This window comes from Nyctibius grandis, chromosome 10, assembly GCF_013368605.1.
Source record: "Nyctibius grandis isolate bNycGra1 chromosome 10, bNycGra1.pri, whole genome shotgun sequence".
In the NCBI taxonomy this organism is placed as follows: Eukaryota; Metazoa; Chordata; class Aves; order Nyctibiiformes; family Nyctibiidae; genus Nyctibius; species Nyctibius grandis.
The window spans coordinates 14027668-14171846 of NC_090667.1; the positions used below are offsets into that span (position 1 = coordinate 14027668).

General features: G+C 42.6%; 1 protein-coding gene across 1 annotated transcript; it reads right to left on the reverse strand.

Moving 5' to 3' along the window:
- Positions 1 to 59456: 59456 nt before the first annotated feature.
- On the reverse strand, positions 59457 to 101365 carry CHRDL1 (chordin like 1). Its single transcript, XM_068408953.1, has 12 exons — positions 101013 to 101365; positions 97891 to 98037; positions 95750 to 95862; positions 92201 to 92294; positions 74399 to 74544; positions 73294 to 73387; positions 71656 to 71723; positions 70169 to 70343; positions 66743 to 66937; positions 64818 to 64985; positions 63552 to 63641; positions 59457 to 62299 (listed from the first exon to the last, which is right to left on the reverse strand). Exons 2-12 carry the CDS (start codon positions 97985 to 97987, stop codon positions 62169 to 62171), a joined length of 1371 nt encoding a protein of 456 aa, XP_068265054.1. The 5' UTR covers positions 97988 to 98037; positions 101013 to 101365; the 3' UTR covers positions 59457 to 62168.
- Positions 101366 to 144179: the final 42814 nt, after the last annotated feature.

Here is a 144179-nt window from a genome sequence, read left to right on the forward strand (position 1 = left end):
ATTCTAGCTGCTCACTCACATAAAGGGCAACTCCATCACCTCTCCTTAGCGGCCTGTCTTTCCTGAACAGGACATAGCCATCCATGACCACATTCCAGTCATGCGAGGCGGTCCACCAAGTCTCTGTAATTGCCACTAGATCATAGCCCACCGACCGAACACGGATTTCTAACTCCTCCTGCTTATTCCCCATGCTGCGTGCATTGGTGTACAGGCATTTCAGGGAGCGAGCTGGGCACACTGATTTCGTCCCAGAATCACCCCCTGATTGCACCTTTGTTGTGGGAGCAATCTGCGGACATTCGCATTTTGGAGCCTGCCTCTCGGCTGGGCTTCTCCTCGGACGTAATGTGAAACGTTTGGACTTTTGGGTAGGTAAACAATCCCAGAGCCCCATGGTTGTTGGGGCTGTGAAAGGGCTGACATGGGACGATTGCAGCCAGCAATAGCTTTTAAGGCCTGCACCTTTGTTGTGGGAGCAATCTGCGGACGTTCGCATTTTGGAGCCTGCCTCTCGGCTGGGCTTCTCCTCGGACGTAATGGGAAACGTTTGGACTTTTGGGTAGGTAAACAATCCCAGAGCCCCATGGTTGTTGGGGCTGTGAAAGCGCTGACATGGGACGATTGCAGCCAGCAATAGCTTTTAAGGCCTGCACCTTTGTTGTGGGAGCAATCTGCGGACGTTCGCATTTTGGAGCCTGCCTCTCGGCTGGGCTTCTCCTCGGACGTAATGGGAAACGTTTGGACTTTTAGGAAGTTAAACAATCCCAGAGCCCCATGGTTGTTGGGGCTGTGAAAGGGCTGACATGGGACGATTGCAGCCAGCAATAGCTTTTAAGGCCTGCACCTTTGTTGTGGGAGCAATCTGCGGACGTTCGCATTTTGGAGCCTGCCTCTCGGCTGGGCTTCTCCTCGGACGTAATGGGAAACGTTTGGACTTTTGGGTAGGTAAAGAAGCCCGGAGCCCCATGGTTGTTGGGGCTGTGAAAGCGCTGACATGGGACGATTGCAGCCAGCAATAGCTTTTAAGGCCTGCACCTTTGTTGTGGGAGCAATCTGCGGACGTTCGCATTTTGGAGCCTGCTCTCGGCTGGGCTTCTCATCGGACGTAAGTGTGAAACGTTTGGACTTTTGGGTAGGTAAAGAAGCCCGGAGCCCCATGGTTGTTGGGGCTGTGAAAGGGCTGACATGGGACGATTGCAGCCAGCAATAGCTTTTAAGGCCTGCACCTTTGTTGTGGGAGCAATCTGCGGACGTTCGCATTTTGGAGCCTGCCTCTCGGCTGGGCTTCTCATCGGACGTAAGTGTGAAACGTTTGGACTTTTGGGTAGGTAAACAATCCCAGAGCCCCATGGTTGTTGGGGCTGTGAAAGCGCTGACATGGGACGATTGCAGCCAGCAATAGCTTTTAAGGCCTGCACCTTTGTTGTGGGAGCAATCTGCGGACGTTCGCATTTTGGAGCCTGCCTCTCGGCTGGGCTTCTCCTCGGACGTAATGGGAAACGTTTGGACTTTTAGGGAAGTTAAACAATCCCAGAGCCCCATGGTTGTTGGGGCTGTGAAAGCGCTGACATGGGACGATTGCAGCCAGCAATAGCTTTTAAGGCCTGCACCTTTGTTGTGGGAGCAATCTGCGGACGTTCGCATTTTGGAGCCTGCCTCTCGGCTGGGCTTCTCCTCGGACGTAATGGGAAACGTTTGGACTTTTAGGAAGTTAAACAATCCCAGAGCCCCATGGTTGTTGGGGCTGTGAAAGGGCTGACATGGGACGATTGCAGCCAGCAATAGCTTTTAAGGCCTGCACCTTTGTTGTGGGAGCAATCTGCGGACAGTTCGCATTTTGGAGCCCTGCTCTCGGCTGCGCTTTTCATCGGACGTAATGGGAAACGTTTGGACTTTTGGGTAGGTAAACAATCCCAGAGCCCCATGGTTGTTGGGGCTGTGAAAGGGCTGACATGGGACGATTGCAGCCAGCAATAGCTTTTAAGGCCTGCACCTTTGTTGTGGGAGCAATCTGCGGACGTTCGCATTTTGGAGCCTGCCTCTCGGCTGGGCTTCTCCTCGGACGTAATGGGAAACGTTTGGACTTTTGGGTAGGTAAAGAAGCCCGGAGCCCCATGGTTGTTGGGGCTGTGAAAGCGCTGCCATGGGACGATTGCAGCCAGCAATAGCTTTTAAGGCCTGCACCTTTGTTGTGGGAGCAATCTGCGGACGTTCGCATTTTGGAGCCTGCCTCTCGGCTGGGCTTCTCCTCGGACGTAATGGGAAACGTTTGGACTTTTGGGTAGGTAAAGAAGCCCGGAGCCCCATGGTTGTTGGGGCTGTGAAAGGGCTGACATGGGACGATTGCAGCCAGCAATAGCTTTTAAGGCCTGCACCTTTGTTGTGGGAGCAATCTGCGGACGTTCGCATTTTGGAGCCTGCCTCTCGGCTGGGCTTCTCCTCGGACGTAATGTGAAACGTTTGGACTTTTGGGTAGGTAAACAATCCCAGAGCCCCATGGTTGTTGGGGCTGTGAAAGGGCTGACATGGGACGATTGCAGCCAGCAATAGCTTTTAAGGCCTGCACCTTTGTTGTGGGAGCAATCTGCGGACGTTCGCATTTTGGAGCCTGCCTCTCGGCTGGGCTTCTCCTCGGACGTAATGGGAAACGTTTGGACTTTTAGGGAAGTTAAACAATCCCAGAGCCCCATGGTTGTTGGGGCTGTGAAAGGGCTGACATGGGACGATTGCAGCCAGCAATAGCTTTTAAGGCCTGCACCTTTGTTGTGGGAGCAATCTGCGGACGTTCGCATTTTGGAGCCTGCCTCTCGGCTGGGCTTCTCCTCGGACGTAATGGGAAACGTTTGGACTTTTGGGTAGGTAAAGAAGCCCGGAGCCCCATGGTTGTTGGGGCTGTGAAAGGGCTGACATGGGACGATTGCAGCCAGCAATAGCTTTTAAGGCCTGCACCTTTGTTGTGGGAGCAATCTGCGGACGTTCGCATTTTGGAGCCTGCCTCTCGGCTGGGCTTCTCATCGGACGTAGTGTGAAACGTTTGGACTTTTGGGTAGGTAAAGAAGCCCAGGAGCCCCATGGTTGTTGGGGCTGTGAAAGGGCTGACATGGGACGATTGCAGCCAGCAATAGCTTTTAAGGCCTGCACCTTTGTTGTGGGAGCAATCTGCGGACGTTCGCATTTTGGAGCCTGCCTCTCGGCTGGGCTTCTCATCGGACGTAAGTGTGAAACGTTTGGACTTTTGGGTAGGTAAACAATCCCAGAGCCCCATGGTTGTTGGGGCTGTGAAAGCGCTGACATGGGACGATTGCAGCCAGCAATAGCTTTTAAGGCCTGCACCTTTGTTGTGGGAGCAATCTGCGGACGTTCGCATTTTGGAGCCTGCCTCTCGGCTGGGCTTCTCCTCGGACGTAATGGGAAACGTTTGGACTTTTACGGAAGTTAAACAATCCCAGAGCCCCATGGTTGTTGGGGCTGTGAAAGCGCTGACATGGGACGATTGCAGCCAGCAATAGCTTTTAAGGCCTGCACCTTTGTTGTGGGAGCAATCTGCGGACGTTCGCATTTTGGAGCCTGCCTCTCGGCTGGGCTTCTCCTCGGACGTAATGGGAAACGTTTGGACTTTTAGGATGTTAAACAATCCCAGAGCCCCATGGTTGTTGGGGCTGTGAAAGGGCTGACATGGGACGATTGCAGCCAGCAATAGCTTTTAAGGCCTGCACCTTTGTTGTGGGAGCAATCTGCGGACGTTCGCATTTTGGAGCCTGCCTCTCGGCTGGGCTTCTCCTCGGACGTAATGTGAAACGTTTGGACTTTTGGGTAGGTAAACAATCCCAGAGCCCCATGGTTGTTGGGGCTGTGAAAGCGCTGACATGGGACGATTGCAGCCAGCAATAGCTTTTAAGGCCTGCACCTTTGTTGTGGGAGCAATCTGCGGACGTTCGCATTTTGGAGCCTGCCTCTCGGCTGGGCTTCTCCTCGGACGTAATGTGAAACGTTTGGACTTTTGGGTAGGTAAAGAAGCCCGGAGCCCCATGGTTGTTGGGGCTGTGAAAGCGCTGACATGGGACGATTGCAGCCAGCAATAGCTTTTAAGGCCTGCACCTTTGTTGTGGGAGCAATCTGCGGACGTTCGCATTTTGGAGCCTGCCTCTCGGCTGGGCTTCTCCTCGGACGTAATGGGAAACGTTTGGACTTTTAGGTAGGTAAACAATCCCAGAGCCCCATGGTTGTTGGGGCTGTGAAAGGGCTGACATGGGACGATTGCAGCCAGCAATAGCTTTTAAGGCCTGCACCTTTGTTGTGGGAGCAATCTGCGGACGTTCGCATTTTGGAGCCTGCCTCTCGGCTGGGCTTCTCCTCGGACGTAATGGGAAACGTTTGGACTTTTGGGTAGGTAAAGAAGCCCGGAGCCCCATGGTTGTTGGGGCTGTGAAAGCGCTGCCATGGGACGATTGCAGCCAGCAATAGCTTTTAAGGCCTGCACCTTTGTTGTGGGAGCAATCTGCGGACGTTCGCATTTTGGAGCCTGCCTCTCGGCTGGGCTTCTCCTCGGACGTAATGGGAAACGTTTGGACTTTTGGGTAGGTAAAGAAGCCCGGAGCCCCATGGTTGTTGGGGCTGTGAAAGCGCTGCCATGGGACGATTGCAGCCAGCAATAGCTTTTAAGGCCTGCACCTTTGTTGTGGGAGCAATCTGCGGACGTTCGCATTTTGGAGCCTGCCTCTCGGCTGGGCTTCTCCTCGGACGTAATGGGAAACGTTTGGACTTTTGGGTAGGTAAAGAAGCCCAGGAGCCCCATGGTTGTTGGGGCTGTGAAAGGGCTGCCATGGGACGATTGCAGCCAGCAATAGCTTTTAAGGCCTGCACCTTTGTTGTGGGAGCAATCTGCGGACGTTCGCATTTTGGAGCCTGCCTCTCGGCTGGGCTTCTCCTCGGACGTAATGTGAAACGTTTGGACTTTTGGGTAGGTAAACAATCCCAGAGCCCCATGGTTGTTGGGGCTGTGAAAGCGCTGACATGGGACGATTGCAGCCAGCAATAGCTTTTAAGGCCTGCACCTTTGTTGTGGGAGCAATCTGCGGACGTTCGCATTTTGGAGCCTGCCTCTCGGCTGGGCTTCTCCTCGGACGTAATGGGAAACGTTTGGACTTTTAGGTAAGTTAAACAATCCCAGAGCCCCATGGTTGTTGGGGCTGTGAAAGGGCTGCCATGGGACGATTGCAGCCAGCAATAGCTTTTAAGGCCTGCACCTTTGTTGTGGGAGCAATCTGCGGACGTTCGCATTTTGGAGCCTGCCTCTCGGCTGGGCTTCTCCTCGGACGTAATGGGAAACGTTTGGACTTTTGGGTAGGTAAAGAAGCCCGGAGCCCCATGGTTGTTGGGGCTGTGAAAGGGCTGACATGGGACGATTGCAGCCAGCAATAGCTTTTAAGGCCTGCACCTTTGTTGTGGGAGCAATCTGCGGACGTTCGCATTTTGGAGCCTGCTCTCGGCTGGGCTTTTCATCGGACGTAAGTGTGAAACGTTTGGACTTTTGGGTAGGTAAAGAAGCCCAGAGCCCCATGGTTGTTGGGGCTGTGAAAGGGCTGACATGGGACGATTGCAGCCAGCAATAGCTTTTAAGGCCTGCACCTTTGTTGTGGGAGCAATCTGCGGACGTTCGCATTTTGGAGCCTGCCTCTCGGCTGGGCTTCTCCTCGGACGTAAGTGGGAAACGTTTGGACTTTTGGGTAGGTAAACAATCCCAGAGCCCCATGGTTGTTGGGGCTGTGAAAGCGCTGACATGGGACGATTGCAGCCAGCAATAGCTTTTAAGGCCTGCACCTTTGTTGTGGGAGCAATCTGCGGACGTTCGCATTTTGGAGCCTGCCTCTCGGCTGGGCTTCTCCTCGGACGTAATGGGAAACGTTTGGACTTTTAGGAAGTTAAACAATCCCAGAGCCCCATGGTTGTTGGGGCTGTGAAAGCGCTGACATGGGACGATTGCAGCCAGCAATAGCTTTTAAGGCCTGCACCTTTGTTGTGGGAGCAATCTGCGGACGTTCGCATTTTGGAGCCTGCCTCTCGGCTGGGCTTCTCATCGGACGTAAGTGGGAAACGTTTGGACTTTTGGGTAGGTAAACAATCCCAGAGCCCCATGGTTGTTGGGGCTGTGAAAGCGCTGACATGGGACGATTGCAGCCAGCAATAGCTTTTAAGGCCTGCACCTTTGTTGTGGGAGCAATCTGCGGACGTTCGCATTTTGGAGCCTGCCTCTCGGCTGGGCTTCTCCTCGGACGTAATGTGAAACGTTTGGACTTTTGGGTAGGTAAAGAAGCCCGGAGCCCCATGGTTGTTGGGGCTGTGAAAGCGCTGACATGGGACGATTGCAGCCAGCAATAGCTTTTAAGGCCTGCACCTTTGTTGTGGGAGCAATCTGCGGACGTTCGCATTTTGGAGCCTGCCTCTCGGCTGGGCTTCTCCTCGGACGTAATGGGAAACGTTTGGACTTTTAGGAAGTTAAACAATCCCAGAGCCCCATGGTTGTTGGGGCTGTGAAAGCGCTGACATGGGACGATTGCAGCCAGCAATAGCTTTTAAGGCCTGCACCTTTGTTGTGGGAGCAATCTGCGGACGTTCGCATTTTGGAGCCTGCCTCTCGGCTGGGCTTCTCCTCGGACGTAATGGGAAACGTTTGGACTTTTGGGTAGGTAAAGAAGCCCGGAGCCCCATGGTTGTTGGGGCTGTGAAAGCGCTGCCATGGGACGATTGCAGCCAGCAATAGCTTTTAAGGCCTGCACCTTTGTTGTGGGAGCAATCTGCGGACGTTCGCATTTTGGAGCCTGCCTCTCGGCTGGGCTTCTCCTCGGACGTAATGGGAAACGTTTGGACTTTTGGGTAGGTAAAGAAGCCCAGGAGCCCCATGGTTGTTGGGGCTGTGAAAGGGCTGACATGGGACGATTGCAGCCAGCAATAGCTTTTAAGGCCTGCACCTTTGTTGTGGGAGCAATCTGCGGACGTTCGCATTTTGGAGCCTGCCTCTCGGCTGGGCTTCTCCTCGGACGTAATGTGAAACGTTTGGACTTTTGGGTAGGTAAACAATCCCAGAGCCCCATGGTTGTTGGGGCTGTGAAAGCGCTGCCATGGGACGATTGCAGCCAGCAATAGCTTTTAAGGCCTGCACCTTTGTTGTGGGAGCAATCTGCGGACGTTCGCATTTTGGAGCCTGCCTCTCGGCTGGGCTTCTCCTCGGACGTAATGGGAAACGTTTGGACTTTTGGGTAGGTAAACAAGCCCGGAGCCCCATGGTTGTTGGGGCTGTGAAAGGGCTGACATGGGACGATTGCAGCCAGCAATAGCTTTTAAGGCCTGCACCTTTGTTGTGGGAGCAATCTGCGGACGTTCGCATTTTGGAGCCTGCCTCTCGGCTGGGCTTCTCCTCGGACGTAATGGGAAACGTTTGGACTTTTAGGAAGTTAAACACTTCAAAATTAGTCTAAATAAAAAAATAGTAAAATGTGTTTTCTTAGAAAATGGCATGAAACGTTTTATTTTTAGTTAAATATAATATTTCAGGTTTACCCCAAATTAAAATTACTAGCTTTTTATTTTGTAAGAAAAAAAATATTCTGTGTGAGCTCTGTGTGAACTGAGGTTTCTGCTTGCTTCTTTCTGACTTTTTGGTTTGGTTATTGAACTGGAGAAAACGTCACTTGCTCAGCTCTACTTACAAAATCTTCATGAGACGCTGTCCTGATAGTTTTCAGGTGACTTGTGAAAAGTGATTTGCTTACACCTCTGTTAGTGTGTAAGGATAATAGTTCCTCCCTTGTGCTGTACCTGAGTTAGACCTTGAGCCTTGCTGCATACTCTGCCAGTGCTGTACTCCTGTTCTTTGGGACAAAAAGGTAGTGTGCAAGGATTTGAGGCTTCAGCAGGCTACACAAGAAAAGAAGGATCTCTTAGTTCTGATGTCGTTGTGGGATGGCTCCCTAACGTATACACAGAGTAAAAGGGACCTTATCGGTCACAGATCTTTCCCTTATACTTTGTGTTCCTATTCTTCTCTTTCATGTTCCTTGTTCTCTTGTCAGCCACCAGTTCATTTCAAATAAATGTGACATTTTAAATTTTCATGTAAAGTTACAGAGCAGGAGTTGAGACCTCCAGGTGCCCAGTCAGACTCTCTCTTTTTCTCAGGCTGACCTGGGCAACTCAAAGGCTAAATCTTCAGATCTGGGGTTCTTCTCCCATTATTTGTATTGACTGTATGTGGCTGACTTGGAGGGATCCTTAAGGATTTCAGAAGGTGTTTTGCTCAGTCATCATTGTCACTACCACACTGTGGACCTTCGGAAGCTCGGAAAGCTGATACAGTTTCCAAGAAAAGCTTAGCAGACCTTTCCTAAGGGAAGTAAAGTAGGTAATGAATCAAGTGCTCCATGTCTCCTTTCAGAACACCACTTGTGCGCTTATGTGACTACAAAGTTGTGTGTAGGATTCCTCTCTCTCATATGCTAGTTGTTTGGGTGTTGTTTTTTTTAAAATTCTTTTAAAATATATTTTAATGAATAGTTAATAGGGTTGGTCTAGTAGCGAAAATCTTCAGCAAGAGGGTGACACTATGGACAGTGAAAACCTGTTACTAAGAGCTAGCCTCTGTAAGCAAAACAGCTAATAAGAGTTTGCAATCTGAAGAGAGAAAAATGAGCAAAAAGAGAGAGGAAGGGAGTGTTGTCAGTGCAGTTTTACAGATGGAGAAGGGGCCAAGCCTTGATTCACTAAAGTATGGAGGCAGAACCTGATTTTTAGCGTTTCCAAATGTGTACATTTCAACATATTCTGTTTGATACTGGCATGCTTTATGCCTACGCATTTCTAATTTTAACTGTTCTGATTTTTTTTTACTATCAAAGAGAGGGGTTTTTATAGTTTCTCTTCAGATTGATTTCTTAAATACAGCAGAGCATCTCCATTCTCAGCACAACAGCGGATTTACAGTTTTTGCATAGGTATGTGGGATTTTTTTTCCCCCCAATTTTTACTGCAACTGTTCAACTGCACACAGCCAGCAGAGAGAGAAGCAGGGAGGGACAGATTTATATGCATTGACTGGACGTGCTGACTTTTCAATACAAAATAACAGGGTTATTGTATTGCATCAGAGTAAGAGTCTTAGCCTGGAAGGGATATTTCATTGATATTGAACTGAAAACATAGGCACAGTGTAACAAAACTTAAAATTGGCTGGACTGTTTCTGGATGCCGGTGTTGTTCAGTATTTGTATGAAAATCCCTGTGCCCAGCACAAGCAGAGCAATGGGGTGAGCCCTTTTCTCAGTAGTATAACCTTTAAGACAAGGTCTAGCAGCCAAGCAGAAAAATGGTCCATTCAAGCTGCTTGTCTTTGTCCAGTGCTGTGGTTGTAGATTGAACTCAGCAATGCGGAGTACGAAAAGGTTTAGTCCTCACATATGCCTTGACACACTCTAGTGGCAGAACCTTGCAGTGCCACTGAGGCAACTGAGCCCCGTCGATTACTTTTTGATGCGAAGCAATAGTTACAGTGGATAAAAACTTAGGTGATCACGGCTGAAAGTAACCTAGCAGTTCAGAAACTACTGTTCAAGTCCTGTGCTTTTATAAAACTCGTATTACTTTTTATGTTTCAATATATAAAATACTGATTCAGGGGTTTCACTTGTTCAACATCTATAGAGAGTTTTGAGCAACACACCCTGACCTGACTGAGTCATTGAGGTATGGCCACAATATTTACACAATATATCAAAGTCAATAAACAGCCCCTACCCACAAGTCCTTTAATGGCAATGGATACAGATCTTGGGCAGCCTCATCTTTTAACCAACCATCATTAAATAGTAAATCAATAACCACATAAAAAAATGTACAGCTAAGCTCTAAACCCAGTGGTTTTGCGTATCGAACTAATCATAAATGATTCACTGTTTTGTCTTCTGAGAAGACATAATGGACCACTTGGCTGCCTCAGTTCTCTCTTCATTTTTCCCTTCATAGAGCTACTCTGTGGCAAAATCTCCCAGATAATAAAGTATCTAAATATATGCTTTATTGTCACAGCAATTATAAAGAGAGCCTAACCTGTGGTGAAGTGTTTTCTCCAGGATCAAGAACTTTCTGTTGCAATACTTTCGGTTTGGCTGTGGGTTACTACTGATCTTCTAGCCTCATTGCTGTTACAGTTTGGGTTGCAGTAGGGTGGAGTATCTTTTTGTGTTTTACTGCAATTCACACACTAACATGACTAAAATATTTCACATAGCACAACTCAAAATTTCCCTTCCTCAGGAAATTTTGCTGTTTTGAAACTCATTTGGTTGCATCACAGTGAAAACGAAATCCTGTTTCCCGTCAAACAAAAAAGTAGAAACATTTCATTCTGATTTAATGTTTGAATTAATATTGTTGCTTACACAACCCAAGCAGATTACATATATCTAAGGCTCTGCCTGTTCTTTCTTCCAGGACTCCTTCTGTTCTTTCCTCAGCTTAACACGACTGCAGATTTCCTGTGTGACAAACCTGTCTGCTAGTCAGGATCATGGTGGGGAGTTCTATGTACCCACGTTTCCCATTATCTTTCATTTTCTCTTTGCTAAGGATTTGTACCTTTTTCCATCTGACATTCAGAGTCATTGCCATCACATTGTATGTTAGACTTTATTTTGCTCAGCCATTAAGCAACTTCCAAGTCTTGCTTTCTGGTTATCTGGATGTAAGAGAGTCACATAGATATTTTAGACTGGCTCTTGCTGCTCTGCCTCTGAGGCTTTTTAATTTTATTTTTCTAAGAACTTTTCTCTTTATATGGGTAAGTTACTCCGGTAACAGTAAATCTAAATGTTCTGTCTAAATGCAGATACTTACATGAAAATATGCCTTTCCCCCAACTCCCTGGAGATGCTTGCTTTGGATTTAAGAATGAGTAGTTTTTAGGCTGGTGCAACTCAATCCTAAATACTGGAAAGATGCTGACCCAAAATTAGAACTAGGGTGAACAAGTAAATCTCCCATTGAAGTCAACAGGAGAACTGCCAGTTTACACTGGGAATGAATTAGACCTTGGGTTTTTCATATCCTCATCTGAACTATCATCCTAAAATAGCATTGTCAGACTAGATATATCATAAATTTGTAGTTGTATCATAATAATTATGTCATTATTGGTGATTAGATCAGCTTTAGAGTTTTTTTTTTTCCTTGTCCTGTTGCCAAGTTCCACAAGGACACAAGCTGTGAGTTAGACTGGAGCTCTGAATTCTTTTTTCTTGTGGACTGGACAAAGCACTTCCAACACCAGGCATCTGTTATGCATTCATACATATATCTATATGCAGCGTTATTAGGGTAATACATTATTTTTTTCTCACTGTTCTGTAGTGATATAATTAGAAATGGAATGGCATTTACATTCTCTGGGAGTTGTGCTATCTGGAGATCCATGCTCCTATTTAGTGTAGCTGAGAGGGCCTAACTTTGGGGAACAACTCACTGCTCAGTTAGTTAAGGCAACACTGTTCGACGTATGTCTCCTGTATCCCAGGTTTATAAATATTCCTTTCTATTACTGTCTGTTCCTTTTTGATCTAGGCCCTAATCCAAGCAAAGAGTAAATCGAGTCATAAGAAAAAATAAGAAAACGATGGATGAGTGAGCATCCAAAAAATACCACCTTGAAAGACTCAATCGCTTGTGTCTAATGAGGCATCAGTAGTTAGCCTAATGTCTGGACTTCATAAAGCTGCAGCATGGAGATTATCTCCTGGCATTCACTGATGCAATAATCAGTGTTGAACTATTCAACTTTTGATAATTTATGTGCCTGCTTTGTCCAACTTTGCATTTTAAACTAATGTCAGATGACTCTATAATTTATTTTTGCATCTACTTTAGGCTCCCATTATAAATAAATGAGCATTTGAGTATTGCATGTCAAATGTCTTGAAAGTCCCCTCAGGGGCTTCCTTGATGGGAGGAGGGTCTTTCTGTAAGACAGAAAGGGTCAGACTTGGAGCAGAGGAGTTATAATCTAAAGAAGGCTGGAAAATTTTAATAGTTTCAATGGACAACAGGAAAAAAAATAACTAAGCATATAACTCGATTATTTTCTTTGGGCAAATCATCTCAGCAACACATAAAACATCAGATTTATGTCTTCTGGGGTAGTCAAATGAATATGACTATCCTACACTCAGAGCCAGTTCGGATTCCAAAATATTATAGCTCTTTTCCCTGCCAGTTTAATAATGGAGAATCGTTGACAGATTCTTCCATCTGGTATGCCCAGACCATACTTTGCAGTGCACATTTTAGTAACCGCGTTAGCTATTATTTCTTCTCAAGGTGAGAAATTAGGCTTCCTTCTCTCTTCCCTTTCCCCTGAACAGTGAAGGGCTTTTTTAAAAACATCACCAAATAAAGATATTTTGGGCTGTGAGACTACAAGCTTTGTTATTTGGCTACGGTTCCATTCTTTTACTCCAAGGTACTAATCCTAGGAGGCTTAATTTGGAAGTTTTAAGTAGTTTTTCCTTCTGTTTAAACTGTTTGGTTGCCTTCATGAAAAAGGCAAGTTTAAGTTAAAATTCAGGAAATTTATTATAAAAGTGCACAGGGATTATAAGGGAGGCCAGTGTGTTGCAATCTAAAAATTCTGTGAAGTGGCTCATTTATTTGCCTCATGACTCTGTAAAGTCACTAGATAGACAAATGCATTATACAGATAGAGAACTAGAAACAGAGGTTATGTGATGCCCAAGGCCATTCAGTGAGTCAAAGCTGAGCCAGGGTGAAGTTCCCATTTTAATGTGCCTATTAATAACCCCAGCACAGACAAACTACATGAAATAACTAAATTTGGGGGCTGTGTGATTTCAGCATGCTCTGAAAGGCTGAAATATCATTTGTTTCCATCTAACTCTAAAAGGGTTAAATTATTAGACATAAATATGACTAGATAAATATCTTATCTGAAGGGCTTCTCATACTTACTGGTAATAATCTCTTTCCTCTTTCCCAGCTAAGGCCTTTTGTTTTTCCTTTGCAAACAGAAAAATGATTCGTTTCAACCCTTTTATACCTTCAGGTTTCATGGACTGACAGCTGAATGCTGTCTGGCATCAAGAAATACATCGTCACAGCATAAACGAGAGACGGTGTTAATGAGAGCCAAATTCTGCCTGCATTTGTTATCCTTGTTAAAAGTAGTATTTACATTTAGTAGACCATTGCTGCATTGCTATATTATATTCTTTGAGTGTGTATACTTTATGTAGCTTTAGATAAAGTTAGTGACTTCGGTTACTAACAGAAGGTGGCAGAGGAAACGCTGCGTAATGAGAAGTTGGAGTTAGGATCTGCTGTATGTTATTAGTATCTTGCCTTAGTGACTTGGGCTTGGACTTTCGAGAATTCATACCGTTTCTAGGTGCCTTTACTAATGGTTCTCCTTCTTATGATTGCTGGCCTGATCATCATGTGTAGTAAAACCAAAGTCAATGAAGAATCAGCAAGATTAGAGAAATATCCACTAGAGCTGACTAAAGAAAGTTTGACAGATTTGATGGGGAAGGGTAAGGAGTCTGTTGCAGCTGTGGTTAGCTGGAGCCAATGTCTAGAAAGCCAAAAGATGGTATTAGGAATTATATCTATCTACCTTGCAGACTACAAAGCATTATCACTGAAATTCATGAAACATTAATGACAATGGTTTGTTTTCCCAACTAGTTTTAAGGAAAATTATTAAGTGATTCGACTAAGTCAGTCTTTATATAGGTAACATTTTAAAGTATCCAGCTTACCTGTTTCAACAATTTTATTTATTTTTGGCAACAAATTAGATAGCTTAAATGCCAGAACTCTAGTCTTTTCATCCAATGGATTTATTTCTTTTCAGTGCAGTTAAGGTAAAATTACCCAGTGACTGCAGCTGTACTGCTTCTTGTAGCCACTGTTTTATGTAGCCTCAGACATGTCATCTTTAAACCAGTCTCTGATATATTGTACTCCCTGTTGCTGCTGTGAGAGTTCACTGCCTTACAATCTCAAGATAATTCAAATATTTGAATATTATGGAATTTGCAGCGACTGATTCCAGTTTTAGGGATGGAATTTCAGTCATAAATTGTGCAAGGATATCTTTCAAAAGTTAATTTGAAAAGAATAGCCATCCATTTCTAAAGGTTAATTGCAACAGAAATGCTGATTTGTTGAAGGCTACTTAGAGCCTTCTCTTTATCGATACCGCAGCCTGTGAAAAGACCTCTGAAGTATACAAGTCAAACGTCCTGTAATCTATACAGCAATTGTAGAATCTACATAGAAACTAAGCTATGATACTCTGACATGTTTTTGACAAAAATTTTAGCCTTGGTTCTTGAGGTCTGTTGCTTGTCAGACAGACAGATCAGTCCAGATCTATACTACAGTCTCTGTCTCTCATCCATGTGGCATTCAATTTCATTTTCTTTTGGGGAAAATGGAAGTAAGGGTCTCATGCTCTCAGTCTTCCCCTCCCTCCACAGTGAGGGCAGCCTATTGGACTACGAGGTCAACTTGGTTTTTGAGCAAAAGAGGAAAAAATCTTTAACATGAGAATAACTTTCTGGTACTTGTTTACACGTAAAATACATTCAATATATCCTAATCTGTGCAGCCTCATAACAGATTTCCTAGATTCTTCAGAATATCAACAAGAACCAAGTTTGCTCCATTCATTCTTCTCTAACCCCAAGGGCTGGTCTCATTTGTGTGTCTTAAAGAGGCTGATGTTATCGCATTGATGTTATGTTAGTCTTTGTACAGAGATACAAGTGATGTCAAAAGGAGCAACATCTGCTGAAGTAAATTATAGCACCTATCAGTTCATCCACGCGTTACATCCAGGAACTGATTCTTATCTCACTTATATTAACGTGTATCATAGTGACCTAGAACACAGTCCTGGAGCACTTATAGCATTGCAGCAACATTGCAAAAACATACAATGCTTTTGGTAATTGATCATGCTCCATCTTAAAAAAAAAGAGTTAGGATTCTTGTTCCCATCCCACTGCTTCAGTGGATTCTCCTAATTCTAGTTGCTATGCTTGATTTACACAGAATCACAGAATCACAGAATGTTAGGGATTGGAAGGGACCTCGAAAGATCATCTAGTCCAATCCCCCTGCCGGAGCAGGATTGCCTAGACCATATCACACAGGAACGCGTCCAGGCGGGTTTTGAATGTCTCCAGAGAAGGAGACTCCACAACCTCTCTGGGCAGCCTGTTCCAGTGTTCAGTCATCCTCACCATAAAGAAGTTTTTCCTCATATTTATGTGGAACCTCCTGTGTTCCAGCTTTATATCTGTTTGTTCTTGGGCCAACATTGTCATACATCTTAAATAATTAATTTCCCTGATTATATCTTTACCAATAGCACTCATATTCCTGGCTCATTGTTATGGTACATATTGATCTTTCTGTATTGTGAGTGAGAAGTACTATATAATATTCCAAATAGGGACTCATCCATACTTACAGGATGCCATCAGTGCTATACTGTCTCTAGTGTCTTTATCTTTCGTGGCATACTGGAAAATGGATTTGTCTTTTTCTCAGCTGTATCACATTGGACAGTGTTGGGTGGAAGCAGCTGCACTTTGCTTGTCTACATGTCTCTTCCCACGCTCCTCCCAGGATGTCCTGTTACATCTCCATTCCTATGTCACTCCCACCTTGCTGTCTTGGCCCCATAGCCCCTCTCTCATCCTTCCCCGCTAGTCCTTACTACCTCCCTGTGCTTCTCTAACTGTTACCAGAGGCAGAGGCTGAGGTGAAAGCCAGAAGCAGGCCAAGGCTTACTCCTGCTGTGGGATGATGTGAGAAGAAATGGAGACAGGAGGATCAGAGAGAAAAGGGCTGCAGAGCATCTTCATACTTGTGCTGCCACCTGGGAGAAGGCTGGGGACTGCAGGCGCTGCCAGGGGTCAGCAGCTACACAGAAGGCAAAGCCGAGCTACCTGGACTAGCCAAGCTAGTGGCTACCTCCTCACACACAGGGCTGCAGCTTGCCACTCTAGGCTGCTCCCTTGTTTGCTTATTCCTGCCTCCCGTGAGCCTTAAGTTTCTACTACATGTCCTCTCATTTCTGTTACTCTGTGATATTCCTCCTCTAAATCGATGCTGCCTCCCAACATATCGCCTGCAAAATTTGTCAGTATATTCCTGTTTTTGTTGCAGAGCCTCTCTCTATGAGACTATTAAAATTCAGACCCAGTCCTTGAAGAATTCTTGTACTATTCACTTTTTGTCGATGATTCCTCTTTCAACCCAGTCCCTCAACTGGATTTAATAGAATTAGTCTGGTGCAAAGTGACAGCCAGAAAAATAACACTGTTCCTTCAATTTTAATGAAGGGCTCAGCCATCTGATCAGGTTGTTGCAGTGTAGTAAGTTACTGCATGTCAATGGAGCCATTGAGACTACAGGTGCTTTTAGTCTAGCCATGTACAGAGTAGTGCAGGACCAACTGAACTTTTTTTAAACCGAATTTTAAGCTAAAATTGAAAAGAGTAAACTTAAGAAAAGAAGTCAGATGAAAAGAATATAACTGGCCAATTACCATGGCTGTGCTCATGCACAGTAAGTTATTTATTGAAACTTTAGTGTGTGTCTGAGGATGTCATTAAAATTGGAGGGACCCACTTCTGTCATTGTTCAAGTGAAGGAATAAGTGTGGTTTTGAATCATGTTCTGACTCTATAACAAGTTCTACTGTAAGTCATCATGGGTTCCACTTTAGCCATTGCCCTTATTGATATCCATTAGCCCTTTATATATACTTGTCTCTAGGCAAGGACCATCAAGTATGAGTTATGGAGTGCCTGGCATCATAGCTGCTGCTGAATTATAAATTAGTACATTTATAGAGTCAGTTAATCTTCTGTATCTTGTGTGTGGCTGATTTAATATATATGCACACACACAAAAAAAGAAAGAACAGCATGGAGAGCTGTTGGTTTTTCCCCCTACATTTTCAATTTTTTCACAAACCCCAGGAGGGAGTGCACGGCCAGTGTTCACCTAGTGCTCTTTTACTAGGGGTATGAGACGGGGCCTCAGCCAGCAGAACAGGATGAGTGGGGAGAGGTACATGCTGTTACCTGCACTGGGAGCTCTGGAGTTAATGGGTGCTACCAGCAGAATCTGAACAGCAGCAGCAGTGGAAGATCAGGAGGTGATTTCTACCTATTGTTGACAATCAGCCTCTTGTCTGCTCCACTGGCCCCTCTACAGGAGGGGCATCTATGAGGAGCCACATCTATGTTTGCAGGGACACAGCCTGCATACTTTAAGTATGATCCCTACCACACACCAGGAACAGCAGTGACTTCTGTACGTAGCAGAACTGGGTGCTATTCTTGGTCCTAGCTTGAAGGTTTTTTGTGAGAAGGCTGTGCAAGAGGCTATGGCAAGCCAAAGTAAGTGTATTAACATAGTGTGAGTGTATCCTCAGCTGGGGACGTCCCAAGAGTTGCTAATCCCCATGGTCTATATTCCTTCTCTAACAAAAATGGGGTTTTCAACTTCCAGAGAGCTCCTGTATGCAACAGGTTGTTTTAAAAAGTTAATATATCCTAGGTGGCATCTGCTTTTTCGTTATTCAGATTATTTCCTTTCTGCACATATTGTGAAATAACATGCATTGTCTTTCTAATAATAATTTTTATCAATGGCACAGTTTAGTGTGACATTTTCTGAAATGAGCCCAAACAAGCACCACGTGAATAGTTACCTGTACAGGTGTATCACTATGTTTTATCTCACTGAATTCCCTAAACACTCAGTTCTGCACAGACCTGTCCTGTCGGTAGAACTTCCTTCAATCGACTTCTGTTTGTGCTGAGAGTAGCTTTTTTTTTGAGAGAGAGAAATATGGGATCTAGATTTACATGCATGCCTTGTAACTTGTCTAAGGACATATCAGTTCCTCTGTTAACAGTAAACAATCAAATGCTTTGCTAACTTTTAGCAAAACACATCCAGCTATAACAATTTCTTTCTTCCTGTGGTCTCTGGGAAATGTGTTGTGTCTCAAGATTTCCAGCAAGCTGAGTGCTAACATTTGGGATTGAGTATAATATGGAACTAAGGACTAAAGGATTGATTCATATTTCTCATTAAGCTAATTTAGTATCAGCGAGTTCAGTGAAACTGAGGCAGAGATTTACCAGTGGGAGGACAGCCAGGCTCAGAGATCAGTCTTATGTTCAGAAGCAACATAGACAGTATCATTGAAATGGCCTCAAAATTGATGAGAGGCTTTCAGGAGCAAAAATACCACTTTCAGAGCCTGATCCTAAATCCGTTGATATCAGTTTAAGTTTTCACTTTTTGCTTCTAGTGTTCTGAGTTGTAAGTCGTTATATCCTGGATGGCCTTTTTCTTTTTTGTAATTCTTTGCATATCAACATCAGAACTTTTCCCATACTGAAAATTAAGCCTCAAAGACCTTCAGTCCACTCATGTGCACATACAGCATTTCCCCCCCATCCCTCCAACGGTTTTATAAATCACTCAAGAAACATTTACAAGCTACAAAATGAACAAAAAATTCTCCCATATCGAGAAGGTGAAAGGTGAGGTTTGAATAAGTTCCTAAAATACTGTTTCAAAGGCTGTGCTACCTTTAGTTTCTGCTGCATACTGTAATGTCTAAGCATTTTGATAGGAAATATTATGGGGCTACAACTGTACAGTACGCTTTTGTCTGTTCTGGCAGCAGACATTGGTAGCTTTTGATTGCTTATTCTATCTGAAGGCCTCCCTACCTCCAGTGCAAAGTCAGGCTTTCTAAAACCTCTCTTACTAGGACAACAAACACTGAGGTGCAGTCAAATATCTGGATGATGTGCGTTAAGCTCTCAGGGGAGTTCTCAGTTTGCAGTCATCATATTACTGAGCATGAAAGGATAAAGCATAAAGCAATTCCAGTTTTTCTAAAAAGTCTGAAGTACAAGAAAGGAGTAAAAGAATCCCTTTTCCTATTTCTGTCACCAGAGATTCCCAAAATTTGGTTTGTACATTCGTTAGACATGTACTCTGCTCATCTCCCTGCAGTAGTATGTATAAGTAAAATGTCCCTGAGGATGTTAAACTGCTTTTACAAGTATTGCAATAAAATAGTATGTCCTATAAAACTGGAATCTCACCATTCTTGCAGAGCTTACTTGATGCATTTCTGTGAGCATCTATAAAAGCAACTTCCTGATAAAACCAATTCATTTTTAGCACAGCTCGGTCTGCTGCATTGGTTTTATGGTGTATATGTCTTTGTAGTGTTAGCGCACTGCTCTGTGGCAGCTTAAAGGTATTGTAGCAGCACCGGTACACAAGACAAGCAAGCTATGTATATAACTGTAAATCAGCAGTAGCAGGTCCTTTTTATGTTTCCATCTACTGTACATAAAACCATTCCCTGAGTTGAATAATTTGCTGAGCTAAATAATAAGACTAGCAATATACCTAAAATAGGGAAGATCAGGCAATAGAAATATCCACAGTTTCAATCAGGATTACAAATCACAGATCTCTAAAAGATGCTAAAATGTAAGGAAAAAAAACCCCAACCCCTGGAACTGATCAAAATTAGTGTCAGTCATGGATTCTAGAACACACAAAGAGACGGTGAGTATAAATGTGTTACTTACAAGTGCGGAGGATTTTAGGGAATGAAAATGGAGACCAGGAGCTGGAGACTGCCTGCCATGCCAGCAGTGTTGATTTGGAAGCGATGGACACAAATAAACGTTCAGCAAAGCTTAAAAAGCTGCAATGCAAGGCTAGCCAAAAGTGTCCATGTCCTTAACGTGCTGTGGCTGGCAGGCAATCCGTGTCTGGGAGCCTTCAGTCCCTCTAATCAGGCTCTGGGGATTTTGTTTGCAAGAGAGATTGTCCTTTAAGTGATCAGTGCAGGAAAACAGAGAAATAAAGAGAAATGAGCAAATTGTACAAGGCAAATAGCTGCAGGTCTTTAGCATGCTCCCTGCGTTTTCCTGAGCTGCATCTGCAGTAGAGAAAATATCCCAAAAATAGCTCAGGCTGCCAATGACTTGCTGAAACCTGAGAAAGAATTGCTGAATTTAAAGATCTGGGTTGCTGTGGGTGTATGATTAAAGTGAGAAATTGCTGGCAGGAAGAACCAAGGATGAAACCACATGCTTAAGGAGTAACTTGTGAGTTCACTGGTATCAGAACATGAGCTGACCTCTGATTTCCCCCTCCTCCACTCAATGCCAGTTAACCCTTAAGAGTTCAGCATCGAAGAAAGTTCTGCCATAGCAGATGGAAGAGGAAATATAACCAAAAAAAGTTCTTTTCAACTGTAGTATCGGTGATGTAGTGACAACGTTTTATAGTGGTGCCCTATTTCCTAAATTTCAAAGCAGTCAGGCAGGCTGATGTTTTGCAGAGGTCTTGGATACTGCACAGTTCTAACTTCTGGAAAGCTCAATCTTGTGTAGGGTATATACTAAATACCCCCTTTAAGCTGTTTGTGGTCCCACAGAGTGAAAGGGATTTCAGGTAAAGTTTTGAGGAAGGAAGGTTAACATAACACTTCGGGAAATTTTCTGCAAACACTGACTTATGGACAAAATATCAAGAATTGCCAGAGTATTTGGCACAGCCTTGGAGGAGGCACTAGTGTCTCTGTACTGTGCCCAGAACAAATTACAGTAGCTTAAGGACTGCTCCAGGTTGTTCTGGTCTGTAAGCGTCCCCTATGGATTCCTTGTGCTTACACAGATCACTAGAGCGTAGCATACTTTAGCCCCGGTCCTCAGCTTGCTCCCTGGCACTTTTTTATGTTACTTCCCTGATTTAGAAGGGAACAAGAAGCAGCTGGCACAAAGCTGGGTACATTGGCTTCACATCAGTTAAGTTTCCCAAGTAGTGCCAAAAGTAATCCTCAGTAACCTATTTAGGACAGTATTAAAGCTGCCAGAGCAGGGACTAGGAGTTAGTCCTCAGTTTTCTTTGTAGTGACGCTGAAAAGGGAAAAAGCTTCAGAACTATAACTGGGTTAGATTCAAACCCCATGGGACTGGATTATGAGAATCTGCTGCTTTGGAAAGCAATTGTGCATCTGAGAAGAGAGCTGAATATTGCTCTTACTTCAGAACGTGCTTTTGTTTTAACATCAGTTTTTTAAGATGTGCCAAATAATAATGGCATCATAGGGAGAACAAAATATTTAATGTGCTTGAACCATGGTGGTGTGTGATCACTTAATCATTCTGACAGGACTGTCCACTTTATGCGATGAAGCTTTACTTCTTTAAGAGCATCTGAACATTTTATCTTGAAGATGCTGTGTGTATGTGAATATATTTAATGTACACTAGTTGCTGTAGTTTCACACTCACAGTGACGTTCTGTGGGGCTAAGGAGTAAGCATTTGTCCTATGAAAATACATAGGCATTTAAGTTGCATGTGTACAAGGGCAGCTGAGAGTGCCTAGCTGTGACCTTCCCTTTTGTGGGTGCTTTGGAGAAAAAGGCCCGTTATCAGGTCTTTTGGTCTATCTACAGTTCTAACTGTTCTCATCATAAGTGTTACTCTAGGAGCTAGAAGAGTAGGCAATCCCTGAAGCAGGCTGGTCTTTTTATTTGTATTTATACCCCAGCAGGCACTTTCTGAAGTACTTCTGCTGACCGAAAGGAAATGTAGAACATTAGAAATTATGGCCTAAATAATTATGACTCATGCTGCAGCACTCACTCTCAGACAAAAGGCAGTAAGCACTTACACATATCTAGGGTTGGTATATATTATCTCATAAATTTCATGGTGAGCTCAAGAAGTCTGATTACTAATCTCCTAAAAACTCCTAATGCAAACCTCTGTTCCTGTCTTTGAAGCAGCAAGTGATAATACAAAAGACTTTGTAGGCACCTTTTTAAGGTTAATAACTTAATAAAATGTAAAGCCAGTAATAATGATGGCTAGTGGGTAATTCATCGTGCATGGTACACTGCTAGTGATATATCAGCATAAGACTATCATTAGAGGCTAGTGTCTGTGTGTTAGCAGATGAACTATGCATTTAAAAAATGAGATTTTTTTTCCCCACAAATGAGGTCATTAATTCAAACCCTCTTTTTGTCTCTCCTTGTTATGAAGAGGTTGCTAATGCAACACAATAAAGCAGTGCTTCATCTCGAACAATTGAAAACTTAGTGTTCTGAACCATTCTCTCTTTGTTCCATTCTTCTTTGTTGAATTTCATTAGTACTGAGAATCTAGATCGTAAATTATATATATGAGATAATGCATATTTTTGTATTTTTAAACTTAAATATAACATAGGGCAAAAGTGAAAAGAAAAGAGCGTGACAGAATTCTGAGCAGAGAACAGATGAGTGGTTTGGCATGGAAACAAAGACGTTAGCATGCATTCATCGTTCTTATAGTGAAACACTAATGCTTATGGTGCCTATCAAATAGATGTATGGAGAAAATACTTCTTCTACTAAGCATGATGCTTTATGTCATGATATCTCTGAATTATCTAACACCCTCTTGCGAGCCAAATGCTTGAATGTTCTTGTTCTTTTCTTCAATTCAGTCATTTCTTTACAGAATCACAGAATCGTCTTGGTTGTACAACAGTGGCCAGATTAAGTTCTATCTGGGCTTTGGCTCTTCTAATTTTTTCCCTGCATAGCCTCACAACATCCTTATAGTCCTCCTGAGTGGCCTGCCCCTTCTTCCAAAGCTCATAAACTCTCCTTTTTTTCCCCAAGTTCCAGCCAAAGCTTTCTGTTCAGCCATGCTAGTCTTCTTCCCTGCCGGCTCATCTTCTGGCGCATGGGGACAGCCTGCTCCTGCGCCTTTAAGATTTCTTTCTTGAAGAGTGCCCAGCCTTCCTGGACCCCTTTGCCCTTCAAGACTGTCTCCCAAGGGACTCTGTCAACCGGGCTCCTAAATAGGCCAAAGTCTGCCCTCTGGAAGTCCAAGGTAGCAGTTCTGCTGACCCCCTTCCTTACTTCTCCAAGAATCAAAAACTCTACCATTTCATGATCGCTGTGCCCAAGACGGCCTCCAACCATCACATCACCCGCAAGTCCTTCCCTGTTCACAGACAACAGGTCCAGCGGGGCACCTTCCCTAGTTGGCTCACTCACCAGCTGTGTCAGGAAGTTATCTCCCACACAGTCCAGAAACCTCTGAGACTGTTTCCTCTCTGCTGTACTGTATGTCCAGCAGACATCTGGTAAGTTAAAGTCCCCCACGAGAACAAGGGCAACTGATTGTGCGACTTCTCCCAGCTGCTTATAGAATATTTCATCTACCTCTTCAACCTGACTGGGTGGTCTATAGCAGGCTCCCATCTTATTGGCCTTATTGGCCTTCCCCCTGATCCTTACCCATGAACACTTGACCCTATCGTCAGCATCCTCAAGCTCTAGACAATCAAAACACTCCCTAACATACAGGGTCAGCCCACCACCTCCCTTACCTTGCCTGTCCCTTCTGAAGAGTTTAGAACCATCCATTGCAGCGCTCCAGTTGTGCAAGTCATCCCACCATGCTTTCATGACAGCAACTATGTCATAGTTTTCCTGCTGCACAGGGTCTTCCAGCTCCTCCTGTTTGTTGCTCATGCTGCTTACACTGATGCCGATCTAGAAGCCTAAACATAAGGTCCACTAGATCTTGGCATAATCTGTTACTCAGCATTATACGCTAAATAAACTTCTGGTTGGAATGCCCATGATTCTCTGAGTGTGCACTGTTTTTAATATGGACATTTTTTGCCTTCTGTTATGTCCTCAAAGGCATCACTAGTGTCCCAGGGCATATCGTAAGAACAAGTGTTAGCACCTTGCAGAACGTGTCTAGCTGAATTGTTTCAACGGTGAGGATCCAGGTTTGATGCGACAGGGCAACCTGAGGTTAATGGCCTTGATTACTGCAACTGTCTCTTTCCTTGTTTCAGTACAGCGATCCATAGCGAGCACTGTGTGTCTATGCAGTGTGCAAAAATGTGCAAAATATCTCTTTTTATGACAGGAACCTGAAAAGTAAGGCCCCTTCCCGTACCTGACAGCTGATTCACACGGGCTTTCTACCATACCTTTCTCCCGTTCTAGCTAAGGCCAGTTAGGCACAGACACTTGCTGTTATCTGCTGGAAGCTCTTCACTCATTTTTTTCTCTCCGCTCTATTTTTTGCCTTTCTGCCCTACTGTCTGGGACTTTCTCCTTTGTGTTTAAAACCCACTTTTAATCCCCATCTCCCTTGCCAAGTGCATTCTGATTGTGGCTTATCCCACCCTACTCTATTCCAGACCCATACTGTTGCCCTGTATCTTGGTTTTCTTCTTTAGTTGGAAATTTACTGTTGGGATGGATAAATCTCGTCCTGTGTAACTACAGCAAAGGTGCCGGTATAACAGAAACTCTTTGTAAAATTGATTTTCTTCTCTACAGAGGACTGACAGGAAGATTTTGAGAGATCCCTATAAAGGTTCTGTCACAGTCAGTGAAAAAGAAAAGGGAAAAAAAAAAGAAACCAGAGGAAAGCCACAACCTTGCCCTCCCTCTAGGCACTGAGTTTCTCATCAGTTGTCATTGCACATTTCCACAACTGCTTTTGGCACCATTTCAAAAATTTTAACTCTGTGCTATGCTTTGTTTGATTAATGACTAGTTCCAGAGATTTTTTTCTGGTGATCCTCACATGAGACATAAAGAAATCAATTACCTCAGCAATGTCTGGGAGCAGAGAATGTCAAGGATATAGTTTGCTTCCCTGAGTTTATAATGAACTGTCTTACTGTATTCCTTGCCCTGAGGTACTAATTTGATACATTCTGCATCTGCTTGGCCCACTGCAGGTTTGCCTTAGCAAAGTGAAAGAATATAGTAAAAAATTGTTATTAACAACCACCAAACCCACAATTATTCCCATGCTATGAAGCATTCAATTTAGCCTTACTATATTTGTTCAGTTTTATATATACAATAGTATAAACCAGGATACTCCAAAGCAACTGACTCGTGGATACTAATAACTCCATTACCAAAAGTTTTATTCTGAAAGTTAGGGAAAATAGTGAGCAAAATTGTCCTGGTTCTGCTCCATTGTACAGCTGTTAATCCAAATAATTCTTTCTAAACTTAAAGATTTCAGATCAGTGTAGAAGTTGAGTTAGATAATTAGTATATCCTTTCTTGAGATGAGCTTCGAAGGGACGAAAGGGAAAGATACTTCATCTCAGAATTGTGATTAGCCGAGTTTCTAAATGCTTGGACTTATGTGAAAGAGGTCGAGCTTTTTTGTTGGACTTGATTTTACTCTGAAGTGTACAAATCCAGAAAAGTTCCATTAAAAGTCAGCTGCAGCCTGAAGCCCATCAGTGTCATTCTGTCTGGCTATTGCCGTTGCTGCATTGCCTTTCCCTTCTCTCATCATCATCGTCTGCCTCCAGAGCAGTGATTCTGTTCTAAGATGGCTTAGAGGTTCCTCTTGTTTAAACATACTTTTTATATCTCTGCTGCCTGCAGTCAGACTGTCTAAATATCCTGGGAAAGTATACATAGCAAAGTAGTATCACAGTAGTCCTTTGAAGTAGGGTAGCAATTTTATAATAAAGAAGAAATGGAGTAGAGAAGGTGAATTACTTGTCAAGAGCTGCACAGGAAGAGTATGTCAGGATCCAGCCTGGAGCCCAAGCATGTGCATTTTTCAATCTATAGCTGATTTGTGGCACATTTTGAAACTGGGGGAATTTGGTAGTGTCCAAAACCAGGTAAAAAAACCTAAACCACAAAGAAAGAGGAATAAAATGCAACATCAGTAAGGTTTTATGGTGTGTACCATTGTTCCAAAATTTTCCTTCACCTCAGAGATTTGTTGCTGCGTTTTCTGTCCCTTGGAGCTCTTTGCTCTGCATCTGATTTCTCCATGGCAGTGGTATTTTTATCAGCTCATGGTGTTTTTCTACTGAGTGAAGATGTCAAACATCTGTGGCTACATGTACTCTTGAAGTTTTGTATTTCTCAGTTTAGATAGGACTGTCTATAGGAAACATTGTGTTCATTAATATCTTGAATCAGGAAAGCACTGAAGCATGTACCTGAAGATAAGGTTACATTGCAGTAGGACCATATTTAGGACTATATTAGGACTCTGTTAGGACTATCTTGGGACTATATTTAACCATTCTTTTGATTGAGTGTAATTTTCATATCTGAGGTAGTTCAGCACTAATCTGAGGTACCTCCAGTACTAGGGCTTTCTCGTCTCCCCCTACATATGCAAATTTTTGATTTCCAGAGACAAGATTTTGCAGTAGTTGAATCAGAGGTCTGGGTAAGATAGTTCTTCTGTTCCTGTCCAAATAGCCTGCCAGTTCCATCACCAGTTTATCTGACGTGTAAACTGACCAGCAGGGCTTCATAAAATTATTCTTTTCCTTCAACAGTTTAATCCCTTGATCTTTTCTCAAGAAGAATTCTCATGACTACAGTAGGAATTTTGCCTGAGGCCTGTAAAATCCTACCCGAGATTTAACTGTGCTATTTGACAATTATTGGTTATAACACACTGAAAAATTAGCCAGCATGAATCCCCAGTGGATCTAATCCTGACCTTTCAGCAAATTGGGTGCGGATAAGAAGCTGAACATTTCAAAAACTGTTGTTATTAATGTTAAGCAAGGGAAATAATTTGATGGTATTTTAAGAATGTCCCACTGGTTAGTTAAAAAGATAAACCCAAAAGTAATGTTTAAAAGCAGTTCCACATAATCAGCCTCAAAGACTGTGGTACAGGATTCCTGTGTTATGGTTAATGGAAAAGAATATTTGTTAGGGCAAACAGAGGTGGAGGTTTTAATCTACTGATTTGTTCCATGTAACACATTTTTCCACTACTGCACTATGCTTTTCAGTAGCATCACTTATAAACCCCTCCCAAGGTTTAAATTTATGGGGAAAATTTTAGTGGGAATGCTTTGAGTTTAATATGAAGTTCTCAGCAGACACAAAGTAGCAGTTTACTGTAAAATGATATTTCAGTACCCTGGTGTTCCTAAGGAAGATACATTACCATGCCTTGGCCCCTCATATGTTTATTTAATGTTTGATATTTAATGATCAAGTTTGCTGTCCTATTTGGGCGGTACAAAAGCCTCCTCAAATACACAGCTGAGATTTTCTAGTGCAAACATGTTATTCCTGGTAGTCATAACCCCCCCCCAACCTGGGCTGCCGACAGAAGCCATTGAAAAGAAAGAGGAGAAGAAGGACATGTAGGTCAGAATGGCCATCTGGAGTCGCCCAGCCCATGGGTGCTGTAGCCTGTGACAGTCCAGTTCAGCTTGGGGTAAGGGCAGGGAGAGAAGCAGGGAGTCAAATGCATCTTACTGATGTCTTCCTCTCAGTGCTTCCTCAGCTCAACTGAATTCATGACAGCAGTGATCTTTTGCTAGGTCCCTAGGGAGTGTACTCTGTAAAATACAAATTTCTCTGCCTTTTGAAGTATGTTTCTATTGATGCCTGACCTTTACTTTGCTGTGACTTTCCAGTTCTGCATCATTTCAAAGAACAGTTTGGTCTTACAGGTAGCTGAAGAGCCTCCCTTGGCCCAGTGGCTGCCAGCTCACCTTCATTGTTTTGTCAGCATTTCTCATGCTTTCCCTGAGATGGCTTTGATTTTTTTTAACAGAAAACTTGTGTGTGTTTATTTTTTGTAATCATGGAAGCCATTTAATCAGAATATTTAATTAAGTTTCTCTCCAGTTTATGTCTGGAGCCAGTTTGGGTTTGTTTTAATCAGAACAAGATTTTCTAAATGAAGCCCTTTTTCAATTGCTTTCAACTCAATTAGAGATCAGAATCTTGACTTCTGTTTAGGGCAGGCATTCAGAAAAGTCTGTAAGTCTGTCTTTGACTGGACTGACGTCAGTGGTACTGTTCAGGGTACCTTAGAGATGAGCATGTGCTTCGATGCCTTGCTAGCCTAGGCCAGAATATCAACACAGGACTTGGGAATTTTAATGTGTTTTAACAGGCCAAAGAAGAAATGAAATGATAACTATTTGTTTTATAACTGCCCTTAAATATTATTGATTTAATTTTTAATTTCACTGAATATGTATTTTGTTGGCATCTTAATTCCTAGGTGGATTGAGTTAGCAGCAGAGAGTGATCACAAGTTATGGGGGGAACGTGTGGGAAAGGCAGAATGGGCTAGAATGTGTCAGACCCCATGAGTGCGGTCTAGTGTGGTTGGGTTTTGTAGTTCCAGCCTTGAACTGGAATGTGTCCTCTATATGTAGCACTAGAAAAAATGACAAGATATTCCCTAGGTCTTGAGAAGGGTGTAGAGCCACTGCTTGAGTTCACCGGCACCAGACTGTTTTGCTTGTAGTGCAGTTTGCACAGAGGAAGCGAAGGGCTGGAGCCAGATTCCCTGGTAATACAGCAAAGATCAGCCAGGTGTATATATATCTTTATAAAGCAGCAGCTGTCTCCAAATATGTTTAGCTTTCACCATTGCAAGTAAGTAGGCAATTTTGCTGTTTCTCTTTAGCCAGGAGAAACACAACTAGTGTAGAAAATTTACCAAATAAGAGCTTGAAAATGCAATTTAAAGCACAGATGTGGCAAACAACAAATGATTTTTGAAAGGAAAAGACAACCTGTGTTCTGAGAAAAACCTTCATGAATCCTGTGCACTGGTTTTCAGTTGCTAGAGGGCAGCATTGTATAAACAGCAAGAGAATGACACCTTAAGGACTGTGAGCATCTAATCGCTCTGAGTTTAAATGTGGTACTTCTCAACGATATCACTGGTTTCTCAGTTTTATGATCAGGGTTTAATTAAAAAACCTTATTTCTACTTTGATTACTGCCTCAGTGATGTTAACATTCATGTACCTACATTTCCCCTGTTTCTTTTTCACTCGTAAATGCTTAAGAGACAGTTGCCTTGGTCACTTTTCTTCTTGCAACAGCTAACATAAATAAAGAAATTATGAGATTTTAGGAATAGTTTCCCAATTTATTTCATTTACCACATGAAAATCGTGTACAATGAATTCGTTGTCCTGCTTCCCCAGTAGATGGCATCTGCAAAATATTTATGTATTGGCCCTGAAACAGAGAACAGTAAGGTATAAAATTTGTGATGAATTATTTATTTCTTACTTGTGGGTGTTGCTTTGCATTGTCTCAGAAGGGTGTGCCTCTGCTTTATGTTGCTCCTCTTTGGCTATTCCTTATTTTGCTAATGCAATGCTTGCTGTACATGCATTTTAAAACGGAGTATAGACTCAGTTTTGCTCACAGTGCTCATAAACAACAAAGCACTAGAACAATACCTACAATAAATTTTCATTTCAAATACTTGTTCAACCCAGTTTTCAATTATAAACAATTGCAAAATGTAAAGATCTGAAATTCCTGCAGTTTCAGTAAAATTATTGAGCTTTTTATGACTAGATAGAGCTTTTTGTGGTATAGAAGTCAGCATAAGAAAATCAGTCTTTTAAAATGCGGCAACTGATTTGGGGATTCTGGGTGGGACATCTTTACCAGGCATCTAAAAACTAAGAACATCTCCAAACTGGGAGCTACTTCTGAGTATTTGACTGTAGTTGCTCTGGGTACTGATGTTTTCAGCCTCCTGTGGAGTTTTATTTTGTTTGTTGTTCATTGAACACATTTCATAGAAACAGGCAAATGCATCTACAGCTGCCCTAAACCTCCCTCAGCTAGGCTCGCTCTCAGGCACGCTCCCTGTGTCTGGGAAGGGCTGGACTTCACATTCCAGCCCCGACCCTGGCCGTGCACTTTGCACTGAGAAGCTGTCGGCGTGCGCGATGTGGAGCTGGATGTGAGTGAGTGCTTACGCAGAGTTTATCTTGAGAGACAAACCGCGTTTCATAGGAGAATCCTCAACGCCTTTTTAGGGAAACTTTATGTGCTTATAAACTATTATGAATCTAAGGGAAGATACCAAAGGTAACATTGATCACAAAGTTTCTTCCACATTGTCCCAGATTCTCTCCCTGCAACTTTCAAGCTCTATTGATGCCCTTCAAGATCCGTGAGGCCAGGGTTATGTCCTTAAATTCCCCTGCTATTTGATGGCCTACAGGATTCCCCGTTTCCCTTAGAGCCTGATGTTCAAGTAGCATTTCTTTCCTGCAGTCACACACAGTCCCTCATCCTACCTGGTCACTCTCATTCCCCCTGAACCTGCTTCTTGCTCATGAGTGCAGACAGGAGAAACCTGTCAATCAGAGAAGAGCTGAGACATAAGGTCCTCTCTGAATGCAAGGGCTGTCATTACTTAGGCATAGAAGATACTGAATGAATGTCATTACTTAGGTGTAATAGATATTGATACTGATGCACATTTCTTTTGCTCAGACAAAAAAGAAGTATCTAACCATTTTAAGTTACAAAAACAAGGGCAGCTTCTAAAGAAGTGCAAAATAGCATAGTACTGTTGAAACCAATGGGGTGAAGTGGCTTACAGCAGCAACAAATATGCTCCTGCTGGCCTCTTGTGTTTTGCCAGTAATGTCTGCTAATAAAAATACAGCCTGTAATTTGAAAACTTTTTGTTTTAAAAAAGCTAAATTAAGGAATTAATCTGTATTTAATTAAATGATGGGATGGATAGAAAGTCAGAAAAAGTTCAGTAGGTGTTGAACCTTTGACTGTTTATTTGCTTGAGCTACTAAGTTGAAAGACCTGCTTTTGTGTATGGTTGCCATGTCCCAATATGCTGAGGGCATTCTGCCTAAATCACTAGGGTCTAACTCTGCAAGAAGTTCCATGTAGATAAACCCTTACAACCAGAGAGAGCCACTCCTCAGACTGGGTGCCAGGCTCTGGTCTCTCAGGATGGCGTTCCTAGTGACTGAGCACATGAAACCTTATCGGACACCAGTGTAAAGTAAGCAGGGTTTTAGCTCAGGCCTGCATTTGCTAGCCTTTTGCAACCAACCAACAAACCCCACTGGAGTTAGGATCTACGGACACCCACTGTGGCCAGTCTCAGTGAAGGAGCCATGGGGACTGGTATTGTCAGTCCTGCTGCTTGGGCATGAGGCTCTGTGGTGCCAAGACAACCACGTGAGCCCCTCCGGTGACCTCGGCAGCTCCTTCTACAGCCAACAGCAGTCTTTCCATTTCCTACAGTGGAAGCTGAAACAGGTCTCTGGTACCTCCCTGTTCTCGCGGGCTAGAATAAACTTTCCCAGGGAAGGTCACTCCATCACTCTATTGTGTGGTTTCTCCCTCTTCTCCCTGGTACCTGCCGTAAACCAACTTAAGCTGGCAAGAGAGTTCTGGAGGGGGTACTGCACAGTTCTAATCTCCAACATGTTTCTGCAGGGGCGAGCAGCAGACTTCAGTCTCTACAGGCTGGCAATCTGCTTCCTTTCACCGATGCTACAATCAGTTCATTTTTTAACTCTATGCCTTTATTTGCAGGCTCTCCATATGAAATTTCTTTTGGTTGTTTGTCTAGTTTTTAGTTTCACAACTAAAGAACAAAAAACACTTTTAGACCGTCTTTTAAAAACTTTTTTTTTTTTTTACTTCTGGGAAGCAAAAAGCAGCCAAAGACACACAGTACTGAATAAGTCCAATTATGCTGCATTCTTGTGGTTGAGTAAGACACAGAGCAACTAAAACAAACTAACATAAACAGGGAAAGCCAAATTAAATACTTACATTTGTATAGTGCAAGAGGATCCTGGGCTCAGGAATGTAACTCAATCTTTATTTTTTAAGTAGACAGTGCATAAAATAGTTGGGGATCTTTGCAGTGCAGCTCTAAGATAGTGGAATACTTTGTGACTAAAGAATCAGCTAATACAGTATTGTAAGGGGACTAAGTGTTTGCTTAGCATGCAAGAGAGCTTTGACAAATGTAAAGAAAGGATCACCAAGTCAGTCATGGTTCTTCATAACACAAAAGCAAATTATCAAATGGATACCTGACACCAAATGGGGAGAGAGAATTGGGGTGTCTAATTGACACATACACGATCTGCTTAGCATTGGAAGTGTGAAGTTCTACTTGAAGCAAAAATGATTGTGGTATGTAAGGAATGCAGATGTTTATCTATATATCATTGCCACCGGGCCTTCTCACAGTCCTCCTAATAACTGTGCTGCAGAAAGAGCTTTTGGACTTTTCCAAAACAAACCTGACCTTCCAATCACTCCCCACTTCAATGTGCTTTGTACAAAAGAAGATACATGAAAAAGTAGCTGCAGCATAATATGCATGTTAGGAAATGGCCGCAGCACATTATTTTGTAGCTGAAGATTGGGATAGAAAGATTTCCTTTGGAGGTAGTGCAATTCACTCGCAAATTATTCACTCTATGCCAGTAATTCCTGCACCGGTTCTCAGGTCTGCCAGCATTGTACCAGGTGCTGGCGATTGGTCCCTGAAGCACTGACACACAAAATGGATATTTCCTTCTGTTAGGTTGAATTGAAGAAGCTGCAATATATTCAATACTTTACTAGTTAATCTTCTGTGCACACAAATGCCAGCAGCCATCACTGGGATGTTTGGGGAATGAAGGAAGTATGGCACATATTCACGAACGAAATGGAAGGTGAATCATAACCTTCATTAAGCAGCAGCCCAGTTAAGGACTATGTAGGTGATCAGTATTTCCAGATTCATCTACCTTTATGAAGGGCTGGTTTCTGCTCAATGTTAATCTCAGTAAAAATAACCATCAGGAATTCCAAACCCATGAAATCTACACCCGTACTCCAGATTTACTCTGTTGTAATTGTGTATGGGATTTGCCTTGAAGGCTGTGATAAAGCGATAGATCCACAATGCTGCTATGGCTGAATGTAAACATTGCAGGGAGGGAGTCTCTCATTATCTTCCTTTGCCAAACTGTCACTCCAATCATTGTAAAGAATCTTTCTAGTTGTTTTTTTTTCTTTGAGTTGGTCACTAAAGGAAGATGTCAGAAAGTGGAACCATTTGGTGTCCTGGCCTGAGGTTTACACCTTACAGCCTTCTGGGGGAATAGTCCCCATAACTCTGGCCTTGTGTCAGTTATGAGGACACAGGACAAAATTCTCAAAGCTAGCAAGCTCAAGTGTTTGTCAGGAATTTAAAAATGTTGTCATGCTGAATTATTTCAGCCTATCAGTCTGTCAAAGGAATGTTTAACCTCCTGTTTTCCTTCCCCTTTTTTTTTTATTTCTTTCAATGTCTGCTTTCTTCTGATTCCCTCTCCCCAGCTGGCTGCAGCAAAGAAAATATCTCAGGTTTTTCTGGAGTTTTTCTCCTTTAATATTCACTCTGCACAGTCTCCACATAAAAGGTTACCAACCTTGGCTTTCGCTTATGCAATTAATACTGGCTTTATGTTGTAATACCACTTCAGTTTGCTGATCAGCCTTGTACCATCCCCAGCTGTTACGATATGTAAACCAGAACATCAAGATGTCACTGTTAAGAGCAGTGGCCTAGCTTTAGCTATTCAAATGCATATTTAGTCCCTTGTAAAAAGCTAGGTTTTCTTATAGCAGTTTCTGTGGAAACTGCTGGAGACTCAATGGTTCTGGTAATCAGACCCCTCATTAGTGTGCCTACATCAGGCCAGGGTCACAAGTCCTGCCAGCAAACCTACTCCAGCATGGGCTTCTTTCCCCATGGGGTCAAGGTCCTGCCAGGAGCCTGCTCCAGCGTGGGGTCTCCATGGGATCACAGTCTCCTTTGGGCACATCCGCCTGCTCCACCGTGGACCTCCATGGGCTGCAGGGGCACAGCTGCCTCACCATGGTCTTCACCACAGGCTGCAGGGGAATCTCTGCTCCGGCGCCTGGAGCATGTCCTGCCCCTCCTTCTTCACTGACCTTGGGGTCTGCAGAGTTGTTCCTCTCATATATTCTCACTCCTCTCTCCGGTGGCTGTTCTGCCGCAGTTTTTTCCCCCCTTCTTAAATATGTTATCCAAGAGGCTCTACCACCGTCACAGATGGGCTCAGCCTCGGCCAGCAGCAGGTCTGTCTTGGAGCTGGTTGGCCTTAGCTCTGTCGGACATGCGGAAGGCTTCTGGCAGCTTCTCACAGAAGCCACCCCTGCAGCCCCCCTGCTACCAGAACCTTGCCACGCAAACCCAATACAACTATCTTCAAAGATGTCTACACCTTTTGACACTATAGGAAGAATGCTCGGTGCTCTGCCTGGGCACCAGATATGCCAGAGCTGTTATGGGCGTACTAGGGAGAGGTGACTTCTCCCATCTTGTTCATGAGGCATGCAATTTGCAAAGCCACCACATGGTTCTCGATTTCCACTAGACAATGTGCAAAAGTACAGAAGCTTCTGGGGCTGCTGTAATTCTTGATAGGATTGTCCTCTTCTCTGTCTCTCTGTTTCTTTTTGAGGGCCAGGGGCTTCTCATCCAAGTAATCCAGACTGGTGGAGTGGGAAAGTTAGTGGATAGCAAGCATTTTAAGAGTGTAGGACTGCATATGGACAATCACTCAATACAGAAAGGGAGATGGTTTACTTGAGTATATGTTATATATAAATTCCCAGCTTACCCACCCTCTTCTCTGCCTTCAAATCCCATTAAAGATTTAGGGTTTTAGAGCTGAGTGGAGCTGACCACAAAGTGCATTGCACCCGTTTACACTGCATGTGCAGCCCATATGATGAGGCAGGACATGAACACTCCTCTGTGGATACTGAGAAGCGCCAAAAAGTTGTTCTCTCTGGAGTACTCGGCATATACTTATACACAGGATGAACAAGCCTAGGGACTTCAGACTTAATGGGCTTTCTGGGCCTAAGTAACCTCTGTTTTATACTGTTGTCAGGGTTTTGCTGCTGCCTGCAGATGTGAAGGGAGCGTGTAGCTCCTGGCTTGTCTGGTAGCGCTGCTTCCTGTGCACTGCTCTGCTTCCTGACAAGGGAACCTCCACATTCCACCCAGTGGACCACGGTGAAAATTAACAGAGTAAACTTGATGTTCATGATTTCCTCCTCCGCAGTATTTCTAGCAAATTGGGTACCTGAATTCCTAACGGGCTGGGATATTCCAGATATAATTGCCAGTTTTCGGGGGGCTCACAGGATGTCCAACATAATCAATGCCCAAGGGAAAGCAAAGAGAACAGCTGGAGCCTTGCTCATAGTGGGAGAACTCTATTCTGTGAAAGGTAATGGAAAACTTTACTGTTCTGTTTTGGTGCTGAGTAACTTGATCTGTGTGGTTATTTTTATTCTTTTCTGTTTACATTCTTAGTGCCCTTTTCTGATTTTTAGACATATATGTACTTTTTCCTTCTATCTCCTGTGAGCTCCTGGATAGAATTCTGCTGAAACCTCTTCCCTCTAAAAACACAGACAAATGCAGATTAAAGGTACGTGCTTTTGCAAGAGGTCTGTATTCACACTGTCACTTTCTGGATTAAGATTGCTGTAGTTTATGTATGTGCAGCTGCTTTCTAATTAAAGCCCACATCTGCCCTGGCTTTAACACCAGTCAACTGTAGTGAAGCCATTAACCCTCTCTGTTACATCTGCCCTTTGTCCTATGGGCACATGAAAGGATAAGTGGATTGGGAAATGAAAAACCAAAAGCACAGTTCTCAGTCTTGCTGGGTTTGTACTCTGTAAATCTGAAGAGGGAAGAACATGGAAGCCAGGTCTCTTTCTGTTCCCTCAATCTTCATAAGATTCTGGCTTTTAGTCTAATTTAGCACACATTCAAGACTGGGCTGCAGTCCTTCATTCTGCTGCTCAAAGACTTTTTACATTATCATATCTGCTCCCAATCCATTTATTAGCTTACAACCCCTGACAGACCCCTTCTGGGAAGGACATGCGTTTGTTGTGTAAAGCAGGTTACCCTGTCATCCATCCACCCAAAGGATCCCCCGTGTCAAGGGAAGGAATCCTTCATGATTTCTCACTTGCTTTGTGTTGCTTCAGCTGTACAAAAGAAGCAGGAGAGCCCTGCGGTCTGGCTCCGGAGACTGTGCTCTTTGCTCGCATAAGGCAGAGCCTCGTGTCCAGCTTGTAGAATCCAGGAGTCCGTGTCATCCAGAAGGGATTATTGTAGGATTCCTCTAAATGACAGATGAGATAAATGAGTACAGATGAAAGTTTTGTCTCATTTCCTTGAGACCAAGCAATAAAATAGGGAATCTGTAATATGAATTAAAAAACAAAAACAAAAACTAAGGAAAATTTGACCTCTTTGACTCTTTGAGCAGTGTTTAGACTTTGAAAACTGAATAGCCCAAGTTTGTGGCTTATTATGCAGGCTGCTCATGATAACTTCTGAAACTTCATCCAAATGAACTATTCAGATCCTGGGTGGAGTAACACTAATGGTGATGTAACAGACCTGAGGTCAATGCATCTCCTCCCAGTGTGTGGTCTGTGAATAATACGTGGGCCTGCGGGTCCCAGAAGTAGTGATCTCTTTGTGAAAGAATTTGAAAAAAAGGGGTAGCTGTATCACAGTTAATACTCCCGTTTCCTCAAAGAATCCATTCACTGCAAAGGAGGAAGGAACATGCCTTTTCAACATTCGCCTTTTAAAGAGCACTCAAAAGTCAAGGTGCTCTGGCTGACTGAAGTTGGGTGCACCTGAAGAAATGAGTGCCTGCAAAATAAACTGAAGTCAATGTATGATGCAGGTGGCTGGCAGTTTCTAAAGTCAGAACTTTTTGTTTTGACACCTTGTCCTGGTTTCATTGGGATTTGGTTTCAGTCTGTGGCCAGCCATGATGATCAGGGCTATTAGCAGTTAAATCCAGGGCAGCTGCCCCTGGCTGGCCCACAGGTGTATTCTATAGCATTAACATCAAGCTCACTATAAAAGGGAGGGCTTGCTGGGGAGAGGTGGGGTTGTTTTTGCTCTCCTCTCTTCTAGTCTCCATTTTCCTCATTGCCAACGACTGGTATTCCTGGAACCTGCTGCAACTGTAGCTAAGTATGCTTTTGTGTGTTTTATGTTATCATTTATATTGGTTTCTTTCTTTTATTAAATCTGTTTAATTTTAACCCATGAGTCTCCCTTTTTCTCCCCAGTTTCCTTCCTCAGTTGGGGAAGGGGCATTGGGTAAGAGAAAAACTCTTTTTGTTTAGCCCTGGGTGCAGGCTAAACAAAGACACACCTACAAATGGATTTAATTGTAATGTGTGAGCTGTGATAATCACAGAATATAAGAGAGGATATCAAGCAATCTCTTCTCTCTAAAGATGACTTTAAGAGCATTGCTTTAGATGTTGCAAGTTTTAGAACATTATCCCTGGTGGCTTCTTCCCTCACTTGACAAAGGTACTGCTTAGAAATGAATGGCTACATGGTAGTTTTAAGGGGAAACTAGTGGGATACTTTTTAACCAAATGCAAGTTTAACCTTCCTGTGTATGTTCTGTTCCCCAAAATGCTGTTCATGTTTGAAATGTTAAGTACCAAAGTTTAATGGAGAAGTTCAAAACCTCTATCTGTAATACTGTCTCTTCCTATGTGTAGCAGAATGATTGGTGTCATTATTTTATCCTGTGGTTTTATTTATATCCTGTAGCTTCAGGTTGTGAATTTAATACTGTAAAAAATTATTCTTCACTCATATGGTTGAGGTGAAGCTTGTGGATTGATTCAAAATAACAGTGGGCCTGATGGGTGTATGTATATATCTTTGTGGATTTTCAGATGAACGTTTTTCAAATGTCTTAGATGGAGAAGTTTTTTATTTGCATCAACATGATCCCCCTTACTTACGCCATGGCCCATGGGGAAGTTCAGATGCGAACCAGGGCACCACCTTGACAAAACTTAATGAAATAAAGAAGCAGTGAAGCTAGTCTGCAGCACACTTCAAAGCTTCAGACTAGCTGCTTCCTATATACTTCTTGATGGCAAATGTATGTTACGTGCAACATTTAAGATAAATACCATCACATAAATTCTTATGTGTCAGTAGGTCCCCTGCGAGCTATCGACCAAGTTTTGCAATCATGCACTGACTTACTGAGGTGTAATAGCTTCTAAGGACTACAGCCACTGGCAGACAGAGTAGTCACTTTGGACGGTATTATGTTCATGTTTTGTTGGCAGAAGGATACCTTTACCAGAGGATATTTCTCTTTGCTTTTACCTCAAGTATATTTCTCATATATGCCTTTGTGTGCATCTGTGTATATGTTTGCTTCTGCCTAGAATCCACTACATTAATTCAAGAACAGTATCCAGTTCTTCAAATATGTGTAAGAATTGAGCATGAACCAACCTTGCTGCTTAGAAAATAAAGCATGTATCTGTTCGCTGGGTTAGAGTTTGTAAAGAGGGATTACCTCACTGGAAGTGTCTTTAGGGACAGTGTTTCTAGGCTATCCTCTCTAGGAGGAGATTGATTGAGGTGATTATAGTCAAGAGAGAGAAGTAGGCTCTTCTGGAGAATGATTCAGAAGAGGATCCTCGTGTGCTTTTTAATTGTCATTTGTGTACTCGGTCCTGAAAATTCCTGTTATTTTACCAGTTGCTATTGGAATTTTAAATATCACAAGCAGGGTGGATTTCAATTAGAAATCCAGGAGAAGAGGGAAAATAAATAGCCTTTCAACTACCCACTGAGGCTTGGGCAAGAAGACTCATGGTTTTGAAGGCAGAAAAGAGACCTTAGGAAATTCTTGCTGTGGATGAAAACTGACAGCCTTGTGGCTGATAGTTCTCATGAGCAGTCTGTTTTCCTCACGTTAGCTAATCATTTTTTGATTTATTCAATTGACTTTATCTGTTTTGATTTGGAAGTGAATTGGGTAAGCATGTTTTCAGAGATGAAAAGCATACATTTTTATGTATTCTCCCTGGTCTGGTGATAAATATGATGCACATTAGAGTATAATAATGAAAAACTAATAATCAAATGCAGTTTTTTCCTCGTAGTTTTAATAATTCATAATATGGCCTCTGACTTAGGAATTTATACACATAAGATGACCTTGGCAAGCTACATCTCTGAGGAGTCTGAATAAGCATGGTTTATATATCATGAAAATAGAATCGGCTGGTCTACATATTGATATTTGACAGGGAATGAACTGAAAGCAAGAGTGTGCGTAATTTTTTATAGGTATGGATGGATTAGTCTGACTTGTTATTTTTTATTAAAATTATACAGTAATGCTTAGTCATACCTTAGATACATACTGGAATAAAGGTAGATTATGCCCTAGAGGTAAGAATCACCTTTATTCCATTGGCGCATGTGCAATTAAAACCACATTGGAGGGATCGTATTGCTTTAATTCATTGATATAATCTTCAGACAAGACCTTTCTCTTAATTAATGAACAAGCAGGCCTTATCTCCTAATGGCGAAGATTGTGTACCGTTTTACTGTGACAACTAAACCATACCTCTTTCAACTGTATTCGTTTTTGAGTCTTACTCTGCTCAGTGACTACATTTCCAGCCATTGTTCCTTGTGAAACTGAAAAGGAGAAAACCATCTTCCTTTTCTCTAACTAGAATGCAACTCCAAACCAGCAGTTTTTACTGATGCATATTTGAATTACAGAGTAAAAACAAGCTTTGAGGAAGAGGCTGAAAAACACACCTGCCACCTCAGTGAAGGATCCCAGACTGGAAAGGACTGACTTGTGGATAAGTGCCCAAGTCTTAGGAGAACAGTCACTTCTGTCCCATGGACAGGGAATCCTGTGTGACCAGGTTCTGTGAAATTTTGTTTGTATAGCAGCCTTTGAGAGTTTGCTAGTATCAGACTGAAAACACAGAGCTGCCTCTCCCCGAAGTCGAAACACTTAGAGGAATGTGGGTCAGTGATGAATAAGGAGGTGAATAAAAAGTATAGCAGCAGGCAGTTTCCTTTTCTTATTTTAGATAACAACCAGATCAGCACCTATACCATCTAGTCACTCCATGTTTGCACAAAGGTCTTGTTCATGTTTCAATGATTAAAACCGACCTTAAACGAGGAGTATAACTGGCAGTTTGGAAGACTTCTGACCTGCTACAGCAATAACAGAAGTCTGTGTGAAAGTGAGAATCAGTCCCTTACCTATTCCCTGAGCATTTTTTAATATTGACTACATAGTTGGTTTTGAGACCACGTATCTTTTTGGGTTGGTATTTGTTTTGGGGAAGAAAAGTTCCCTAAAATTTCTGATGCTTTAACTAGCTAAATTCAGTGTAAGTGTTGCTAGTATTGATTTTTTTGACTATCAAAAGTAATTTTGAAGGCTTTCTCGAAGTCATGTTTTCAACTTTCAAAAGCTTATTGTTGCTCTTCCTTCAAGTTTTGCCTCTTTATTGCAGATTATCAATTGTATAGGAAATCTCCTGTCCAGTGTTTTTTCACAGACTGGCTTTGGACCCCTTTATTTACTCATGACACACCTTACTTATGCAAGAATAGTGTATTATTTTCCTAATGAACAGCTGCATTTTAATTGCATGTTCTGGGAATAACCATCAACTGATGAAATACAGTGTGCTCAGCCTTCAACGAATGAATGTGATCACCACTCTTTTGTCACAGAAAACCAAATTTTCTTGTCTCTCTTTTGTCTGGAATGGTTGCAGCAGCATTCCTCAAAAGAACATTTCTGGAGGGAGGGAGGTCTCTAAACCAGCTAAGCCAACAGCAATCACCTTCCTATTTTTTCCATTATGAAAATAACCTGGGCAAAGCTGGATTAAGATGGCCCTGTAGTCAGGGCATTTGTTAAAATGAAATGAAACCTGCAGAAGTATGAAATATACACAACTGAATAATAAGCATTAAAAAAAGTTCCATATTTCAGAGAACAGATTTTCTTTTCTGTGGCCTTGAACTGGCGTGGAAGGTATTCTAAATCTGTAGGACATACAGAAATAGCATGATGAGTGCTAGTAATTTTTTTAGTTTTAGTATTTTTTTTCCTAAAGCCTCAGCTGCTCCAATAATTTCATTCTGTAAGCATCTGAGTTTTCAAAATAAGTCCTTGAGCCCCTTGTTGTGAGAAAAGCTTGGAAACACACACCTCAAAGCTTAAAATCTATTAAAAAAAGCCCAAGGTCGATTAAAAATGGTATTTTAATTTGGCTCATTCTTTAGGGAAGAAGTTGATTTATTTTTAAAATGCTTGAGACTGACAGTCCTTAATATGTCTCACACTTTATTACTGCTTAATTATATCCCTTCTGGAATGGTAAGAGACGCTCAAACTGTAGCAGAACGTAGCCAGTTCCTACTAAAACCTAGTTTTGTTGGCTCCACAAAAAATTTCATCCTATATTGCCACCAGTAGCTGCTTTACCAAAACAGGGCTGACTCACAGAGCTGAGACACCTTCTCGCAGCTGCTGCACACAAAGGCTTATATCCCCATAACACAGAGCTGCTTCTTACAGGATTCTTCCAGTGCGCTTAGTGCCAAGAGCAAAATAAGAGCTCTTTCCTTGTAGCCTTTAATTGAGCTAAGTTCTCTTTGATTCAAGAGTTAGTTTTGCCCGAGCAATGAGTGCAGAACTAGGCCATACAAATAGTTTCAGTATAGATCAAAAGATTGTTGTATGTAGATATTAACAACTAATGTTATTGATATTAATGAAGAGACATACTGTGCTTACCATCTGCAGATGTTGGAGTGGGTGGATAAGATTTGGGTTTTAGGGAATTGGAAGCAACTTGATTTTTTTTTTTCCATTTGGTTAATTATGAAATGATTCTTAAAACAGATAACAGTGACTAATTTGGCCAATGAATTTAATAGGATGAAAGGCAAGTACAGAAACAAAGCAAACAAAGAAAGGACAAAAAAAACAACACAGGAGCTTTAGCTTTTATTTAATGATGTGTAATTGCTGTTGGTACCAGAAAGAAACTTTTTTTCATAACTAGTAAGGTAATTTTTCAGTTTTAGATGCTCAAATTTCAATCAGCGTTTGAACACATGATAAATACCAATGGCAGAGATTGTTGTTTCTGACTTGTACAAGGTTTAGAATACTTATGTATTCTGCGCCAGCCAATAAATCTATGGTTCAAAGGAGGAAATGTATGTGTGGGTGTTGTTACCTATCTTATTATATGACTAATTATTTACTATTTTCTGTTCATAGGCTGTTACAATTTAAGTTTTTAATACAGAAAACAAATCTTCATGTTGTATTTTGTTTGGGGAGTTGCATAGTTTTTGCTGGTGTTTTTTTTTCTACTTGCTGCTGTGAGAAAAATCTCCGATACCTTTTTTACATACTAACTGTGGCAGTGTTGCTTTCCTGACATTTTGTTTGCTTTAAAGAATGATACAGTCCCCAACCCAAGGAGCACGCCTCAGCCCTGGTGCTGCTAGAGCAAGAGTTTGCTTCTAAAGGGAAAGCTGACTGAATTTTCTTGGCATTATAGATCATGTGTCATCAAACTTAGATGACAGCAGATTTGTTTAAACACAGATGAAAGAAGAATCATAGCTAATTTGTGGCAGTTTCTGGCACACAGGGACAATTTATCATTATGGTCCTTTAAGAGTGATTTTTTGTGAACACGGTCCACTTGTCTTCTTTCCCTATGATTCTTCTTCCATCATCAGTCCCTCATTTTTCTGGACAACTTATTTTCAGCTCCTGTGCCTTTTCTTAGGTTTGTTTTCTTTTTACTCCTTCCTAGATCTCATTGTGACCATGCATCCTTAGGTAGGAAGGACACCACTTGTTGAATCCAAGTATTGCCTTGCTGTGTTCCTCAGAGAACCTCTAAGTTGTAGAAAAGAACCAATGCTGTGGTAACAGGGTAGCATGTCATGGTTCTGCAAGGAACCCTTCATCTTCCAGAAATGTCTGTACAACGCAGTTCAATTCAACTTTAGCATGGTTTTTCGTGTTCATTGAAACATGTGGGACACTTGGGTGTATATGAGAGACCTGTTTTCACCTCTTAAGCCTCACACTGTCTCCAGGGCTTTTCTCTCCTCAGTACAAAGGTGAATTAGCACTTTCCATTCTCCAAGTCTACAGCTTGGTTTATTCAGGAGTGGGCACTAACAGGCTCTGCAGAGGAACAGGCCTAGACAGAAGAGCAAACACAGCACGGCCAATGCTATAACTATGGCTAGCAGCGTGACTCCAGGGGAAAAAAGCTGCTCCGTTCATGTTCTGAGACAGCTGAGAGACCGAGGCCAAGAGCAAGGGCCGGACCAGCCCCAAACCAGCAGGACTTTAACACAGCTCTTTCCTTCTCAGTCTGCACAGCACAAAGGAGATGTCACAAAGATGAAGTGACTTGCTTGAAGCTCCACAGAAAATCAGTGGCGTCATTCAGCACTGAATCTCCTGAGGCAAATGAGTGCTTGTGCTTCCAACCACAGCGCTGCTCTGTAGGCCTTCTATCGGCACATTACATAACGTTGGTCTTTATTAATGATCACTGTTTTATCTAACTAGAGCCAATGAACCTTAGGCTGCTTCGGGGAGGAGGGATGTATTACGTGGTAATTGTAGGATGCTAGAGCTGTCCAAGAACATTGTAAGTTGAATGTATTTGATATTATGCCGATATAAAAAGACTGCAGGTGGCTGCTCTCTCAGCTTCACCTCTTGACTTTTGGACTGGGCCTCTACAGATAATTTTCAAACACTTCTATGTCGGGACAACAGACAATGGAAGGCTGCCCAGATACAACTTGTGTCCTACTGGGAGGAGAAGAAATGACCATCTTCATGTTCAGCTTCTCTGTGCATGAGAATTTCATTCTGGCCAACAGACATAGAAAAGAAATAAACAAAAGAACTGCACTTTCAGTAAAAGCTCCTGCTTAAATCGCTTGTTAGAACAAAAGACTTCAAGCAATCTCAGTAATAAGCAATAAGCTACTGATTGACTACAGGAAAAAATTAAAATAGTGGGAATATCTTACTGTATATAGCAGGATTTTTAGTTGACCTACCTAAAAAGGCACGTATTATCCATTAGGTTTTATTTTCATTTAGTACTACTAGAGAGGTGGGACTGAGAAAAACTGTTTTGCATTGCCCTTTAAAAAGTGCTGAATCTCATCAATTGGGTATGCTTTTATCATAGTTTATTGTAGGGATAATCTTAAGTTTTATAAGAAAACTTCTCACATTAGACCAATCCAAATCCAGTCTAGGCATTGATTTCAGTGGGCATTAAAACTTTCTTAAATATTTTCCAGAAAGGTTTCTTTCATCACTAGTAAACTTGGACAGCAGACAAATGAAATGGATGAAAAATATGTATTTGGATCATGGCATGTAAGAAAGGGATCTCAGTGCAACAGCCTGTCACCAAGATATTTGCTTTTGAAGTTGTTGGGTTTTTTTTAGAAAATCCTTAACTTGCTGTAAAATGTATTATTAGTGAGAAGCTTCAAAGCAAAACATTCTTCCCTCCCACTTTTGATTATTTGATAAAGAAAGGATTCTTAACCTAATCATATGGTTAAACTGATTATGTAAAATAGCTTTTTAGCAATTAATATTTGAGTGAGAGCCTGGTCTAAAGTGAAACCATAATGGATCTTTGTTGCACTATCAGATTTCATAGAGAGGCTGTTTAGCTGAGCTTTTTCTGTACAAACAAAACAAAAACAAGTGTGAAAAACTCATCATTTTAGGACTTTTCAGCTGTGGAATATCAGTCTCTTTGCTGATACTGGGGCAGATTTCTCTATCATTACAAATCTTTTATCTTGGAATATTTTAACATAATCAGTGCTTTTTCACTGTGATCATAAGGTTTCATTAATTTTTTTAAAGCTGTTAAAAGAGAGAGTGGTACTTTGGCATGGATTCGCAACAAGCTTTGATGAGTTCCAGAAGAGCGACTGTTATACAAATACAAGGAATGAAAAGAACTTGTTATCTTTAACAAGAGCTTGATTGGATGTAATAAAAGTTCCTTGTTAATTTACTGAAGTTAGCAGCTATGCTGGTAATGAATTTATAATCAACAACATTTGATCTTCTGCGGAAGCTTTTGCCCCTTTCTCCCCCCAAAAATGTTTCTGGAGAGAGTCCAGATAATTTCCTTTAATAGGGATTAAAACTTTAAAGGAGTGTTGCTTTATAGTGACCCTTTTTGGCAGTTTATCAGAACACTTATGCAGCTGGTAAATGTAACTACAAAATTCTGTGGAGGGATGACTATTTTTCCTTAAACAATCTCTCCTCTCCTCTCCCCTCCCTGCCATGGGCAGCACATTGTTTACAGCAACACTGACAAAATAAAGAATCACAAAAATGAGTTACGTGAACAGGAAAGCTTTGATTCTATGGGAATAGCTCCAAAAATGTCTTTTGTGTAATGCATGTTAAATGAAGTCATTATCCTAGGACTTTGAAATAATTCCACCCAAATAGACATAACTTGTTTTTTTTTTTAAGTAATTATATTACATTTAGAGTTCTGAGAAATTGTCTGTGTTTTTAACGTGAATTAGGACTGACATTCACACGCGTACTCACACAAAGGCTGTTGAAGTGTTGTGCTGCATTTGTAGAGAAGTTTTCTTCTTGACTCCTTTTGATTTTACAGCCCTTTTTACAAACTGGTATTGTTGGAATTCAGTGTTTTAGTGGGGAGGAGGTTGTACGTCTATTGTTTTTTGTTAATTTTTTAAAAGTCTCTCAATCACCTCTATATTCCCTTAAGTCTCGACCCCTGCCAAGTACTATCCTGGTCTATGGGGGTGAACACCAATAGCATAGCGACAGATGGACAGGGTAGACAGGCGGCCCATATAATACATCCTATGCTGGTTTTATAAGTCTATAAAAATGCAATAAAGGAAAGGGTCTCATTAGGTAGAGGCAGGGGGCTGATTGATTTGCAGGCCACACTCAGTTTATAGCTGCCTTCTGTGTGAAAGTCCAACTTACCGTGTGAGTTTGCCCTGTTTGCTGTGGTTTGTTTGGTTAGACTTAATTTACTTCTGGTAACGTTAAGCATTATTCATGTTTTTGTGATGACTTTTACCCCAATTTGGCACCTAAGCATGGACTCGCTCTCATTTTCCTCTGCAGAAATAAAACCCTTAAGCCAGAGGTCAGGAGAAAAGCTGAGTGAAATGCTCCTGCCAAGTGTGGGTTGTCTGAGAAGGCAGGAGCTGTTTAATTGAAAGGGAAACCTAATACTGGCAAAGCTCTAATTTCAACTCGCGTGTGTTTTTCTGCATCGTGACAAACGCTACCTCCAAATATTGAAGGAGGCTAAAGGAAAAGTACTTTGTACATAATTAGTCTCACTGATTCTCAAAACAATCCATTTTATCTTTTGTTGTGGGAGTCTTTCTAGGGAGGGTTTTTTTTCTGTAAAAGAAATAAGAGCATATGATTTTAAAATTATAAAAAAAGCTTCAGTAGGACTGAAGGAGCTGGCAGCATCAGTGATGGGGCTTTCTTCAGATAAGGCCCATCGTTCTCAGTGTTGCCAACCGCTGCTGCAGGTGGATTTGGGGAGAGAGGCCAGTGTGCCCGGCCCCTGTGCCGCAGAGCACGAGGCACGTTAGCACCGAGCAGCGGGTAACCTGTTCTAGTACCTAGTCGGGGACGGGGAGCAGGGGCCGTTCCTGACATGTGGGGGCAAGGGCCAGTTCTTGACTCTGCTGCTGACCTTGGGCAAACTGCATTGTCTCCCTGAGCCTCAGTTTCCCAGTCCACAAAATGGGACCAAGGACCAGTGTCATCAAGAGGTTAAAAGTATCTCTGTTTCAGATAAGTATGAAAGAAGTTTTTATCTTAGCTAAGACTGGGAAAACAGAATGTGTTGCCCATACACAATGTATTTTTTGGGAATCCCACCTAAATAAATGATGGCAAATTCCTAGAGATCCAGTCTTATGGAACCGTGGATATTTTTATTCATGTAATCATTTGATATTTCAGTGAATCCAATTAAGCTTTTCCTCAACTATCTCCTGTATCTATGAGTTCTAGTGATTCTTGTCCTGCATTAAATATTTTCGTTATCAATTTTTAAGTTTTTGCCTCTAAGTTTTATTGGATATTACCAATACTTAGAAGAACAACAATTCATAAACATTTGTAATAATTTAAGGAAAGGATCAGTCTTAAATTAAAAATGCTTTTTAAGTCCAGTTGATGGAAATTGTTTCCAAGTGTTCAGGATTATTAATATTCAAAAAAAAAAAATTCAGCCTTAAGAGGGCTGTCAGTTGGATAGTTGAAAGTTCTCGCTATTTACATTCATGACATTTTAGTTCATATTTTTCTTTCTTGCTGGATATCTAAAAGCTTCTCTTTAACCTTAAGAGAATAAAATGAGAAAATTGGCAAACTTAAAAATAAACAACTGTGTTCCAGCCAATAATGATTTGCTAAATTGTATCATCATGCTAGAAAAGATCTGAGTCTTGAGTTCAGTCAGAGAATTCTAGTTACCATCATGAAACCTTCCACAGCGTTTAAAGTGTTTAAAGCCCATTGGGAAAAATCTGTCTGGGTATTTAGCTCAATGTCTATTATTAATATCAATCTCTATTGTTGTTGTTGTTGTCTTCCTCCCCCCACTTCCTTTTTATTCAAAGAAACAAACAAGTAACTCCCATGTGATGCAGTTAACCATACAACTCATCCCTACCCTTTGATACTACATATTACCCCCACGGAGTTGATTCTTCAAAGCCATTGACTGGGTTTGAGGAGCCAGTTTCTGTTAATTTTAATGGGGATTAGACATCCAGCCCCTAAGGCAGCTTTGAAAAATCTCCACCAGATTCTTTATGGCTCTTCTTGAAGGCAACAAAATGTTTACCCCGTGAAGTAGCTGCATTTCCCAAAACACTGCTAACCTGGAGATTATCTTACTTCGTCAAGTTTAACTAACCCCATTTTTCCATTCAGCCAAATTTTCTATTTAATTTCTGTTGAGACCTCTACATGACACAGTTTCAAAGGGGAATAACAGTTTTGGAAAGGAACTAGTAGATCATCCTTTTTGCATGTAAGGAAAATTTTACCTTGTTTTTTGATGTGCATGCTGTAACAATGGGTTTATATCTTGTTTTCCTTTTCTGGGCGTTACATCCTTCTTCAGAAAACTGATTTCTTTCCATCCTGCTCTGAATGATGTATTTAAACGTTCTTCACCTTTAATATGTAGGCTTTCAAAACAAAATTCCTGAACCAGACAAGGGGGAGGGAAGAGGAGAATTGCCTATTCCAACAGAACTAAAAAGCAGCAAAGCCAAGTGCATTTCCATTCATTGACACACATACCCCAGCAGTACTCTGGGTTCCCTTTCTCATGCGTTGCTACCCTTCCATCTGAACAGACTCTGGGAAATAATAAGAGCAAGCCTCAACTCTTGTGTTAGGCCAGCTCCTTAGAGGTATCTGCTCTGCAAACACTTCCTTTCAAAAAAGTAAGTTTGCCATGTCTATAAACAGAAGTATCCTTAGTTATGGCAACATGGAGGGCTGCTAAATTGCGTTTAAATTGTCCTTGTTTAATTTATATTCTGTGCTGTCTTCCTTGTATATATCCTTTAGTTATGTTTTTGTCAGTTGTGTTTCTTTAAATGTATTATAAATCTGTATTTCCCTCATAAACCAGTCTGGAAAAGGGCATCTGTACTGGAAACTGGTTTTAGTGACTTGACACTTTGGCTCTTTTATGTTGTGAAACGAGTTTTAATTTTCTTAACATAGGCCAGGCATGGTACATAAACCTCTTCCCCCCCAGGGAGGCTTTTATGTTTGATTCCTTTAGTGGCAAAGCTTTTGAATTTCTCCCCTTGATTGACTTGATTATGATCTTCCCAGTATATATCCTTCATGTTGATGAATTCCTGGTAGGGATCCTCAAAGGAGTTTACAAGCCTCAATGCTAGATGAAACAGAAGAATTAAATTATCCCTGCAAAAGCTGCTACTAGTGAAACTAGGAAGTTAAATATTTGTGCTGCAGATTTATTTATTCTTTGGGTGTCTAGTTGAGATACTGGGGAGAGATTTCATTTTTAGAGAATAGGTGCTCTGCAGTTTCTGCCAGGTGACTCTGAACCTGCACAAAGTCGGGGCCCAGTCTGGAAATGTAGATCAAACCCCTGTAAACCTTGTCCTGGCTTACTCTGCTCTTGTGCTTTGTTAGTACTGGGATGGAGTGGACCTAACCCTCCTCGATGAAGGTCTTCTGCTCACTTAGGACAAAATTGTTGGTGGAATCTCATTGCTGCAGGGCACAGCTAATCCAACAGTCCATAAGAGAACTAAGCAGCATGCAGCCACCATGCCAGTCCCCACGCAGCAGCCCTGCCGTCAACTTCCCCGCACCTTTATATGCTGAGCACGTCATATGGTATGGAATATCCCTTGGGTCAGTTGGGGTCAGCTGTCCCCTCCCAAGTCCTTGTGCATCCCCAGCCTGCTTGCTGGTGAGGTGGTGAGTGGAGCAGAAAAGCCCTTGACTCTGTGTGAGAACTGCTCAGCGATAACTAAAACATCTCTCTGTTATCAATGCTGTTTCCAGCACAATCCAAAACACAGCCCCACACCAGCTACTGAGAAGAAAATCAACTCTACCCCAGCCAAAACCAGCACATTCGGAAAAGGGAACTAAGTGGAGAAAGGCAGGATGAATGTAATATTTTTCACAAACTTTTTTTCTTCTTTATCATAAAACTGTAGTTGGGGCTTTTCCACAAATTAACTTGGATAGACTGGAGTTAATGAGAAAGAACTGGAAAGGCAGGCAGGAGAGACAGAGGTATAACTTGCCTGAAAACAGGCATAAATTTAGACCTGGACATCTATGTGTATAAATTCTTTCCTAAACACATAAAATAGAAATAATACAGAAATGAAATAGAGGAAAGCATGAATCCCTCCCAGCGCAGAGCTCTCCCTCCCTCCTACGTTGGCTTTCAGTCTCTCAGCTGTCGTTTGTCTTGTTGTTAGAGCTGGCTGAAAATTGTCCAAATTTTATGAAAACTGTCATGACCTTTTTTCCTGACTTGACAAATAAAAGGATGTTTTTTCAGGGTGGGGAGAAGTGTTATTATCTCTAGTGAAAGCAAGTTTATTTTTTTTAAACTGTTTTAATGGTGGTTGTTCCTATTTTGGTAGATCTGTGTGTATGGAAAATGATGCCAGAATGTTAACAGTGCATACTGCCAGAAATCAGTTCTGATTTGCTTCTTTCTTGCTCTCCCATTATAAAAGTGAAATGATTAGGGTTTTAATTATTGATTATCTTACTCATGTAAGTTTCTAATCTATTTTTAACACTCTGGACTCCTCTGTGGGGTCTCCTGCAGCAGTGTTTTCAAAGACTGCTGGCAGAAGAGATTTTTTTTTTAACCAGTTTTGAATTTGCTGCTATTCACTAGATCAAAGAAGAAAAGCAAGGATTTGTTAAGTTCTTGGGGTGCAGCTAGTTCCTGGTGGTAACTTTTTGACCTTAACATTGTGGCACACTTACACAACATCCATACCTGTTTTCTCAGGGAACTTCTTGCTGACTTGTGCTGCGTATTGAGGCAAATCCATGCTACAGAGAATGGGGATTATTTTTCCCCCAAATCAAAGGTTATTAATTCTGTAAATGGTTCCAAATGAAGATCAGAACATATCTAATACAGAGCTATATTTTCAGATGGCAGGATTAATAAATGAATGTGAATTGGACAGAAATAACTTCAGTGAGAGAACTCTTGAGTTAGCCACAGTTTTTGGAATTTGCAGGCCAGAGAAATGTACAGTATGAGAAAATATTTCTCCATGCAGTTTCTGGTGAGGTTCTGATGTCTTCAGGGCTTTGTAGTTATTTTCAGACCCCCAAAAATGAAATCTGATGATCCAGATAAACTCTGGGATTTGCATTGTTGGAGTGAGACCACAATGAAGTTCAAGATACCTTGTCTGTTTGTTTTAGCATGTGCTGGGAATGATCTGCTCAGTGACAGTGCAACTTGGGCTGTAAAAGCTGGGGTTTCACCCAGTATAGCTCTTACAGGTAGGACTGGTAGATCCGATCTGCCCTTTTCCCCAACAGCATCATGTCATTACTATGCCGTATATATTGAGATTTGTGAACAATTTAAGGGAATCATTTTTGTGCAGTGACCAGGCATGTGGCTGTGAATAGTTCATAGTCCACTCTAATGGCTGTGGTGGGGGAGGTATGTCTGGAAATAAGGTTCGCGCTACAGAGGAGGTATGCCAAATGTGGGAGCCAAGACCACAGCAGAAAGCTTTGCGTGCAAACAAACAATGAAGTGCTGTGCAGGAAACTGCTCAAGAATTTGCGAAGTCCATCGACCATAGTTGTTCAGCAAGAAACAAGACAAGACTGGTGTGGTGGTTTCTTCACCCTTTCTTTTCCATTATAGATCCTTGTGATCTGCACAACTGTAAAAGTTCTCTTTCCCTCATTCTTACCATCTCCTACCAGGAGTGAATGTCTATGTCTCAGAAGGGTAGATTTGAGGAAAGCAGAATAACCGCTCACAAATGTCCAGCTCTCTAAAACCACAGGTGCATTGTAGGAGTTTCAGTCATTGTTTTGCCTCATTTTATTTCTCATTTTATTCTTCAGGCTAACTTTTTAACAGCAACCCTTGCCAATAAGATGACAGAAAAAACCCCACTGTTCTCCAGTAGCCTTTGGTGTGTTTGAGTTGGTGGCCAAAACTAATTGGATTTGTGGAAAGGGAAAATGATGAGGAAAAATGCAGATGAGATAAGGAAAAAGCTTCAGGGACTGGACTAGAATGTAGATGGGGGAAGTAAGATCCTGGGAATAGTCAGTTCTAGAACAGCTTTGACTTTATTAATGAGTGTGAATTGAAAAATACGTATTATTGCCTTGTTTAACGATGTACTGTGGCAGCAATTTAACTGTCACCTAGAGGCCCTTTCCTGAATAACAGAATAGGCTAACGGGACTAGTGCTTCCCCACTGTACAGTGTGACACTGCACTCTCTCCCTTCAGCTATGCTCTTTCTTTTTGGCACAAGTGTATTCAAAGTTATCATCTGTCACCACTGCCTTTTCACTGATCTGATCAACTGCATAAATAAGATGTTTGAAAAGGAATGTGCTTTGCAGTCTGAGGGGCAGAGGAACTGAAAGGCAAGGAGGACTGACAAGCCTAAGGAAAATGATAAGACCTGTTAGCAGGAGTGATATAGGGGCAGGGAAGAGAATTACAGTGAATGGTACAGGGCTGAGCCAGCCGGGCAGAGCAAGAAGCAGAAGGCTGAGTGCAGAAGAAGAGTGTGGCTTCAGGAGTAAAGACTGTACTGAACAGGAGGAATATCATGTTGGTATATGCTGGGTGTGACACTGAATTAGCTATGGTGGTGGCATGGGGATTATATAGTGCTACAGGAGTGCTTACATGGCTACCACTGATCTGATTCCCAGGGCCCACTAAAATGGAGTGTATTTCAAAACAGTTGGCTTCTGTTGGGCAAAGGAGAAATTAATGGTGAATGCCTCCAAAAAGTGAACACTTTAACGCTTTGGTCCTTTAAAACCCAGTTCCCGTTGGTGCAGATTTCCCTTTCATTGCAAGATAATGAACCTTCACTTCTGTTCTGTGTCCTCACCTTCAGCGTGGGTTCTCTGCATAGCTCCTGTCATGGTCAATTATCTGGCAGGAGAGGCCCACAACAGCAGAGACTATTGCTTAATTGTTATTGTGGGATCCTTACGCAATGTGCGGTCGCCGGGGCTCATTTACAATTCTAACACATCCAGTGCGCCCTGCATCAGGAGTCCTGTGAACTGGACAAAAGTTAGAAAGTGGCAGCACTGTTCCTGGCCAAAAGCTCATTAAGATAGACATCTCAAGCTAGTGAGCATCACACAGATGACACAGACAGCTCGCTCCGAAACGTTCTTTTGTTCTGCCTTACTAGGGCTTGCAGATAAAAAGAATTTGAAGCTACTCAAAGGGCCAGCTGTGATACGAAGGGAACAGGTTTAAAATAGCTCTCAGGGGCAGTAAATGCTTAATGATCAGATCTTTCATTGCTCTTGGAGCATTTGAGGAAACTCAGCCAGCTAAAATTTTTGTTGATTACTTTAACAGAGGCCCTTTGTTCATATTATCATGCAGAATAATTAAGCCAATGCAAGCAAGTCTGCTTAGCTATATACATAATTAAAATGTTAGGCTGTGATTCAACAGACTGTATTGGCACAGAGAGCACCTATTTGCTTCATAAAAGAATCCCATCACTGCCCTAAACTTGTTTTCACCCTATTTTATTTGTTATTATTTTGGAAAAATGAGTTCTATACAAGATAGGTAGTAGAAGATGATGTGTTTCCAGTGAGGAGTTAATGAGATTTTATAATGGAGGAAAGAGATATATGCATATCCAAAGTAGTTAGCTTATAGGGCAAAATTTAAGATGTAAAAAAGAGCACATCAGTCTATTTTAACTTACTTAAAAGCTCATTTTGAAGGGGTTATGTCAAATTTTCTCATTTCCTCCCTGATTTTGGCATCTCCTATGAGGTAGTCAAACCTTCAAATTGAAAAGTTTATGATTATGTGGCACCTGAAGCTTTGTCAGAAAGGAAAACCCTTTGATCTATACAATATTTTAATTAAATGCCCTTTCAACTTGTTGGTCTACCTGTTTTAAGTCAAAAGCTTATTGTCAAACATTACATCATTCTGAGATCTCCCAAGCCTAATCACCAACTTTCTTTTGGGATTCTCTCAGTTGATGATTAGTGAAAATAACAGTTATGCTGTTGGCAGAGGCAGACTGGCTTTTCACAAGTTTTTTGCAGAAATGGGCCAGGATCTTTTTTGATTTCCAGGGCAGCAGAGCTGGAATTTTAGAGTTTCTTCCAGCTAGGGCACCAAGAGTTCTTAGGAAGCAGATTTTGGCTCTCCTGCTTTTTTTGGTCACAAAATGTTTTACCAGATTTTTTTTCAGAGCAGAACAGGTACAAGGAAAAGTTGTCCTTAGCTCTAGGATTGGAAGAATGCTGGTAGAGAGGAGACACTTGATAGAAATCAGGTTATTTTGATACAAGGGAGAAGTCTATATTTTTTGACTATTTTTTTTGTTAATATATGTTAGGTAACATATTATAGACCAGTAGCTGTGGCTTTAAGATATGTTGGCTGATTGAGGCAGCCCCAGAAGAGATCCTGGGGTTCACCTTGGCGACTGTTTCATATATTAGACCAGAACAATCTTTATTTACAAGCAAGGTCTTTGGATGTGTATTTTGAGATGGAAAGAAAAAGTAGGCTGCTGGGTTCATCCCATTGCCCCTGAAGCAGAACTCAAAGTGACCACTGGTCTAGTCTCTTTACTAACCCTCTGGGCTGAGCACTCCCTTGGGAACTTCTGTTTCATTAAGATTTCACAGGTTGTTCAGCAGGAGTAGCAATGAATGATTTGCAATGGCTCTGAAAATGGAAATTTAAAAAGAAAATGTGAAGATAAGAAAAATCTTTCTCCTTACACTTCTAGCAGACAATGTAATATTTTTCCTGATTTTTTTCTCGTGCCTTCTGTCCAGATTGAAGTGCTCATTCCTCTATAGGGTCAGATGTCTCTCTAATGTGCAAATAGATGGATTTACACAGAATTTGATCTGATAATTTCCTTTGAAATCCTACTTGATGTATCTTTTTCTACCGAGTTTCGTGAAAACCTTCAGAGTTTATTGTGGCTATTATGTAGATTTATGGGGAAATGTATTGTCAGGGAACAGTGGCAGGCAGTAAGTTTCTGGTAAGCTTGAGCTATGTAATCCAAGATCTGGAGAAGCCCATTTGCCTGTTACTGGATTCTTGGCTTCAAGAATCTTCCAGCAGATTGATTTTGCTGGAGCTTCATTCTAGAGGTACTGTTCTAGCAAATATTCCTTTCAGTATTTTAATGATAGACAAAAAAGATTGTCTATTAAGAAATAAGTATATTTCTTAAGAAATATACTACTTGGTGGAGAGGCCAGGAAGAAGAGCTCCGGTTTTAAATATTCAGTATTCACATGCAGTTTTGCAGTTATCAAGAGTTTCTCTGCTCCTCAGTTTTTCTAGGGTTTGCTTAACTTCTTGCTTGAAAAGTAAATTAGTGACTACATTTTCTTCAGCACTCTCTGTATTAATATGAGCCGTGATCATCACGAGCATGGTGGTTATGATAGCTTTGTCTTAACAAGAGTGATCTCATCATGGACATCATTTAGATGGGGTAAATAATTCCCAACACATGCTGACTATAAAGAAATTGGGAGCTTCTTATAAGCTGATGTCATGGGGAAGAGCCCAGTCTCTTCAGCAGGGACTCATCAGTACAAAGGTCTCTAAAAAATGTCTGACTTTGTATTAAGAAGAAAAATCGGGGTCGGAAAAGCTGTTGTAAGTTCTTAAGTCTCTGTGGGCTTTAACCATTATCATCAATTGAATCTTTCAGTTATTTATGATTGCAAAATAAGAGAGACTCATCAGAATGTTCTTTGAATTCATAAAAAAATCCACAGTTTTTTTCCTCTCACTTGTGAAAACAATCCATAATTTATAAACTAAGTCTTTCAAACCAAATAGCAGCAGGGTTTTTATTTCCAGAAATTTAGCACATTTGCTGAAGCTCAAAATAACTTTTTTATTTTAAAGTTAGACTTGGTGATGGTAATTTACATAGTGTGAAGTGAGTGAGAAGGGCTACTGGTAGGATTTGATTGCATGATTTTACAACTGATTTACATTAATAAAAATGGCAAAGTTAAACTTAGTGGATAATCAGTTCTGATTGTAAACATCCTCTAATGTTTTTTAATGTTGTCATTGGGCCGTTTTTGAAAGGATGCCACTGTCTGGCTAGACTTGAAAAAGATTTTGTGAGACTTAGCTTATGTGAATATATAATATGGCATTCAAAGCAAGGAAATATTTTCTAATAGCACAGAATTGAAAACATGATCTTGGATACCACAACACAGCTTTCTGGAACATACCATCACTTGGACCTGTACATGTGTCTCTAAGAATTATTATTTGTTAACTAAATAACCATATTTACAATTAAATCTTCCTTTTTGTAGGAAGAACTTTGTGAAGATTGATTAGTTGGTGACTGTTGTCCATTAGTTTGAGATAGTTATGCAGCTGTAACTATAAATACTTCTACATAATGTCTTTTCATTGCACTAATGAAAAAACTGGCCCCAGAGCTCACTTTTCTTGTTTGATGCTTCTACATCATTTCCCATTCCACCCTGAGTACACTATGAAAAGTTTATACAGGAACTATTTGTCTCTATTGAACTGCAGCTACCTCAAACTGTGTATTTAACAGCGAACAACCTGGCCATGCTGCACAACACTTTAGTACGGGAAATGAAAATAAATACCATATTAATTTCAAGCTAGATGTTTTAACGGGAAATTTTGAATCCTCCCATTTAGAGATGTGGAACAAAAATACATGTACATAAACCTTAAGCATCACTTGACTGCTATTTATGCCTCTAAAATTAGGACTCAAGTTCATTGTCCCATACTAGCTGTTGGCAGAGGGGAGAAGGGAGCTGGGGAAGAACAGGCTGGAGTAACTGTGCTGGCTAAGGACCATGAAGTGGCTGGGAATCTGTCTGTGAGAAGTATAACATGTACCTTTGGTACACACTAAATACTAGAGCACACTAAAATGTATTTAATGCCAGTACAGTATGTATCAGTACGAGTTCTTCAGGGACCCCTTCTTAAAGGGATTGGGAGTTTTGCTATTTACTTCAGTGGGAATAGAATGCAGTTTTAATTTATCATGGCCTTAACACACCTGATTTTGTGGTGGTGTGATCCTGAAACAAACAAATGAAGAGAAAAACAGGAGAAGTAAATCTATAGGAGATAGAATTGATCTTGGTGGAGACATCAACGAACGGTGGGTGCTGTTTGAGAAGCAGTTAACTGCACTTACAGTGCATCTTAGTGTGATGTACGATCTCTGTGTCTTGAGCTGAGGTCATTCGAGGACAGATTGGGAGTTTTCACTTTGAGTGGTAGCGAAATCAGGCTCACTGCCTTTTCTGAGCATGCTGAACTGTCATCTGGTGTGTCTACATTAAAAACTGTTTTGCCGGCTTAAAATCAATTACTTGTTTTTGCTTTGGATGCTTTGCATTCTTGCTCACAGTTGGGCTGGTGTTCTGTGAGAAGGGCAGGGTTGTGGGCTCATACTCATATACTCATGTAGTTGCAGACATACTTTACCCAAGAAGTAAAACAGTCCAAAACCTCAGATCAGAAGATGGAGACATTTTTCAAACCCCAAACAAAAGCAATAAATGGAAATAAGGATTAACTTTGTCAATTTTCACCCCTCCCACAATAAATCTCCAAAATCTTGGCTTTTATCTTAGATGGATAACACAATAGGCACCAGAGCACACCAATATTACGCAAATACTTCATGTGCTATCAATTATTTTGGAAGTATTCATCATCTGAATTGTGAAATGGTCTGACCTTTTTTTTTTTAATGGAGAGTGTATGAAGATGAGAGTGTTAGGCTGACACATTCTTTCTCTTGTACTTGTGTAGGTATCTTTAAAAGTAATTTCAGAAGGACGTGGCGGTGAATAGGGCTCTCCTCTTGGTACCCAGCCCCTCCTGGCCTGTGGAGTCAGAGATGATCTGTGTTACATGAAAGGAGAATAGGAGTGAAGTGAGAAATAAGATTGTGTGCTGCTAAAAAGTGTTTGGGTGTTATGAAATCAAGAGAATACATTCAATGGGGATGCAGATGTGCAACCCTGACTTTAGGGACTTCCAGTCTGCAACTACTAGGAAGGCTGATGCCCCTCAGATAGTTGGGCTTGGAGAAGGGGGCTGGTAAAGGAGGAGATGAGAGCAGAGCAGGTATGCGTGCCTAGGGTGTGTCCTCATGGAAAGGATTCTTGTAACAGATGCCTCGCTGAAATAAAAAGGTGGCTAAGATAAAGATGCAGGTTGTGATGAAATAACAGAAATTAATTTCAAGAAGAATTTTCAGAGACATCTTGAATTTCAGATTTGATGTATTGATTCAAAGTGATTTACTGTGAAACTGCTTTGAACAATCATCTTTCCCAAGGCTGATACTCTCCATTTTAGTTACACTGCCAGCAATGTGTTTACATGTTTTACACTTTTTTCCTTATGTTTCTTAAGACCATCTTTTTGTAGGCATTAGCACAGATTGATTCCATCAACATTTCCCCAATTGTTTTGAGCTTCTGAATATGTATTGCCCAGAAAGAAACAGGTCCTGTACTGTTCTCTCAGTTGTCAATGCTTGATTTCTTCTTTAGTTGGTTTCCATCTATGGATGTCAGTGCTTGATTTTCAAAATTAATCATGCTGGGGAGGTGAAAGCTGAATTAAATTGGGTATTTCCCAAAGGTCAAACATATCTCTGAGCAGAAAATCTATATATTGCAGGTCCTATGCTGTCTCCCTGGCATACTATTGTTGCCCTACTAAAAAGTCCTGAAAGCAGTCATGGCTCTTGAGATTAAACAATTTAAATAAGCTGATTGAGCATCCTGCTGATCCTTTAAATTTGTCTATTTGCATTACCCAGGTTGTGATAATTTCTACAGCTTTTCAGTTTAGCTTGGATGAGTGCTAGTGTAAGTTGGTTTGCAAAATTCTGCAGAGGACATTCCTGAGAGAAGACCCAAAAGAATGAACACTGCAGCGCTGGGGACACAGCTGTCCTGCTGCAAGCTTTACGTGTCTCCTGTTCAACTGCAGTGAGCAGTCAGGGCTCAGTGTCGACTCCGTGGATGCCAAGTTACAGCAAGCTTTTACTGCCTTGGTCTGAAACGGACTTAAATGGGAGGAACATTACTACCCCTGTGGATTAAACACTGCAGTATGTTGCAACAGTTAATTAATTGAAGCGAACTTGTCTGTGGAGGGCCACACAATCCTGCCGAGTTCACTGGGACTCCCATGAGTGCACTCCCCAGAGCTGCTCAGGCTTAGCTGTAAGTGACAGTAAGTCAGAACTGCTCATAACCTATGAATATCTCTTAGGTTTTTCATAAACTTGCACCTTATGTGCACTGCTGAAGTCCATGTTGTTCACGCTCACGCTTGAAGTGTTAAGGATGCAGGTGAGTGCTGTAGCCTTACTTTCCACCCTGCCCATCAGTCTGCGTCTTGATCTGACTCTTCCATAGCTCAGTACCTGATTCCACAGCAGGCAGCCATGCACTGCACCCAGCCGGGCACGCAGGTTCAGGCTGTCTCTGAGGTGGCAGCGGCAGGACTGCAAACAGGGAACTGAAACCAAACAGCATCATACACAAAACGTCTTGTTTTCTTATCAACTTCAGAGTTTATTAATTTATTTAATTAATAAATAATTAGTTTATTAATTAAAGTGATACAAGTACATAAATAAGTACCGTAACAGACATACATCCCATGAAGAGAATGAAAAACATGACACTGTGTATTTTGTTGTCTTAAGTGACCAGAAACTGGAAAAATGCAACACTGCATTTTACTAAATGATGCTTATGATTTTTTTTGCTTTTCTTAAAAAGTGTTTATTATAAAATAAATACACAATCTGGATTCCATCTGTCCTGTCACAAATACAAAAAGCAGGTTGCCTTCTTCATCTTAAAAAAAAAAATTACAAACACTGTACACTTTCCACTTAGTCTTTTTTCACCAGCTACTGCTACAAACAGATGATGCTCGTGAGGTGAGAAATCAACTGCTGGTCTTCCCACCAGATCTCTACAGTTCCTCAGAACCTCTTCCTTACATCTTCACCAAAGGAACAATAAGGTTAATTCATGACTTATTAGAAGATTTATAATAAAATTTTGCACATTTCAACCCAGTAGATGCCATGTGTGGTGGGTGTTGCTGATGTCAAACTGCTTCTTCTACAATTACACTGCAGTAACCTCTGGTGCAGTGAGGATGTAGGACCTCAGTTAGGATAGGCTACACCCCTTTGAAACACCAGGACAGGATTTATGGAGGCAGAGGCTACAGTCCTGTGGAAAGGTGGTAGGACAGGTGGGGGAGTTCACTTAGCTCTCCTTTTAATGAACAGTGAGACAGAACTTCTAATGGCCAGGTGCTAGTTAAGACTGTGCACTATATCATGGTATCGGAGCTACTGGGTGCCTGTGCCCAGGTGCTGGCAGCAGAGCTGAGACTCCCCTGCAGCCATGGAGAGATCCTGGAGGATTTCCCTGCAGCCCATGGAGGCTTGGAAAGAGACCCCCGTGGTTCTTACTGATACAGGTGAGAGTATCTCATTCTCGCAAATCCACGTGGTTGCTGGAGGAGCTCCCTTTTAGCCTGTTTTCCTGTTATGCAGTGGACTGTGTTGAGTGCTTGGTAGGGAGGGAAGCGTTCCTAAATGTTATCTGCTCTCTGTCTAGGCCTAGGGACAACGGATGGTTATATACAGGCAAGATGGCTAAGGACCTGAGATCACCATATATGTATTCTCGTAACTCCCTTCAGCCTTTCCTTCACCTTCATGTCTGTTCTCCTCACTTGCTCCCCTTTCTTGACAAGCCCTGTGTTACACTCCTCCCGATGCCATAGGCAGGACCTGGGCGGCTCAAAGAAGCCTGGCCCTGAGGCTTGCACCGTGGAGGGAGGCTGCCAGGGTTTGCTGCTCAAGCCAAGGATCCCCTCAGGATGGTGAAGTTCTGCCTGAAACGGGCTTTTGGCATTCAGCGCTGAGCTCTCCCACACCTTCATCCTTTTAGAAATGGGTACACGCTGGAGTGCTGTCACTGGCAGAATGACAAACCTCCCACTCCGTGCTGTTGCTGTTGATTTCACTCCCTGGGAAGACCCAGCCCCTGGCTCAGACCCTTTCCATAAAGCTTTGTTTCCTAGCGTGTGTTTGAACAGCAGTATTCCTGTCAGCTTGGGGAGTAGAAAATGGGAGCAAAAGCAGGCAGAGTCACTTGCTGCTTGGGATTTAATCCAATATCACAGCCATGTTCTGGTGACTCTTCAGAGAAAACATTTTTTAAATTATACTTTTTCTGCAGATGAGAGCCACCTTTCTTAAACACACTGTAGACATGCTAAACTAAATTTAAGAGAATCTCTCAGATTTGTTCTTCACAAAGATAAGTGTTCACAGAGCTGCTGTAGCTGTTTGGTGTTCCTCATGGGAGAGAGCTGTCCTTGAAGCGTGAGAATTGAGAGGTTGCCCTCAGAAGAATGCAGAAGATTAGGTTTGCAACAAATCAGAACAAATAAATTAAGGACTGTCGCAAGTCTTAAGCAGTTATTAATGGGGCAGTTTAACCCTTTAGATGTTTTGAAAGTACCGCAAGTACTTCACCACCTTCTGCCCTGTCACTTTAGAAGGCAGTTTTTCAGCCAAGACCATGTGTTAATAGGGCCCAGAAGGATGAAGTTGTTAGGGCTGTGATAGGGAGCTAACATTTCACATTTTTTAGAGAAGTGGGTGGAGGAAATAGTGAAAACCACTTAAAAGCGAAGATTTGCTCCAATTGCTACAAAAATACAGTGATTGCTGCTAACACCTGCTGTGCAGTTTATGGACTCGGTTTGCTCAACCACAAGACATCATCCCAAAGGCAGGCTGCTTAGGAGTTTGTTAGTTTAAATCTGTTTTTTATGTCTCCAACACAAGTATTGTATCACTTGTATTTTTCCTCCACTTCTAAAACAAAATCCATGAGTCATTTTAACACTAGAAATGGTATAAATTCAGCACAGGAAATAAAGCTCTCCATAGCTCCTGCACATTTATTAGGTGTCCTTCTTTTCATTAGTTTGAATAACTTGCCAAATAATAATAATAAAAATGTTCTGTTTTCTCTTTTTAACTTGTAAAGAAATGCAACTCTGGGAAAGTACAGTCTCTCTTTCTCCTTCCCCCACCAGTAATACAGAGCCTCCTAGTCTTTTGGAGGAGATATTTGAACGGTTGACACAGACCACTACACATAAAGCAGCAAATTTGCTGTGCATGACGTGAATAATTACTGCATTATAGTTTTGGTTTTTAGGGCAACTGTTGACTTAAGCAAAATAAGCCTGCAGTCCAGCTGCAGATCCAAGTTTTCATAAGTTTTCTTGTGTTTCTCCCTCCAGTGCTGTCTCCCTTAACAGTGACCCTTTTCAGACTTTTCAAGGTACAAAACCTTTACCAGATCCTCGAGCTCAGTCCTGCACACTCTGCTTTCACACATTTGGCTGATCTGAGCTTCTCCCTCGCTAAATATTTTCCACTGGCCTGAAAACAAAAATACAAAGGAGAAAGACGCTGACTTAGAAAAGGGCATAGGGAACTGCAAAGACATTTACAAGCACTCTCCAGACCAAGTGATTCACAATTGTCAAAGAGAGAATGTCCAACCCTCCCATGGAAAATATTCAAAGTATCTTAGAATCACGTAACATATTCCATGCAAAATAACTTTAAAAGTAATAAACAAGGACCAGAATATTATTCCTTTCTTTAAGTAGTACTGTAAGTTGACTCTATTTATTCAACCATTTATGAGGTTGGATACTCTGCTTTATGAGAGTGATGTGAAAATTTAATGGTAAACCAAAGTATTTAAAAGTTGGGAAGCAACAAGTCTAAGTGTTTCATGCACTGTGAACTCTGCCTACCTGTGTGTAATACAAACTGTGTTTGCTGGTTATTAGTATTTCTATACATTTTTGATAATGTTAATAGAAATGCCCACTGTCCTGGTAACTAGAGTACTGCATTACAGATAACAATTACAAGCTTATGGAAGGCTGACAGCAAAAAAATTAGGAAGCTTTTCATATGAAAAGGTGTCTGCTTCTCACTAGGCCTGTATTATCAAGAATGTATTATTCCTGGGAAAAATACTTCCTTGCCTAACTAGAGACCTCAGAAAAAAACGACAGCTTGTAATGCAAAAGAACTGGGAACTAAAAGTGTTTGTACTTTAATTCAGCTATCAAATGAAGTGTCATATCCCAAGCTGGATGAAATACAAAAAAGAAGTTGAATCAAGAGTGAGAAAAGAATTACATGTCCTTTCAAAAGACAGATTTTATAATGAAGATATTGTTAAGAACATACGAAGGGCTTCTTTCAAATATAACATATATGTATGTAGAACTCCTTTAATCATCTCTGAATTTTTTCCCTTCTGAATGACTTTCTAAAAAAAATAGGGCTACTTGACATATTAGTTAAATAAGTCCAGATTGTGCTGCTGTGCTGACATCAGTCATATTTCAGACTCACAGCAGTATGGGCAGAAAACAGCCTATTTTGTATTATACCAAAATACAGGAGACTAAGACAGCATGGACATGAACTACTCTTATATGTATCTATATTTTAAATTGCTGTATTTTGATTATTTAAATCTAAACTTACAAAATATTGGAGCCATGTACTGGAGGAAAAATTAGTATATCTGTTTGACTGTGTTGAGTAAAAGAGAATGGCTATGATTATAAGGAGAATAGAAACCTGAAGGGGTCAGAATTGTACTTACTAGGGGTTGTCCTTGTTATCTGTTTGAAGTAAGGAAGTTCTTCAAATTCTCTCTTGGACACTTTGTCAACGGAGAAGTGACGCAGAATCCCTTCAGCAAAGAAATGAGAAGTGCATGTTACTGGCAATGTGCCTGTTGTTCTATACCTGGGTTACTATCCTGCCTTTATGTAGAATTACTGCCATGCCGAGTCACCTTGTGAAATAATCCTTACCAATTACGGGGATTTTCAGACTATTCTGACCCCCCTGTTTTTTTGCTACTCCCCTGTAAATCCTTCTGTGGGTTTACGATTGCGGAGAGTTTGTGAGGGGCGTGAGAATTAGCCAATTCTTTTCCAACATAGCTGAATCCTTCTTAGTATGAGTAAACAAGATTACAACAGAGCCAAAATCCCAGTGTCCTGGAGAAAAGCAGCATCATTTTGCAGTCAGATACCGTTTTGCCTGTCAGGAGCTAGCCGGCAACATCACTGTCACATCATCACAAGGCTTTGTGGCTTCTTGAACACACACGGTAGTTATTAACCATCCGATCCTCTGTGACTTCTTTTCTGCTCACACTTTGGGCTTGGCTTTGTGCTTTAAAGCGCGTTCTAGAGATGTATCGCTTCCGTGTAAAGGGCTGCACTAGATGAGGATTTCCTATGAGGATCATGTGCTTTTTGCTTAAAGTAGATTAAGTAGACAGGATTTTTAGGAGGCTGGAGATAATTTTTATTATACTAAAAGTTCAGGATTTGCAGAAGTGCTTGGGCTCCTGAATGCTTTTCTATTTTTTTCTAATTTTACCAGTTAGTCTAGGAAAAGATATTGTTTCCATCCTTAACACATTTTTTGCCCATATTCTAGACCAACACATTTTTTTTGCCCATATTCTAGACCATCATGGGTGTAGCATCACTAAGGCAGATAGGGCAGACTGATTTCAGTGGAAAGCTTTTTGGTCCGTCCTCAATAAGAACCTCTAGGCACTCGGTTCAAACCCTACTACGCATTTCTCTGCAATAAATTACCCAGGATATTACTGCCAACCTGTTTGTCATGCTTTTGCTCGCAATGAAGGGTAGGAGTTTGCAGAACTAGAGCTTTGTGTGTTATTAATGGGTTTTGTAAACCAAAACTTGAGTATGTTGGAAGTGGCTGTAATAGCGATATCCTAAATGGCCAGAAGAAGAGTAGTCTCAAGATGCTTGGATTTGTAAATGGTCCTGGGATTTTAATGGAAGATGATATACTGTTTAAAGAAAGAACTTGCTCAACTCACCTTTTCTAATTGTCCACACATGTATTTCTATTTGAGGTGGCTTTTCAGTCTCTACTGCAATTTTTCTGATGGTTTCTCCTTCCTCTGTGAAAACGGATTCATAGACGGGAAATGTCTCTTTCCCACAGAAGTAATCTTTGTTGGTAAAGGTTTGACTTGGCACTTCTTCTGTTTTAAAAAAAAAAAGCCCAAAACACACACTACAGCTGTAATCAAGTCCTCCAGAACTTACTTGGCACCAATAGCTAAGCAGGTTTAGTTTAAAAGTAGAATTTTCACTTGTATGGCCACTCAAATCCATCTCCAGCTAAGCCCCAGCCATTTAATAGTGTTCTATGCTGCTGTGTTCTGATGGCCTGTCCACGGTGGCAAGACAGTATTCATATTTATAACCCAGTTTCATAAGGAAATGAGCTGTGTAAAACCATGTGGTCTGTGAGACTCCTCACAATTTTTGAACCTGTTGTCCACTTCTCAAGCATATTTGAAATAATGGTAGAAGTCTCAGAAATAATAAAATAACTAAATGAAAATTGGTGGTTGGACAGAGTGAAGGGACCCAAATTAATGCTTTGCTGAGGAAAAAGGCAGGTGGAACCTACAAGGTCTGCATTTTGCTTGGCAGCAGCCAGCTGGCCAGTGCAAGCCTGGGCTAGCCACAGTGCACATTATCTCTTGCCCACCTGGTAAAGTCATAGAGCATATAAGTAGAAATTGTAATTATTCTGTTGGTAATTGGAAGTTATACAAGAATGTAAGAGAGATGATGCAACTCAGAAACTCAGACTGCTGTTTGTGGAAAAACCTAATAATTAATACATCTCCACACATACAAGACAGCCTGCAGGAAGAGGTTCAGCTTCCTTAAAAATTCACACATAGAATCTCAAAGAAAAAGCCAGTGACTTTCTTTTTGCTATTAAATTTTCTCTTGAAGCCTATCAGCCAGGTTTTGCTGGCTGTTCTCATCTCAAATGAGCCCAATAAAAGCTGTGGATCTCTGATTCACAAGTACCCAAAAGGATCTAGATCCATCCCTCCTGCCCTGCCTACTGCCGCTGCCTCGTGCTTTTTCCCGGGAAGCAAGGCTAGCAGGAGAAAATGGGAATGGGGAATCCTATGAAGGATTTCTGTATACGACTGAACAACTCATTTCCTCAGAGCATTTCTACCCAATGCATCACCAAACAAACCCAGAAACGGGCCCTACAGATTAGAAAAGTTTAAAGGCACAGAAAGGAACCGGACACTCCGTTACCCTTTATATCATATGTGACGTGGCTGGTCATTTGGCCATCAGCGGATTCATTTTAGCAGATCTTGCACTAGTTGTGGGCATTGATTTAGTAAGTAATGTCTACATAAGTTTAATCATTAGTGCAGCATAGAAACAATGCTAAATTTGTGACAAGTTAGTATTTATTTTAAGGATTAAGTTACATAACTGACACAAATCGATTTATAATCAGGGGTTTTGAATCTTTCTGGTACCTTTTAAAAAGCAGAAATTATATTATCTCCATGCAAATTTCACAAGCTAGAAAATGATTTGAAGGTTCTGTGGGCACTGCAGTGGGGGAAGGATGGGAGAGTCTTTTGACAGTAATGACTTTTCTGTGTACATTTCTGTAATATTCTCTTTGGAAATGAGTGCCAGGAAGTCATGCTAACAGGAGAGAGAAGGCAGTGACTGATCAGAACACATGTGCCCCAGGCAGCAAGCCCCCCCCCATTTGAGCAACAGCAGTGAAGAGCAGGGCTGGCCAGGCAGCTCTGCCCGTCTCACACGGAGACCTCTGCACACACATTAGGACAACGGGCACAGCTATTGCTATTTTCATCACATCTTATTGTGACCAGAAGGCTCGAGCCAAGCCCCTTAACGTGCACAGCAAAAAGGTGGTCTGTGATCAACTTTGTTTTACCTGGACAGACTTTACAGCATTTTCCTTCTACTTTCTGAGGGTATTTGCAGGGATATTGTTCTGGACAATGAATTTTCTTACATTCTTGTTTGGTGATGTTGCAGGTGCACAACACGCACTCTACGATTCCAAAGGCCCGGAGATTAGGATGCCAAGATTCACCATGTGAGTATGTTTTGCCATTTGAAACACAAACTGCGGAAGAAGAGAAAAGGAAGACAAAGTACAACTGGAAAAGGTATGTTCCCTGGCTACCTCTCTATGAATATTCATTTGATTTATGCATATTTGTTTAAAGCAGTGTCTCTATACATAATTTGTTACTGTCCTTGGCCTATTTCTCTGCTTGTTAACTTTAACTTGGAGTTTCGCTACTTAAAATAATTCTGAGCCTATGATCACCCTTTTCTGAGCCATTTTGCCTTGATTCCAACTCTGCTGACACTGGTGTCCATCACTAATTTGGGGAGAAAGCAGTCCACACACAGGACACAGCCTGCTACGTTGGCTCTGGCTTCTAGAACTGAATCTGCAGGTGACAGGATCATGACATTTGTACTGAGACATCTGCACAACTTTTCTTACCATTAGCTGAACACAGCTTTTGCAGTGAGAACCATGCTATCAGCAGGATGGGTTAGTGCTGCCTGGGCCTTTCATTGCTTTTGCGTGAGTTCCTGCTACACCACACACAGAACAAAGCAAGGGAATGTTGCAAAATGAGGTTTAATGTCCTTTGTGGAAATATATATGTCTGTAGGTATATAGAGATATTTCGCTTTTGGAATCACAAGAAAACATGAATATAAAAGGATGCATATGGGACTGAAATTTCATTCCAATAGCATCTAAGCACCTCAGAATATTTATTCATCAGTGCCCTTGGGAGACAGAGAAATACAGTTGACTCAAGGAGAGTGGAAAAATCCATGCCTAGTGGAAAGCCAGTTTGGGTCACCTGGCAGTTAATGGGAATTATATCACTTTACACCATGTTTGCATTTGTCCTATAAACCTTACTCCTTTCTTTTTAAATATTTTATAAACACAAAGAAAAATGCAAACTAATCCTAACAAGGTGAAAGAAAGGGCACTGCCTGATTTCTAAAAGCAACTAAAGTGAAGCTGGGATATGTTGTAAATATTTCCAATTCTTCTAATATGCCATCATTTTTATTAATGCTTTTATTTGTAAAATATGTTCCTATTTTGCCTGTAACTTTCAAAAGCAATTTAATTTTTATCTGTAATCTGAAATTTACATCTAACTGGTAACAGATGTGACCAACTGGCTTATACTTTACTGAGTTACTGAGATTTATGGGAAGGGTTCTTTGCAATGTGTTGTCTTTCGTGGGGTTATGCTATCATTTGGTTTATAATTTGATACTTCTTAACTCTTTCTTAAGACATGTTTTTACTCTAGAGGTAGGAGACAGTTTTGTTTCTCAAATAAAAGCAAATAAAGTGTTATCTGTATACTAAGAACATGGGAGAAAAAAATATAAACGAGAAAACTGGTAAGTACTCAGCTACTCAGCAGGCTCTGTACATGCTTAAATACTATATTATTAATTATATTTATGCTTATATGGATTTTTTTTTTCCAGCTAGAGTTTTATGGACATGAATATTTCATGATTTCTCCCTGCCGAGGGAAGGGATAATACATAGCATTGTGTAGATACATATTCTCGCTGTTTTAAGGGTTTGTTTAGCACAGAACAGTTAAACAATTACTCTGAGGTAGCAGATGAAGCCTCCAGTAGAAGCCAAAATATGGCAAATAACTTCTAGTTCCCTGATGCCCTGCTTTAGTGCTCTTCCTGTTTAGAATGATAAATCTGTATCCATGCACCTGCACAGTATTTGCATGTCAGGAGAATTGTTGTGTGTTTATTTTTTAACTTGTTGAAATGCATCTCAAGGGGCATGGGCATTAATTAATAAAGCACTCGTTAATTGCACAAGAACAAAAGAAAATACATGGTCAGCATTCCTGTTTCCATCATGGGCATCTCTCAGACACTCTCCAGGCACTGAGTGTCTGAAGTTGTGGCAGTTACTGTATACTGCATCCAGAAATATGCTATTCATCTGTGTGCTCTTTATTTGCTGAAACAAATCAGTTAGAAATTGCTTTGATGATGTCTTCATGTGTGAACTACATGTCAAAGATATTGCACTGCATGGAGATTCCTGCTCCTAGATTCAGCATAAAACACTGGCATGATCTGAATGTTTTTTCATGCTTGTTCAGGTGGATAACAAAGATCCTATGGCCAACATTCCTTCTGTTAGTTAATACCTTAAAAGATTAGTTGGCCCTAATACAAGGGCTTTTAACTCTTTGTGGGTAGTTTCTAAGTGCATACTGACTGGCATTTGTGGATAGATGCTGTTCTGAACATGCGTTTTTACACCTATTTCTTTTGTGGCTTCTTAGTTCCTGCAACCTCTGCTCACTGAGGTGCACCCACTGTGGGAACTGAGCATCCCACCCTTTTTATTGCACAAAACCTGCTGTCCCACTAACTGGAGAATTGATATTTTCCCTCTATTTTTGTCCTTCCTGTCATGCAGCAGGAATATGGCTTACTCATGTTTGGATAAGGTTTGCCTTGGTTTGGCTCAAAGTTCTGCTGTCCCCATAATTAACATGTCCTATATTATATTATCAGAAGGCACTAAAGGATTCTTAGAGTGAGATTCATTACCTTGGTTAACTTTGCCTCTTTACAGCTCAGGCATCCAGTACAGGGTAATTGCCTACTCTGCCTCTGGTGTTAGTCATGGAGGGGGAAAGGCACCCCTTGCATCCCACTGTCTCAGACAACCAGCTTAAGGTGGGGGAAGTCATGATATTGTCTTTCTTGCGAATAATTTGCTAAGCCTTGGAGGCAGAAAACCTCTTGATACTATGGCAAAGCTCTGTGGTCTGAGATTTGTGGGCCAGTTTAAACATATACTGTTTACAGCTAGTGAAGTTACAAAATAGGGGACAGTGTAAAGAAAATAACCATGAACAATTTCCTGCTGGAGAAGTCACTGTGTGAACAAGTTAGCGAATCTAAAGGCATCGTGGTGTCCTTTACGGCACAAAGCGCTCACTGCCCTGGTAACTGCTGCATGTGTTCCCGGAATTACCTAGCACAATCCCACAAAGTAATTCAGAGAGCAACACGATAGTGTGGTGCCTTTGCAGAGTGAAATGTGCTGTCGTATGTGCAGGCACAACTGATATCAGTCAAGAGCTAATTTCATATCCTTAATAGCTTATTGCTTTTTGCCTCCCTGATTTGCGTTGGGTCTCTTGATACCGGTGTGAATCTCCAAGATTCTGCTGTATATTTTGAGAAGTCTTTTTGAGCTATAGGTGACTGATTCCTGACCCAGAGTAATACTGTAAGAAGTACTTGTCTTTACCTCGTCCATGCTTATGCTTGTTGTTGATGACAATTTGTACTATTGTTCCTGAAGCTTGCTGGGGATCCGGTAGGACTCCACGGTTACTCCTGGCATTGGAAAATCGTGGAAAGTTGACTACCTGCCTTGCAGAGCTGGAGGACAGGTCGTAGTGGGAGCGATGGTATGAGTGTCTCTGGGAAACAGAAAGACAGCAGGAAAGTAAATGGCTCATTCCAATGAACATGGGGAAACAGGCTGTACTAGAAGCTTAACACAGGCAACGAGAGTGTTGCCGCTATCCTCAAACATCATTAAATGTAATGAATGGCACCATACTAAAGGCCGTTCAGGTTTTGCGGATATTTAACATGGGAATGAAGTCATCTACACACACGCAGTTGTAACTCATCTCACCAGACTGTATATGTCAGTGTAGGTGTCTTTATCTAAGTTGGTCATCTGGGTTAGCCAATGGACAGAGAGGCAATTTTAGAACCTGACCTGTTGTGGATCTCTATATCATGAGGAGATGAATCACAACCCAGAAGTGCCTATTTCACTCCATGTATTAAAAATGGTGTTCAGAGACAGATAGCTACTGTACTGATGTCTACTCTACTTTAAGATTAGATGAGAAGAATTGTAAGCCTGTCTAGTTTTCCTCATCAAAATTGGTTTCAACTGGGGCTCCAGTGGCAGAGCACATCCAGAATGACTATCCAGCTTCTTATTTGCTTGCAGCCTTAAACTGTTATGCAAGGCCAGGGTTAGCCTTGCGCAGACTGAGCAGAACCTTACTGGAATCTGTCTTACAGACTGGGAAGTTTCATTTTATTTGCAAAGGGAAGTAGTAGTAGTAGTAGTAGTGTGCAGCATGTTTTCTAGAGCAAAAACGCTGGTTGTTTTCAGAGAATTATTTTCCAAAATACCCATGGGCATGAAGGAATAGTGTATATTACAGCAGTTATTTTATAAGGCATGATTCTCTCACTCAAAGACCTGTTAGTTTATGTATTTAGGTAGTATTAAGCACCTAATGCTTAAAAGCTCTTCATATTCTCTCGAAATGCTGTTATAAAAACCATCTCTTGAGAAGTAAGTTGTTAATGGATACTCTTAGCCCCAGAGGTAGTGAAGCCCCTAAAGTAAATATATACGTGTGTATATGCCAACTGGGAAGTGTTTGCGATTATGATTTAGAAGTGATGCTTGTATAGCAAACAAAACACTGTAGAATTTTATTCTTATAGAGCATATACAACAAAGACCAAATCCAGAGCCTGCAGGAGCTCATGGGAGTTTATAATTCAGCGTTATTAATGAATTCCGGTTGAGTTTATTAAGGGGTTTGCAGAAGTGGAAGAAACCTGTTTTGAGCTAGATTCACAGAACCCAGGATGAAGCAGTAGATATTCAGACCTGTTATCATCCTTTTCTCTTTTTTTCCCCAATGTAGTGACATGCACAGCAGGAAAACATGTCTTTAAATTGTAGGTCACACTTACGGCTTCCCTGTTGGCTGGCTGGCGGAAGATATCTCCATCGGAATGTTCCCATGATAATTCTCCATCTCCTGTACAAGAAACAGAGCAGCATCAGGGGAGTAATTGTGCAACACCTTGGGAGATACTCAGGGAAAAAGTCTCATCCAGCTTTACAGCTAAATTTAGGGTGCAGGTTGCATCAGTGGGTACAAGTGTCAGTCTGTAGTCTGAGTTTATTGTACTAGATTCTGTAGAGACCAAAGGGAAGATCCCTTCCCAAACGTTATGCAAACTCAGGATGAAGATTTACTATCAGATTTATGCAGCTTCCCAATATGCTACAGGCAAGGCAATTTCCAGCAACCATTTGCTGTGTGATCTCAGGCAAAGGTGAGGAGACATGACTTAGCTTAGCTCATAGGTCACACAGTTTAGCCCTTCTCTTCCATTTACCGTGGGCTGAGGGAGTCCACAAGTAAAGTCACTGTTGCTCAGCTGACATGTAACTTGACTGAGAATTGAATCCCGAATGACATTTGTGTAGTCAGCTCTGAAGTGTGGCCATTAATAAATAATATTGTGTTATGTGTATGAAGAAAAAGCCATATTTTGTCCTGCAAAATTTCCTGTTCCCATATCTATATGGTAGTTTTTACCCTCATATTTATGCTTCATTTAATAAAAATTGCTTGGTGCGTGACTCATTAGACACAAAACAGCAACTCTTCCAGGAAGCCAGGCACATGCAATGAGTTATGGCAGGAGGTATGAGAAGTTGGCCCACTAAGACCGGATCGCATCTAAGCTCATAGGTTCCTATGCTTGCATGTAGAGAGTATGAAATGTTCAGCACTGCTTTTCTGAATCAGGCCAATAAAAGTACTACAGAATAAGGCTCATAGCACCAAGGACACGCCTCACAAAGTAAGGACATTTTGACTTGTCTTTTGAAAGAGAAAAGGTTTTGCTAGAGCACTTGTGATTTGTGCATGTGATGCAGAAGTAATGAATGCTTTTGAGAATCAGTGTGAGGGACTTGCAGAGCCAGGCTCTGGTTCCTCACAGCCAAACATGTGATTCATGGAAAGGAAAGTTGGAAAGAAGAAGAAACCCTCAGTTTCTGTTCAGGAGTAGGGTCCAGCTGTTTTCTTTGTAAAGACAACTTTGTAAGTACAAACATAACTAAGCATAAGCTACGGTGGAAATATAGCAGGGAAAAATCAGTTCAGGCTAGAGAGAGAATGTGGCTTTAAGAAGTTTTTAGAGACTTATTTAGAGATCTTCCTTGATAAGACAAGCCGTGGAACTTGAACTGATATCTGATTCTTGGAAAACTTGTACAAGAACAGGAGAAATCATTTAGAGTGGAGGGGAGCTTGGAATTTATCCCAGCCTTGGAATTCAGGTACAGTTACAGCTAAAACTGCTTTGCTAATGGCTCAAAGCCTACCTCTAGATGTGCCCAGCACTGCACTGGAACGCAGAGCAGTACCACCACATCAGGAGCCTTGCATTAATGGCACAGATCACAGGCTTGGGTCCTCGGATGGCTGCTGCAGCAGTAGTAGTGTGTGATACTGGCTTGCGAGAGCCACGGTGCTCTGACAGGGGAAGGAGTAAATTCAGAGCCTGTCCTCGTGTGGCTGTACTCGAACTTACCTCTGCAAACTGGACAGCAGGACTCCGGAACAGAAACTGGGAAAGAGCAAGTTAATTTGGGACAAGTCTTCAACCCACAGTACACATTTCCTTCCTGCCAGTAAAACACAAGGAGAAGTTACAAGTCATGGATTCATCTGGTACTGTATATGCTTTTTTTACAGACATGCTTCAATCTAGTATGTGTGTTTACATAAATGCCATTCTAGTATGCAAAAGTAGAATATTAGACCAATGAAAAGTCTGAAGAGCTTTTTTAAAATGTGTTGCGCAGAGGAAGGGAGAAAAGGTAAAAGTATGTGGGAAGAAGAACTGCAGTTATTGTAGGCTGAAAATGCACCTGACCTTGTTGGTACTAAAATCACGCCGTGTAAATTCCACCCCCTGTCTCTTCTCCCTCTGTGTCTTACCGTTGAACTGGAGGAACAGCTTAGCACTAACTGAAAGTCATAAAGTCTGTTCAGTACCTGGCCTGTTAAATTTGTAGTTAATGCAGAATATGATGATGATTTGATATGATCATCATATGATGATTATTTGATATTATCAGACGAGGTCCAGAGTTGCCAATACTTGACACTGAAGAGCTGGTTGGACTGAGAGGGATGTTTTGGTTCAGACGCTGGCTCTGAAGAGTCAGTCACTGGGTGACTGCTCAAATATACTGGATTCGAACTGGTGACATCTCTGTGCCCCAGTGCCAGTTTATAGAGCTGTCCACCCCCAGCCTGTGGGGCTCTTTACTTATCAGCTCAGTCCAAATGAATTCAGTTTCAGTCAGTGGCTTAGTGCTGTATTTTCCAGTCAGGTTGAAGTGAAATATTCTATATATGCCAAGTAGCAACATTTTACCTGCTGCCTCTGCGCTGTAAGCTTGCTTACAGCAGATGCCTGACAGGGTAAGCTTTGTCCACTGTGTTTGAGTAAGAGGTAGCCTGGCATTTGCTGGGTGCTGCAAACTGGCTCTGAGCACTCTCGTGAGTTTCAGCATTAATTCTCAATTCCTGGCCTTTGCCATGTGTTGCTTATATTTCAGTGTCATGTCTTCTAGAAAGGAGAAATGAAGCACAGACAGAGCAGGGCTCTGTCAAATCGTGTTACTTACTGAGCAGCTGCACTGGGCACACTGGTTTGCTTGCCTGTTTTGGAAAAGCCCCTCTGCCACAAACATTTCGCCGTGATGGTAGGTGGTGCCATTGTATTCGCAGGATTTCCCGGTGATTTTGCTGCTTACTGAGAAAAGGGAGTCTTCTGGAAGCAATGGGAAAGGAACACTTCATGCAAATGTTCTTGACAACTTGCAATATCACAAATACAGGGGAGAAAAAGCTTCCCTTCTCCCTCATTTCCCTTTGTTATAAAAGGACAAGTTTTGTCATGCTACAGCGTATATGTGATATTCTCATGCTGCTATTTTGCTGAACTTTCATACTTCACACTTTGAGTTGACTGTCGCAGTTAATCTTAGGATGTCGATGATCAACTGCAATGCCAGCACTGATAGCCCTGTCTCATGCTGCTGTATTTTCTCTTCCTCTGTCTGCTGTACTGGGATAAGCGGGTGCAGTTATGTGCCCACTTGTTATATTTACAGGGCTTTGTCATGCTTTAATGTAGAAGGCATTAGGTCCTGTATACACACAGAATCCCCTTACCCATAGCACTGTTCTAGCATGGTTTCCCCCTTCTTAGTACTGCTAGCATTTTATTAATGATTTCTAGTGTTGTAGCCCATAGAAGACTCAGTTGCAGGTTAGCAGGTTGTGCCATAGGGTGTGCGTGATGCTGCTTCCATGCCATCCACAGGCACAAGCCTTCTGGTAGAGGAGCAGTGATACTGATGATGGAACGGTGTCAGGAGAAAGCTATGTACTATGTATGTGTTTGTTCCTAGTGGCCTTCACAATTCGTTGCTGCTGTTGTTTTCAAAATGGGCAAAACTTGTCAAAGGCAAACTTCCAAAGCCACCCAAACCCTGATTTTTCTCTTACATGTGTTTTAATGTCAGATGTGCAAATGAGTACATTTTGTTTGCAGAACTGGCGAAGTGTGCAAGATGGCAGTGTCACTTAACCCCGAAACCTCCTGTTTCAACTCAAGATAAGATTGTGTTCTGCACCACATGGGTTAAATTTCCTTCTAAGACATAAAGTTAGCCATACCTTATGTTAAAACATCCCCTAGATTGTTTAACTATTAGCAGTTGAGAAACTGTGCAAAGGGATTATGCTTCACCTATGAAATGTAAGTCATGATCCCTCCTGGGCAGTGAATCTGGCACTATACACTTACGTTCACATGGATTTAGCATCTCAGCATGGGAAGAGGCATTTCAGACAAGAGCTCTATGGAAGTAACAGTGGAGTGTTTGTTCTCTGGAGCCCGAATCACTGCAAATTTCTAGGAATGCAGCTGAAATTTCATTCACCGGGTTTGAGCTTTCATGTAAAAGAAACCTGACCTGAAAATTCAGGTTTTGCTGTAGCTCCTTTCATTATCTATCAGATAAACCTGGGGCGATTTTTTTTGTGAAACTGTGCCACCACAGAATGCACGTTTTTCAGCTGGGAGCTCAAGTGAAAGAGGAGTTTTCTCCTGGCATGCACTGGCATTAAACACTGACATTTAGAGTTTTCCATAAAAGCATATATTTAGTTACATTGATCCATCAAATATTAATAATACTTTGAATGGTAAATGTCAGATCTGGCTGTGGAACACACATGTACTACAGTATTTGAGAGTCCAGTAGGAGAGCAAAGAACATCCTGCAGGAGAATGGCAGGAGAAATTAGCCATTTAGGGTTCCTTGCCTGACATTTCATTTCTCTTCAAGAGACAGACATGGTATTTGCACTTTCTTCTTTGAAGCACCAAAAGACATCATTATGTCAGTGTAATCAAGGGTGTGTAATGATACCTTTCCAAAATCTTATTAAATAGTACAGAACTTTGACAGCACCTGTGCTTGGCATAGAAATGCAGTGCTTTCGGCACTTTCTGTATGGTTTGCTAGTGATACAAATGGCAAGATGTATGGTCTAATTAAGACACATCCTTTGAAAGTCATCAGCAAAAAATTCAAGTGGCAAATTCAGCTACTGTCCCATTAGGCAGAAATATTGGAAAACATGAATAAAGAGGCACTTTTCAGGACTGTGCTACCTCCTGAAACTTATGTCACCATCGTTTCTTGGGCTTTCTGAGAGTCATCTCATGGAAAGCAGAAAGAGATTCCCAAACCCTTAGTTATCCCCTTGCCCCTTGGGCAACTGGAAGAGCAGCAGAACTGGAAAGAAATGAAAATGAAAGGAGAAGTGGAAGGAGAATACAGATGGTTCTTGTCTGGGTATGTATGAGGCCCTGTTCATGGAGACTCTGCAGGACGCTGCTGTGCCTATGTGGGATGCCTGTCCGAAAGCCGTGTTTGGCTCGTGGTCTGACATTTGCAAAGACCAATCCTTGAGTGACTCATCGTGACTCTTCAGAGTATTGGATGAAGAGAGTAAATTTTACTGCAGGTTTACCTTGGTATATGCCACATTGATCACTATGAAATCACCAAATGCCTTCAAACTGTGGCTTCTAAATAAAGGAAGAAGGATGGTGAAACTTTTATTGCTTGGAAAATGACAGTGGAGAGTTGCAGTAGGTTGTTGTTTTCACGTGTATTTCTTTGAAGTTGATCATAGAAGTTAGGCCTATAACAGGTCGATCATAACATGCAGCCCAAAGCACATGTACATCTGCCTGACTTCGGAATATGGGATGAAATTCTATTGCTATCTTGAAGTCCTATTTGATGAAATAATTATAAGAAAAGTCAGTTTCAATTACATTAATTCACATTAAGTGAATGGGCCTATTTCATTGCATAAAATAAGGTTTAGAAGAAGTTTTCAGATCAAGACCACATTACTGTTATCGCAAAAAAAATATATAGTTATGTATTGGAGACAGTATATTGGAGAGCGTGACTGATCCCCTCCAAACACAGCGTCTGTCTAGAACTGCAAGGAAGCTTTGTTTATATTGCGTGTCTAAATATAACTTCTGTCTGGTGCAGTTTCTCTCTCTCTGTCTTTGCTAGTGTGTGACTGACTTTCTACAACTAGGACTTGCCTGGGTTTCTTTTCTAGTGCTCTTTAAATCATGGCTAATTAGAGGAGTTCAGACTCCCTCACGATATCATATTCTCCTGTAGAATGTGAAATTAGAGTCCTTGTGGATTGTTTTAATAAGTGCCAGGTTTGAACTCTGAAAAATCTTGGCATTAATACTGATATCAGCATGCATTATTCTGCACCTTAGTTCAGATATGTTAGAATTAGATTAATTAACTGCAAATATACTGCATTGCTCAAAGCTCTATTTGTAAACCTTGCTTTCTAATCAGGATTGTTCTGAAAGCCTGATCTGGCATTTTAATGGTGCTGACTAACATTGCTTTAATTAGCTGCCTCTGTAAAGTACCAGGCAAACCATCTGTGTGAATCCTTTTAATTAATTGGATTCAATCTGAGCTTTTCTTTCCTGCATTCATAGCATGTCAGTGGAAGCAATATAAAACATATAGGGTAAAGATGTTATAGCATCAATTGATAAGAAAGTATCTTTGTTTCTGTGGTTGGCATTTACTCTCGAAGGGCTCAGACTTCAATATAGAAGCTGACAGGCTATGCTTACATTTGCCTGCGATTTTAGTGGGATCAAGATAAGATCATGAGTTAGCAATACGGATAGCACTGATCTATCACCAACATTAGCATTAGGTAATGGCAGGGGACTAAGATGTGCCACCCAGGCTTCATGGGACTTGCTGTGGATTTGAACTTCTCCTCTAAGTAGCTTTGAACGTTGAACCTGGCTGAAGAAATCTTTCAGGTTTTACAAACAGGCAACAGAATACAACTGTATCAAAAATGAATTAGCTTCAAAACAATTATTTTTTTAAAAGCAACTGGAGACTATGGTGGCTATGCTTGAATTCTTATATCCAAGCATTCCTCTCTTCCAAACATGGGATTCTGTCCAGCTTCTGTTGTCTACCTAGGCTGCTTTTCACTGGTGTACCATACACACAAGGTAAATCCTGGCCTCAACGAAGCCAACAGAAAGGTTTCCTTCAGGATTCAGCCTAGGTGCTTGCTTGAACGCTGCTTTTTAAGATTATGGTTGAGATGGATGCTTGTACTAGGAGGAACTGTTGATCTATACAAACAAGATTTGTATCAATTCAGATCTGTAGTACAGCCCGATAAAAAAGTTCATTATGAACTAGGACTGCATGTAGATATAGTTCATGTATTCCATGAACTACAGTCCATTTGGCAGGGCGTATGAAGAAAATGCATGGCAAAAAGTTTGCCATGAAGGGATGCTGCCCTAGTGTGAAGTGCAGCACTAATGCTTTCCTGATAGTCTCACAAAACAGAGTTAGATATGAATTTGATAAACCGCAGACGTTTTGTGGAAATTTTCTGGTTTGGTGGAATTTACTCCAATCATGGATTTTTCATGGAAACCTGCCTGGGTTCCTGATGCTCTGCCCATGACTTGAGGTTTCCAAGGGCCAAGGTTTGAGGGCAGCCATACTCTGTACACAGACTAGGACTTCCTGGCTTCTGGGGCTTTCCAGTCTCCTGGGAGAAACAGATGCTACGTCACATGGATCACAGTTTTGGAAACACCATCTTTTAGCTTTTTCTGTTTACAACTATTCCTTCCTGGATTTTTACAAAAGCTTGTTCCTGAGATGCTTTACCCTTACTTGGATATGGAGCAGAAGAGCATCAGTTATCTGCAACTAATCCCTTGAATAGCTTTGACAAATCCCACGGGCAGTTCCTGGTGTTTGAAACAGTGGTAACTTCTGTAAAAGTATTTATGTGCAGAGAGTGAAAAGTAGTAACTGGCTATGAGCAAACTAGCCTTTTGGGAAGCGTTACTGTAGGGTGACTTACTTGAGGAAGGGCTTTAGGATCCAGGCCTTACTACAGTCAGTTAAATTTTCAACTTGGATCCTTCTGGATCCAGCAAACGGTTTTAGGACACTAACTAACAAACTGGCAAAACCACCTCAGAATCAGCACAGTCATGGCATGATAATCAGTGAAGCATTTATGATGTGACATCTGACCTTCAAGACAGAAAATCAGTTGCTTTTGGGTGTTTGCAATTGGCAAATCACTTTGCCATTGTGGACAACGAGACCAATGTCTTGGCCTTCTGAAAGTCATTGTGCCGAGTTTTACTGATCTGCAACCAGTAATAGGTTGAAGTGGTAACCGAGTGTACTCCTGAAATGGAGACTGTACAGATTAGACAAGGAAGGAGTGTAGGCAAAGTTCCTGCTGCCGCATACCTCTCAGCAGGGTCTGTTAGGATCCTACACAGCACCTCAGTAAGGGTCTGTGGGGTTTTATTGCATCTCTATGAGATACAATTGTACAATATTCTGGCCATTCTTGTTAGTACTTAACACTCTCACTATTGCTTATTTTAGTATCAGAACATCTGGCAAAGATCATTTTTTAAAAACCCTACAGACTCTTGGCTTGCTGACTTAGAAACTATTTTTAAACAGCAACATTCAGGATCACCTAGTGTCATTTACTGAAAAAGATGGGCTTTTAACATCAAGCAGAAACACTAGGCGCTCAGCCTGGCTTGGTTTGTGCAGTTTGTCTGTTTTATTAACCACCCTTATAAAAACAATCAAGTGCTAAACAATATGACATTAATCATGAGATCTAATGCCTTAAAAAACTTACCATACTGGGAACTGTTCTGCAGATAGTCTCTCTGCTCTTTTGTAAGTAGACAGATGACATTATGAATTTGAATACAGAGAGGACTTTATGAAACATGTTTTCTGAATCAACACAGAGCATAAGCATGTACAGACCAAGAGACTGAGGATTTGTTTCAGAACCCTGTTCGCTAGACAAGCAATTGAGTTCTGCTGTAGCTCTGGGACAACTCTTTGCACTGACGTCTCTCCTGCATATTCACTTCCTAGTGAGTTTTGCTACTTACTGAACACAATTTGGAGAGTCAGTTTAGTTGCAACAAGTACTTCAAAGCTCTCTAGGCTGTATTCTGGTGCAGGAAACTGTCTTTGGACACCAGCTAACTGGTCATCTCACACGCTGCTTCTACACAGAAATCAGGTCACAACATCATGTGAGGCCATATTACTTGCCTCAACATTTAAAATTGGCATAAGAATTGCAGGTTAACTATTCAGAAGCGACCCACAAAGAACAATTATGAAGGTCAAAATAAAACACAATTTTTGGAAATGTGCAGACCACGAGCATTCCTAATGCCAAAGGGGAGCATGGCTGGAGTATGAAAGTGCTTCTCCCTGTTTAGCTTATTGAAAATCTTACGAAACCTGAATCAGCTTAGGTGCACACACTGTCCAACGCAAGCGGGCAGCACTTTGATGACCTGACATCTGTTTTTGGAAAACTCTTTGCTCGAGTAGGAGCTGCATATACCCCTAGGCCTCCTTGTTAAAAAAATATTGTTAATTCTCCTCCTTCAGAGTCCAGGTCTTTTCCCTACCAGCAAAATTATTCTCTAGGGTAACTTACACATAAGTCAGTAGAGAGATACAGGGATGATTCTTGCTTATTGAGTCTTTTTACTGGTGTTTTTCATAGCAATGTTAAAGGCCAACACAATGGGCTTCAGGTTCCACTGTGAAGGATTAATTCTGGGAGGCCTCAAAATACTAACTGAAGTAGACTGGAATAACAGTAATGGGTAACTTATTCATGTGCAGAAAATTACATTTCTGGGTAAGAACCTGCAGGTGGAATTGCGATTTACAAAGTGGGTTGAAAAAAATCGAGGCAGCAATGCTAACTTGCACTGACTGCAATTCATGCTAGGAGCTGGAAGCATAAAATGCAGGGAGGAGAGAGCTGCAGGTAAGATGCTGGAAGCTTCTTTTATGTTACACACCTTGTTACACCTCTAGTTTTCTTCAACTGCTCCCAGAATGCAGGTTGCAGTTGCCAAAGGCCAACCACAGTGTAAAAAATGCTGCGTTTTCCTCTACCACTGAAATGTTTTTTAACATGAGACAGGCTGTCACCCACAGGAGCTGTGCATCTGTCTTAGAATGGAATTCACTTTGTGTTTGTGTATGGGACAAGACTTCCCCAAATTAGCTAGCCTGAGTACTAGCATTCATAGCAGTGGCTCTATCCTGAGCCAGACACACGCAGAGTAGGAACTGTGCCTCCCACTCCAACTTTCAGCTTTTATCTGAAAGCAGAGCTGGGACTGGCAGCAGCAAAACCAGTTCTTGTCTTTTTTGCCAAATACCCATGACAATGGGGTGACTTGTGGATCTTTTTTCTTTTAATTCCTGGTGCCACATCTTTAAAACTTTAAGGGTTACACTATACCCTAAGGTCCCACCTCCCAGATGGAGAACAGCATCTTTTACACCACTGTATAGATCAGCCCATTTCTTTCAAATGGGTCCCAGTGAAGCCAGGGAATGACTTCTGGAAGGAAATACTCCTCTGTGAATAACTCCGGAGACTAGGACTCTTAAGTAAACAAGGTGTAACATTTTAATTTCAATTTTGGGGCAGCAATATTGAAAATTAATTCAAAGCACATGAGCTGTGCTTTGGTTGGAAACATTTCCCTTCAGCAGGTAATGCTTTTGCACCTCACGCAGGAGAAACTACACTGAAAGGAAGGTCCTGACAAATGGTGTGCTTCGTTCTGGATGGCGTATGCTAGTAACGCCCTGTGTCATTGGTATATGGGAAGGCAACAGCAAGTGGTATGTCAGTATCACATTGGATGGCAGCGGGTTTGGACTCTCCATTGTAGCTGTGCGTGTTGGCTGCCTACCAGCTCACGTTACTTGTCTTTCTGTGTCGCCAAGGACGTGTACAGCACTGGAGAATCTGACGCTCCTTTGCAGCTCCTGCTGACTGCAAGATACAGACTCCAGTCTGGCCCAGAGTGAGTGACTGCAATTTACTCTTATAGTTACTTTTGACTGCGCAGCCAGTTGCAACATGTTTGAATCCTCTGTCACCCTGAGGTACAGGAGAGAAACACAAAGCGAGTAAATCTAATCACTTTGAAATTCGCTTTGTGAGGGGACCTGGGCTAAACTCCTCGCTCCAGCTTTAAAATGGTCTGTGCCTCCTCCTGTTGCTGAAACAGCCATTTTGACAGCTAGATAAGCAGTCGTGGAGCTGCTCTGATTAACAATATCTGAACTAGCTGCCTTTCACCTAAGGAATCAGAGCTCTGAAAAAGTGGTAATGAGTCCTTTGACCCCTGCTGCCTTGGTGTCTATGTTCCAAGAGGTTCAGCCAAAGCTCTTCCCAGTCCTGGAAAAATCTAAGTGCTAGTAACATTCCAAGTAAAAGATAAAGCAGCCTGCCTCCAGGCAGAAATCCTCTGTGTTAGGTTCTTCCCTCTACTACACATAAGCCAACGGAATATGGTTATTATATATAAGAAACAGCTATTCAGTATGAGACGTATTTGGAATGGAGGAATAAATACGTGTTGATCATCTGATCCTTACAAATTCAAAACAGAGCAACCTAAGACTTAAAGAGGTGAGGGAAGCATCCTGAAGAAAGAGATTATGCAGCTTGCGAGGAGAGTGAGAGTGAGATTTTGATCCTAGTTATGTTGAATAAATCTGGAACAACTGTTGATTGAACTAACCCTGACGCTATGTGTTCAAATCAAACTGTATTTTTTTTAAATACTCTTTAAGAAAAGATCCTCATGTTTATATGGTAAAGAGATTACATAAATAATACTCTTCTGTGTTTATGCAGTGCGTTTCATGCACAAATAGCAGTGCTTTTATATAACACAGAGCACTTGCCTATTTTCCTGCAGTTCCAGTGAAACTAAGGTACAGTAACAGCAGTAGGTTTGCTTTGTACCCAGAGATCCAATTAATGGTTATCTTCTGATCCGTTCGCACCAGAAGGGCCAGTGCAAAGAAGTGCATAGCTGGGAATCTGGGTTTCCTCATTCTGCCACTGTGGTTCGCTTCCCCAAAGGCCTTCAGTGCAGGAGATGTTCTGTGCTCGTATTTTGGCCACCTTAGCATGAGTGTGCTATGCTGGGGCTGCTTGGTGAGAGGGGCCAAATGCAGAGGGGATAAAGAAGACAGAGAATCTCTGTATTATAGGCAGCAAGGGACATTGTGGAACACAAATGTCACAGTGACCTGGGATAACATGTTCTGTTTTTTCCAGAAATTTACCAAACTTTCCTCAGTATCTGTGGAGGCCTCTTGCATACCTTTGCCTCAGGAAGGCAGGAAACCTGTCAGCGCCAGCCACTCAGTTACTACATATTCCTGACCTGCTCCCAGTGCTCCTTCAGGGCTGGACACCGAAACTGAGCCCTGAGTGCCATCAGCACGTGGTGGGGCAAACTGCTATTGCAAACTGGCTGTTGCAAGGTCAAAACCACCAGCTGCTCGAAGGGTAAATGTTTTACCACTATCACATCAAGAAGGGTAAAACACAAATATTCTAGAGCTACTTCATCACCAGAACTAAATCCTAATTCATCATCTCATGAGAATACAGGAACCTCAGACAGAGAAAACCTATTACACTGTTTCAGTGCAAGGTTATCTTCCAGGGATCATCTAGTATTATTTTAAATAATCTTTGTGGCTGGAGGTCCTTGGAGGATTATAGCACAGCATAAGAGAGCAAATGGGTTTCTTTCCTATTAAAAATTTCTTTGCTTAATTTCTTCCTTCTACTTTTGTTTCCACTCTACATGAATGTGTCACCTCAAGGTCTGATCTGAAGTCCATTGAACTAAATAGATTTGGAACCTGGCCCAAACACCTACTCTGTGTGGTACAGCGTAAAGGCAGTTTCCTCTTTCATCTTCTGTCTCATATTTCTCCCATACTCCTTAGCATTTCGAGAGAGGGGACTATATCACAGTCAACAACTGCATCTGTTTTCATAGAAGGCTGAGTCCAAAAACTATCACAGCTAATAGAAATCTGTTGATTGACTACAGTAAACTGTGGATCAACCCTCAGTCCATCTGCATTTAGCTTTTTCCCCTCAGTCATGCATCACAATCCAACTTATTATAAAACTGTGATTTAAAGAAACATAGATGATGTGTGAAAGTCCCTTTAAAGAACAACAAAAACAGTGCAACAATGTTGTTTTTAAAGCAGTGACTGAGGCTGACAATAAATTTGGATTGAAAAGTCGTGCACTATCCAAAAACTGCAAACACAAGCTCTAAACAAAATCCATATGTGCCTCTCAGAGGTGCAGGTGTCAAAGATATTAAGCCACAAAATGCTTTACATTAAAATAACTTCAAGGAGCAGGTTAAGCTCTAAAAACTCCAAGGTAATCGAGAATTAATCACAACAGCTAGTCTTTAATATGGTCAGATGGTAGAAAGTGTATGAAACTCACTGCTTGAAGGAACTAGTAGCACCTTATCTAGACAGTATGATCTTTCATACAGATTCAAGGCAAAGATGTAGTTCCAGTTTAAGCATTCAAAAGGCTGTTGGTTGTTTTGTAGCTTTCAAGGGCTAAAGTCAAGCTCTTCACATTATTTTAATATATTTTCTGCAACTTAATTTCCTGTGTTTTCTTTTATAGTGGCGTAAAAAATTGCCCAGCAAAACTCTGAAGGAGTCATAAAACACTTTCTAGGTTGCTCTATTTTAATTCCTGCTCTAAGGTTGAACTATTATATGAATCTACCAATCACTCTCCCAGCCAAGGAAACAAACAGAGTGAAGCTTTGGTGCATTTTGAATCCTCTCTGAAGCATCTTTGAAGCTCTTAGAAGTTACCTTGGAAAAATTCTGAGCAGTCTAACCTAGCCTAGCCTAGCCTTTCAGTCCAAAGAGTGGAAGTTCTGTTATCCATGTGGGAAGATACATATTTTTTCAGTGCATTTTGGATGCTGATTTACAGATAGATTGTTTGAATTTTTATGGTCAAAAAAGCAGAATGGAAACAAGTGATAACCTCAATCTGGCCGTGATAGCAAACATGCTTTATGAAGGTAGTAACAAAGGCAAATCACAAAACAAACTGAATTATCTGAGCGCACATCAATAGGAAAAAATTAGCCATCTCCCGAGAATGCTGATATTATATTTCCAAATCAAATTTACTTCCAAATAAACAATTTATTTGAACTGACAGTTAGCCATTGTTGGGACTATACAAAAAACAGAGCATCTCACTAAGCTTTGGTGCTGTGTAACATTCTGTGAGTCTTTCATATTCCAGATATGAATATCCACCTTGTTTGTATATGTGGAGAAACCATAAACAAGCACAGCTCTGTAATTCTGCGGTACCTCCACAGGAACCAGATGCGGACTGGAAAAATTTGAAATTTGCTGTTATCAATAGAGAATAGTAAGTAGTTCTCCAGGTGTTACGATCAGCTGCTGTGTACTTGTATGTAGGTATAGGCATACCTATTCTGCAGTCTCCCATGCCGTGACTGCAGAGAGCCTGGGTCGCAGGTTATTTTTAATTTCTTTTTCATTATCTGAAAAGTGCAGAGGCGGGCAGTGAAGGCGTAGCTACTGGGCCTGCAGGCAGTGCAACAGCATGATTAAAGGTCTCAAGAGATTCTGATGCTGAGGTAAAGTAACAAGGGAAGGCAGAGGTAAACACTGAAGGGGAGCTGAGTATGCAGAACTTATTCCTTGAACTGAGGCTCATGTCAGACATGTGACAAAGTAGGCAAGATGCTGAGAATGTGGCCAGTTTCTCTAAAACCTGAGATATGCCTATAGCTCCAAACCCCTATTTCTGTCAATGGACTGTTATTTAAGTGCCAACTGTCTGTTCCTTGGTGTCAGGAAGACAATCCTTGTAGGACTCATTACTGAGGCGGTTATGAACTTGTTATATACCATGCATCAGTTACAGAATATTATAGATTTTATTCTTTGGATGAACAGTTCAGACAAGCATGGATAATGGTTTCAAATGGTCAAGATCTTCAGGAGGCTAGCTTTTTATGTTATCTCTCAGACAACTGAGCTGCTTCCAGAAGTGTGGATAATGTTGTACATGCAAAGAATAAAACCCATAGGACTTCCAGGCTTTGTAGTTCATTCGTTAACGTTAATTATTCCTGAAGTTTAACCATTCTCAATCAGGGACGTACACAGAGATTGTCCTCCACTGTTCCTTAATCCTTGCTAGCCAAAGTGCCCTTCGTGTGTCAAGCACAGTGCTCCCATCAGCTGTCTGTAGTGGACTAAGAATTCAGTATCAAAATCACTGACAGGCTGTTGTTGTTTTCCACAAGTGATGGATTTTGTAAGATTTCTCTGTAATTTATCAAGTCTTTCATAAAATGACAGCTGTTATTGCTCTGTTGTCTTCATCTCACGGACTACATCTAGGCCTTTAGGAGGCACCTTTGTAAGATGCCTTTTTTGTATTATTGTCTCAAAATACAGCATGTATCAACTTGCAGAAGCTATAATATTTGCTACTGTCAAATTCAAATTTCAGTAAGAATCATGAAAGAAAGAAATGCTGTCTGCATATCATTCTTCTCATTACAATCTCTCTGTGGCCTTCTTCCTTAATCCTTTCACCATTATATAAAAGAAAGGAAATCACAAGCTCAGAGATTGTTTATACTGCTGCATGACCAATGGTCTCAAATCTTTTTATAGGATAAGATGGGAAGTGGGTGTTTTGGCAGCACAGTTCATGAAGAAATTCTGCTGCCTGGGGACTTAGGCAATAGAGGGACAGCTTAACATACAGAAAGGAAAAGGGTTTCTGTGTTTGCAACCTGTCAGGGTTGAGAACCTTGGAGATCTTTCATGGTAGGGCAGAGTTCTGATCCTTTGGACAGCGGAGAGTTCTGAAGTTTCGCAAGTGATATGTAAAGTCTGGATCCATCTCCAAACTCTCATGAAATACTTTGGTGTTTGAACCAGGCGTATTGGTTCAGGCACACCTTTTAGAAGGATGATATGCCCTTTGCCAGGTTACTCATAAAAATTCTTGATCTTGAGTATTGCTATAGTAGTCTGTTTTCAGTCTGGAATTCAGGACATATGAAGTGTTTCTGACTTTAATTTCAGAGGTGTAGCATCAGTCAACAGAGATACATTTTATATGGGAACTAACAACTGTTCTTTTACTAAGGGCATCTGCTCAGTAAGACACCACATGAACACCTCTCAATATTACCATATTCGTATGTTTTTTTCTCTTTCCTACTCAGGCCTCACATCCATCTATTTAAGGCAATTAAAACTCCTTGTAATTTCAGTGAGATCTGGGACATGAGTTTCTCACTTAGTGATATGAGAAGGGTGGGTGGTAGCAACAAGAGCTGTATAGAGAACGAAAGAGTTGAACACAATATCCCTTCCTCCATCCCACAAATATTTGTGAAATAGATTGGGTTTTTCCGAATGGAAGGGTGAGAAGACTACACCTGAGAGCCTGAGAGCTCTAGTGTGTGAGCTCGGTAGAACCCAAAACCTCTTCACCAAATGGTTTATTGTATGTGCATTCTGCAGTGGAAAATCATTCCATCAGAGCATTCCAACTGCCCAGGTTGAAGATTTTGGTTGTAATTCAGTGGAAGATGCATTGTATTATGTATATGCTTCTGTGTTTACAATGTGATGTGTATTAGGTCAACAGGTGGGGTACATACTCAGCCCCTGCTAGGCTGAGTCTTTAAGAACATCTACACTACAGAGTGCAGTGTGTTACCTGGACTAGCTCAGTTACTGGGAGGAATTGAGAGAAGGTAGCACTGAGCTCATTGCAGGTGCATTTTTCTGCTGCTTAAGTGAGATTTGCAGTGCAGTGAGTTCTGCACTGTCCTAACTAGGCTGCTTCCAGGATCTCAAATAGCTAGTTCAAAGATATAGGTATTACCAAGTCATGCTGCAGTCTACCATGCAGACATGGGCTCATTTATTTTTAGGTGATGTTCTCAGACCATTGTGAGATACCTGATCTGGTCCATCTTTGTATTTAGTCCAGCTATGTATATAGGTACCACCTGGCATTTTGTTGTTATTTCAATATCTAAAGAACAACGAAAAGTACATCAGAAAAGTGGTTTGAATTTGATACAGAAAAATCATAGTATCAAAGGAGCTCAAACTTAAATGTGTTACTAATCATGAACGTTCTTGGAAGCCAGAGTGTTTAGTTGGGGCAGCAAGCTTAAAAAATACTGCAGCCAGATGGGCTGATCCATACATCACTGTGCAGCCTTATCTTCTGAGAAATCAAACCAGCAAGTGAAATATGGAACCCCTTTCTAAATACTGCAGTTGTGCATTTTTGCTTCTGATGTAAGCTTCCCCCATCTTAGATTTACATATTCCAGAGTGTACTCAAAAATTTTAGATCTTTAACTAGACTCTAAATGCTTTGATTCGCAATTGTTCCATGTAGAAATGATACAATCTACAATAAATGTTCTATTTATAAAGGCACTGTCCATAGTAGTGCCATAAAAGACAGCTGCAGCTAAATGCTTGAAGAACTTGTACATGAAGTTTATTTTCATGACAGGTGGCAGGAGGTCTGAAGTCCACTCTAGCTCAAGAGCCGATCCAGCTCTGTGAATGCTGGTGAATTCTCTCCCTGACTCTATAAATCACCTCTCCTCTGACAACACCTGGAGCATCCTGAGGTGGAAGGAAGGAGTTCAAGCTCGGAAGCATGTGATGTCCTTTGGGTCTCGCTAATGTGTAAAGAGTCCCAATGAATGTGAACCTAGTATTTTTGGTTACATATGTGTGATGATAAGAATCTAATTCAGATAGTAAAATACTTTTCAGAGCTGCAAAAGGGAGGTATACCTAGTTCTGTATAAGACACAAGGTCTGGATTTTGCCAGTGCTAGAAATAATAGGTTTCAAGGGAAAAAAAAGTTAGCAGTGAATCTGTGGTAGAAGCTGGTAGGATTGAACCACTGGTGAAAAGTTAGAAGATGCTTCATAACATATGTCTGACAACTACTTAAGATTCACGGTGGCTGATGCCAGGGAGACAGGATACAAACACTGCATCTCTTTGTGTCAGCAAGGTCAGTGTCACTATGGATGCAGGAGACACGAATTCCAAGGGGAGAGCAGTGCCAACTTTTCTCAAAGGAATCCCTTCAACAGCTCCTCCACTTAGGTAGTTATGAAGTTCAGTTTCCAATGAAAGTTGCTGCCTTCTGGCATTACCTCTGCTTCGTTAAATAAGGAGGCAGTTATTTGGGCAGTTACACTCTACAAGGCCTGCAGAAAGGCAGGAGGAAGAGCCCGAAGTCACTGTGACTAGCGCTACTCATTTCTGAAACGCAGCTCGAGAAACTGAGAGGGAACATACGTGACAGAATACAATGAGCATTTATGAGGAGTAATTCAAATGGATGGCCAATGGCCAGAGCTCTGGCACGTTCCATTAAAAAATAACCAGGGAAACCAGAGAAGTGAATTTCCTGCATATCATGGGATGCTTCACAAAAGACATTGTATGCCAGACACACAGGAATGGAAAGCTGGCATAAGATGTGCAAGAATGCTTGAGATTCCTATTCAGATCAGGCATGAACATTACCACTGAAGATAGAGCCCCAAACATGATATGCATAATCACTGCAGAAAGCAGAATGCAAATAACCCCTGAAATCACAGGAGATTCCTGGTCCTCTTTTGCCTAACATTGGTGCAGATCTATCTGAATTACAGATTCAACTAGGGAAAAAATAAACCTTAGTGGGACTCTCATTTTTAATGAGATGCTGCCCAGCTAGCAATTTAATGGCCCACCATATGTAGCAGATAGACTATAGATAGACTCTAGGAGCAGTTAAGAGAAGATAATGGATCACAATTCAGGAAAGGCTCATTCTGATAAATTTCTGGATTTATCAGTTTAAGCACACAGTGCAAAAATCTAGCTGAAGACTGGGAATAGCAAGAACTTAATTGGATAAGAAGGACTTGAGAGTTTACAGGGGCCCTTACTCTTCCTTACTAGGTCATTGTAGAATGTTTTAAAATCTTGATCGATATCATGACATTTACAGCCTCATGAACAGAAAAAAGCCAAACAGTTCACTGCCAAAGAGCACTTGAAGCAGAACCAGTCAATCTAGAAGCATTTATGTTTCTGTACTAAACACTGTACAGAGATACTAAAAAAAAAAAAAAAAAAGATAAAGTTCCTGACCTCAAATGCCAGTTACATGCTGAGAGTGGGATTTCTGTGATTTAGCTTAAGCTGTCAAAAAAGTAAGCATCTAGCGTAAGCCATTTGCCTGTGGTCCCTCAATAATCAGTGGAGAGAGACAGGCATCTCTAGGGAAAAATTCTTCTCATTCTGGGTAACGGGATGGATCACCCTCTGGGGACAGCATGTTTCCAACAGCTATAAAGGGTATCTAGATAATTCCCTTGCCAACTGAAGTTTAGATTAGCTGGAAAAACAGACCAGATTTTGGGCACACCGGCACACTCGTCCTCCTTCTGACCTGAAAACAAAAAAGGGGTTCATGTTCCCAGCATCTTGCCACTTAATCTAGCAGTACTAGTTGGTCCAATAAAGCATACTACCTTACAAACTTTCTTTCCTATGTATTAGACCATCATAGATAAAACTCTACCATCAACTAGATGCCAAAGTGTTAGATCTAAAGTTGAATGGGATGAATCTCATCCCAGGACACAAGAAGAGTTGCATCATGGCATCAGATGAGTTATGCGCTTGAAATGCTTCTTCCTCATCACTGATTAAAAAAGGATTCTAGATACCTAGATCAGATACTGATATACACATCTGATAGACAGGTGTAGGTAATTGTCAGGACAGATAAATGCTACCAAAAATTGATGGGTGGGTGACATTTGTTCTCCAGTAAGTGCAATGGACGCACTCCGATCCCAGCTGAACAGCAAACTGACTTGTGCACTCATTGCGTATTGCCTCCTGCTCACAGGTTTTGGTCAGGGAACAGCTGCTTTCCTCAGACAATGAAACTTTCTGGAGAAAGTCAAATAAACCCCCTTTCTATGATGCTGCATGAATACTCTTTTATAAGTGGAAATGAGGGGTGCCACTAAGACATTTAGGGAAAAGTTCCAGTCAAATCTACCAGCCATTAGGCCATGTCGGGAATGTTGTAACAGCCTCGTGAAAGATCCTGCTTAGTCTCTTTCATACAGTGGCTCTTAATAATAAGCGTATAATAAATGTACAGTCTGGACGAATTTACTATACAGTATCCAATTGGATTTATATAGTCATAAACTTCTACAGCACTGCTTCTATGATTTACAACAGTCGCTACTAATTATGAAGCTATGCCTGGATTTGAGATGTAAAAGGCAAATGTTACCAGACTGGTTCTACAGTGATACTACACAAATGCACATTCGCCACAGCAATTTTGGATTCCTTGTTAACAGGGAACCATTGCAAATAATGATGTATTTTAGCCTGCTCTTATGAAAAGCACCAAAAGCAGAAACGTAGGAAGTTTGTGGGATGGGGTTTTATTGTAATGGAGTTTAGAGATAAGAGCAGGACTGGGGAGCAGATAGCCCATGGACCCCATCAATGAAACTTCTGCTACCTTCTGCCTGGACTGTAGGGGACTGGACTTGGTAGCTTACCTGATCCCTTCCCAAATCTATACTTCTGATTTCCTAAAAAGAAACCACCATAGGAAATACTGTAACTTACTGTAGGACAAGCCTCTCATGACCTATATGGATATAGAAGGATGTTTACTTCACAGAAATTTTCCAGCACATACATTTAATTTTGCTGTTAATCAGCATATTAAATAACTATTTCAGAAAGGACTGTATGCCATTAATAGGAATTACCTGGGCATCGTGGGCAGCACAGCTGTGGTACATGCACAGGGGAAGGACAGTGTAGACTTGGGCATCTTATTCTGCTGCACAGTACGTTTCCATTCTGCAGGTGGAACATAATACAATACTTTAATGAAATTGGCTGTCTTACCAATTTCCGTGTTCTCTATTCTGCGTCTAGATATTTTAAAAACGAATGCCTTTTTACAACATTCTGATTTCACTCACAGCAGTGTAAACCCAGACTACTTTCACTGCCTCTGAATTTATGCTGGAGGTCACAATGTAGCAGAAATCCATACAAACCTTAAAATCAGAGGAAGTGCCTAAAAATGGATTGCAACAATCTTCATTTGTGTTTTCTTTTGAGCAGATTATGCTTAGGAATTGCATTTCCAAAACTAAGACACAGATAATGAATGGTAGGTCTCTGAGATATCCCCTCTTGAGGGTTAGTTCAAGACCGCAAGAGACAATAGCGTCTGTAATTGTTCCTGAAAACTGTGGAGAGTCTTTTGTTTTCATTTTATGGGTTCCCCAGTAGACAAAAAACACCAGTTGGTAAGTAGCCATTTTTCTAAGAAATACGAGCAAGTCTTGGGAATAGTGTTCATTATTCATGTTATTAACGTAATATTCTATTTGACCACATCTAAGTTTGATTTATAATTAAAACACAGGAAATTTTCATTCTCCAGTGTCTGTAACCAGAAAAGACTATCCATTTCAAACTCCCATTTCCCATCTATAATTCATCCTCCTACTTTAGCTCCAAGTTGCTCATGTTTATAGCAAGAACGATCTTTCAGTATGAACACTGATACCATGCTATGACTGTAGTTTTAGGTGGTGTCAGAAATAAACCCACTTCATTTCCGTATGCCTTCTGGAGCACTGAAATGTTTCCAGTGGAGGTACAGACTTCCCTAGATAGCATCTGTATGGGCTTTTCTCACCATCTCTTTGAAAATAATCCATTGACTCCTAAATATCTGCAGACCACAGGCTGGAATCATAGTTGGATCATTACTACCCAGAAACTACTACTACTACTAGAGTAGGACTTAAGCTCCTGTGAGTCAGAGCCATGGTTGGCATTTCTGCATTAGAGTCCCAAAGAGCAAAAACTGCATCTCTCTTCCTGCACTGTGTCACCAGTGCCAAGGGTGGAGAGCATTCATTTGAGCCCCTGCAGTCTGCCGATCTGCCTATGAACACAAGCAAAAAGCTGCCGTGTTTTAAAGAGTAAAATAATGATCTGACAAATAGTGAGTGCTCCAATTTGCCTGACAGTAACAGTCAACAGTCTCCCCTGTGTATTGGGGGGGGAGGAGGGGCTGTAAAAGAAAGGGGGAACAGGGTGAGAACACTGAATTATGTTCAGTTTTATTCTGGTTTAAGTATGTAAATTATAACTTGTAAAAATACAATACTACATACACAAAAAAAAACAGGAATGCTTTTTTTTTTAATGCCAGGCTGAATAATTTGGCCTCTGTTTAGTTAATTTGTCTCGCCTTTTTCTTAAACATTAGAAGTGTGTGTTGGGGGGGATGGCTGGACAGACTTCTTTAGAGGTGGAGCAGAGATCTCGGTCTGTTGCCTGGCTGTTATGACTTGTTTTGTGCGGAGATCATATGCATCATGATGTCTGAGGCCAGCAAAGACCTTTGGTCACGCTGGTGATGAAGACCCCTGGGGATTTTTTTGCTTTTCTCTGCAGCGCGAGGGAGTAGGCTGCTGCTTCAGACTCTGTATGTAGCCTTTGCCTAACTGATTTACTGCCAGGGAGTCACAGGTGGGGTACGTTTAGGTCTCCTATTTGCCGTCTGTGCCACACTTAAGTTTCATTTTTTATGCTGTAATATTTGGTGTAAGGTCTGTGCTTGTGCTATGTCATGGCATGTTTTCCAATGCTTTATCTAGCCTTAATTTTGTTAAAATCATAAATTATTGAGAATTTCCTGCTGATCTGGAGCTTTTACTGTAGGTCAGTGTTCTCAGGGCATTTCTTGTGGCCAGGACAAAGCTCAAATGAATGGCTGGATGCTGCAGTTGTTATCTGGAGTCTTCCTTCCAGGCAACAAGAGTCACATCCCAGAGATCCCTCAGCATCCTCGCTGCTCAAATAAACCCAAGTCACATTTTGCACGCTCACAGTAGAACAAAGGTAAAACAGAGCAAACAAGGAAGTAGAGTCCATGACCACTTCTGAGCTGCACGTACTGATAATTACCACCACCAGTTTCCTTCTTTACTAACCTTGTTGCCCTGAACTGTCACTCTGGTCTTCCGTGCCCATGTGTAAAGGAAATAAATAAAATATACTGCATTTGTTGGAGCCTCACAGTGCGTGGGTATGCCTGGATCACAGCAGTGCTGTCTCTAGAGGAGCATACCATGTGCTTTCCCATCCCTCCAGACTGTCTAACATCTTCCTAAGAATCACTCACCAGTGATTTGCATCCAGATCTCTAGGGTTTCCAGTGAATTTCATCCCCACCCAAGACAGCCTTCCAGCAATTTAATGAGTGTTTTACCACACACGGACTGTGAGGGAGTTTTTCACTTTGCATATGGATGAGCAAAGTGAGTGGAAACTCCTTTTTGCTATAACCAAGGACTTTTCCTTTTCTTCCTACTACATTGCTTTTTCTCTTACAGATGCATTCTGCTGCACAGATCTGAGATGCAGCCAGGCTTGTGGGACTACTGTTTGTGCATCTCTGCACTAAATTGTAGTAGCAGATCCCTCAGAGCAAATGCTGCACAGGAGCCCAGTATTTTACGCTTACAGGGCGGACAATAGCCAAGAAAACTTTATTCTGCATTAAATACACCAGACAAAACTGAGCATCTGGAGTGTCTCATGTGTTAGTGATTAAGATCCCTTATTGTTTAGTCATTTTAAAGTACCCCCAGGGACATACTCTGCCCTCATTTTCCTGCCCCCCCCCCCCAGCTGTATATGACATACTTAGGGGATCTATGCTGTGTCTTCGTGTTGGGCATCAACTGATGGTAGCCAAGGACCTGTCCTTTCATGTCCTACCCAATTCTCTCTCCTCCCCATACACTTTTCTCATTTTTCATCATCTCATTCTTCTTTCATGGATTTTTACAAATGGTGGTATCCAAGCCTGTTCCTTCAGCACTTTAGGGCAGCAGATGCTTTGACTGTGGAAACGCCTCTGAAGATGTGGGCATTGTACATAGATCAAAATGCTACTAAATTCAGGTTCAGCATAATTGTCCATAAACTGCAAGGATTATATTTAGGTAGTGGGGTCCAGTTATTCAAGATGTAATGTTCAGCATTGACAAGCCTCTGGCTAGTTAAGGAGCTGTTTTTTCTACCCCATGCAAGTATTTTTTGCTGGTATTGGCCTCTGTTAATGTTTTCCCTTCACTAGGTTCACCTGCCTCTATTTCCTGCAGCATGATCAGGACCCACTAGTGAAAATGGGTTTGGGCTTTGTCACATTGTAGATACAACAGGAAGGATTCTGGTCAATTAAGCAAGTAGAAGTTGTAGGATCAATAACTGAGCAGTCCTACCTCTGAGCAAAGACAATTAACGCAGTAAACAAGGCCATAGGGTTCTAGATAAGGATGCCATCTTTCTCCTACACGATACTTCTTATCTTGAAACACACAGTACGTATCTGAATCTGTAAAACAGTAAAGAATTGAAAGAGGTATGAATGAATGTTCCCATTCCCTGCTTACAAAGTGGTTTTAGGTGCGCAGTGTTTTCTGTAAAATATTTTTTCCTTCCCTGGAGAATCACACAACAGAAATGCCCTTAATTTCATGTGCTGTTGTTTCTAACCTCCCAAACCAAAATAAACGACATGGCCTCCCGTCTTTCCAAAATTGCAGCTCCTGAAATAGCTGACAAAATGGCTTTCATACAGGGTGAGTTTATCCTTTCACCTGCAAAAACACAGGCTAGGATCCCGTTTAGGTAACAAAATTAAAATGCTTGATTGCTCAGACAGGTTTGTAGGAAACAAAACCTTTTTACTGCAAAACCAAAGCAATTGGCTCGACTCAGGAAAATCCCAGGTTCTAGAGCAGAGAGATTCTGAACAAGGGGACTGCTAAAGGAAGATAAATGCACTGTATTTACACCGTATGTTCAGCATCTCCATATTTTAACAACCTGGTAAAATGAAGTTTGTCCTAGTATTTCAGAACAATTTGTGCTGACTTACATACACATCAGCATTCAAAGTATTTTAAGATCTTTTTGTTCATTAAGCACTTCTAATCTTGCAGGTGCAGTTTTGCAGATATCCATCTACCTGTCAGACTTTACTGCCCTGTCTCTCCCTGTCACATTATGGTTTCACATTGAAAACTCAAATCTCTTCAATAAAAGGGTGTTTCTCATATGTTCCATGAGAGAATTCCTTCCTCTTATCTTAATGATGTCCAAATTCATCTTAATTCATCACCCTCAGTATAGATGATACTTCAGGGTATCAAACAAAATACCTGTCTTCCAAGTGATAATCCAAGCAAGGGACATTCTTCACATTTACTAGGCTAAAAGAAGGTAGCAAGAGGTAGGGATTATTATTAGCAACTGTGAAGTGCTCTGCTTTCACCTCACACAAAAGCATGACAAATGAAATGATCTGAAAAAGCAGATGGCTGAAGTGGAGTTTGATAATTTCTCACACTGCACTGTCTTTGAACAGGGATACCTGCACATTGTTTTCTTGTGAGCAAGTTCAGCAGAAAAGGTGGCCTTTTTTGAACTCTTTTTTTTCTTTTTTTTTTTTTAAATCTACCTCCTTAGAAGCAGAAGCTGCTGATACCGAGGCTGAAAAATTTAACTACTTCTCAAGGGCAAACAATGTTCTTTGTCAGAAGGCGGCCAAAACTCGGCCTGTGCAGGTGGGGAGAGCGTTCCAGAGAGCTAGTAACGAGGCTGTAGCAGTCCATAACTCCTAGACTTATCTGGGTAGTTATTCCTCCTTGCCATGCTCTCTGAAATGTGTTAACATCTCCCACGGATGACAGGCTTTGTAGAAATATTCCCTTTGTTTTGTTTGTATTCTTTTCAGTTCTTCTCATCAAGTTTTTGACAGTGCTTAGCCTCTTAATTTTCTCAAAGGATGTATCTAATCCAGTTCCTATGAGGTTGTTTTTGGAACACAACAGAACAGTCTTGGACGGGCTTTACACTAGCTGAAAACTTCAGCACAATAGTCTTACACATGGGACAAAATCCAGATAATCCGTCAGATGTTTACAGAGGTCACTAAAATGGAACTCTGCGCTCTCTTGATTCAGGATATTTGAAATAAAACAGATTCTCCAATTGATGTGTTATGTTCATTATGATGCAGTGAAACCTGTAGAGCTTTAGGAAAATGTGCCCCAAATGTGGCTGTGACCTGATTCTACTAAATATAGGATTAGAAGGAGGAAGAATGTTAGAAGGTTTTTAACGCAGTTCCACAGTTTAGGTTTTAGCGTTCCTGTGTGATATGGTCTAGGCAATCCTGCCCCGGCAGGGGGATTGGACTAGATGATCTTTCGAGGTCCCTTCCAATCCCTAACATTCTGTGTGATTCTGTGATTCTGTGACATCCTTGTTTGAAGATCTTTTCTGAACCACATCTGTCAAATAGAAGGAAAATGTCATATTTGGGTGAATGTGCCAGCTTTGTTTGAAGTCTACTTACGTTTTACTTGTTCTAGTTTACCTCCATCTATGAAAAGGAGACAGAGCACACCAAAAAAGATAAAATGAAAATCTTCCAATATCCACTTTTTTCTCATCTTTATCGACCAAAGGAAGAGAAAGAACCTCCAAAGCAGAGAATGTTGAGCTGTTGGGAAGACAAGATTAAATAAATTAAAACTAAAATCCTGCAAGATACTTAAATTCTCTGACATAACTTCATCCAGCACACAGAAATCCTAAACTGCCAGAACCAAAGAATCGGTCTATATCATGGATCTTCATATCATGGAAACAGCTTTGGCTTCAGGTCATTTCATTTTTGGAAAAGGGGCCACATTTCCATTCATGAAAGCTGAAAACTTTATTACTTCTAATAAAGCCCTCATTTTATTCCAGAAATCTGGCAAGTAAGCAATCTAAATTCTTAAAGTTCTCTTCACAAGAAACTAGTTTGGGAGATTTTCTTGTAGCGCAGCTCTTTTCTCTTTTGGATGTAGCTTGGGAAATACAGGTGTCAGTTGTAACACGTTTGCTTCATCATAAACTTAACTGTGGATGTGCCTGGTGTCTTGGCCCTGCCCTGTGGACATCCGTGCCCAGGGTGCAGTGCTGGCCATGCTGCACTCATCGGCAGTTCTCACTGCATCTAATAGGTTTCCACCACTATTCAATTCACCCCCTCCTCCTCTCTCCCAACTACTATTGTTCTGGGATTGTGTATAATTAATTTTTCTAGAGTTAACCCTTCCGTTGCCTTGATATCTGAAAGTATAATGAGGGAATGCCATGTCATCTTCATTCTTGTAGATTTTTAATGGCCAAATGTGGCATATGGAGCAAAGTTTAAAGTGTTCTTCTCCATGTGGTGCAGAGATGGTATCATACTTGCTGCATGTGCCGTTCTGTTTATCTTTTTCTGGCTTTTAAAAGGTGAATTATTTTATAATGAAGAAAACAAGGGAGAAAATAATTAACTAAAGTAGAATTTATTTATTTTGGATAGCCAACCTAAGACTCTTGAGTTGAGAAATATGTTGATGCTTTACTGTTTATCAGAATTCATTACAAAAGTATTACCTTCCCAGAGCACACTTGTCCATAATTTACAATGTTGGAAAGATTTGGGTTTGATTTTAAAAGTCTTGATGTGGATTCACAATTAGTTTTAGAAAAGTTTTAAAAAAAAAATAGATTCACTATTGGAAAAATAAACAATCTGCTTTGTAAACTAATTTGACCTCTTCAGATTTCATGTAAATAACAAAACTGTACATGAATATGTTTCAGCTCACAGATAACCAAACCAGAAATAATAATTTATACATGTATATTCAAAATTAAGTGGTGGATAACTTATAGAAATTAACTACACACTAAGTTAACAAGCACTTGAAAAGAAAATCTTCCTATTAAGACTGTTGAGAGCTAGGATACTGTAACAAAGGGTGGGTGATCTGATTTTATCAGAGTGTTTTTATTGCCTCTACTCTTTAAGGGTTCTCTACATTCCAAAAACCAAAATGGACATCTTCCTTAACTAATCAAATCTATGCAACTGCTCTGCCTATACTCAGTAAGCTCATTCAGAATAATGCAAATTGCATCTGAACACATTTAAAAAAACAAAGCTATTATAAAGCACGCTCCCGATACAGTAACAAAATAAAACTTTCCATTTATTTTGGAAGCTCAGAATAATATTCCAATTTCAGAAGAAAAGTTAAAGTCATTTTTTCCTTTCAATGTGTTCAAATCACAGAAGACATTTTTAAGCCAAACAACCTTTTAAAAACTTGTTTAAAATTAAAACCTCGTCATTTAGTCTTAGGACACCATGCATGCACTGAGAACAACAGTAGCACATCACTGGGACTAGCAAAAATGTGAATGTTTAAATATTTTGGCCTTCTTGGGGCTTGCTTAAGCAAACAATATTTATAAGTGGAGCACAATTATCCTTTGTGCAGCACTTTACCTGTTAGCTAGATTGGTTAGTTCGAACAGAAAGGCTCAGAAATCCATCCATTTTAAATGTCAGGTCTTCAAAAGGAAGAACATTTTAAAACTTGGACTGCTTACGCTCAGAAATGCTGCACGGTAATGTGAAATGGAGGAGTTAATAACAGAAATGGGATGGGGACTTTTGATGTCTTTCTTAATTCTCTTTAATTTCTGTATTGTTGTTACTCCAAATATAAACACATACTTTTCACTATTAGCACACTCCCTTCATTTCCCCAAAGGGCAATGTCCTAAAAATATTCCTGGATTTAAATAATTTCAGTTAAGATTAACCTGTTAATTATTGGTGTGTTTTCTGCTTAGTAGAGACAATGAGGGTGATCCACATCTTACATGAATTACTCCCCGAAATAAGGCATGTGGGTCTATTTCCAGCGCCTCGCCCTCCGGTTTGGTGACTACAAGTGGCAGAGTCCGGCCTCGCCGCGTTTTACGATTAATGCAAAAAAAAAAGCAGGGCCGAGAGTAGCTGGAAGAGGCAGCGCAGGGAGCGGTGCGGCCATCGGGCAGCGGCCGGGGGCGGCCCGGGGGCTCCGCACAGGCGGCCGCGGCCGCTCCGCCCGGGCGGGCTCTACCCTTCGTGCATCCCACGGAGCATCTCCCTCCGCTCTCCCCGAGGCTGTTATTCCCCAAGCCCGCACTCTTACCGTCGGGGGCTGTTTTTAAGTAGGCGGCTCTCCAAGTTGAGCCGTGGCCAGAGGCTCCTGCCTCTTACTGCTTTAACCGAACACTCGTCCCTTGGGCGCCGGGCCCGGGGAGCGCCCCGCAGCCCCGCCCGGGGCCGGAGGGAGCCTTAGGGCGAGGGCTGCCGTCGGCGGGTCCCGCTCCGAGCCGCGGCGCTTGCCCGTGTTCCCGGGAGCGGAGCCGCAGGGCGCTCGGCGGGCCCGGCCAGGTGCCGGCGGTGGCACCGCGGGGGCGGCCCCCGCCATGGGCACGGCGAGATAAGCCGGGCTGAAAGCACCGGAGGCGTCCGGTACCCCCGCAGGGTGCCTGTGCCGGACCGCAGCCCCGGGGCAGTGCCCGCGCCCACGGGCGCAGCTCCGGCAGCGGGACTGCGCCGTCCCCGGGGTCCTGCCTAGGAAAGAAACGCTCACCGACCTGGGGCAGGGCTGGAGGCCGCTCCGCTCCGCCGCGGGCCCTGGAGACTGCCTGCGAATAGCGGCTTCGGCCGGGGGCGCCGCGCCGCTCTCCCCGCTCCGCCGGGGTACGGGAGGGCTCCGGGCAGGCGGCTCCGCTGCCCACTCACGTTGCCATAATCTTCTCCCGCGGCTCGGCCGGGCTGTGGGGTCTGCCCTTCGCTCCCGCACTGGCGGTGGTGAGGGGGCAAGCGGGGGACCGACGACCCCCGACTGATGGACGGGAGCGGGGAGGGAGGAATCCGCTAAGCCGGGCGCTCCGGACGGTCTGGGCTGCCCGGCCTGGGACACCTGCCACCGCCTCCTGCTCCAGCGGGGAGCGCAGCGAGGCCCCGCGGCCGGAGGATGCTCGGCGGTGGGTCCTGCCCCGCAGCCCCGCCGGCACTGGAGGAGGAGCGGAGCAGCCCGCGGCCCCGCGGTCCGCCTCCCGCCCCGGCTCCCTCCTCTCCGCGCCCCGCTCCCGGCGCACCGGCGAGTCTGACACGGCCCGGGGTGGAGCCTGCTCCGCCGTGGGGGGCCGGGGGAGGCGGAGGGCCGCGCTCCGGGGCGGGGGGCTCGGCGCTGTGTGCGCTGCCTGCGCGGGGAGCACCTGCGGGACCCGCAGCCGGGCGGGCGCTGCGCCGCTCCGGTGCCTCCGCACAGAGCTGCGGGCTGGGGGAAGGCGGCCCGCCCCGGCCACAGTAACCCGCAGGCTCTGCACCGAGATGGCTCTTTAATGGGCTTTTCACACGCGGGGTGCCCTCCGGAGCAGACCCGAGGGAGTTACTGTCCGCTGGGATTTGTCAGACACCCTCTGCTGATACCCTCTGGCCTGATTTATTGTGTTAGAAGGTTTCAAGGTCACATTCAGATTCTGGTTGGAACTAAATTAAACCCATGACTCATGACATTATATGCTTGGTCAAACATTCATTTTCTTGTCTTCTTGTAGCCCCTGTAACTAATAAGAAGAGATCAGTGAACCCTTGACAAATGATCTGAGAAAAAGGGTGAGGTATGAAAAGACATCATGTGGAGAAACAAATTACAACCTATTTCCCCTAGTTTGGGACCAGGGTGTTTGGGGAGCTCTGCTGGGAGGTCATACACCTCCCAGGCTTGGCAGATATTTTCAGAAGGCTGAAAATTAAGCAAAACTTTAATTTCTTCAATTGTAACTAAGCTGGACGAAATATTGAAAATACAGTCTATGGCGAGACCTTATATTAGCATGAGGATAGACTAGTTGAGTTACTAAGGGTTTTGTAGTGTGACTTCACGAGTAACCAGGGCTGTATGTTAGTAAAATGTGACTTTATAACTCTTAATATTAAAAAAACAAAAAGAGGAAAGAAACTGCATTTTGAAAACACTGCTCCATGCCTACTTCTGTGTCACTCTTTCACTCTTTGCCTTGCTGTGCACCGGTGCTAATCCATGTTCCTAAGGAAAAATCATCACTTAAAGCTCTTAGTCCGGAATGTAGTAGCTACTGCTGCAGGCTGATAGTTTCTGAAGAGCCACTCTGTGAAACAGGGATGGGCAAATGGAAAAACAAATGGTAACTCTGAATCAGAAATATGATAGTAATTTGCACTTGAAGGCAGAGAATCTGAGCTGTGCAAGCTCTAGTCCTGCAGCGGTGTATCCATGCTCATGGAGAGAAGAGTAAAGCGTGTACACATATGCTTCTGAATTGTGGGGCTGTAGTAATGTTGTTCCTTTAGCTGTTGTGCTGGGTTAGACTGTGTGGGCTCAGCCTGTGAGATAAATTGCACATGAATAACATATGCACTCAGATCTACGGCTGAATCGACCCTGTGGCACTCTGCAAAGAGCTAGACCCAAATCCAGCTAGAGTCTTCCCACCAACATCGACACAGGGTGGAGGGACTTTCTGAGGAGCTGCCTTTGGCTACCTGGGAGCCCACTGGGTGTGGGGGCAGTAGTAAATCTTACTCTAGCACCACTTCACCAGTGCCACTGATCTTGTCTCAGAAGCTGAGTTCAGACACAAGGAAACGTAGAGGTGAAGGGTGTAACACCAAAGATAAATGAAGTCAAAGTAAAGATCATACTGTGAAAGGAAAGGAGTTTGTTACTGGAACAGTCCAGCAAGATACGGCAGATCGTGTACATCCCTTGATAGCTCTAAATTTAAACTAGATTGCATCACCAGGGATTTAGTGCAGCAATTACAAGTGAAGCCTTGCACTTTTGTCCTGCTGTCCTTATAGGAGGCTGATGATGTGCTGGTGACTCTGTATGTGGTAGTTTTTCTTCCAAATCAAAGATCAATCCATTCCCTACAGTGTTAGAGCTAAATTGATATTTTATCAGATTTCAGAGGAGTTAATGAGATATTAAAATGTCCTTATTAATATCATTAAAATGACATTTCTTTATAGAAAAGGAAGATTGCATGGACTGTCCAAATTCCAGTAGAATGTTTTGATTTCTGAATTCCTGTGTTACTACAGTTGGGTGAAGGCTGGGCTGGGTTCTCCGTGCTGGGTCTCTGCTCTGTGAGGGTTTTGTACTGTTGTTGATGTCATTGATTAGAAGCTTTATGGATAACAGTGGCCAAAGCGAACATACATATGGTGTCATTTTCAGAAGACTTTAAGCATCCTGGGGAATGTATCTGTTTCCTTCAGTGTTACTTAAAACCAAATACACAGTTTGTAATCCTGTCTAGAAAAGAAAAGAGATTGCAAATCTTTGTGAGTAGGTATCCACAGGTTGTTGTAGGCAGGCTTGACCGTTTGATTTTATAGCATCTACGTGACTTTGGTAGGTGCAGCTTTGGGCCTGGGCAGAGCTCAGTTTTACTGTGTAGACATTCTCCAGAACAACTTACCCAACACAGCTACTCAACTCTGTCAAACTTCCTCCAGACAGCATTCATCACATATATTTCCTTCTCTGTGCTGATACAAAGTGCAGTGTGTGTAGATAAAGACAACAATAATCGCTGCAGTACTCTTTACGCATAGTCAGTGTAGTAGTAATGAGAAATGAAATATTTTCTATAGACCCTGTGACCTGAATTCTTTTGCGGAGAGATTCTTTGAAAAGAAATTCCTTATTTGGCCTGAAGAGTGCCTTGGGAAAGTTGCTATAGATGCCAACACTTTCCACTGTGTTCTGTAAGACTGTTTCAGAAGATGATGGTGTCTGATGGTCTCTGGAGATACTAATTCAGGTGTAAGTCTGTTGCTGAACATAGAAATATAGAAAATTGAGCCCTTTTCCCACTCTTTGGCGGATTTAGATTGTAGAGAATTGCCTGAAAGAGCCTTTCGCTCAGGTGAGGGCTTGGGACTCACTGAATGGGCAACATGATGGAAACGCAGACTTCCAAGAGCATGATGCCCTAGTCTTGCTCCTAGTCCTGATCTTGCTGCTCAGGCTGTTCATCTGTTGCTGGGGTGTCCCTGAGGGCTTTTGAGCAATGATGCAGTTTAAAATTGTCAGGGTCTGCTTCTTTCTTCGTCATGTACAAAGGCTGCCTCTGTTTCTTGTCATACATCTTCACATGACGTAGTGTCGCCGCAAGGGTTACGGTTGTCAGGTCAAAGGATAATGTGACACATGCTGGACATGGTGCATGAATGAAATGTTCACCGTTGGCCTCTTGGTGGGTGACCCTTGCTGAACTTGCAGGGTTTGCCAGCGCCTGTGGATCCTGGTAGTGCTGCGCCCATGCCTGAGCTGTTCCTCTTCTCCCAGCTCTGCCTAAGTATCACTGAGGAGTAAGTACAATTAAAAGCTAGTACTCTTTGTGTCTTGCCACAGCCTGTTATGCTTTGCCTTGCCTCGCAGCTAACACAGCCCCGTGTTAGGGAGTCCGTCTTATCCCCCTTAGACCACAGCACTGATAGGACTTGGCAGACACCTTGCCCTGTGCTCTTGCTCCGCAGTGGGCTGTTACTGCAGTTGGTGGAGTTCAGGCCTGCTGCACACATGTGACACCAAGAGCTCCAGAGAAGCATCAAATACGTAGTTGTTACCCTTCATGCTGCCGAGCAGAACTCACTGCTTGAATATGCCCTGTGTCCTGGTGTCTGGAGAGGGAAGAACTGCTCCCGACAGTGGGCATTAGAGATTCAAGGACGCCCTTAGTTTTTAAGAGCACAGTGATTTAGCAATGTGATTCTCATTAAAGATAATGGAAGTTAAGCAGCTAATAAACTGTGACACTGACAGTAGAAGTCCGTCTCCTTGTTCTGTGCCTCCCAGTGACTGAGCAGTATGTAGGTATCCTGCTATTATTTCTCAGTTCTTGTGAGGGGAAAAAAAACAGGATAAAAGATTCGTGCCAACGCTAACATGTTTATACACCATGTGGAGTTTTCTTAATTGGAACAGACATTGAGCTTTGAGAGATGTTAGGCACATGACACAAGTTTCATTTACCTCCCTGTCTTTTTTTTCCCCTTTGCTTTCAAGAAAAAATTATTATCTATGGTCAAATTTTCACTTCTGAAAACATATGAAAGGAAGTTCTTAAACTAATGAATTCCTTTGTTTTTTCCATTCCTATATATTCAGCGGAGCTCTTTGGAAAATGTATCTTAAGATGCTAAATATTATTCCCAAGATTTAAAACAAATCTCTAAATTACTTTTTGTGGTTTGGATCAGCCCTCCAACTATCATAGTGGGAATAGAATCTGGATGTTCATCAAGCAGTCTTCACATATACTGTTAAACAAAAAGGGCTTCAGATGTGCATGATTTTGTGATTATGGCATAGGATGGTCATAAGCATTCTCCACCCTCCTGTTCATTATGTAGCACTGACTTAATCCGCGGTGGGATTTCAGTCCTCTAGCACTAGAAATTAATTTACTTATTTAGCAGTGAGACAGATAGACTTAGTAAATCTGAGATTTCAATACAGTTTGCTAAACAACAACAACAGCATTACATAAAATGTCAAATTGCAGCCCAATTCCTCATCACCTTGATACAGACACATTCAGCCAAGACTGAAGAGTAGCTGAAAATCTTTCATTGTTCTGTCAAAAAATGCAAATAAAATATATGTCACTAAATGTCACTTCCAAATACACAGGTAAGAAGAGAGTGACAAGAGCTGCCAGTAGCAAATACGAGAAGGTAACCACACAGTTTTTCATTCCATCCTAGAGCAAATGATGCTTTGCTATGTGGGGTGTTGAGAATAGGTATAGAATAGATATACATGCACTCAGAGGTGAGGCCCTCCTGAATTTTGCATTGATTTCGAAGTGCTCATCTGCAGCTGTTTCTAATCGAATCTAGATATTTATAAAATACCTATCACCACCACAGTGTGTGTGCAGCTGTAATTATGATCCTATAATTCTCCCTCATACCTGTAATGTCACAGAAAGTCTGCAATACAATTTGTAGGACTACAGAATTTTTTGTATATCCATGAGCTGCATGAGCTTCACCAAGGTGTGTCAAAACCCCAGGACTCAGTGGTTCACTGAGAGCGAAATAGTAGTGAAGTGTCATCACCAAGATATGTAGAAGCAATTATTGCTCAAACTTTCAAAAGAGCACAAGGAATCTACACAAATGACAATAAACTTGTGAAAGGGCTGATCTCAGTGGCATCCCCAGGAAGTTTTCCTGTCTGTCCTGTCTTTCCTTGTACCTTCTTATCCAGATAGGTGAATTTCCAGTTCAGAAATTCTTGAGCAGGTACATCTGACAGCCAGGGGTGCATTGTAATCTTTGACAGAAACCACTGATTTCTAATTTATCCCCTTTGTATGTTTATCCATCTAATTTACATTTTTTAAAAAAATAAATTTATTTAGCCATGCCTGATTTGGCTTTTCATCTTTTTCTAGTATTAATAGCAGTAATGAATTTCTTTTGCATTTTTTAATCTTGCATTGAAATGTAATGGGTGTTGGAGTCATAATATCAATAAAGCAGTTGAAAATAGAGCTGTAAATCTCTAGTTGATGCCACATATTTGAGGAAACTGAAAGGGGCCTTTTTTTTTCTCGAGATACCAAGTCCAAATCTTCAGTCCAAACTCGCACCTATAACTTTTGTCTGGACAGCATTTTGTGGGTGGGAGGCCTGCACAACATACAACTACGGCTTCTACCAAAGTGCAATACTATATAGCATGCAATAGCATCTCGGTGACCATTTTCAGCAAGTGAAAAGCAGCATCAAACAATCCTTGTAGGTGATTCTTTCACAATTCTTTGATTGTTTTTTCAGTACCACACATTCTCGAAAACAGCAGAAGGTGGCATAGTTCACATAAAAACAACAGACGTTCTTCCCTGCCATTGGAATTGTTGACTAGAACCACACTTGGTAGAGGTTTGGAGGAATTTAAAAGAATCACAGTGATTTGCACTTGCTGAGGATATAGCTGTGCATGAGAAAAGCAGTAACAAATCTTACAGATCGATCATACCATGATAAAGATCCACTTGCTGAGGCATTTCTTTACAGCTGAGATCCACCAGATAAACCCAGTCAGTCCCGTCTTCCAAGGCGTGACAGAGGAGTCAAGGCAGACTGAGTGAGGCTCCAATTGCAATTCAAATATACTTTTATAAAACCCTGATTAGCGCTGCTAATCTCGCCTTGGTGAGCCAAAGACAATAACAACGAGGTTACCGAACACCTCGGGCATTATGTAATTCTTTTGCTCAAAAACTCGCTGGTGTGAGAGCGCTTTTGAAACCCATTAGTAGAACTGAACTTGCCAAATGAGCCTTCTCTAGGGAGAACAAAGTCAAACGTGTGCCAGCATGGAGCCAGAGCCTGCCAGGGGCTGAGCGCTCGCAAATCCCAGTGCTACCAGCGAGAGCCGAGCATGCAGAGTCCTTCGTGTAACCGAGCCCAGCTCTAAAATGAACTAGTAGCTGTGGACCTTTCACATTGATAACAATATTGTGCGTTTACTCATAACAGACCCTAATGCGTTGACTTGCACTGAGCTGTGACGCCGCTCTGCTCGATTCTGGCCGCACGCTTAGAACAGCCATATTGTCCCATCTCACAGCATCTGACTGACCATGAGGGCCACGCACCAGCGCTGAGTTAGGCCAGGCTGTGGGACCACTTGTCTCTCTTGTCTAGTTCATAAAGCCAGTCTCGAACTTTTCTTCACCACAAGATGGTGATCCTTTCGCATCGACAAAATTGTGGAGAGAGGGGAAAAAAATAGCCAAGCTGTCTCAAAAAGCCACAATGAATTTTCAGCAGAGGATGGGAACACTGGAAATTTCCATGAGGATACTGGTGAAATTAGAAATGGCTCTTTGAGAATAATTATCTACAGAAAAAAGTTTAAAATAAGGAAAGGGGGGGATTTCCTTTCATCATTAAAAACATCAGTATAAAACACATGGAGAAAAACAAACAGTGAAGACACTGTTGCTAGTGGGCTGGCTTTTTAAGTATTAATGGAACTTCACAGAACAAGAGTTTCTTTTATTCTTTTTATCCCAGCTCCCTGCTTGCAAGGTTCTTGTGTGAACATGCAGCAGTTTCCAAGGCTGTGAAATTATCAGACCTGGAGCAGTGCCAGTACAAACCAATTTATTGGGGTCCAGCAATTAACTAAAACCTAGAAACCTTGATTAATTGTGGCACTGCTCAGCAGGGAACATTGAGAAAAAAAAAACAGACTAAACTCCATGCAGTGTCTCTGTTCCATACACCAATTTACACTATATGTAAAGAAAAGTTTCCTCTCTGTAAATACCCTTAGTATATTATTTTGCACCATGTACAAAGAATAATTGCAATGCCATTTGAGAAAATGCTAGTTGATGGCTCTCGGGGTAATCATTTCATAATAGCTCTTCTCCTGTTATAATTTTTTTGCTGTTGAACTCGTATCTTATTGTAACCCAAACAATGGGATATATTATTTTAAAACATTGTTTTGTTAAGCTTCTCTCTGGAGGGACATCTTGAGAATCCAGCACTGCTCTGTTTCTTTGTATTTCCTCAAGCATTGATGTGTGCAAGAAAGGTGAGGGTTTGGTAGCTGGTTAGAATTATTTAGAATAGAAAAAAAAGCAGACAAAAAAGTTGAGCTAAGAACCAATTTACCAGGGCAGAATATGTTGACTGAAATTAAATCCTTTAGTCTGAGGAGACAGACAGGAACTTCTACAACTGGGATGTTTAAAAGCTGAATTAGAAACGTCTTATACATTATGAGAAGCAATTACAAGGTGTAATTAAGGTGTTAGCTGATTTCATTGTGATAGTGTTAACAAATAGTGTCCACATTGGCTGTTTTATTGTAGGGCTCGTCATAAAACCCTACACATAAAACAGAATTTAAAAATCTCATTTCTAGTTGCCTTAGTGGTACATTAATCACTTTTAGTAAGGATTACTGAGAAGAAAGTAAATATTCCAACTCGGTGTAATGCACTGCTGCAGTGTATTGTAATGGGGAGTACAAAACACTGGATCTAGCAATTCATCTCAGTTCCTCTTACATCAACATAATTCAATGGCTAGTCATGGAAAAAAAGCTGTCTGAGGATAAAAAAGTAGTGGCAAAAGAATCGTCACCCCTGCCCAATGAAAAGGGAAAGAAAGATACATGCAAATGTTTTTACCTTTTCAACATAATTTTGTATCCTAATCTGCACCCAACTGCGACACTGTCACATTCTCAGATTTAAAGAGTGCAATCCGCAGCCAGCGCTAAATCCTGTGAGGCACTGGTGACAACAGAGCCCGAGCACGCGTGGCGTCCAGGCAGGACCCCTGGCTGGGGCTGAGGGCGATTTGGGACGTTCAGTGAGGTAGGAAGGGCTATCTCCTCCAATTTCACTGTATTTATTGGGGATTGAATGTATTTCTTTCAAAGATATTTGCAGTGGAAATCGGTTTTTCAGAGGTCATCTAATTGAATCTACAGCCCTGGCAACCCTTCACAAAGGCTGCCAGGAACGGCCGAGTTGCTAATGTTTGGCTGTGAGTACTCAGCAGGGGTTCTCCACAGGGCTCAATACAGTCAATTATGTTATTTTTCTAAATATTAGTGACTCAGCTGTCTCTGCTTGTGAAGAGTTGCCAGGGTCACAAATACAATCAGACAGATCCTCCCCCCCTTCACTTCTGAGAGATGGGGAGAATCTTTTCAACATGGCATTGAATAATCCTGAAGTAGAGGGAAGGGTGCTTGCATGGCTGTGCTGCTCCTCCAGAGTGGCTGCACACAGCCTTGTGGTTCCCTGGGGTTCCCGTGGGCCAGACAGGGCAATGTGTGATTGCCTGGGGGGAGCACTGTCGTGTACAAGCAGCCTCACTGAGGTCTGTGAGAGAAACACAAATGTCACAGCTCAGCTCCATAGGCACGAGGGCTGAGATCTGACAAAAGATGTAGGTGCCAACGGCTTGTGTCTCCCCTTTAATATTTTTTTGTTCTTTCTGTCTCCTCATCATGCTCCAGATATCTCTCTGGAAGGAACGATTTTACACACCATAACACTTCAGTTTCCCATTTCCCTCTGTAGATTTGTCAGTCAGGAATACAGAGTGGTGGGTAAGGAGAGCTCAGCAGGAGCAGATTCTGAGCAACATCCACAGTCCAGCGTGCTCGTCGGCTGATGCCCCAGCAGCCCCACTCCTTTGCCCTCTACAGAGTTCTGCAAGTATTTTAGTTTTTGATTGCAACTTCCTTAGTTTTTGCCACAAAGGCTCTTTTCCAAAACCCAGCCTTCTCCAGCAACAGCATCCCTATCCCTGTGCTCCACAGCCCAGCTCTTCTTATCTCATCAACAGCATTTGGCAGAAGGGAAAAATCCTTCCAGAGCATCTGAGTGCCAGTGCATCGTTTTGGCCCGAGTTTGAGGCAGTGCTTTGGAGTTGGCAAAGTTTCCTAATTTACTGCTGTTAAATTTTATCCAACTTTAGGAATATTATGTGGATGTGGCCAACCTCCAGCTATTCTGAATCCATTGCAAATACTTTGCCAGCATGTGTCCAAGTATAATCCAATTTTGATGTTTTTAATGCTGATGCAGTTTCCCTGTGAGTACCTTCAGGCATGGCATCTGAACTGCAGTGGACAGGAGTTCAGCAGCCAGCTGCCTGGAGCCCAGCTCTTAGGAGGTGAGACCTTTATTCCTTTGGGTCTCTGTCTCTCCTAGAGTTGGAAAGCCCAGACTGGGTCTCTAGCGATCACTGATGTTGCACCTCTGACTTGTTGAACATATACAGTATTTAGTTTGTGAGTGAGGACCTCGACATTTCCTAGGAATGAGCAGAGAATCGAGAGTCATGAAATGTCTTTTGCTATTTGACATCAGTACACTTCAGACAGGGGTTCCAGTGTTCCAGGTATGTTGGAAATACAGTGGCTGCATAAAACTGCAGCGAAAGCAGAACTGAAGTTTCAAATGCTTCAGTGCTGCAGAGAACTTGACTTTGAAGAACTGGACATTACCAAAAGGGTGCCTCTGTAGTTTGTTCTTGCTATAAAAACAGGGAGGAAACCAAGCCACCTTCTGTTAAAGCTGGAGTTTCCCCTGGCTGGAGCTCCCCTAGGGAGAAAGAAAATAACCCAGCAAGGGAGAGGAGGCTCGCTGTGTTTAGACAGCCTGTCCTCTTCTGATCTGCGTGTGCCTCTCAGGAGGAGGAATTCCCGAGGAAGGTTTTGATGTCTGGCTAATTACCAAGGCCAACGTCTCCCTCCTGTAGGAGGGTATGGTTTGGGGCAGCAGCTGTGGTACTCTAAACCGAAGAGGAGATGGTGTCCTCAATGTTTTCATGTTTTAATTCTTTGCCTTCTCCCCAGATTGTTGTCATGATTGTTGTCATGACGGGCAAATACATAGTGTAGAACTCTGTCCTCAGGCAGTACATGAGGACTCCGTTGTGGAAAACTGGAATCTGGATGTTACTGGTGTTGTGAAGTTATGTGTGACCTATTTTGGTTGCAGAAACGATCAGGTCAACAGCGTCCTATCTTGCACTCTAACTCACCCAAGTATTCGCTGGTGAGAACTGATGTAAATGATGATGTCCATTGCTATAAGCAGCTGACAAACTCACACCAAAGAGAAGGAAGATATTTCTAACTTCTGTTTCAGCAAATGCAGCTTATTTTTCTGTTGACACTGGCACCCGTTACTGTTCACAAGACTTCCTGGTTTTCTGTTCATTAGTCTATAACATTCAATAACTTAAACTGGTAGCAGAGTTATATCAATAACAGAAGTGATTTATCAGTCAGTGGGTTCATCCTGCTTTGTGAGGGGAGAATTCCCTACTGCTCTATCACCAAAGAGCTCCACCCTCTTCTGTGCATTCAGAAATACCAATATTACACCAGTGATTGATTATGAGGCGTTTGCAGGCCAAATTCATGGCTAGTGGAAGCGGGCAGGAAAATTTCACTTCAGTTTACTTGAACTCATTAATGTCAGCAATTGATTGCTTTTTGGTTCTTCTGTGCTACATTTTTTGACTAGCTGACAGAACTGGTTTAAGGAATGTTTAACAACATCTGATTGCATAATTTAAGTACAAGAAAATTACCGTCTGGCAGTACAGTGAGAGCACAATTATTACTGTTGTAGCATTTGTTGTTCCATTTGAATCCAGCCACATTATGAAGAGGGAGAAGGGAGCAGGAGTTCCAGCAGCTCAGTGTTGTAGGTTGCACTGCCAAAATGTACGTGCCCCATCTGATGTCAGGGGCTCTGCTGACAAGGGTGGGTATCATACCTCAGCTCATCTGGTGATTTCATGGCTGGCACTGCTACTATACTACACTGTCTTATCTGAAGGAACTTTGAAAAACATTTCAGGTGATCTTTTTTAGAAGCGGAGAAACTGAGACACAGTGAGAGGAGATGCTTTGTGTGGAGGTACCCATCAGGCTCAGAGTAGAATTACAATAGACCCTGTATCCTGAGTTTCAGCTTGCTGTACTACCAACTGAGTGACATTTCTACTCAATAAACATGCTCTTTCATGTATTTATGCATTCCTTCAGGTATTTCAGGTCTCAGGAGGATCCAAATCTCCCTCTTCTTCAGTTAAGAAATGGGAGAACCACATATGAGGTCACAGCCTTATTTATTCTCCCTTTAAAAGAGAGAGAAGCAGCTGATATTAAAAAAAAAACACCCCAAACAAAAACCCCCAAAAGCTGGGAAAAGGTTTTAAAACGAGCCAATCCTCTGTTTGCTTTTCCTTTTACAGGCCACCTTCCAAATTTACACAGGGCTAACTGTATTACAAGGAATGGATTAACGCAGAAAGGTTCTCTAAAGCAGACCTGTTGGAGTTATCTTTAATATTAAAAGCAGAGTGTTTGTTTTCTTTAATATGGAGGGCAGCACCAATAAAAACACCAGTGAAAGAGGCCAGTATTACTAGATCACATGTCTGCTTTTATCTCACAGTGGAGTTATAGTAGAATGATTTTTGCTTGGAAACTTTAAAGCTGGACTGCATCCTTTCATGCTGAAATCATATCTCCTGCAAGGATTATTGGAGGATATAATGTTTCCTTCAGCTTCTTATTTTCTCCACTCCTGAACTTGGACTCCTGACCTCAACTTTTCTCTGGTTATGACCGAGCATTGGCCTTCAATTGAATAGCTGAGTTTTTACAATCAGAGCAGCTCCTGCTCTTGTAATTTCAGACTCATTTTGTGACATTGATATTGTAGATCTTAATTAAAAGCCAAACATTTTATATCTTGGGTAATGACCATACAGGAACTGCCAGGTTTTGCTCCCATGTGCGTAACCATCCGAAACATTCAATATGTGTGACTGAAGCCGGAGGAGCTGTGCAGTTTGTACGCGGGCCCCCTCCTCCTCTTTGTGTCCCTTCTGCAGCTCAGTTCTGCACCTGTGATTTGCTCCGTGCGGTCACAAAGACTGGCCCATGAATGGCAGGTAATTCAGGGTTCGTGGTAGCAGAGTCTGGAGCCTCTCATTAGCTGAAACAGCTAATCAGGCAGAAATCTGTGGGGCTCTGCAGTTAATTACAGGGCAGGGTTAGATGGTGGGTAGTAAAAATATCTGTCGCTTGGCTATGCCACTGTCTCCTGCTAGCACCAGTGGGGGCTAATTGCACTGGATTATCTGTATAGATGAGGTTAGATGTACTATTCAGCAGAGTACTGAATCTGGACAGCCTTCTGTTCATGGGACTCACGGGTCTTTTTGGACTTTTTAATTGTTCTTTCTTAATTGGATATGATGTGCCTTGTGCTTTCTCTCACTGAAGAGACGCCAGGGAGATTGGATTTTGGTTGTGCAGTTACAGTATCAGCTTGTTTGTACAGCTACTGATCTCGTAGCCAACAAATTTGAATGTTTTTGAATGTTTGAGACACCAAACAAGATGTTGGAATATGGTCTTGAAATCATTCAGCACTGGGCTTGATACAGTCATGTGTTATCACTGTAACAACTACTTCATGGACATTTCTTGGCTGCATGAGCGTGAAAGTAAGGATAACCAGGTACCTCTGCTATATCATCCTATAAAAGCTTCGCCTTTTGTAAATAAGCCACAGCCTTATAGTATATGAATTCCTTTCTGGTGAGAGGGGGACTTTCAGAGTAGTTTTGAGAAACACAGATTGAGAGAAGGTTACTTAGTGGAGTCTTTCAGGTTGATTAAACTATTTTCCAGAACACAAAATATGCCTGAAGAAATGAGACCGCTAGTGAAGTTTGGCAGACATTATCTTCACGCTGAGTAAAGTCAATGGCAGAAGTGTCTCTGGTATAAATGGAAACAGAATCAGCACCTATCAAAGAGCATCAGGTTGCAGATTTACCAATACTTGAATTGCCAACACAGATAAGGACAGTTTATGAGGTTTTCACAGATACAAAGTATATATATTTTGAAAAAAAATTAATATGCAAAAAGTGATGTGTTTTGCAAAGCCACATGCCTTTTGATTGAAATCTGACTGTAAACCAGTTCTTTTAAGACTAGCCATCCTCTTAGGCTTATAAGTTCATAGGAGGAATTACCTTCACTAATATGCTTGTTTGATTTATTAGTGTAGCCTGCTGGTGGTAGGGAAAGTACAATAAATGGGCCTATAATTCAGTGTGTCATGAAGAAGTAACTTATTAAACAAACATAACATAGAATATAAAACACTTCAAGCACTAAAAGGAGGCATTAACCACTGCTAATTAAAATTGAACTTGCAGGTACGTCATTCTTCTTCACAGAAATGCAGGAAACAGTGCCCTTCGGTGGCGGTAAGGAAGCATTGCTTGGGAGATAGTTGCACAATTATTTGTTCATCTTACTGTGTACGTTGGGGTGAATGTCTTTGTTGCTAGCAATTAATAGCAGCACAGAGCGTGCAGAGCCTTGAGTTATGTCCCGCCAATGTACAACAACTAATGGAGTCTGAAAAAAGCAAGCCAGCAGCAGTCAGGGGGGGTTTATTTTCAGAACACGCTGAAAGGTACAGGACTTGATCCCGACGTCATTTGTACCCCAGTGAGCTCACCACTTTTACGCCAGTGCTGCTGAACTCACGGTCTGACACCCCCATACTGTAAGAAAATAATGAACACCCTCAGTTCCCATTGCAGCTGCAAACAAGCTGGAGCACATTTGTGCAGGTGTGTCACAGGCAGACAAAACCATACAATTTTTTCTAATGCCTTAGCACCCAGGCTTCCCCACTGCCTTTGGGAGAAGGCATTCCTGGGCTTCGGGCACCGCTCTGGAGCAACTTGCTTCTGTTCCTCTGTGCTGCCATGGTCTGTGGACAGTCTGAGGATTCAGTCCCAGGGCTGTGTAGTTTTCCTGCAAGAAATGTATTATCATTTAAAAAATGAGTCGTCGTCATTTTGTACTCCTCAGCCTAACAGTCCTAATTGCCTTGTGAGGATAGTACGACTTTACACATGTATTTGTGTGGCTTCTTTCAGATCTTTTTAAAACCATTATTCTGTCAATACACTATTTTTTGCCAGTATTATTTTTTTCTCTCTTTTCTGTCTGGTGTGTGATAATTCATTGCCAACAATACGAAAGGGAGGTCATTCGGTGGGAATGCTGCTCGAGTCTGGCTACGTAATGGTGCCTGTTCGTACCTGCTGCTGGAGGGTCCCAAAGTCTGATGCTTCGCAATTACCCTGGCACAGCATGTAGAGGTGGTGTAAGCCAAGGACCTGGGAGACTTGCTAATGATTGTCTGGACTGAATCTGCTTGGACAGTAGGCTCTTTGGGGATTTGTCTCTTAAATCCTGGATATGCAGGATTCTGTCTGTTGGGATTATTTGGTGAAGCTGAGTTGCCTCCTAAGAATTTTTCCAGTATAGAGATGGGCCCACATGTTAGCAGGAACAGGCTCACGATGTGTAACTATAATAATCATGATTAATTTTCCTCTTCCATTCTCTAAAGATAGAAGGGAAAGGAATGGATCCTCTGAGCAGTGAACTACCTGCTACCTCACCATTGCTTTTAGCCTTGAGAAAGCTCACAGCTTTCTCCAGTCACAGTAGTGTGTTCAGGGTGACACTTGCACACTGAGCTTTGGAACGCCTTCAGCTGAACACTTGTCCCAAATCCTCCATTGAGGCTTTTCAGAGAGAAGAGCCCAAACCTGTCTGAACATTCACATGGATGCTTTGTCTGGACTTTTCTGTTTCTTCATAGTCGTCTCCCCTCCTAAGTACCCCGTCCTTACAAAGCTTTAGAGAGGGTCTTCCTTTGGAAATGTCTGTAGAGATCTGTGGAAACTCATGAGTTACTAACCATCAATTGACTCTGCTAACTTAACAAGCAGATGTTTGGCTACAGCATTGGCCAAAGTGAAAGAAGTGACAGTGAATAAAAGCACCATTTTTCATTCAGAATATCAGTAGCATGATATAAAAAATTGCACAGTTTTGAGGGAAAAAACCACTCTTCATCATTTTTCTCTTGTAATCACTTCAAATACAGCAGAGTGGTTTTTTACTTCCAGTTCGTGGTTTTTAAGAAGCATTCATTTCCTTTGGGAATTTGGTCTCTGTTTTATTAACAGCAGATCATTTTTTCATATTGTAGCATTTAGGGGAGAAATATGTAATTTTTATACACACTGACAGTATATTATTAATTTTTATTAATAAAATACTGAGAATAACAGGGAGACATCAGTTACCAAGTTTGGAGACATCAGTTACGAAGTTCTAGAAGAAAAATTCAAACAAAAAAAAAAGGAAAATAGAAGAGCACATTAAAATAGTAACCCAGACATGACCAGCTGTTGCCAACTCCCTCTGTCATTGTATCGTACCCGATGCCCAGAGCCGCTGGGTAGCCTTGTAGTCAGTATGTTATGCTCTATATGTACCGTAATACCGAGTCAGGACTTTGCCTTACGGGCTGTGGGACTGGTTGTTGTATAGTTTCACTTCTCTCCCAGGAGGAGAGTCACTGAACACAGTGAGTAGTACAGCTGGCGGCTTTTTAATGGCTGGTGTTGTTGGACGTGTATTTTGGTAGCTCCTGGAGGCCTGTGGGTATCTCTGTACTTTAACTGAGGGAATTTTTCAGGACTGAGCCTTCAAATCTCCTGTGCTGCCTGTTCCTCAGACTCGTGCCCTCTGCTTGCACTCTGGGAGTAGAGGTTTACCCAGGGAAAGATCATAGCAGGCCTGTACCATAAACCACACCGAGATGGAGCATGTGCGTATATTGAAGAGAGGGAAGGGAGGAAGCTGAACCCGCTTGCCCATTTAGTGGGCAAGGCTTCCGAGGGTATTCCACTGGCCTGGTGCAGCTCGCTGGTTTCTTTTCCCACTTCCCAGACTAGCCTGCTTTGCTGGAAGGTCTCGGAGCACACACCAACATGCCTGTGAGATGGTGGCTGAGACACTGGGTGCTTATGCAGTGACTCTCTTCCTATAAGTTTTGTAGGATTCCCTGATGTATAGAAACCTTTGGCTGTTTCCCATACCTGGCTGTACCAACATAGGAACATTCGAAACCAACAAAAGCTGGTGTGAATTCACAGTACACTAACGAGTGCTGTTCCACAGCTGCCACGTGGCTCTTCAGGCACAGAGCTGAGAAAAGGCATCACTCATTGGGATGAAGCGAAACACTGTTTCTTTGCCCTTCTCTGCCTGTAAAGCTGTCAGTGGATTGCTCAGTGCAGTCTTTAAAAGAACAACTTTCTCTAATTACAAGCAGACTTGTACTGGAAGTGCTATCTAGTAGTAAGAGCGAGGCATATGTGCTGATAGGACACCTACGTCTTTCCGGACATTCTAATATTTCCTGTTAGTTGATACGCAAATCTCTGTGCCTCTCAGTTTCCCCTGTGGAGAAAGAGAATGGAGGTGTTGTAAGGCTTCATGTTAGCACCATCTGTGAGATGCTTTGAGATCCCTGGGATGGAAGGAGGGTAGTGGTGGATGTGCGTGCTGACGTATCATGGAAATCAGAAATGTATTTTGGGGCGTGAGGAGGGATTTGTAATAGTCTGTGTTAGATTGTTAATGGCAATTTGCTTTAATTACATCGAGGATTTGTTTGCATCAGCTTCATGGACAGTGTTGTTCCTTTTCTATTCATTTCAGGAATCCAGCGGGATGGTTGATTTCCTACATTCATACACATTGGAGAAGAATTTTAAAAACTTGAAAGTATCAATAGTGCTTTAGTGGTTTCATGAAACTGTCAATTTTTTTTCATTGGTTTTATGAAACTGCTAGATTACAACAGATGGATTCATTTATCTCACTATATCTTTACATATATTTAGATGGCTCCCATGCCAGTGGGACTTGTGTGCCTCCCAAGTATTTTAAAATAGAAAAAAGCTGTTTCCTTCTCTGCCTTGCTTTCCATCTAGCCCATAAGAGGAATAGCTTGATTAGTTTATAGGGCTTGGCTTAGTTGGGCTGGGTACGAGCATTCTCTGCATGTTTCTGTGTGAAGAAATGAAGCTGAGGAGAGACCTTTTGCATTTACTTCTGAACGCACTGAGATCTGGGTTATTTGTCTCTCTGTGAGGCAAAATAAATTCCATAGTGCAGAAATACTGCCTGGGAAAGATACTCCCACAGTCTTGTCTTACCCCTTTGTCAATGGCTGCAGTGCTCCAGCAAGAGCTGGCTAGGGGAGATGATTATGAAGGGCTTTGCATATCAGAAAAGAAGACCAAAGTCTGTATTTAGTAAGAAACTTGGGTGAGCAAAGCACCAGGCTGCTCTCTATCGCTAAGCAGACAGCTGCTGTATTTTACACCAGCTGTGGTTTATTTCACAGCATAGGGAGTTGCAGTAATTAAGCTGCAAGACACAACTTCATGCATCAGTGTGTCCAGGTGTGCGCTCCTTAGGATGAGGTGCAATCTTCTGGCCAGTCCCACCTGGGAGAGGGCAATTCTGCTGACATGGCTGTTCAGCCATCCACTAGCAACGCAGAGGCCCTGAGGCTGTGGGACAGATACAGCCAGGTGACTAAGCAACTGCGTTGCTGTTGGGATGTGAAGGAAATGTGTAACACAAAACTGAGCAGAGAGATGAAATCTGCAGAGTCCAGAACAGCAGGTCCTAAACGTGCCACCAGACAAAACTGATGTCAGCATCACTGACCATTTCACTTTTCCCACAAGGAAGAAGGGGCAGCGCCAGAATTTTCCAGGGGTTAAGTTCCACCATGATGCTGTCAGCAGGTGGCTTCTGGGTACAACTGAGACCTCAGTAAAGAGTGTCCCAGTCATCTCTTGTGAACATCTGCTTCATCTGATGTGAGTTACTCCTGTAGAAGTGTTTAGAAGAGCCTTTTCCAACCCATCTACCACCAGCACCCACATGCCTCCAAACAATTATCAGGAGTTTCAGTTGCTGTGTGTTCAGGCCTGTCCAGGTGAGCCTTAATCTTTCTCATCAGGGCAATGTGAGCACTGTAAACATGGTAGCATGGATCTTACCAAGCTTGCCAGGGGCTGTGGAGACATTTTTTAGGTTGATGCCACCAAGTCCTCATTACTAGTGGCATCCCTGTAAGCTGGTATCCAGTTAGCTCAGCTACACCTGTCAAGTGCTGACTTCGTGCTTTCCTCCTGCCTATGGATACAGGTTATGGTCGTTTGGCCCACGTGCTCAGCTCTCTTTCACCAGCTTTTCTCTTCTGGCCTTTTCTGCCACAGGTCATGGGAGCACCCCAGTGTGCTGCGTGACAGGAGAGGTGGGTAGGGGAATTCTCTAGGAGTAGCTAGGACTTAGGGAGGGACAGGGTTTCACTGCCTCATCTCTACTCCTGTGCTTCTTGGCTGGGAGAGAAGTTCTGCAAGTCTGTTTCAACATGATGACACACGCTGAACTCAGAAATTACCATTTGCCTCAGTTAGCTGGATGTTCATTTGGTGTCTCTCGCTCTTTGCTCCTCAGTCTAGGCATGGGGCCAGCTGCAGCAGTTACATCGGAGCCCTCTCCGTTCTATAACGTACGAAGCACAAAACCCCACAGTACCTGAGAGCCAGTTACCTTTTAGGAACAGCAGCTCTGCAGCAGCAGAAGGCAGGAGCCTGATTTAAAACAAACCCACCGACAGCGATTTAGGTCCCCGAACAAACACCCTGGCGCCGCACGGTGCTGGGTACGCGGCTGCTCCTGCCCAGGTCAGTGCACAACGCGCACCTCGGCCCTGGTAAGAGCCAGAGCCCAGCCGGCACCAGCACTGTGTCCGGGTGCCGCAGGATGTCACTCGGAGCCAGCAGATGCTGCAGTTCACAGCGGCTCCTCCCGCGCTGCCAGCCGCGATCGCCCGGCCTTGAAGCACCCACCGGGGCTCCGCCAGCCCGTGCCCTCCGAGCGCTGCCCCCGGCGTGCGGGGCCGCCGGGCCCGCCCGACACAGCCCTTCCGCGGTGCCCGCCGCCCCCTGCGCCGCGCCGGTCCCGCTCCGCGCACCCCCGGCCCGGCCAAGCCCTTCGCCCCAGGGCCTGCGGCCTCCCGGCACCCGGCTCCACCGGCCCAGCGCCGGCACATTGCCCCCTCAGTGGCGTGAAGAAAATGATTTCCCCCCCTTTTTTTTTTCCGCCTCCAAAGCAACCTCCGCCTTTCGGGAACGGCACCGCCTCCCCACCCCGCCTGGGGGCCGCTGCCGCCCGGGGCCGGCCGGGTGCGGGGGCCGCGCAGGCAGCCCGCCGGCCCCAGCCCCGCCGGCCGCCGCCCGGGCTGCCTCCAGCCCCGCATCCAGCCCCGCAGCATCGCGGAAGGAGGAGGGGGGCGAAAAAGGGTTTCACTTCCGCCTGCTTGCAGGAACCACAAGCCCCCAGAATATATTAGAATAATAATAATAGAAAGGTTTCCCCCCCTCCCCTCCCTTTTTTTGGTCCCCCCTGAAAAGAGGGAGGTGGAGGGAGGAGGAAAAATCCCGGAGGCTGCCGGCAGGCAGAGCGATGTGGCGCCCGTGAAGCCCCGCGACCGGCCGCCGCGGGCAGGACGAGCGCTCCCTCCGCAGCGCGGAAGAGGCCAGAGAGAAGGTCTGTCCTTTGCTTTTCTACGTGGCGTGCCCAGGCCCAGCTCTGTCCTGGGTGGAAAGGGACAAGCAGGCTCCTTGCAACCCGCTTCGCCAGCCCCCAGGCAGCCGCCCGCAGCAGCAGAGCCCGGCCGGGGGGGCCGCGTGGGGCTGCAGGTTGGGAGGCACTGGGGGGAGCGAGCCCCTGAGGTGTTTGTCAGTTCCACAGCTCTCCTTGATAGTTTCCAAATTCGTGCCTTCAAACCACCCCAAACCCTCTCGTCCTGCTCTGGTGGATCTGGTTAGCATGAGGCTCCAGCCAGTATTGTCTACATGGAAAACGTTCCTGCGTGTGCCTGGCGGTGCTGGCTGGGCCTGGCTGCTGTGGGGAGGACGTGGGTGCCGTGCTGCTGGGTGTCCCTGGCTGGAAGGCACAGGGAGCCTGGCAGGGTGCAGGAGGGGAGGGTGCGTGGCCAAGGGCTCTGCAGGCTCCTCGGGGGTGAGCCCCTGGGGAGCCCGGCTGCTTGCCCTCTGGGCCAAGTTGAGTTCATTCCCATGCCAGAGGTACCTTAAGTGATTTCCCCTTCCAATATCTTAAGATCGGTTGCTTTTCACAGATTAAACATTTCCCAACTTTTGCCTTGTTGTTACTTTAATCTGAAGGCTCAGTGGGATGGTCTTGACTGTCTTTGTGTGAGTCACTTCCAGACTGATAGGAAGAGAATAATTGCAATGGGCTCCCTTTGAAGCCAATCGCAGCCTAAAACTCCTCATGTTGCCAGTGACGTAGTCCATCTGCCTGTCAACCATTCCTGGGTTAGATCTGATGCCCTAGCTTAAGGGAACACCGTCGAGCTGGCTGAGCAGTTTAAGAGATTGCTAATGGTGACCAGAATATTAGAAATGGAGATGAGCACTGTGAACTTGCGCTGAAGCAAGACGGACGGTTCAATGAGCCCCCCTCCCCTTGGACCAGGTGCAAAGCTCCCCTTGGCCCTTGTTGCTGTCACTTCAGTGCAGCATTTAGGTTTTCTCTTCTGGCAAACTCTGGGCACACTCTGTCGGACAGAGATAGTGAGCACTGAGATCATGTGAAAACTTTGTTGCAGCAAAGTCACCAACACTGAGAGATGATCCCGGCAGGGATGACTTCCTTGCTGCTGGAAAACATACCATCTCTTGCACTATTTTTTTTAAGAAGTAACTGCTTTAACAAAGTCTTGTACCCCCAATTGTAGATAGTTTTCTTCACAAAGGTGAAACTTGTGGTCTGTATGTCTTCAGGTAATTCTCATTTGAGTGAGGATTGTCAGGATCATACAAAAACTCAGCTTAGGATAAGTATATCTCGACTGAGCCAATAAATGTATTGGCTGCTGTGATCTCCAGTGTATGTTCTAAAAGCCAGAGAGGCTGACGAGCTGAACGGGCAGGGCTATTCCAATAGCTCTGATGCTGAAGGTTCTTAACTACAGATCATAAATGTGCTGCTTCTGTTTATATTTATCTTCATTTGCCTTTTTAAACTTATGTTTGATGTCTAAAAGAACTGAACACCTTGAATTCCAGAGTGCTTTGATGCTTCAAACCTCTATATTGGTAGCTGAGCCTGGTACTTTGGAAGTCTTGCCAGAAGCCTGCTCAATTTAATATTACTTAGATGTGTAGCAATGTGTAAGGGAAGGGATTTGCTTAAGACCACTGGAAGATTGTGGAAAAGACCCTGGCCTATCACTGCCATGTGGCTGCACTTCCTTTTTCCATTCCTCTCCTCTTGCTCCTTTTTGGCCAACCACAAGTGTGGTAGCTAGAGTTGTTTAGGAGTTACTTGCCCTCCCTTCTTAACCTTTTACAGAAACTACGGTCACAAGAGGGAAGAGAAAGTGCAAGTTCTTCAGCCTACACAGACTTACAGAAATGAAAGTATGGCACAGAAGAAATAAGCAGCAGTGAGATAACGCAGACTGAGAGCTGTTCTGTGAAAAAAGACAAAACAACTATTCCATCTGTCATCTTGCTCATTTCCTTCCATGAAATCTGAAGGTGTGTTGAAAACAATTTAAAAGTTCATGTTCTGGAGCATGTGAATTAGGCTCCTGGCTTGTATCTGAGAGAGTGAAGTGACTTATCAGTGGTCCCACAGTTACAGCCTTGGCTAGTATCCAGCTGGTGGGCGAGAGTCTGATGGTGTGGTTAGTTGCAAGGAGTTTTAATAATGGGCTATAGAGCATGGTTATCCTTTTGCCTGTGGAGGTGCGGAGAAAGGGAAATAATTCTCTTTCATTCTGCTTCCCTTTGAGTAACTTCTGAGGTCCCTTCTGCCTGTGATGTGACTAGAATTTGTGTTGGAGACAGGATGTAACTATCACTTCTCGGCTGGCTGGAGAGGAAAGCCCTGCGTTCATCTAGTTAGGTGGTTATGTAGATCTGCTGCTGTAACATGGTTAACAGCTGCGATAGCATGGTTAAGTCCCGCTCAACTATCTTTCTTTTGTGTAAATGGGGTTTTGCGAAGGTAATCATCACTTCAGAGTCGGTTACACTCAACTGTGAGCCTGGGGTTTATACCACATGAACATTTGCCTTGGGACCGAGAAGGCTGCACATTAGGTAGGAGTAACAGTGGTAAAATCTTAGCTTTGGATTATATTGTTCATTGCAAAGATGTCAAAGTAAGTGAGAGATGCCTTACCTTCTAATGAAACACAGTCCTGTAGGTAAAAGCACAGCATAGTGGTGAACAGTGTCGTACGGGTACACCCATCCCTCTGCCATGAGGCAGCAGTGATCCATCAGGAAGTGTGACTCTTTCTGCATCTGCTTTCTGATGTAGATGTTTGAATTACAGAGATTTCATTTTGGTCTTTAAAAATTAGGGTAACAACCCTGTTCCACCTCCCCCAAAACTCCTGCCAGCAGCGGCGATGTTACTTGAATGGTGTTGTATGGATTTCTCTTTTAAACTGGGTTTAGTCTACAGAAGCCAAGGAAATCTGAATATTTATCTGCATTAGCAGAACAGCATTAAATCCAAAATCTTTAGCTGCCATGAATATTTATTTCTATCTTAGCTGGCTTCAAACTGCATCTCTGGCCAGTTGCCATTCCTGAAGGTTATTTTCACAGAGGTTTTCGAGTGGACGCTCACACACTGATACACCTCCAGATTTTATGTTCCCTGATATTTCTAAACAGATTGTCAGTATTTGGCAAAACAACTACATGAAAACAGACAGTCAGCAAAGAAAGTATGGGCCCAAAAATACCTTTGGGCATCAACAGATATCACTTTAAATCATCAGATCATAACTATTCTGGTATGTGTAAGTACTCACAGTCTCTCACAGTGCTCTCTAAGGTTAAGCAAGTGCTTTAAAATTGTCCTCCTAGTTGAAGCCTTATCCCTTCAGATAGAATGAGATGCATTTTAAGATCCTGTAGGATTTTTTCTTCTGATTTTTCTCCACAGTAATCTTTCTTCCAGTGCATCACGTTCTAGTAGGTTTTACTATGGAACCAGTTGTTCGTAGTCACAGGGTACTGGTCTGGACGGGATATGTGTAGTATCTCCCTGAAGACATTGAGACCATGGTGGGTGAAGCGTTCATAGAGCGTACAGGAAAAGATTGCTGGGTGTAAAGGTCTCCAGTGCAGATGCTGACCGTTGTGGGTGTTTTGTGGGTAGTGCTATTATTTATCTTAGCTGGGCATCAGCAGTCTGCCTCCGTTCTTGATCAGTGCAGAAGGTCAGCCAAAGTATTGTAAACATGTATTAATATTTACTAAGGCCCTATGGTATGGTCCCAAATATACCCAAGAAAAACCATAGAATAATTTAGCATGGAAGTGACCTGTGGAGGTTATCTAGTCCAGCCTGCTGCTCAAAGCAGGGCTAATTTATAGCCAGTTACTCAGGACTCGGTTCCGTTAAATTAACAATATCTCCACAAATGGAGATCCCACAGCCTCTCTGATGCCATTTCAGTGTTTGACCATCCTCATGAAAATAAGTAATATCTAATCAGAATTCCCCATGTTTCAGTTTGTGTCTGTTACCTTTCACTGTCCATCTCTTGGAAGAGTCTAGCTCCATCTTTTCTACACCTACTTGTTAGATACAGATATATAGATACATACATGTATAGATACATAGAGAGAGTGAGGCTAGAAGAGATGTGAAGGGGGCCTTTTTATAGATGCTGCTGGTTGCAGGCAGCCTTACTTTTTTTTCTATATTCTGATTTTTTTTTCTCTAACTAGACCTTGTTGAGACAGGGTTTTGGAACTGGTGCTAGTAGTGCGAGAGCATATGTAGTGCACTAAGATCTTCATGTGGTTTGCTCTGATGTGAAGTTAAGATTGGCACAGCTACAGCCTGGCAGTGAACCTCTCCAGTGATATCACAGAGTCTCCTAGATCCTGCCTTCAAATCCAATATTATGTGACAGACAGTGGACTGTGTTACAGGACTGGATTAAGTGCTGAATTAACGTGTCTCCTTCCACTTGTGGGGTTTTCTGTGAGCCTCTTGCAGTTTCGAGTGCTTGAAATCCATTTGTTGGCATGTTTTTCCCCTAAGGGATTAATTTGATTTTGGAGTGGATCCATCCTGTAATATTTGTATGGCGTAAGACATTTCCTTCCCTGATGCTGCACTGTCCGAGTGTGCCCCAAGCAAAGTCACAGACCAGCATGTCAGCGGTTTCCCAAACTTCAAACCTTGGATACTACCAACTGGCAGCATTTTCTGCAAGGTGGCTTGTGACCATGAGCATCAAACACTGCAGCAGTGATATGCTTCTGTGGGAAAGGTGTGGATTACCTGCTCTGGCCTCACACGTCACTAGCACCTCATCACCAAGAGCTTTGGAACGTGCGTCAGCCAAAGCAGAGATGAAGCCATGTAGAAGATAAAACCACCTTTGTAGGTGAAATAATGGATAATGTCCCGTCCTAAATACAGCGTTTGTGAGTGCTGAAGTTGGAAAGTTTAGATTTAATTTTCCCCATCCCTCCCGTCTCCTGGACCACTGCTTCTTTTCCGTAACGTTGTCGTTAGGTTGCATGGAGTTCGTTAATGAAATCTTTTCCAATAGGCTCAAGCAGGTTAATGCACTTTGACCTACACATGATGATGTGTTAAAAATCAGTTAAACACTGATTGGATTTCCAGTAATAATTTCTTATTCTAGTCCTTAATGGCTAATTTATGCAGAGGTTAGCAGAGAGCAATAATCAAACAGTGTATCTTACATAATAAGACAGAGGATCAGCTGGAAAAACTGACCTGCTGTCTGGCAGTTAGTGTGAACTTGTTATTTTTGTGGAAGCATAAGAACTGCCATATTAGAGTAGGTCTGAAGGTCACATACTCTGCTGTTCCAGCCTGATATGACTCGTCCTGGGTGGCCCAGGGGATGGTGTAAAGACCACACCATAGGAACTTGGGGCTAGTCCATTTCCCCACATTATATCTCACTTTTTGCCTTCAGAGATCAGCATGTAGTTCAATGTGTTTTTCAGAAGTTTATCATTATAAATTTAAGAACGCCTTCCAGCAGCAGTGATATTAAATCCTAGAACAGGCTGCCTAGGGAGGCTGCAGCATCTCCACTGCTGAAGATTTTGGGGAGTAAGGAAGCAAGTATTGCTGAGGACGTAAGTGTTCAAGCGGGGGACTCAGGTCTGCACCGTCAGCTGAGAGCTTCCATTTCCCACACACATGGTAACCCTGCATGCCTGCAGGACAACCTCTCTTCCTTGCCCATCTCCCAGCTCTTGCCATCAAAAACATCACTTTCATCCCATCTGCAGGTGCACGTACAACCCAGGGCTGATGAGGGAGAGCTGAGGCTGGGACGTGGCAGCCTTTCTGCCAGGTTAAGCACATCTGAGCAGCACTGGAACAGGAAGGGTCAGCATGGAGATGTTCTGGGTGCCAACTTGCTCGGATTCTTTGGTGTACTGTATCTATATGCATTTCTAATCCCTTTTTGAATCTTGTTAGGTTCTTGGTGTGGATGACTGCCTGGTGGATGAGTTCTAGGTTTTAGTCACCTATGGTGTAGGCAGAAAACATGTCTTAATGGCTTTAATCTGCACATTTCATAGTGGAGGCTGTGGTTCTGTAGGCCAGTGAAGCACCGATGTAAGGGCGCACTGCAGCGAACCAGAGAAGCATGTTTCTATCGTGGTGATATTGGCAAACAAAGAGAAGCTTAAGCAAAGCATGGGAGGTGATACCATTTCCCTCTTCCAGGATACTGGGGTAGTTACACAAATACATTAAAATATGAGATGGAGCAGTGGGAAAAGATACACATAGAAAACCCAGTCATAACTCCATTGAACTCAATAGGAGTGGTTGCCCTTAGCTTTTGCTCCACACTAAACCTGTAATGTATCTCGTAAATATTTGCATTGCACAAGGGCCTCATCAAAGTTTGATAACCTCTTTTAAGGAAAACAGTTTATTGCTGAGAAACAATGAATCTAATCCTTCAGGTTAAATGAAAAGTCAGGAAAAGCCCACAACCGAACCAGGCAGTGAGATCGCTGACCCCTGGACGAAGCCCTGAGAGGCTGTTACTGAAACACCCTCCTCCACACATCCACGCAAGCTCCTGCAGCAGCGTTTCCAGACTGCTTTGGTCACTGTTGAGTGCACTTTGGCAGCACAAACTTCTCCGAAAGAGCATTGTAAATACAGGAAGGTAACAATTTAGTGCTGAGATCACAGGACTGTCATCAGCTGATTCGGATTCTGGCCCTGACTCTCCCCTCGCCTTGCTGCGAGAGGCTGGATTGTTCCGTTAACCTCCCTGCACTTTGCCTCTTCCAGATAGAAACTTATTTTTGTTTATCTCTTTGACATCTTTGTAAAAGCGATGCTAAGTATCATCCTCGCTCTTGGCAAAGACAGCTAGAGGCAAATAATATAAAAGCATTTTGGCCTGACACATCTTTAACTACCATTTCAACTGCAACTCCGTAATAGTTGCAAGGACTGAAATGGAATATCCTCCTCTTTCACGTCAGAAAGACACTCAAGGCTAGCGCCTGCCCAGCCGGCTGCCCACCACGGAGCGCGCTGGGAGAGCACGTGCCCGCGACAGATGACGTGAGGTTTCGTCACAGTGTGGGTTTTCATCTCTGCCGTGCCACCCACAAACCGTGGCAGCCGTGTGACAAACGGGACAGAAGCCTTGTGCCTGTGTGCTCGGGTTTTCCCGTAGGGTCAAAGAAACCGCTCATTTTCATTTTCAGGTTATTGCTTATATTATTAATTAATGAAGCGGGGAGATAAAGAGGTCGCTTGTTTTTGCCTCTCTTTAATTTTTATCGGGGGAAAAATTATACCTTTCAGAACTGCTTATTTTAAGATTTTTCCTCTGCTAACAGCTAACGCCGTTTACCGCTGATCTCCTCAGCGGTGGCTGGAGTATCTTTGGCTCTGAGCCTGCACAGGAAGAATAAGGGAATAATAAGCTGAAGGGCTGTTTTTAGGGGATTTTTGCCTATTGTTTGTTTTCTTCATGATGTGTTTGGCGCTTGTTTCCATGAGAAGACTCTAGGTAACCACAGAACTGAGGAGATTCTAGTATCTTGGGAACTGAGGAGTGAAAGATGAGAAATCTGAGGGAGAAGAGATTTGCAGGCAAGAAACTGTTTATGTTTTTACAGAACATTCAGCACTTGCCTGCAGTGCTTTAGCTACAGTATATTTTTTTTCTGTAGACCACCCCAACTTGGCTGCTTAGCAGGATCTGAGAAGAATAAATTAGATATTACAGATAATTTTTAAATCATACTTTTATGGACATCATCCCAACTCTATGGCTATAAATATCCAGCATAAATGCAGCATAGCATCTTTACATAGTGTTTTACTGTAATGTTTGTGTTTGCCTTCTTCCCTTCTCTCATGAGTGATGAGTGTGAGAAGTCCTAGCACTGACAGGAGGGGATGGCACTTCCCCTCCAGCAAGTGTTAGCACCCCTGCATCTGCTCACCTTCTGGAACCACTTACAAGGAGACACCTGCAGCAGTGGGAAGTTCTTTCCCCAAAGGTAGCATCAAGAACCGCTGCTAGATTTACATTTTCTCTCTGTTAAACAATGCTGAGTATTGCACAGTGGGTCTTTTCAGTGGGCTGTGTTCCAGTGGCAAGGTTGCAGATTCTCATTTGGTATGTTTAGAACTTCCGTTCCCACAAGTATCTGATTGGAAGGAAGCTGAGTGAAAATTGAAATTCTTGAAACTCAACAGTTCTGAAAAAAGCCCTAAGCAACTCTGCTTGAGATTACATAGGGAACCCCCTTTCAGTCCTTGTCCCTGATATTTTTTCATACTTCATCTGTCAATCACAAAATCCTCAGCCTTCCTCTGAACTCCTCATCCAAGAAAGGACACTCATGATTCAGTGGAGTCCAGTGATCTTGTGACCCAGGACATCCTCCAGTTTATTCAAAAGCTTTCCCCAATTTCAAAATGTTTCTAGAGAAATCATCATTTTCAAGCAGTTCATTTAGAAGGAAATGTGCTGAGCAAGATACAGAAATAGTTATTTGCTTTTGCTGCCCAGATATGGCTTCTTGAATTTTCCAGTCAGGCTCAAGAACTATTGGTATTTATTCAAGTAAGATGATGAGATGACTTATTTTCAGTTGGCAATTAGTACATTGGCTTTAGGGAATGAAAACTGAAAACATGAGAAATGAGAACAGCAACATCAATGAAAGACTTTCATCTGTTCCTTGTGCCAGTTTGTGTTGTGTGTACATCTGTAATCCTCAGCTGCCTCACCATCACCGGTGTCTGGAATCTGGGGTGTGCCTGTGGTGTGGAGGGACTTGCCTTTGCTAGCTCTTCCTCAGGCTCATTTCAGAGAACAGCTTAGGAAACTAAGGGCTTGTTTAGCCTGCTGAGATCCATTCTAGTGAATCCATGGCACTGTCATCCCTAGGTTTTTGCACTTTTGACTTGGAATGAGGTTAACCATCTATTTGAAACCCTGCAGATTTTTAATACCAGTCTTCGCTTCAGAAGTTCCCATCACGGGGATCTCAAGGGGGATCCAAGCAGGTGAAGCCATGATTGCAGTTGTCTAGAATAAGTGCAGTGATAAGGAAGAGGTACCTGGGCACACGATATCTGGGTGGATTGGTTTAGCTCCATTTAGGGGAAATAACACCCCCTTTTTCGTTCCTGTTTCTTGGATGGAGACAAAAAAAGAAATGAGCTCTGCCCTTCTGTGTCTTTCTTGCAGAGAGCTTGTGGAGTAGTAGGCAATCTCTCAATTAATGCGCTTCCTGGTTTTTGACAAACTGACTTCTTATAGATTTTTCCAGATTTCATTTGACTGATGTGTGTGATGAGTGGAGCTGAAATATTCTCTTGATGGTTAATAACCAGCCAGGAAACAAACTAGGCTTAGCATCCCTGTCCAAGGGGCACACAGTGTGAGCTACAAAAGGACTGCAAAGTCATATTTTCAGAAATCAGAATTTAATTATGAATTAATTAATTCAGAAGTCTGAATTAGCTCAGCCAAGAAGACAGACATCTAAACACACAAAGCTCTGTTCGTTATTAATGTTAAGATAGCAAACACACATTCTGTGAAACACCTTATTTAACGTGGAACTTACCTATGTTTACTAGAAAGGGCAAAATATCTCATGAGAGATTGCATATGATATCCTAAGTGTTGGTCTCAAATTTTCTCTTAAAAGTCCAGGCCTTGGCTGCTTTTTACTTAACTCTGAGGCTGAAATTAGGAATGGGGTGAAGTTTTGCCTCTTTTGAGATAAGGACAGTCTTATTTTTGAATCCAGGTAAGCCTGTGGATTTCATGCTATTTTTAAAGCATTTGAGGCACAGCTTCCAATTTTCTATTTGGAATTTGTTCTCATTCTCAATGAGAGAGACAAGCTGGGTATCAATGGATGTACCATTTGTGCTTACAAGCAATTACAGCTGCAATTGATTGCACACAAAATTAGAAGCAATTTAAGAAAAAAAAATCCAATTTTAAGAACCGTAAGTCATTTGTCTGGAAGTGTTTAATGCATATGAACAAGGACTGTTCATTTCCTTTTGTTGTGTGTCCAAAGTTTGAATAAGGTGCTTATGGAGTGCAAGTTGTTACAAAGGAGATGGATTTCTGTATTGCTTGACTTGCTGGTGAAATACATTTGGTGTAATGGAGCACTGATTACCTACATTAGAAAACCAAAACAATGCTGTTGTCTCATTTGGTGGGAGGCAGGGATTGTGTGGACAACTGAAAGATGGCTTAAAGGCAATCTGTGACCCACTCCGTACTATTCTTATGCTAATGTCAGAATGGGTATCCTGGGCACCATCTGCTGTCCCTGAGGTCCTGGCCTTGGGCATTCAGAATTGGTTTGCTTTATTAATGCCAGGCCATCCAGAACAGCAGCGGTGCATTTGTTATAGTCTATGAAATCAGAAGTTCCAATTGTAAGCGTGCAGAGATAATTGTCACTTTTAATAACACATTCAAACATGATAGCTACCGCTTTTTCCAGCCTCTTAGGCAAAGATGTCATCTTTCAAGCTGTAGTTACCTTTAGCAAATCCAACAAAGGCCTCTCTGGCTTTTCAGGGAGATGGGGTTTACTTCCTTGGAAGGTCATTTCATTATATACAGGATGGATTTATTGACTGGCTTTGCTTTTTAACTTTTGTAAATGCCCCCTAGAGAAACAGAGGACTGTCTTGATATAAATCAAAACTAATAAATAGGACATACGATGTGATTATTTTTAGAGAGGCTAAAGGGATGGGGTATCAAATATCCTCAACTAGTCTAACTAAGCTAGTTGAGGTTTAAAGGACACCAGGCATAAGTTTTGCCCAAGCTGTTGGCAGAACGAATGGCTGCTATCTCAGTTGTAAGTATCTTAATAAAGTCTCCTCTAACGGTGATTCTGTTTGTGCTTATTAGCTATATAGTTCTTTCGGTGTCCGTGGCTCTAATTAGAAAGGAATTCCTCCTTCTGTTCAAGCATCTGAGTACTTAGATTGCTCATTATCGAGTACCCGTGAGATACAAGTCAGGATAGTTCAACTGGTAGCCAGCAAGCTAGGTCCGTCTGACCTGCTGCCTCGGGTCTGTGGTCTAGAAGGAGGCAGAGCACATGAAGCTCAGAAACTGCATGTCTCCTACTCCATCCTTGTCAGTGGTGCGGGGCAGCTCCTGAGCCCCGTCTCCAGCCTTCTGTAGAAATAGCATCTTGGCTTCTATTTTACAGGTGAGTAAAGTGAGGCATGGCTAATAGTGTGCCTTGGGTCTCCAGGCCTGAATCAGCGCTGGGAGGGTTAAGGCTGTGCCAGATTCAGCCCCAGACTGCTCCCAGTGGGAGTATCAGGGGAACTGAAGATGTTAGGAGAGTGGGAACACAGTGGGGTGATGGTGGAGCAATGTGACAGGCAGTGGTCTCAGCTGGTGTCAAGCTTTTTGTGGTGTCCTGGTGAAAGAGCATTTTATGGCGGAATGGGAAAGGAACAGGTTGCCCAAGGCTGTTGGGAGATCCAGTGAGAGTGTAATTTTGGGTTTGTGAGTCTGACTCTCCTGATCTCTCCATCTCAACATGATATGTGTGCAGAATTTATTTATGGTGACCTCTGTAATGCAAAAAATTAGCCAATGAGCCAATCATCTCCAGTTACTTAAGTAAGCAACAGACAGCCAACAGGGAGAACAACTTTCAGTGGCTGCTTTTGTCCCCTCCCTTGCCTCCAGAGCTTTCTGTTGTTTCTTTCAGTTATGGGCGAAGGAGACAAGCACTCCAGGGCCAGGGAAAATGAGAGTTAATTACACTGTGGAAGGGGATTGTTGCACAATGCTCGTTCTTTCCATCCCTCTCTCAAGTACTTGAGAGTACAACAGAGCAAACAGAGGTGTTCTTCAGTACCACCCTTTGCTTCTTCTGGAAGCATTGGAAATACAAAGCTGGACCTCTTTCCTTGACGGGAAGACAATGAGGAGAAGGCCTCTCCTTGGTCTCAGCATTCGTGTAAGTTGTGCCAAGGTCAAGTGAAATTAAACAGAGGTAGATCTAATATTGCATATATATTTTAGAAAAGAGAATAATATTTTAACAGGGTGTGTATGCACTCCTTAAAGTTCTGGATGCATCTGTATTTAAAAAAATCTAAGAACCAGTAGTTTTTGCTTTGGTCTCCTTGCTGTAAAAACTAGAAGGAAGTCCCCAAGATGTGCATAGAGGAGAAAATATTTGTATCTGGAGGACTAAGTTAAACAGTGGGATATGAAAGATTGTTCACCCTTGGATCCATCTCCCTCACTCTCTGGGATTACTTAGGTGTCACTCCTGCATTTGACACATGGAAAAGAGCCCTTGTTTAAGAAACGTTGTCTTAATGGAGTGCTGGTGTAAAACAGAGGTGAAGAAAGAGGAGATGTGGTATTCTACAAAATAATGGGAGGGAAGCTGACAAGAATGTCCCCTTTGGCTCTTCTCAGCGGAGGTGCTGAACTTGTACTGAGATCTGAGTACCTAAGACATGCTTACAGATTGCTGATTACTCTTAAATTTTATAGTGATTGAGAATGATCAACTTCTTGTAAAGTAGAGCACTTACTTGACAGGAGGTAACTGTCAGGCTGTTAGCAGGGGCTGCCACTCCTCTGTTGTATTGTCAGCTGCCCAGATGGAAGTTGTTCAGCATGTAGGTGCACCTGCTTATAAATGTGGCCCTATAGACACATATGCAGAGCTGGTGCAAGCGCTGAACCATGTATTAGAGGTTCAAGGTCCCTCATCTGTCAGGGCAATTTCATCTCACATCAGGGACTACTATTTGAATCTGTCACATCTCAGCTCAGTACAATAATCGCTGGGATTTCATGTCCTGATTGTAAAGATTCCCATTTAAGTGTGGATGATGCTTCAGAGTGATTCTGCTACGTTAAAACACTGGAATAGGTTTGTTTTCAACTCATTGTAGAAGGCACTGAAATATTGAAACCTCAAAAAGTGCCATGAAGCAAAAAAGTTGTCTTCTTATCAGATCTTGTGTGCACTACCTTCAGCTCACACACCGCTGGGACTGAAGAGTATCTGCAGGGGGTGTTTATATAAATGCACAGCAGAGAGGACTTAAAGAAATGGTTATTATCATCTGGGATGCAGATCTTCTTCAGTGCTTGAGCAAAAAGTTCTGCTCTGCCTGCACCTTGCTGATGCCTGTACACACAGATGGTTATAGCAGGACGTGGTGTGAAATAGTAAACCATTCAAGTTAAGTTCTGGTGTTCTTAATTTGTTCTTCTCTTGCTAGATATTACACTGACAGGGTTGATTGAACACTTGAAATATGTTTTTATCTTCTTCCCTTGAAATATCATGTGCCACTCCACTGGAAGACAATTGACAGTAACAGCTAGGTTCTGATGAGTGAGGGAAATCAGAAACGGCCAGAAGCGACTATTGTTAGAAATTAAGGGTTGGTGCCTGCACACGTCAGTGCTGTGTTCCTTGTGTTGTTCATTGTTGGCTGGATAGGAAAAATAGCCCTGTTAGCGTGCTGGTGCTTACATGAGGCGTAGGGATATCTGTCAAAATCTATTGAGGTGCTTTGAAGTTGTGAAATAACATTTCTGCAAAGGACGCGGAAACTCTTGGAGAGACTGCAGGAGTGCTAGACAACCTCTCAGGCCTTTGTCACAGCCTGGCAGTCTCCGTCTTCAAGAAGGCCACACTTACACATGTACACAAACAACAGCAAGGGAATGTTTGTGTCCAAAGAAGTTAAAAAGAAATTGTAAAAAGAGATGTATTCAGAGATGGCAGGACTGCAACGGGCAGGTCTTGGTTCTTCTGTGCAAGACTCTAGAGTGACAGTTTTAGTTAGGGGGAGTGTAATTACTTGCTTTTGGAATGCCTAATATTGTTTCCTTCAGGCTGAGTTAACTTAGCTTACTGCCACAGCATATTTCATTTCTTCCCTTGTCAGCAGCTACTGGATGTCTTCTGTTCTCCTTGTTATAGGAAGGACAGTAGGGAAGGCCAGAGGACAAGGATGGCTCTTAAAGACACTGGATGCTGCCAGTGGCTCAGCTTTGGTCTTCATTATCTTCGTGTCTCTGACTTGATCTCAACTGAACCATGTACTTGGTTCCTAGGTAGTTATTTTAAGATGCTGAGATATCAGTGTTAAACAAGTATTTTAGAAAACAGACCTTGTCTCCTTCTCCCTAAACATGGTGACATTTGCTGCTGCTTGGTGTGGTGACCCAGCTGGGGATCAAAGCCTTATGATTAACCAGGGACTGGTACTAGGAAGTTAGAACTTGTTCCTGCACCCGTTTTCAGACTTAACATACAGTCAGATATGGTGAATGGGCTCTGGAAGCTATTAATTATAACAGCAGTGGGAGTACCTCCCACCCTGCAAAACCAGGAGAAAGCTGAGCAAAAGTGCTTCTAATAGAGTACCTAAGCTGAGTGTACCTGGCCATGTTGAGATGACTGTTGGCTGGAAAACAGGAGCTACAGTATGTTCTCCCCAGTCATCAGCTTGTCCTTTTCCAGAATTCTTGTGAGTACTCACTTTCTACCTGCAGATTAAAAGGTCTTTAAAGCTTAAAAATCTTGAGGCATGATTTACATTCTTCCATTCATGCACAGTCATGGTTCTTTTCAAAGCAGAAAATGTTTTCGTAGAAGACAGGGGAGGAAGAAAGCTGAATAAAACAATAATAGCAAAGGAGACGGGAAGAACAAGGCTGCTGTTTTCCTGCTGCTGGTTCTGTTCATCTCCTGGTGCTGCTGGGACACCTTCCACTTACCCGCCCGTAGTACACGTGCTCAGCAAGAGGTCCTTCTCAGCTCTGTGTGTGTACAAGGCAACTGATTTGCAAGGCCTAATTTAAACTGGTAGGTCAAAATGCTTGCAGCTCTGCATACGCTTCCTCAGGAGAAAGGAATGTTTTCTCATTCCTGTCTTACTTCATATTTCACAGCTGCAGTTTGTGTTGTTTTCCCCCTGCCTAAGGCCCAGCAAGTGCTGCAATGCACAAGAGTTTAAAGGATTATTTATTTTAGGGCATTGATGCCTTCTTTGAAAAGCTATGTATGTTTAATTTTCTTTACCAGGGACTCTTATTAGAGCAGCATGGGGAGCTTGCAGGGAGAAAAGGCAGGCAGTAAGTACGCATATCGCTTCCAAGAATGTGTTATATAAAGGCAGGCCTCTCAAATTATCTTGAGCAGGATGGATTCTGATCATCTTTGCTCCTGCATTCATTTTTCTTTCGCAGTAGCTGTACATCCCACTTTCTCCACCTTAGTGTAACTCCGTCTCTGATGGCACTGATAGCTGGATGTCCTGAGGTTATCCAACACAGGTGAAAGTGGTAGGAAAATTAACTTCTATTAACCTCAGTAAAAGCGTGATTAGTCCTTAGCTGCACCATCTCCAGCCAAAACTGATTCTGGCTATAGTGTAGGAAGTGAAGCATGGATAAAGAGCTACCAAGTCCTGATGCCCAGCTTGTGGTCCTCTGCATCATTATGGCAATAGTATGCTGCTGCTCTACTTCTAAGAAAACTTCTTGGAAAAGGAGGTGGACCTATACCTTGGAAGAATAACTTGGAAACAGCCATGATGGCTCTTGAAAGCTTTCAGCCTGATAACTTGTTGAGCGTCTCAGCCATCTTGTATTTCAGGGTGATCTAGCAGCACCAGATCTTATAGTTTGGTCAGGCTGCTGCTGAGCAGTGCCGTCTTACAGCTGTTGATATGTTGCTGGCGAAAGGGTGCAAGGACTTGGCTTGCCCCGTTAAATGGGAGGTGTCGGTTTTGAATCATAAAGGAGGAGATGGAAGTGTGATCTTCCTGCCAGCTTGAGATCCTGAGAGGGTGGACTCTTGTTTCATGCCAAGCTGTTATTTGATTATTCCCACTAATAGGCGCCTCACCTTGCCATCCCGCTTCTCCCAGAAAAGAATTCAACAGTGCAGCTCAAAGAACTTGGCGAGGCTGGAATGTATAGATATGTGTTAAAAACTCCCTCTCTCTAGAATAATTTGCATTTTTTAATTCAAGGGAGAACTTGAAAGTCCATCCATAGTGTGCCACTTATCAGCCTCTCTGGTGTCTGGTAGGCTTTTATCAGCTTAGGGCTAGTTTGTCCTGCTATAAATGGGAGTGCTGGAGGAGTGGGTTGGTTTAGACATGCTGGTGTAATGTGATATATGCAATTAATGTTTTGCTCCCTCATCTCTCACCCTCAAAATGAGTAAGATACAAAGCTAAGTCTTGCCTTAAGCCTTCCCCAGAGCTTTGGAAATGTTTGGATTAAGGCCTCCCGAAGAGCCAGACTTCAGGCTACTTGATTATCCCATCCCAAACCTGGGGAGACATTGATGGGTTTAGCAGAGCCTTCATGTCTCATGCAGCCAAAGGGCACAAAGTCTCCTGCAGTATCTCAGGCTGCATGAAGTGGTGTGACAATTCCAGCAATGTAAGAGGTTTCCACTGAAATACATTTTGTATCGATCTGTAAGTCCAAGTGCAAATATGCTTGAATATTATAATAGGTGTCCCCTTTGTGATCATTGGGAGAGGCTGGGTAACAGACTATGTCCATCCCAACAGCATCTACAGGGGGAGAAAACATTTCCAATACCGTTTTTACCTGGAAGGAGCCTGTACAAGAAAACATGCTTCTAGTGGGGATATGCACCATTATTCACTTCTATGAATTATCGTCAATCTGATGAGGTGGTATATTTTTCCTAAAATCCCAGCTCCAGCAGTCAGGTGATTTATGGGAAGATTCTCTGTTTTCATTTAGAAGAAAGTCTCTAATTCTCCTCGCTGTGAAGGGAAAGAAAAGGAAGGCTTCAATACATAGCTGCAAAAGGCGGAAACACCATAAGGCAAATAAAACATATAATATCTAAAAAATCTTGTTTTCTAAGCCAATCTCATTGTTTTTTAGGATCTGAGTAATGATTTTTCAATGTCCAGGTTGGCTTTGGAGACAAGAGACCTGATTTTCACAAGTGCTAAGTACTTTACTCCAGCTGTCACACCTATAAAAATCACCCATTAAAATCATGCCTGGGGTCCAGTAGTCAGACATACACAGCTGGGGGGTGGCAAGAAGAAATGCAGATGGCACGGCGTATACAGAGTGTTACTGTACCTGCGAGACGTCATGGTCAACGTCAGCTATGTTGAGCAACATGGTCTTCTCTGAGGCTGAAAGAAGGAATAACAGTAGGGGCTTCTTCATATAGTCTTTTTGGTCTTTTATAATGTAAAATATTAATGTAAAAATATTATGAACGAGTTACGAAATCGGCATAGCTGAGTTTTGCATCTAAGGAACAAATTAGGTTGAAGGGAGGGGGAAGTAGAGAAAAACACGCCATAGCAAAGGGAAGCCAGAAAGGATCTTTCTCTAAGGAATATCCTAAAGTAAAACTGTGCAAATTGGGAATTTTGTCTTCATTTGAAAAAAGGGGTGTGTGGGTACTGGTGCAAAGTCCTAGTGCAGACAAAGCCCATCTCACAGTGTTATTTTATTACAAATTTTGCTGTTTTGAGGTTTTCCTTAAGGCCTCAGCTCTTGGACTCTGGGAATACTCTTGGCATCCCTTAAGGAAGTAATTTCCTGTGTTCCCCATCCATGGAAGAGCGAGTGGAAATCTGAGCCAGCTGCACGTTAAAGAGGAGAAACCTTCCCCATCCCCAACCCCAAGACTGCTGTGTGTTTGTGTATATTTATTTTGAAGCCTGCCTCTTGATTTTCAAGTGCTGGGAGTTAGCGATAATCCAGCTTTTACCCCAAGGTCACTGATGGAACCTAGTTGTGCACTTCCCAGTGGAGTTCGCCTCATTTAGCAGTCTCAAGGTGAGGACTGCAGTGCTGCATCTCTGCTAGACTTTAATCTAAGGGTTACAGTTTCCCTGTAAACACACTTTTTGGGCTTTTTGCAGTGAAGGCGGGCTTTTTTTTGAAAGTTCAAGTTCAAGGCCAGCAAATTACCAGAAATAATAGAAATACTCAGAGCTTTGAATGTTTTGTAGTTTTAAAATAACCTAAAATTTTATAACAGGAATGAAAGGAGAGAAATTGCCTGACAAAATTTTGAGAATCAGTTTGTTTATTTGTTTGGGGTTTTTTTGCAGGTAAGTCCAGCATGAAGCATATGAGTATGTGTTTGAGTTATTGTCAACAAATTAGTAAGTGACATGCTCAGTCTTTACTTTGCAATACCTTTTATATCTAAAAGATGCTATAAGAGAAGTGTTTTTTCCAGCAGTTTCTCTGGGCTTTGCAGGTCTTTTGATGGGGAAGGAAGATGACTTGGCTTTTGAGTGAGGTGATGGAGAGTTGTGTGTGTGAATAGAAGTAAAGAAAGGGGAGTTCTTAACATGAGTGCATGCTATATATGCTACCTGCTCATTTTTCCAATAAATACATACACATCAAAGAGAGAAGTCCCTCTGTGAACAGTGCTGAGCCAAACCTTCCTAACAGAGTGCTCCAAACGAGCTCCTTTCATTCCACAATTCTACTTGTGCTTTTCAGTGAAAGAAGCTGGTATTTCCACCTATGTGTTCTGTTACAGGAGGCCTTTCTCTGTCTTCTGGGGATCTTCCTGAATGCAGAGAGTACACAAACTCCCTCTCCCTGCAAGTAAAAAAAGAGAGCTCAGTTTGGTACGGTGTGGTGGTGGCTGGCAGATGAAGCTGTGTGTCCACAGAAAGAGAAAAGTATTCTTTTTTTTTTCTGTATAAAGGGGCTTAAAATGGGTTAATTAACACTGACCCCATTTAAAGGGATGGCTTATGTGCCTGCTTGAGGCAGGGGAAGTTAAGAGCCTCACATTTGTTGGTGGAAATCTCTCTTTCAGTGTATTTGTAGCCCGGTGCTGGGCTGAAGGGGCACTGAAGCCTGACAAATGAAGCAGCTGTTTGCCCCACAATACGCCAGCTGGTTTGAGAGCCAGGCTGTGTCGCAGGAGCCCCTTGCATATTCAAAACCAGGGCATATTTGCTCCTTTAATTAGTGTTCCCCCTGGTCCTTGGAATACGGGTTTGTGACAGGGGGCTTGTTAACAGCACATCAAGAAAGATTTGCTGCTCTCCCAGCCTCTCCGAGGGGAGAGGAGGAGGAGGAGAGCTGAGGGACCACGCACTGCACGGGAGGGGTGCTGTGGGGCTGCGGCTGAGTTTGGGCGATGGGAGAGGGCACGGAGGGAAGCTGCTCCTGCTCATGGCAGGCAGCGTTTGTGTCAAACCAGTACTGTGCGTTCTGAGCCGAACTACAGCAATGTTTAAACTCGAGGGGGCATTCTGGCATGGTTGCATCTCGGCGATGTGGCCTTCAGGACTTCAAACTTCTCCTTGGGCCCATCTCTCATCAGGTGCGTGGAGGAGGCTGCAAAGTACGACTGTCTCGGTGGTTATGTCTGTAGTGTGAGGGTCCAGCCGGTGTGATCCCAGCAGAGATCCCACACAGACGTGCCTTCCACCAGCTCCAGGAGCCAGAGGGAAACCTCCTGTGTGACTGATGTAGTGTCCCTAAGTAGGCTCCTGGTAAATGGCTGACTTGGCTGAACTCTCATGATTCAGTTGGCTTTAGCCCCTGCAGGTCCTTTCCTGACAAGGTAACACAGTCCTCATAGCCTTGCTGATAAGCCCTGGGCACTTAAGAGCACAATGAAGGAATTTACCTGATGCTTCCAATCTCCACAGAGGATATTGCCTCTTGGTGTCCTTATCAGTGACTTCTTCTGGTGATATGCTCGGGGAGCTGCTCGTATTGAGGTATTATTAGTAACACTGAGAGCTGTCAGATCACTTGGGGTGGATTTGCTCGCTCTCTCTTGTCTTATTGTGTAGGAGAGGCAAGGCAAACCCTGCATTTCCAGGGAAACAGGTATTAAACTTCCAATAAAGCTTCTTTTTAAAATGAACAATGATAAATTAGCAAACTGCTGAGTGGGGTCATTTGTTCCGTGGAAGCAAAGCATTGATCCCCCCAAGATTCACCATTTTTTTTGCTTATTTCAGCAGTATAATTGGGAATGGATTAAACTGACTCAGTTTAACCCTTTGTTTGTAGGAATGGTGCTAGGAAAAATCCAAACGAGGAGAAAATGGAAATTGGTATTTAGTGTCTCAGAAAATTGCAGCAAATTAACAACAGTTTGCTAATTTTTCATATTATTATTGCCTGCTTTTAAAGCTTGCAAAGAAATAGAGAAGCAGGTTTGAAGAATCTCATTAGAAAACCTGATCAGCTCTTTCCTTCTCTTATTTTACCTGAAAGGGGAAATTCCAACTGAAAAATGGGCCATGGATAACAGCTGAAAGACCTTATTGCATACAAAGCAATGGGCTGGACTATAGGAATTATCTGCCAAGAGGTGTCTTCAAGGAAAACCACACAGGAGGATTTGAAGAAGTAGAAGAAGTGGCACTGAAGTAAGCAAGAGCATGGCAGATTGTCTTGCTCTGTGCTGCATTAGCTGCTGAAAAGAAATGGTACATGTTGTTTAATTAATTAAGTTTCCAAGCTGTGTAATAGCATGTTTTCTGGAGAGATACTTTAATGGCACCACAAAGTGTCCTTGAGCAAATTAAAAAGACATTACTTTGGAAGGTAACTGCTCTGAGCCGCACAGGAACTTTTGGGAAATGCCTGGGATGTCTCAGGCAGAAAGACAAGTCTTTGTTACCAGGAGCATAGTCCATGCTCCCGGGCATCCAGTGAGACAGGGAAAGATCTGCCATTCCCAGGAGAATCTTATAATGGGACTTTTGGTGGGGAATTCTGCCCCCAGCCCTCCAGAGGGGAAATTGGTGAAGTTCACAAGACTCAGCTGCTCCAAGATCTGACAGGAACCCTGCCCACACCCTCAGGGAAACCCATATACACACTGCCTTGTGGACCTGAACCCAGCAAACCAGTGAGGTAATTCCCACTGCTCTTGGTAGCTTTGCAGTGGGCCCGTAAATGCTTTGTTGCCATATTTAGTGCTTTTAGGGACAGCAAACTGGGGTGGAAACTATACAATGTCAATCATGCATCCCACAGCTCCCTTCTTCCCATCTTCTGTGTTTTCTTCCCCATCTGGTTTTTCATTTCCCTTTGTCCAAGGCCTTGTTTTCAGGCCAGTTGACCTCCTGCAAACCCACTCTGGTTAGTGGTGTGAAGGGAAGTTCCCAGACTGACTCCTCAGGGTTGTGGACTCTCTTCACTCGTGGTGGCAGGAGAACTGCCAAGGCAGCCTGAGCCCAAACAGCTCCTCACACCTAGACGCTGGCCACACTAGCACAGTGTTTTGGGCCTGAATTTGGATGTGAATTTGGATCTGAATTTGTGTAGAAAAGCACTTGGATCAGACCTTTGGTTCAAGACTCCTTGAGGATGGCAACCAGAGCTGGCTCCCAGAGACAGAGGGGGTTTGGCTGTGGTACTTGGTGCTTTGGATCAGCCCAGAGATGGGGTGTGAAGCTCCAGGAGAGGCTGGTGCTGGGGCAAACTAAAGCTCATTTCTTCCTGCTTGGTCCTCTACTGGCTTTCTGGAGGCTGTTGGCCTGTAGCAGAGGCAGGAGAAGCAGAGCTGTCTTCACCCTTCACTCCTCTTCCAGGAACAAGGGACATGTGGAGAGGTGAGCTGTGTTTGATTCTGCCCCTTTACTCCGCTCTCGTGAGACCCCCCCTGCAGTGCTGCGTCCAGCTCTGGGGCCCCAACAGAAGAAGGACATGGAGCTGTTGGAGCGAGTCCAGAGGAGGCCACAGAGATGCTCAGAGGGCTGGAGCCCCTCTGCTGTGGAGACAGGCTGAGAGAGTTGGGGCTGATCAGCCTGGGGAAGAGAAGGCTCCTGGGAGACCTTCTAGCACCTTCCAGTACCTGAAGGGGCTACAGGAAAGCTGGAGAGGGGCTTTTTACAAGGGCAAGTAGTGACAGGATGAGGAGGAACGGTTTTAAACTGAAAGAGGGGAGATTTAGATGAGATATTAGGAAGAAGTTCTTTGCTGTGAGGGTGGTGAGACCCTGGCCCAGGTTGCCCAGAGAAGTTGTGGCTGCCCCCTCCCTGGCAGTGTTCAAGGCCAGGTTGGATGGGGCTTGGAGTAACCTGGTCTAGAGGAAGGTGTCCCTGCCCGTGCAGGGGGGTTGGAACTAGATGATCTTTAAGGTCCCTTCCAACCTAAACCATTCTGTGATTCTGTGAATGGGGCAGCAATGAGGCAATGAGGGTTGTGTCAGGCTTGCTGCATTACAAACATGCTCATTGGGAACCTTGCTTTTGGTTTGCATTTCCATCTGTCCCTGTTGGATGCTCCACGTGACAAAGCTTTTGATTTCCTGCCTTCTCCTCTGTGGGTGCTGGAGGGAGGTTTCTCCACGAGGTTGCTTTGCTTAGACTCATCTGGGATGTGCCCTGGGTGCCAGGCCAGCCGTGCCCTGCCCATTGCTGCTGGGGCAAACAGGGCAGGACCTGCGCGTGTGGGGTGAGCGTGAAAATCAAATGCATGCCCTGATGCGGCACAGATCACGGGATGCCTCCAGACCCAATGGTGCTTTGCTGCTGTGTTTTCCTCCTTGCACGCTCTGCTGGGTGAATCCCGTTCCCGGCTGTCCTTCGGCAGGCATCGGTCTGTCCT

What these genes read in the sequence shown, in the direction of transcription:
- CHRDL1 (XM_068408953.1), bottom strand. Translation starts at nt 97,987, where the DNA reads ATGAGAAAAAAGTGGATATTGGAAGATTTTCATTTTATCTTTTTTGGT. An exon ending in GTGCTGCCCACGATGCCCAG is followed by an intron (nt 74,545 to 92,200) that starts GTAATTCCTATT and finishes CATTGCTTCCAG; the next exon opens with AAGACTCCCTTTTCTCAGTA. An exon ending in ATGCTGTAAAGTCTGTCCAG is followed by an intron (nt 64,986 to 66,742) that starts GTAAAACAAAGT and finishes TTTTTAAAACAG; the next exon opens with AAGAAGTGCCAAGTCAAACC.